General features: G+C 42.1%; 1 protein-coding gene across 2 annotated transcripts; it reads left to right on the top strand.

Moving 5' to 3' along the window:
- Positions 1-20,766: 20,766 nt before the first annotated feature.
- Positions 20,767-104,519, top strand: QSER1 (glutamine and serine rich 1). Of its 2 annotated transcripts, none has more exons than XM_062196346.1 (13): positions 20,767-20,960; positions 55,365-55,477; positions 55,836-55,994; positions 58,143-61,841; positions 76,153-76,475; positions 77,736-77,852; positions 78,360-78,493; positions 79,936-80,153; positions 89,350-89,487; positions 91,229-91,326; positions 97,141-97,293; positions 98,863-98,958; positions 99,939-104,519. In XM_062196346.1, exons 1-13 carry the CDS (start codon positions 20,782-20,784, stop codon positions 100,077-100,079), a joined length of 5,568 nt encoding a protein of 1,855 aa, XP_062052330.1. In that variant the 5' UTR covers positions 20,767-20,781; the 3' UTR covers positions 100,080-104,519. The 2 variants fall into 2 exon arrangements, with proteins under 2 accessions (XP_062052330.1, XP_062052331.1); XM_062196347.1 differs by lacking the exon at positions 20,767-20,960 and adding an exon at positions 22,697-22,797 and having other exon boundaries at positions 99,939-104,518.
- The last annotated feature ends 512 nt before the right edge of the window (positions 104,520-105,031 follow it).

Raw genomic sequence — 105,031 nt, 5'->3', positions numbered from 1 at the left:
ATAGCCGTCTTGAACCATACTTTGTCTATTTTTTTAATCATTTATATGACCAATTTTTCCTTATCAAGATAGCATAATATAAGCCATAAACCTCTAGAGTAAGTACATGTTCACAAATTTATATGGATGAGTATGTATGTACATATGTATAACTTTGTTTTGTTTTTACAGGAGCTCAAAAAATAATACACTCCTAAAAACTAGAGTAGAAAATTCTGTTGTGCTTTTGCCAGGCATTGCATTTTCTTTTATTAGAGATCACTTATCAAATGTTATTTTGTTTTATAATTTTTACAGAGATGAGACTGCAAACCTAAATGCGTTTGATAATTCCTTCCTAATTAAATGTATAGAAAAGGTGTACTGGGTGGGCAGTTAGCCTGGTGGTTAAGGCACCAGTTAAGACATTTGCATCCCACACTGGAGTACCTGGGTTTGAAGCCTGGCTATGTATCCTTACTCAACCTCCCCTATAATGCAGACCCTGGAAAGCAGCAGTAAAGGCTCAAATAATTGGGTTCTTGCCACCCATGTGAGAGACCTGAACTCAACCCCAGCTTCAGCCCAGCTCAGTCCCAGCCCTTGCAGACATTTGGGGAGTGAACCAGCAGATGAGAGCTTCTTGCTGTTTTGTTGTTGTTTAATCTTCTCTCTAATAAATTAAAAAAGAAGAAAGTATACATCTTTTTACAGGACATGTGTGAGTGCATGTCTCTCTTTTAGGACAGCATGATCTTGAGACAGATAAAAGTAAGACCTTTATTCATTAAAAACTGCTTCAGAATACCTGTTTAGATTCCCAGAGTCTTTGGTTGTCAAAAAGACGTCATCTGGCAACATTGAGATTTAATTAGGAAAAGCTGGATTTCTTTAGAGCCACCCACAGTACCTATAAAAATCTATTCATCATATCTTGGCTTTACATCAAGCACTTTCATCTTTGCACTTTGCACTTATTTTAATACTAGTTAAAAGGTTACAGGCAAAGTCTACTTTGCCTACACTGTAATAATCAGGATAAGACAAAGAAGGACAACTTGCCCAAAATCTAACAGGTTGGTGAGAGTCCGGTTTAGAATAAATGAGCGCATTTTTCTAGTCCCATCCTGTGCCTGTGAAAGTTACATTGCCTCAAATTAATCTTGTTACTTAATTCCAAGTCTGATAGAAATGTGCAAGTATTTCTCATGTGTACATACATGTGTATATGTACATATATCACATATCTGGATATGTATTTTCTCTCATATGTGAGACATTCTTAAGATAAATAGAAATATATAATACATGTGTGCCTAAACTGAACTAGAATTTTAAACACTAGATGAATTCATTTACTTCTATTGACTTCCAGAAGTCTAACTGCAAAGCTAGCTTCAGAACCTGTGTAACCCCACTCTGCCCCAGCAGATTTGTCATCTGCCATAATTTAGTGTAAACTTGAATGAATCTAGAACTTGTCAATATTATTAAATCATTGGCATTTATAGAGCATCAAATGCTGAGATCCTAATACATATAGAAAATGTGATAAACCCATTAATGACCAATGCTCACACTAATTGAAAGTAAAGTATCTTAATACAAAATCACTGATATATATTTCTATCTCACCTTTTTCTATTCCTTTTTTGGAGTTTTGTTTGAGTGCTGTGTTTTGTTTGTGTTTCTTGCTCAGGCTGGTGATTAGATTTAACCGTTTACCACTGACCTGAGATTTTATATTTATATATAAGTAAATCAGTTAGGAAATGAATGGAAGATGAGTATAACAGGCAAGTTGGACTTGGTACTATATGGTAATTACATGTGGTAACACCTTCACTAATTAGATAATTCTACCTAGAAAATGTTCTTATGGCCAATGGGAAAAAAAAATTAGAGAGCACAAACTCTGTGTGAAAGTTTTGCATCTGAGAAGGAGAAAACTTAGAACAATTAGAAGCCAGAGAGCAGGAGTGGGGAACGTATAGCCCATGATTGACATAAGGCCCGTGAAATCATTCAGTCTGGCAATGCTAAGGAAACTGCAGGTGGGACTCAAAAGGCATTAAATCGGGACCGGCATCATGGTGCAATGGTTTAAGCCATGGCCTGCAGTGTCAGCATCCCATATGGATGCTGGTTTGGGTGCTGGTTTGAATCCTGGCTGCTCCACTTCTAATCTAGCTCTCTGCTAATGTACCTGGGAAGGCAGTGGAAGATGCCCAAGTGCTTGGGTCCCTGCCCCCATGTGGGAGATCTCTCTCAGTCTCTTCTTCTGCAACTCTGCCTTTCAAATATATAAATAAATCATAAAAAATTGTTTCAATAAATCTATAGCAGGCCAATTCTTTTTAAAGATTTATTTATTTATTTGAGAGGTAGAGTTAACAGAGAGAGGTCAGGACACAGAGAGAGGTCTTCCATCTGTTGGTTCACTCCCCAGATGGCCACAATGGCCAGATCTAAGCCAACCCAAAGCCAAGAGCCAGGATCTTCTTCAGGTCTCCCATGCGGGTGCAGGGGCCTAAGCACTTGGGCCATCTTCTACTGCTTTCCCAGACCATAGCAGAGAGCTGGATGGGAAAAGGAGCAGCAAGGACATGAACCGGCACCCAGATGGGATCCAGGTGCCACAGGCAGAGGCTTAGCCTACTATGTCACAGCGTTGGCCCCTACAGCCCAATTTTTAAGTGAATAATTTTGTACAGCCCATGAATGATGATAGAAATATCCAAATGATTTTTAGCAGTAAAAAGGTTCCCTCCTAGAGCAACAGAGTGTTGTTCTTCCATGTTTTTGGTTTTCTATTTACCTCTAAAATTCTTTTTTTCTTTTTAAATAACAGCATTTTATTTAAATATTTTTATTTTTGTCTGAAAGATAGAGTTACTGAGAGAAAGAGGGAGAAAGAAAGCTTCCATCCGCTGGCTCACTCCCCAAATGGCTGCAATGCCCAGGGATGGGCCAGTCTGGAGCCAAGAGCCAGGAGCTTCTTCCAGGTCTCCCATGTTGGTGCAGGGTCCCAAGCATTTGGGCCATCCTCCACTGCTTTCCCAGGTGCATTAGCAGGGAGCTGGATTGGAAGTGGAGCAGACGGGACTCAAACTGGCACCCATATGGGATGCTGGCTTTGCAGGTGGCAGCTTTACCCACTACACCACAGTGCCAGCCCCTGCCTCTAAAATTCTAATCAACTTTTTCCTGTTTTTCAGGTAATTTGTGTGAATACTTTTCCTAAATGCTAAAAGATCTGCTAGTATAATGAAAGCTCGCTTTTCATGTTTTAACTGAATGTGAATTAAATTTTTGTTAGTTAATGGCTTGATTTGAAATGTTATATATGGCATTTATACTACTAGAGAAATGTCTAACATTTCTGTAGTTTTTAAAGATTAGGTTCTTTTGTAGATGCTACCTATGTTAGCATTTTGGAACACGGACAACATATGTTGATGCCTTCAATCTTCTGTATTATGTGTTTCCTCGAATTTTGTATTAAAAATTTTTTCCTAATGGTTTAGAAGTTTAAGGTAATCTAGCTCAAATATATCAGTATTTTCATTATTTAGGAAAAACAACCAGTTTTCAAATGGATATTTTCCTAAAATCTAATTGTGGTTTGATTTTAATGAGTTTCTTATGATATATACTTTTTATACATGTAAATAAACTTTATACTAAGTAAATATTTATTGCTTGCCTCAATTAAACATTCTTTTTCCTCATAATGACAATTGCAACAAAATGAATTAAATCTGAACAATACATTCCATGTTTTCCCAGCAACACTTATAGTATGGTGTCGCTATGTATCTTTCACCCACTGGGGCTAGCATTCTATTTAAACAATTTAGTTGCATTTGTGAAAGTGTTACTTTCTTTAATACAGCTTTTATTTGAGGCAAACGTAATATATTACTTCTTAGAATTAAGTTTACTTTTGTCATCCATAGCTATCCATAATTTAAAAAACAGAAGAAAATATAGTACTATTATACTAAGTTATAGGAATAAGGTAATACTTCCACATAAATAAAAACACAGTGGGGCTGGTACTATGACACAGCAGGTTAAGCTGCTGCCTGTGAAGCTGACATCCCATATGGGTGCCGGTTCTAGTCCTGGCTGCTCCACTTCCAATCCAGCTCCCTGCTAATGTGCCTGGGAAAGCAGCAGGGCACGGCCCAAGTGCTTGGGCCCCTACACCCACATGGGACACCCAGAAGAAGCTTCTAGATCCTGGCTTTGTCCTGACCAAGTCTTAGCCCTTGTGGCCATTTTGGGAGTGAACCAGGAGATAGAAGATCTCTCTGTTTCGGATTCTCTCTGTAATTCTTTCAAATAAATGAATAAAAGGTAGAGTTACAGACAGAGAAAGGTCTTCTGTCCGATGGTTCACTCCCCAAATGGCCACAATGGCTGGAGCTACGCTGATCCGAAGCCAGGAGCCAGGAGCCAGGTGCCTCTTCCCAGTCTCCACGTGGGTGCAGGGGCCCAAGGACTTGGGCCATCTTCTACTGCTTTCACAGGCCATAGCAGAGAGCTGGATTGGAAGAGAAGCAGCCGGGACTAGAACCGGCGCTCATATGGGATGCTGGCACTGCAGCAGATTAACCTACAGCGCCACGGCGCTGGCCCCTATTAGGTACTACTTACTGCATCTTAAATGTATAGACCATGTTAAATTGGGGGAAGAAATCCAAGTATGTTTGCAGACTCGTCCTGCAAGGTCCACACTGTAGACATGGTAGGTCAATGGCATTCTTCGACAAGAAGCAGGGGAGACAAATTTTGGTGAACATGTCTGTTTATTAACGAGCAAGCACACCTTTTAAAGGGCAGGCAAAGGGGGTGTAGCTAATTCAGGGCAACACTAATTTTATAGGATAGAGCAGATATTGGCAGCTATGCTTCTCCAATCAGCTTGAAGGTCATGTAGCTAGGATAGCTTTCCAGGTGGTCCTAATGGGCCTGAGCCACACCCAGGAGCTATTTACCTGATTGGCAATTACAGGGCCCTTTAACAGGGAGTGAAGGTGGGGGAAATGTGCCTAGGGCTCTCGCCAACTGCCAGCACTCAGGTTGTGGGGTCCTTCCAGGGAGGCATGGTGTGCCGTGCCCTCTCAACCTCCTGCATGGGCAGGGCAGGCAGACTCCCTGCCAGGTACAGGATCACCCACATACATTATGCATAAATATTACAATTCATGCTTTTTTTTTTTTTACAGGCAGAGTAGACAGTGAGAGAGAGACAGAGAGAAAGGTCTTCCTTTACCGTTGGTTCACCCTCCAATGGCCGCCGCAGCCAGCACGCTGCGGCCAGCACACCCCGCTGATCCAATGGCAGGAGCCAGGTGCTTCTCCTGGTCTCCCATGTGGGTGCAGGGACCCAAGAACTTGGGCCATCCTCCACTGCCTTCCTGGGCCACAGCAGAGAGCTGGCCTGGAAGAGGAGCAACCGGGACAGAATCCGGCGCCCCGACTGGGACTAGAACCCAGTGTGCCAGCGCCGCAAGGCGGAGGATTAGCCTATTGCTGGCCACAATTTATGCTTCTTAAAATAATTTGTTATCAAGATAGTGTAAAGACAAGTCACAGACTAGCAGAAAATATTTTCGAGTTACATTTGATAAAGGACTGTTGTCCAAAATATACAAAGAACTGTTAAAACTCTACAATAAGAAAGTAAGTCAATTTAAAAAGGGGCAGAAGCCATGCACAGACACTTCACCAAAGAAGATATACAGATGGCAAATAAGTATAGTAAAAGATGCTCAACATCATACATTGTTAGGGCCAGGGAGCTGGATCGGAAACAGTGCAGCTGGCACCCAGGCGGTGGCTTTACCCACTCTCTCCCAGCTCTTTCTCCCCCAGCAACTTCTATGTATGTAATGTATTACTATTCACTACAGCTGCCACGCTGTATGTCAGATCCCTTGAACTTAATCCCCATCTAACTGAAATTAAAAAAAAGAAGAAATTAAACAACCCAATCAACTCTACTTGTCACTTCCATGGCTTCAAATTTTTAGCATCCATATCTACGTGAGATCTGGCAATATTTATCTTTCCATACAATTTGCTATATTCGTTTCCTATTGCTGCATAACAAATTCCCACACATTCAGAAGCTTCCCACCACACACCTCTCTCTCACCCTTTCTGTGAGTCAGGAGTCTCTTCTACAATTGAGGTGATGGCCAGGCTATGTGTTCTCCTCTGAAGACTTTGCTGTAGATTCATCCCTACTCCAGGCTCACTCAGGCTGTTGGCAGAATATTACATGGTCAGGGCTGAAGGCCTGTAGGGACTGGAGGGAACAGGCCAACCACTGATCCAGGGGCTACCTGTAATCCCTTCCCACATTGGCTTCCTCAGCTTGACCGCTTACTTCAGACCAGCAGAGAAATCGCAGAAGTGTGCCTGCTAGAAAAATGGCGGGTTCCATACAGTCAGATAATCACAAGCATTCTATCCAATCACCTGTGCTGTGTTCTATTGGCTAGAAATAAGTCACAGGTTCTGCCTACAGTCAGTGGGAGAAGATTCCACAATAGCATGACTACCAGGAGTGAGTGATCACTGAGGGTCACCGTAGGGTCTGAAAACCACAAGCACCTATTGTGTGCCAGTTCCTAGGCCAAATGCCTTCCATATGATCTTTCCTTCCAAATGAGTATATTAAAAAGGTTCTCAATTGTAAAATGTTATAGAAATGTGAGCTAATGGAGCAGGCATGTGGTACGGCAGTTAAGTCACCACTTGGGACATCTGTATCCCATGTCATGGCACCTGGTTCAAATCTAAGCTACCCTGTTTCTGACCCACAATGGCCAGAGCTGCACCAATCTGAAGCCAGGAGCCAGGAGCTTCTTCCAGGTCTCCCACATGGGTACAGGGGCCCAAGGACTTGGGCCATCTTCTGCTACTTTCCCAGGCCTTAGCAGAGAGCTGGATCAGGAGTAGAGCAACGGGACTAGAACCAGTGCCCAAATGGGATGCCTGCACTTCAGGCCAGGGCTTTAACCCACTGTGTCACAGTGCCAACCCCTGAAGTTCTTTTACTTCCATTCAGCTATGCAGCTGCCTTAGCAACATGTGTCTAAAAGGCTGCTCTTCCCCTCACTGAATTATTTTGGCATTTTTGTTGAAAATCAATTGATCATACATGGGGATTCTCTATTCTATTCCACCGATCTCTATCCTTACGCCAATATCATACTATTTTGCTGACTGTTAATTCTCCAACTTTATGCTTTTCCAAGGTTATTTTTGCTATTCAAGGTACTTTGCATTTCCATATATATTTTGGCATTAGTTTGTTAATTTTTGGATTAAAAGACTGCTGGAAATTTGACTGTGATTGCCCCTTAATTTACAGGAAAATTTAGATATGTTAAACAATCCATAATACATTTTTCCATAAACTGAGGTCTTTCAAATCTCTCTCAGCAGTGTTCATAGGTTTTAGTGTTCAGGTATTGCATACATTTTGTCAAATTAAATTTAACTAGTTTATGTCTTTTTATAATATCCCAAATAGCACCTTTAAAATTTTATTTTCCAACTTCTAGGTATAGAGCCACAAAATTGAAAACATATGTTCGGGGCCAGAGCTGTGGCATAGCAGGTAAAGCCGCCACCTGCAGTGCTGATATCCCATATGGGCACCGGTTCAAGTCCCGGCTGCTCCACTTCCGATCTGGCTCTCTGCTATGGCCTGGGAAAGCCATGCAAGATGGCCCAAATGCCTGGGAGACCTGGAAGAAGCTCTTGGCTCCTGACTTTGGATTGGAGCAGCTCTGGCCATTGCAGCCATCTGGGGATCAACCAGCAGCTGAAAGACCTCTCTCTATCTCTACCTTTCTCTGTAACTCGTCTTTCAAATAAATAAAATAAGTCTTTTTAAAAAAACCATTTGTACAAAAATGTTCACAGCAGCATTATTTGGTAAAATCATATTTGAATGGTAGAGAGGCAGTGAAAGAAAGATAGATATAGACACAGAGACAGTCAGAGACACAGACCCATAGAAACACTTCCCAAATGCCTACAACAGCCAGGGCTGGACCAGGGTGAAGCCAGGATTTCAGAACTCAATCCCACTAGGGTGGCAGGGATTCAAGTACTTGAGCCATTGTTTGCTGCTGCCACACACACACACCCACACACCCACAGGATGCACATTAGCAGGAAGCTGGATCCAGAAGCAGAGCCAGTGCTTGAACCCAGGCACTCCAATATGGGATACAGGTACCCCAAGTAGTGTCTTAACTTGTGTGCCAAATTTCTGCCCACAACTACTCATCATAGTCTTAAAGTGGAAAAATCCAAATGTCCAGGGGCCAGTGTTTTGTAGTATGTAGAGTTATTGCCTGATCCTATATGGGTGCTGGTTCGAGTCCCGGCTACTCCACTTCCAATCCATCTCCCTGCTAATGCATCTGGGAAAGCAGGAAAAGACGGCTCAAGACGGCTTTAAAAAAAAAAAAAAGATAAATAAATAAACCCTTGAAAAAACATTCACAGGTACTTTCATAATCTCAAAAACTCTAACTTAATATTTTTCCATATAACTTGTTTCTCAACTAGAATGTCTCTCTTTTTTTTAGGATTTATTTATTTAAAGAGTTACACAGAGAGAGGAAGAGACAGAAAGAGAGGTCTTCCATCCATTGCTTCACTCCCCAAATGACCACAATGACCTGGGCTGGGCCAGGCAGGCCAGGAGCCAGGAGCTTTGTCCGGGTCTCCCACATCGGTGCAGGGGCTCAAGTACTTGGGCCATATTCTGCTGCATTAGCATTTGCCAGGTGCATTAGCAGGAAGCTGGACCGGAAGTGGGGCAGCCAAGTCTTGAACCCACACCCATAGGAGATGCCAGAGCGGCAGTTGGTGCCTTTACCCACTACATCACAACACCAGCCCCAAGTAGAATGTCTTCTATCCTTAAGTTTTGTTATTTTGTCTGTTTATTATTTGTCCCAGGAGTTAAGACTAAAAGTTGGAGAGGGATCACTGAACTTTATTGACTTTGTCAGGTAAGTGTTTGAAAAGAGGGAAGAGGGCTGTCGTTCTAAGCAAGATGGCAAGGTGGGAAAGGATGCTCAGGTCTAGTCGGCATTGGGCTTGGGGCACTGGGACTTGATGGCTAACATTGGCTCTGTCTAGAACTAACTTTAAAGGGAAAAGGAACCCACAATGATTCAATACTGTAATGCAAATGACACAAAAGTAGCCACTGCTCCCTTATTTTCAACAAAGCAAGTCCAAAAAGCAGATGTGCCATCATCCCCTCCAGAGAGTAGGCTCACGTATTGAGCTTGGTAGAGAAGTGGATACAATTTTTCCAAAGAATAATTTGGCAATATGCATGATAGATATGAAGGAGCACTTACCAGAGGCCTAAGAAGCATTCGTGTTCTATGACAAAGAAAGTCTGTGTCTAGGAGTATGCCCTGAGAAGTCAAAGGAGCCAGGGCCATGCACAAAGTTGCTCCCTACAGTATTGCTAACAAAGCAATAAAGTAACTAGAAACTACATAAATGTCCAATAATAAAGGGTTAGTTAAGTTATGGCCTGTCAATACAACAGGTTATGATGTAGCTATCAGAATTTTACTGACATGAGAAAATGTCAGACAGAATATTAGCACAAGTTAACCACTCACCTTTCCATTTCCTGCATATCAGCAACTGCTCTCTCTGGATGACAGCTGGTTGTCTAGTCCAGTAGTTTTCTTTTTATTTATTTATTTATTTATTTATATTTGACAGGTAGAGTTATAGACAGTGACGGAGAGAGACAGAGAAAAAGGTCTTCCTTCCGTTGGTTCACCACCCAAATGGCCACTACAGCCAGTGTTGCACCGATCCAAAACCAGGAGCCGGGTACTTCTTCCTGGTCTCCCACATGGGTGCAGGGACCCAAGCACTTGGGCCATCCTCCACTGCCCTCCCGGGCCACAGCAGAGAGCTGGACTGGAAGAGGATCAACCAAGACTAGAACCCGGCGCCCATATGGGATGCCGGCGCTGCAGGCAGAGGATTAACCAAGTGAGCCACAGCGCTGCCGCCCCCCCCCCCCCCCCCAGTCCAGTAGTTTTCAACCTGTCTTAACAGGAGCTTCTGAGTTTTTTTTTGTCTGCTTGTTTTTTGTTTTTTAAGTTTTTAATTTATTTGAAGGGCATAGTGACACAGAGAAAGAGAAGATATGTCTGCTGGTTCACTTCCCAAATGGTTCCAATGGCCAGGGCTGGGCCAGACAGAAGTCAGGAGCCTAGATGTCCATCTTGGTCTCCCATGTGGCTGGCAGGGGCTCACGTACTTGGACCATCTGCTGCTGCCTTCCCAGGCGCATTAACAGAGAGGGAGCCTCAGAGTTGTAAGAGGTCCCTTAGGGCCGGCTCCGTGGCTCAACAGGCTAATCCTCCACCTAGCGGCGCCGGCACACGGGGTTCTAGTCCCGGTCAGGGCGTCGGATTCTGTCCTGGTTGCCCCTCTTCCAGGCCAGCTCTCTGCTATGGCCCGGGAGTGCAGTGGAGGATGGCCCAAGTGCCACCCCATGGGAGACCAGGAGAAGCACCTGGCTCCTGCCTTCGGATCAGCGTGGTGCACCGGCCGCGGCAGCCATTGGAGGGTTGAACCAACAGCAAAGGAAGACCTTTCTCTCTCTCTCTCTCTCTCTCTCTCTCTCACTGTCCACTCTGCCTGTCCAAAAAAAAGAGGCCCCTTAGGCAAGAGAAAAGGCCCCCAAACTCAAGGATCACATTCACTTTGATCACTTTCGTATACTGATGGAACATGTAAACTTTTGTTTGGGAGGATTGCAATGTTTAAAAAGAAAAATTCAAGCCCACTCATTTCACCTCACACACTAATAACTTCTTTGGGATTATTTGTTCCAGCTCTGACCTCGTAAACATTCCTTCCAGATGCAGCTTCAAGCACTTCTAGGAACATTCCTTTCCTCTGCCTTGTCCCTTTAGCCAACACACAGCTGTCAGGAGAGGATTCAGTAACTACTTAGATCTGTGGTTAGCCAGTAGAGCAGCTGCCTGTGACGCCGGCATCCCCTATGGGCGCTGGTTTGAGTCCACCTGCTCCTCTTCCAATCCAGCTCCCTCTAAAGGCCTGGGGAAACCAATGGACGATGGCCCAGTGTCTCCCTGCACCTGCATGGGAGATCTGAAGGAGTTCCTGACTCCTGGCTTCGGCCTGACCCAGCCCTGGTTGTTGCAGCCAATGGAGAGTCATCCAGCAGATGAAAGATCTCTCTCTCACTGTCTTTCTCTCTTTGTAACCCTTTCAAGTAAACATCTCGATCTTTAAAAAAATAAAATCAGGTTTGATATTCTCTTACAAAATACATGCAGATAGATGATTGGCACAGCAGTTAAGATGCCCCATCCCATACTCAGCGCCTGGGTTGGAATCCCAGCTCCTCTCGTGAATCCAGCTTCCCGCTAGTGCACAACCTGGGAGGAAGCTCATGATGACTCAAGCATCTGGGTCCTGCAACCCAGATGGGAGACCCATATAGAGTTTCTGATTCCTGGCTTTGGCCTGACTCATCGTCTGCTGCTGTGGGCATTTGGAAAATGAACCAGCAGATAGAAGCTCTCTCTGTTTGTGTGCGTGCATGCGTGTGTGTGTGTGTGTGTGTGTGAGACTCCGCCTTTCAAAATAAATAAAAATGAATAAACATTAAGAAGAAAAAAAGAAGTTATAGCCTTGTAGGCACCCTGGAGCCAGGCAGGGGCTAAACCTTTCTTTGCAATGTACAGGTTTTAAAAAGCCCAGACCTGTTGAGTTAATCCTTTACTATACAAATTCATTGACTAAAATAAGAATCATGATCATATATTGGTATAAATAAATAAATGGGGATAAGCATTTGGGGAGTGAATCAGCAGAAGGAAGATCTCCCCTCTCCCATTCTACCTTTTAATCAATAAAGTATTAAAAAAGTAATAGATGGGGATAAGGAAAAGTTCTTTCTTGCAAAAGGATGATAAATATTAATTGTAGAAGGAATGACGGAATTTTAAAAATCATTATTTGGTAACCATGATAAATAATTGGTTCAGGAAAATATCAATGGGTGCTCCAGTGAAATGATCAATGGCCCTCCAAGAGATGTGTTGATATTCTAATCCTTAGAATCTGTGAATGTTACCTTACTTGAAAAAGGGGTCTTTACAGATGTAAATAGGGGTCTCCAGATGAAAGCATCCTGAATTATCTGTGTGGATCTTAAATCCAAAGGCAAATGTCCTTGTAAAAGAAGAGAAGACAGATACACAGAGCAGAAGGCAATGTAAAGACAGAGGAAGAAACTGCAGTGATGTGGCCACCAGCCAAGGAATACCATCAACAGAAGGAAAAGGAAGATTCTCCCTATAGCCTCAAGAGGGAGTGTGGCCCTGCTAACTCACTTCTGTATTTCAGATTTCCAGGATCTAGAATGGTGAGAGCCAATTCTTTTCTGTTGTTTTGAGCCACCTAGTTTGTGGTCATTTGTTGCAGCAGCCACAAGAAACTAATACTGATGCTAAAACCAGAGATGCAAGAATGATGCCTGAGGAATTAGCACAGCCTTAAAGTACCCACAAAATACTTAATAATGGGAAAGGAAAATATAACTCTTCAGTGGAGAAAGCTATAGCTCCTTAAGCTTTGGGTTGTAGAGTCAAACAGAGATGGTTTGAAGCTCCACTCTCATTATTGTCTTATAGTAGCTTACCTGATGTTGGGAAAGTTACTTAAATTCATTAATCTTCAGTTTCCTGTAAAACAAGATTATTAATAATCATTACCCACATCTTACGGATATTATGAGGATTAGATGTGACAATCTGTGTAAAGCTCTTAGCACAGAACCTAGCAATCCAAGTATGAGCACATGCTCAATGCATATTATTTTGATGAGAATTGCTATCATGTACAGAATAAGGTTTATATTTCTTGTAATCTCATCAGGGAGATAAAAGACACACTCAACTAAAGACATCATGATCAGGCCATACCCCAAATTTTTCCAGGTCCTACTTAAATGGCACTTCTTTTCTCAAACCTCCTGGTATTCATTCACTTGCTTCTTCCAGTCTCCTGATCAGGTAAGTCATCTACCAATGCCCAAGAGTCGCCCTGTATCCATAGCTCAGACCACTACCACTGCATCCAAAATTGATGATCAAGTTTGCTTCTGGGAGCTCTCTTCATGGCATGGATTTTGACTTATCACTGTCTTTTAGAAGAGATGGCAAAGTAAGGCTGTGGCTTCCAAGTGAGGCTGTGGCAGTCTTCAATGCTGTTCTCCTATTCAAATGCTGTCTCCCTAGAATGTATAGCAGGTAACAGAAAGAGGAATCAGAGATGATTTATATGGTCAAGCCTATCAATTAGGGCTTTTTTTTTTTTTAAGATTTTGTTTATTTATTTGAAAGGCAGAGTTACAGAGAGAGGGAGAGACAGAGAAAGCTATTCCATCCCATGGTTCACTTCCCAAATGGCTGCAACAGCCAGAGCTGGGCCAATCCAAAGCCAGGAGCCAGGAGCTTCCTCTGGATCTCCCACATGGGTACAGGGGCCCAAGCACTTGGGCCATCCTCTACTGTTTTCCCAGGCCTTAGCAGAGAGCTAGATTGGAAGTGGAGCAGCTGGGACTAGAACTGACATCCCACATGGGCACTGTAGGCAGAGCTTACTTAGCCCACTATGCCATAGCCCCAGCCCCTACTTCATTTCTGATGTTTTAATTTAATCTCTGATGTTGATCTAAGAGATTGAAACCAGGGCTGCCCTAGCAAAGACAGGATTTATAGTGCTACTCGGTGCCAGAAAAGAAACAAAAAACTGAAAACCAAGCCCTCCTCTGCTATTCAACCCACTTCTCACAGATACACTCCTGAGATTCTCCGTAATATCACAGACTTGATCTTCTCGGATCTTTCTGTTTCAAGACCGGCCTATTTGTCACATAGGAACGCATGGACTTACTGATATTTCTAGTTAGGTTACCCCAAATTTTGCATTTCCCAGAAAGCTAATGAACAGAGCCACCTCAGTGAAGATTAAATTCCACTGCTCTCTGCCCCAGATGATTTCCTCTATTCCTTCCAAGCAAGTTATTGAACTGTGGGCCTCAGTTTTCTCAACTATGAGGTTAATGAACTAGTGGGTCTAAATCCAATATTTGTAAGTTATTTTATTTTTATTTGAGAGACAGAGAGACAGAGGTAGACACAGAGAGAACGTGTACTGATTCACTTCCCAAATATCCACAACAGTCAGAGCTGGGTCTGGCCAAAGTCAACAGCTAGGAAATCAATCTGGGTCTCTTGTGTGAGCAGCGTGGACCCAAGTACTTAGCCACCACCTGGTGCACATTAGCAGGAAGTTGGAAACTGATGAGCTGGGACCTGAACCCAGGCACTCAGATAAGAGATGTCAGTATCTTAATCATTAGGCTAAACAATACTTGTTTTTTAGTGGAATGAGAAAAGGATGAAAAATGTGGGAGATCATTCATGGGCATAATCTAAGGCATATATATTGACAATAAATCCAGAAAGAAGTGGGAGATGAGGGGGTAGAAAGCAGAAAGAATCCTTTTATTTTCATTTATTTTAAATTTTATTTACATAATTTTCATTAATTTTTATTTTATTTAAATATTTTTTATTATTTTTAAAATAAATGTTATTTACTTATTTGAAAGGCAGAGTTACAGAGAAAGGGAAAAGACGGGGGAGGAGGGAGAGATTGATTTTTAATATGCTGGTTCACTCCCCAAATACCTGTAATGGCCACTGCTAGGCAAGGCCAAAGCCAGGAGCCTGGAACTCTATCTGGGTCTCCCACATGGGTGGCAGGGGCCCAAGTACTTGGGCCATCTTCTGATGTTCTCCCAGGGGCATTAGTAGGAAGCTGGGTTGAAAGTAGAGCAGCCAGGACTCAAACCATTGCTCGATGCTGGCGTCCCAAGTGGCAGTTTAATCCATTGTTCCACAATGCCAGTCTTGATTTTATTATGATGATTTTTAATTTTCCTTTTGTTTGAAAATTTATTTATTTGAAAGGCAGAGATACAGAGAAGATTGGGACAGGGGGTGACAACTTCCATCTGCTGATTGACTCCCTAAATGGTGACAGCAGCCAGGGCTGGGCCAGGCCAAAGCCAGGATCCTGGAACTCAATCAAGATCTCCCATGAGGGTAGCTGGCAGTGACACAAGTACTTGAGCTATGACCACTGCCTCTCAGTATGTGCATTAGCAGGATGCTGGGTGCTACACAGAGCTGGGACTGGAACCCAGGCCCTCTGATATGGGATGCTGGTGTCCCAAGTAACATCTTAATTGCTGTGTCAAACTCCTGTCCTGAGAAAGGTCTCCAAAGTCATTTTGCAACCAAACTACCTTTGATTTTAATCTCCTCTCATTTTATTTTAAAGTAATTTAGTTATTCATTTGTAAGGCAGTGTTGGAGAGACAAAGAGTGATATCTTCCATCTACAGGAACATTCTCCAACTTGCTACAATGGATGGATTTGGACCAGGCAGACGCTAGGAGCCTGAACCTCCATCTAAGTCTCCCATGTGGTTGGAAGGGTGCCAAGTACTTGAGCCATCTTTCATTGCTTTCCCAGGCACATTAGCAGGGAGCTGGGTCAGAAGCAGAGCAGCCAGGACTCAGACCATGGCTGAGACTCAAACTGGTGTTCATTTGGGATTCCATCTTCACAGGCAGCAGCATGGCCTGCTGTGCCACAACACAGGACCCTTTCTCCTCTCATTTTATTTATTTATTTATTTTTGACAGGCAGAGTGGACAGTGAGAGAAAGAGACAGAGAGAAAAGTCTTCCTTTTCCGTTGGTTCACCCCCCAATGGCCGCTGCAGCTGGCACACTGCAGCCGTCGCACTGTGCTGATCCGAAGCCAGGAGCCAAGTGCCTCTCCTGGTCTCCCATGCAGGTGCAGGGCCCAAGGACTTGGGCCATCCTCCACTGCACTCCCGGGCCATAGCAGAGAGCTGGACTGGAAGAGGAGCAACCGGGACAGAATCCGGCACCCCGACCAGGACTAGAACCCGGGGTGCCAGCGCCGCAGGCGGAGGATTAGCCTAGTGAGCCACGGCGCTGGCCTCATTTTATTTATTTTTAAAAAGGACACAGACTTCAAAAGCATGTAATTCTTTTATTTATTTATTTTTTTAGGATTTATTTATTTGAAAGGCAGAGAGAGACAGAAAGATCCTCCATCCACTGGTTCACTCCCCAAATGGCTGCAACCACCAAAGCTGGGCCAGTCTGAAGCCAGGAGCCAGATGCTTCTTCTGGGTTTCCTGTATGGGTGCAGGGTCCCGAGGACCTGGTCCACCTTCCTCTGCTTTCAGGTGCATCAGCAGAGAGTTGGATCAGTAGTGGAGCAGCTGAGAATGAAAATGGCACCCATGTGGGATGCCAGTACTGCAGGCTGCGGCTTAACCTTCTACCCTACAGCACCGGTCCCTATTTATTTATTTTTAAAATTTATTTATTGGGGCTGACCCTGTGGCACAGTAGGTTAATTCTCTGCCTTTGGTACCAGCATCCCATATAGGTGCTGGTTCTAGTCCTGGCTGCTCCACTTCCAATCCAGCTCTCTACTGTGGCCTGGGAAAGCAGCAGAGGATGGTCCAGGTGCTTGGGCCCCTGCTCCCATGTGGGAAACCCAGAAGAAGATCCTGGCTCCTGGCTTTGGATCAGGTCAGCTCCGGCCATTGTGTCTATCTGGGGAGTGAACCAGTGGATGGAAGACCTTTCTGTCTCTCCCTCTCATTGTCTATAACTCTACCTCTCAAATAAATAAATAAATCTTTAAAAAAATTTATTTATTTAAAAGATTCCAGAGTTCCAGAGTTAGTTCCAGAGTTCCAGAGAGAGAGAGAGAGAGAGAGATCTTCCATCCTCTGGTTCACTCCCCAAATGGCCTCAAACAGCCTGGGCTGGGCCAGGCCAAACCAGGCTACTGGAACTCCATCCAGGACTCCCATGTGGATGCAAGGGCTTCTGCTGCTTTCCCAGGCTCATTAGCAGGGAGCTGGATCAAAGAGGAGCACTGGGGACTTAAACTAATGCCAATATGGGATGCCAGCGTTGCAGGTGGTAGCTTTACACCACAACGTGGGCCCCAACAAACATGTATTTAGATCCTACTATAATATCAGGCATAGCACGAAGTCCTGGAGATACAAAAATGCTTCAAATACATTCTCCTACTTTATGGAATTCATGATCTATGAAGGAGAGTGGCAGATACACAGTTGATTGTGAAGTCATGTGATACGGTAAAATGTAGAAATCAGAATAAAACACCATAGGACAATTGAAAAGAAGCAATTGACTTTACCTGGGGGAGTGAGGAAATGTCATGGAAGATACAATGTTGCATTTAAAACAAGAACAACAATCTTATTCTAGGCTTTTGATTCAGACTTGAAGTAGTTTTGAAAGACAGCACCGAAACTTCTTAAGACATGGAAACATATTTTCAGTAGGGAAGAAGACATTTTTCAGATAGTATTGATTGTATACATTTTTAGAAAGATATATTTACTGGCCGGCGCCGTGGCTCAACAGGCTAATCCTCAGCCTTGAGGCGCCGGCACACCGGGTTCTAATCCTGGTTGGGGCGCCGGATTCTGTCCCGGTTGCCCCTCTTCCAGGCCAGCTCTCTGCTGTGGCCCGGGAGTGCAGTGGAGGATGGCCCAAGTGCTTGGGCCCTGCACCCCATGGGAGACCAGGAGAAGCACCTGGCTCCTGCCTTCGGATCAGCATGGTGCACTGGCCGCCACGGCGGCCATTGGAGGGTGAACCAACAGCAAAGGAAGACCTTTCTCTCTTTCTCTCTCTCACTGTCCACTCTGCCTGTAAAAAAAAAAAAAAAAAAAAAAAGATATATATTTATTTATTTATTTGAGAGGCAGAGTTACAGAGAGAGAGAGAGACAGAAAGGTCTTCCATTTGATGTTCACTCCCCAAGTGGTCACAATGGCTGGCATCAGGCTGATCTGAAGCCAGGAGCCAGGAAATTTTTCTGGGTCTCCCATGTGGGTGCAGGGGCCCAAGGACTTGGGCCACCTTCCACTGCTTTCCCAGGCCATTAGCAGGGAGCTGGATGGGAAGTGGAGCAGCTGAGACCTGAACTGGCACCCATATGGGATGCCGGCATTGTAGGTTGCGGCTTAGTCTATTTAGCCACAATGCCAGCCCGTAATTGTATAAAATTGTTAAAAAATTTATTCAAGAGGCAGAGAGAGAGAGAGAGAGAAAGAAAGAGAGAGAGAGAGAGAAGCTACCACTCACTGGCTTGTTTCCCAAATACCTGCAACAAAGCCAGCAGCCAGCAACTCAATCCACATTGCTAACATGGGTGGCAGGAACCAACTACCTGAGCCATCACCAGTCCCTCCCAGGGTGCACATTACCTGGAAGCTTGAATTGGGAGTGGAGGCAGGATTCAGAACCCAGGCACTCTGATATGGAATGTAGATGGGTGCCAAACCCTGTACACGTTTTTTAGATTTATTTACATACATCAAAACAAGAATATGACTTGGCGATTAAAAATATTAAATAGATTTAATGATATTGTATGTACACATGATGTAACACTTGGAACTACGTGTGTATTGATTTTGTGTAAACCAAGGTAATTTTATGTAACGGGCAAAATAACATAATATTATTTGGAAATACTAAACTTTTCCCTTCATAGCTTTTCTGATTTATGTGGCATAAACAAACTACATAATGGTATGAGGGACTATAAAGGTTTTATTGCCACTCGTTTGGTATTGCCAGCACCAGTGGTGGGTATCTCAAACTAAGTGCCATAAAACATTTACAGCATGCCACTCCGTTTCCTGCACTTCCAAAACTCCAGTGCGCACAAAAGTATAAGTACTTATACATAAAGTATCTGGCTGTGAAAACTTTTCTATTTGGAGTCCAGATTTCCACTCTGCAGGAAGAAAAATACATGTTGTAAATGAAGATTTTCATTACCTCTCGAAGGCTCTCAGATTATCTGGCAGATTCCTTCCCCCAAGGAAAACGAGTTTTCAAAGATATCCTCTGTAAATGCATACTCTAATTAACATAAAATTGGCAAGGTCATTTGTGCCCACACCTTTGAATTCATTTGTAAATAACTACTACTTTCGGCCTCGCTTCCTCACCCGGGGAAACCCGGCTCCAAACGTTACAGGTGCAGAAGGGCTTACAGAAAGGGATGAATAAGAACAAAAGGATGTCGGCGCCACGAGGAAAACACAGTCTCCCAGGGCAAAATTAATCCCACACTAGGGCTTACCCAAGTTTAAACTGCTTTTCAAATGGTCATCAGCGACAGTGCGTCCTGTTTATTATAAACCTTTATGTTGGGCTTATCTTGAGGGGTAGATTTCTGGGTTGAAAACATAGTGATTTTTCCAAAGGGAGGTAGGTGGTCATTATACTTTACTGTTATTTTGACTTTTAATTTCTGTCTCAAGGGCCGGACGGTTTCCACGACCTTCACTGCTCCTGAGAAGGAACACAGCGTTGATATGCAACAGAAGATCCTCAATAGTCACTCATTACCCAAACCAAACACTCGCAGGTCAGCTAAGAAACGTTGGGGTGCAGCCCTGCTGACGCACCAAGCCTCAAACACACAACAACAACAACAAACCCCAACGTAGAGTGCGTGGGGCGTTTAAATCTTCTGAAAGTCATCCAGAAGGTAGGTGGACTAATCAGTGCACAGGCAGTATTTGTCTCGGGACAGGAGACTCTGGAAGGCACCGCGAGCAAATCCCCGAAGTGGGGGTGGGGACAGTTAATAAGAACCCCTGGGAAAGGCCCTTTCAGCAAGGACTGGAAAATAATACATTTGAATTTGAATCTCTTTTGAATATAAATCTCCCTGAACAGCAGGAAAAGAGTCCCGTAGCCCTGCAAGCTTTGGGCAGGAAGGAGGTAAACCCGCTGTACAACAGCTCGTTCAGCTGTTTTTGCTTCGGGGCGCAGGGAGAGAAACAGCGACCTGGGAGCCGAGTATTTGAGTCCCTCAAAATAACCCGAAGGGTCAACAACGACCCCCGGGCCGAAGCGCTGACAGCCTCCCGCTTTGCCGCACCTTACACCCCGCGCCAGGTTTCCGCTCGCTGTCCCCTCCCCCGCGCCGGGCCCCCGGCAGGCGCGGCCCCTTCCCACGCGGGGCGCGGCGAGCGCGGACAGCGCTGCTCCGAGGTGCGGCGGGCGGGAAGTACTCCACTGGCCCCGGCTAGCGGGCGCTCCGCCGCCGCCGCTGCCCCTCGTGAGGCGGCCGGTGGCGGCGGAGGCCTCGCTGGCCGCCCGCCTGGCCCGCGAGCTGAGCGCGCGGGGCGCCGAGGGGAGGCGGGGCGAGGCCGCGGGGCGGAGGGGGGCGGGAGGTGCATCCTGGGAAATCCACCAACATGGGGCGAAGCGGCCGCCGCCGCCGCCGTCGCCGCCGCCGCGAGTGCCGGCCGCGGGTGCCGCCGCTTCCCTGACGGCCCTCTGGGGCCTCGCCGGCCGCTGCGGCCCGGGTTCTCGCGGCACAGACTCGCCAGCGCGCCCTCCTCCCGTCTGCCCGCCGGGGCCATGTGAGGGGGCAGCTCCCTCGACCGCCGCCTCCTCCTCCTCCTCCTCTTCCTCCCCCCGCCCCTCCCTCCCTTCCCGCCCCCCTCTCACAGGGCCCTAGAGGAGCCCCCACAGCTGCCCGCCCTCCCTACGCAACCCCCACGATGGACAGGAACTACGCGACCTCGGGCTTCGCGGACCCGCCGCCGCCGCCTCCCGCGCCCCCCGCCAGCGCCGCCGCACAGCCCCCCACCCCGACCTGGGCCTACGAACCCCGATCCGCGGCCGCCGCCGCCAGCAGCAGCTGCAGCAGCAGCGGCAGCAGCCCCAGCCTCAAGGCCAGGTAGGGAGGGTGGGCGGCGGGGTCGCGGTGGGCCAGGAAAGGCCGGGGATGTGTTTGGGGCCTTCGCGCGGGTGCAGCGCCGCCCAGGGGTCCGGGCCCGGCGGGGAGCCCTCCGTTCGCCCTCGCTCCCGCTCAGGGGAGGGGGCTGGCGACTCCTCTGGGGTGGTCCCGGGGGAGTGGGGGACGCCCGGTGCAGGATTCGCGCCTGGGGCTGGTGGGGGGGGGGGTGGACCGTGGCTGGGCGGGAGTCTTGGGGCTCGGTCACCTCCCGGTCCTGGGCTCTCACATGGTGAAGTTTGGGCTCGTGGCTGAACTCGGGATCCGGGAGAGACCCAGGGCTGGCTCCTGCGGGCGGAGGGAGGCGCCGGGGACTTGGGGGCAGTGACATTCCATTGTATGGGAACCTCGGTGGCCCACAGTGTGGTCCTGGGGGCCTCGGCGGCCAGGGTGGGGGAAGCGGGAGAGGAAGAGGCGCAGGGCTGCGTCCCCTCACTCTGGGGGACCCAGGAGGACTGGGCTAGCCAGAACCCCCGGGGCTCGGGGCCGAGGAGGGGGCCCGGCGGGGCGCGAGTGCTGCGCCGGGGCTGGGTGACATATGTTTGCGCTGGTGGCCAAGATCGAGCGATTTCTCTTCCACGCGTTCGAAGTTGCTCTTGGGTTTCCTCCCGTTTTAACAACAGCAGGAAGTAAGGGATCTCTCGGCGCTTTCTGGACCTTGGGGGTGACTGAGAGTTGGGGAGGAATGGGGTGGGGGGAGTCACTGACGGCCATAAAGGTTCCAGAACCGAAGCATGCTTCTCCATCTCGGCTTCGTTACGTAGCGTGGGGTTCAAGAGTTCATCTGTCCTCCAGCCGGACCAAGGGAATCTAAAATGTTGGCTCCTGCTTGATACTTAAGCTCGCGGGAAATGTGTAGTAGTGGCACACGGTGTAGCAGTCCAATTTGAATGATAACTGGAAGGCGTGGTCTGGCTTGGAGGATTCGGGAGCCGGGTGTTTTAAAGCCACCTCTCCGGAACAATACTGAATCTGGTAGGTGCAGCTTCTGATTACAGGGACCAGGGAATCCTGGGTTGCTAATGACTTCATCCCCAGCTACCAACAGGAAGCTTCGTGGCTTTGTGATCTCATCAGGTTTCTTCATTATTTGCACGACAGAAGTGAACTTTTTTTTTTTTTTTTTTTACTTAATATATTACAGTGTTCTAGGTTGTCGTCTTTGTTTGTATGCAAGTTCCACGGTCATGATTTGGAAAATATGTGTGACGAGTAGCTGTTCTTTGTCTTAGATTGTACCTTGGGATGATTGTGAAAGAATGAGAAAAATTTTCTTTAAGAAAGAGGGGGAAAAACCTTGTTAGAAAATTTTAGGTCCTTTGTTTGAAAGAGCTGGGAGAAAAGATAAACGTGGTATACCAGTTTGGAGCTAAATAATTCAGCGCTGAAACCTTTCACAAATAGCCGCATTTTGTATTATATATAAGTAAGCTGTTACAAGAAGTTTCATGAAAAACGTTTGACACTTTTCCTATTCTTTTTTTTTTTTGTGATAATTTAACCATCGTTTTCCAAGTAGCTTTTGCATTGAATATGATGATTTTCACAAATTAAGATTACTTTCTGTTTCGTGAGCAGCAGTGATAGCTATTTGTGCAGAATATTTTGTTTCAAATGGAAATTGTATTAGGTAAATGAAAATGAAATGCTATCTAGTTTTTTTCTGTTATTTCTTTTAGCAGAATACTTCTGAGGCAAGAACCTAAAAATCCAATTGTCATATTTTCCAAATGTTACTTATCAAAGTAACAGAGTGACTCCCCAAACATATTTGAAAACAGTAAGTAGATTCACTTGGACCATGGAATCCAAAAGAGACTTATTTTCTGTTTTTTTTTTTTTTTGGAAATTACTGATTCTTAAATGTTAGCCCTCCTGCTTTAAAAAAGGGTTTCGGGGGTGGGGTCAGCTGAATTACAGCATTGAAAATGCAGGCTTTCCCCTCCCCCATTAACCTGCTTTGTTAACATCTTGTGTCAGGATCAGGCCATCTGTACAGGGCTGTACACACTTCTTAATTGTACCTCATTTTATTTCTCAAACTGTGCAAAAGTCCTCTTTGATTCAGTTACATCAAAAATCCTGAATCTTAAATAGCCCTGTAAGTCTTAAAATATTCTACATTTCAGAAGCTTATTCATATTTTTATGACATTTAAAAAAGCTTTTTCATAATTCATGCACCAGTTGAATGTTTTTGTTCCCCTTTGTGGCAGTTTCTTCTGAAGGTGCAAATGAGTACAGTGGGATGATGTAATGTGGATATTTATCCATAAAGAATTAGCCTGTCTGTCACCTTGTTTCCTGTAACCTATTCAAAAGCTGACAGATGGTAATGACATTTAGTTGTTACTGACACAGGATCCAACATCCTATGTCTTTGCTCGTTCTTGAAATGCAGCGTTTTCATCAGCTGATGGGAACGTGCATGGTAAACAATTACTTATGAGTTTGAAACAATACTTTTTTAAAAAAAGATTTATTTGAAAGGCAGTATTACAGAGGCAGAGGCAGAGAGAGAGGTCTTCAATCTGCTGGTTCACTCCCCTTAATGGCTGCAACGGCCGGAGCTGCACCGATCAGGAGCCAGGAGCTTCTTCTGGGCCTCCCGTGCAGGAGCCCAAGTACTTGGGGGCCATCTTCTACTGCTTTCCCACACCATAGCAGAGAGCTGGATCAGAAGAGGAGCAGCTGGGACTCGAACTGGCACCCACGTGGGATGCCAGCACCATAGATGGCGGCTTTACCTGCTATGCCACAGTGCCGACACCTGAAACAATACTTTTAAGATACAGTCGTTTCATTAGAGAAAAAGAGAGACTGGAACCCTAAGCATTTTACCTTAAATAGGGCTTCTAGAGTATTGCTAAAAAGTAGTTCTTGCTAGGCACTTGGAAAGTTCAGGAGTAAGAACTGGTCATACAAATCCATTTATTTCTGCTCTTTTCAGTGTTAGTACCTTTTGCGGAGCTATTTTGGATGCCGTAAATAGCTTTGCATGTTTGTGGAAGTAAGACAGTCATGAGGAAGCTGCCTACCTGCTGTGTAGTTCTCTACGTGATTGCTGTGTCCTGTGCAGAACCAGAAGAGGCAGGCTGTTTCATCACAGTGACAGTACATGTGTGACTGAGTAGAAAAATTTCTTTTTAAACAGATTTATATTATTTTTGCCTTTCTGAGTTAAAAGTCTTTTTTTTGTTTTGACCACCAGGTTTTAGAATTCCTAATCTATAACTTCTTCTGATTACAGCATGAATATATAACGAGTGATGGGTACCTCTCCAAAAAGCCAGATAATGATTAGCTTCTCTAAAAATGGTCTACTTCTGTATGAAGGACATTTGTTTAACTGTGTTTTGCATAAGTTTATTAAATATAGAGTTTTCTTCAAGATTTTTAGAAAAAGACCTGGTAAGCTCGTAATTTATAAGGAACAAGGGAATCCCAGTTAGTGAAAGTATTTCAAACACATTTCTGTTGTTACAGTGTACAAAACATTTCCCTGTAGCAACAATGTTATAAATATTAGCAGCTTTCATTTACCTCATGAGCAACTAGTCTTTGCTAGCAGGTTTTCCATGACACACACACATGTATACACAAACATAGATTTTTCTTTAATCCTCAAAACAGCCCACTGGGGATAGGTATTACTTTTGTCTTCCTAGAGATATTAAGTGATATGCCTGTAACCACATAGTAAGTAGTAGAGTTGGGGGTGGCCAGCCCTGTGGCGTAGATTGTTAAGCCTCCGTCTGCAGTGCCAGCATCCCATATGGGTGCTGGTTTAAGTCCTGGCTGCTCCACTTCAGATCCAGCTCCAGGGGCTGGTGGTTGACATATTCAGTTAAGATGCTTATATTCCATATTTGAGTGTACCTGGGAAAAGCAGTGGAAGAAGACCCAAGCACTTGGGCTCCTGCACCTATGAGGGAGACCTGGAAGAAGCTCCTAACTCCTGGCTTCAGCCTGGCCCAGCCCTGGCTGTTGCAACCATTTGGGGAATAAACCAGCAGATGGAAGATTTCTCTCCCTCCTTCTTTCTCTGCATTTCTGCCTTCAAATAAATACATCTTAAAAAAAGTAATAGTGGAGATGGGATTTACACCTGGGGCCTGCATGTTTAACCACTGCTTCTTGGTAACAGTTTAATGCTGTAATCCGCCTATATTATTGTTAAATGAGCTTTGTTGTGCTAGCCTAGAAACCTGAGAATCATTAACATTCTTATTTCAGTGGTCTGTGTCACCACTGACCATTTCCCACTTGAAATACATATCCTTTCACTTCTGTAGTACTTGTTTCCTGGTTTTCTTCCTACCTCTCTGGCCCACTGCTTTTCCCTCTTCTTCACTAATTCTTGTTCTGTCTAATCTCTATGTGTTGTTTCCTCAGGGCTTGGGAGTGATAAGATTTCTTGTCTGTTCTCTGCTTTTTCCCGAGGACTTCACATCCATGGCTGTATCTTTAAGTGCCATCTCTGTAGATGTCCCTGTTTGTATCTTTAGCTCAGATATCTGCTGAGCACCTCACATGTCCACTTACCTCTTTCGTGATCCTTTACTTGGGTATATCATGAGCATTTAATGATGAGCTCAAGCCTTCACCACCCTTCTTACATGTACATGAGGCCCATCCCTGTAAGCCATACCTTGGTCCACCTAGTTATTCAGTCCAGAAACCTGGGAGTTACATGGGGCCAGTCACTAAGACATACTGCTTTTTTTTTTTTAATTAATCTCTTAAATAAATCTCAAAAATTTTTATTCTGGTTTAATATTGATCAAAGCCACCATTATTTTTTACTTGGATAACTGCAGTAGCTTCTAACTAGTAGTCTTGAACCTTTTCTTTCCTCCCTACAGTTCAATCTACTTAAAGCATCCAGAGTGATTTTATTTTATTTTATTTTGTTTCAAATATTTATTTATCTGAAAAGCAGAGTTACATAGAGAGAGTGATTATCTTCTATCCCAAATGGCTGTAACGGCCAGGGCTGGGCCAAGCAGGCCAGGAGCCAGGAGCTTCATCCCGGTCTCCCATGTGGGTGCAGGGCCCCAAGTACCTGGGCCATCTTCTACTGCTTTTTCCAGGTGCATTATCGGGAAGCTGCATCAGAAGCTAAGCAGTGGTGGTTCCAGAACTCATGTGGAATGGTAGTGTCACAGGCAGTGGCTCAAGCCACTGCACCACAATGCTGGCCCCCAGTGTGATTTTAAAAACACAAATATAATAGGGGCTGGTGGTTGGCATAGCCAGTTAAAATGCACATGTTTAATTGTCTGGGTTCTGTGTCTGGCTCTGGCTTCTGACTCCAGCTGTCTGCTGGTACAGATCCTGGAACACAGCAATGATGGGTTAATTGGTTGGGTTCCTGCCATCCATGTGGGAGACCAGGATTGAGTCTCTGGCTCCTGGCTTTGGTTGGACCCAGTTCTGGCTGTTAAGGCTTTTGGGGGAGTGAACCAATGTGTGGGGGCACTCAATGTCTCTCAAAAAAAATTTAAAAATTAAAACCTCGCAAATCTGCCAATTTGATCCTGGTGTTTCCTTGTTTAAAACCTTTCTATGTCCACTCCTGCAGTGTAGGATTTAGGTTTTTTTGTCTTTTTTTTTTTTTTTTTTTTTGGTTTGTTTTTTAGAGATCTACTGGTTTCAAAGGCAGAGGGACAGAGAGAGGAAGCAAGAGAGATCTTCTATCCACTGGTTCACTCCCTAAGTGGCCAGAGCAGCCAGATCCATCCTGGTCTCCTACTTGGGTGGCAGCACTGCCATCTTCTGTGGCTTTTGCAGGCACATTACTAGGGAGCTGAATTAGAAACATAGCGGCCAGAACTCAATCCAGCATTTCTGTCTGTGTCATAGCAGCAGCTTACCTCTATGCCACAATGCTACCTCCATCCCTGCCCCTGTATTATTTTTTTTATTTTAAGATTTATTTATTTATTTGAAAGGCAGAGTGACAAAGAAGAAGGGTCAAGTTTTCAAAAATCTTTAATGTTCCCTGTATGGCTCTATATTTACTGGCTCTTTTTTTTTTTTTTAAGATTTATTTATTTGAAAGGCAAAATTACAGAGAGAAAGAGAGATCATCCATCTGCTGGTTCACTCCACAACAGCTGGGATTGGGCCAGGTTGAAGCCAAGAGCTAGGAGCCTCATCTGGGTCTACCACATGAGAAATACAATGGCACTTGGGCCATACTCCCTTGCTTTCCCAGGCACACTAGCAGAGAGCTGGATCAGACATGGAACATCCGGAACTTGAACCAGCATCCGTATGGGATGCTGGTGCTGTAGGCAGTGGCTTTAATCTGCTGAGCCACAGCGCCAGCCCCTACTGGCCCATCTTAAAGTTTAGGATTTGGGTCATCCTAATTTTCTTCCTACCTTAAGGGCTTCATCCATGTCCTTACCAGCGCCTAGATAACTTTCACCCTACCCCTACCTCCCAAGTTGACTTAATTAAGGTATTTCATGTTAGAAACCTGCTGCCTTCCTTCCGGTTCCTGCCCCAATGACTACAGTGGTGTCTGTTGTCACAGACAACATATCATTTTAAGATAGATATCTACATGTTTATGTAATAGTTGTCTTCCTCTTTAGGATGGAAGGTATTTGTTGTATCCTATCTGTTTTGCTTTTATACTTCTAGTACTTAATACTAATTCTAGTACCTGGCAAATAGTTGGTATGTAATGCATATTTATGACATGAAAGACGGAACTCTAGACCGGCGCCACGGCTTACTTGGCCAATCCTCCGCCTGCGGCGTCAGCATCCCTGGTTCTAGTCCCAGTTGGGGCTGCGGATTCTGTCCCGGTTGCTCCTCTTCCAGTCCAGCTCTCTGCTGTGGCCTGGCAGGGCACTGGAGGATGGCCCAAGTGCTTGGGCCCCTGTACCTGCATGGGAGACCAGGAAGAAGCACCTGGATCCTGGCTTCGGATCAGCACAGCGTGCCAGCTGTTGCGGCCATTTGGGGGGTGAACCAACGGAAAAGGAAAACCTTTCTCTCTGTCTCTCTCTCACTGTCTTAACTCTGCCTGTCAAAAAAAAAAAAAAAAAAAAAGACAGAAAGAAAGAAAGACAGAACTCTGCTTCAGTATGGACATTAATGTCCCTTTTCTTCCAGTTGCAGCCCCGAGTGACATTCTGCCTCTGACCTGTAGTAGAGAGCAAGATAAGGAGTTTAGGGTGTTTGTGATTATTCTTAGAAGTGTGGGGTGGGGCCAGCGCTGTGGCATAGCGGGTAAAGCTGCCGCCTGCAGTGCCGGCATCCCATATGGGCGCCGGTTCAAGTCCCGGCTGCTCCACTTCTGATCCAGCTCTCTGCTTTGGCGTGGGAAAGCAGTAGAAGATGGCCCAAATCCTTGGGACCCTGTACCCATGTGGGAGACTTGGAAGAAGCTCCTGGTTCCTGGCTTCGGATGGGCATAGCTCTAGCCATTGCAGCAATCTGGGGAGTGAACCAGCTGATGGAAGACCTTCTCTCTCTACTTCTGCCTCTCTGTAACTCTACGTTTCAAATAAATAAATAATTTTTTTTAAAAAGTTAAACTGTAACAACTTTTTTAAAGAAAGTGTGAGGTACAGGTTACTGCTTTCCATCTTTCCTTGCTGTGTTCTCTGGAACAGTCAGTACTAAAATATGTCTACCAAAACACAGTCCCAGGTTTTTTCTTTCCTTCATTAAACAAATAATTGAGTACCTACCATTTGTGAGCCTCTGTTGCCTTTATCCTCAGGTATTATCCTTTTGTAGTGAAAGTTTGAGAAATGCAATAGCAAGCTTTCATTCACTCATTAAAATGTGCTGGGCACCTCAGAGTTTTACAGTGTGCCACAAAAATACAAAGGACCCTGCCTCCCGGAGAACTTGTGCTCCAGAAGGGTGATGTGGCAATATACTTGCTGCTTCTCTGCTCCGCTTCCACGTGTTGGAATATTCTGGAACTTGGAGTTCCTTTTTCTTTCCATTCCAGCTAGGTGAAGTTGCCACATATATGGGATGACTTGGAAATTTATATCTGTAGTCTTACTTAGAATCTGACATTTCCAATTGCATGTTGAATAGGTATTTCTCTGAAACATGACTGTCACCCTAATGCCTACTCTGGTCCTCCTCTAATCTTTCCAGGCTCAGTAAACTATGCTGCTATTTGCTTTGTAGCCTCAGTCTACCAGGCTGGAGCTGTGTGTGATTCATTTCGTTCCTTCCCATACCTAATTCCTCAGCAAATCCTGTTAGTTTGATCTCTATGTCTGTAATTTTCAACAGGGTCTACTACAGTTGCCTCCTTTTGTTTTCCTTGCTTCCACTTTAGGCCTTCTAAAATTTATTAAGCAAGCAACAGCTAGAGTTAACTTTTCAAAATATAGATAGGTAACTGAATTACTTTATAGAAACCTTCCAATGTTAGTAAAATCCAAAGTCTTTATCATGGCCTACACAGCCCTGCTTTATCCAAGCTTCTTCTGATTGTCTACCTTCACCTCATTCCACCCCCACCCAGCACGCTGCCGTCTTTCTGTTCCTGAAACATGCCAAGATCATTTGTGTCTTAGGACCTCTGCACTGGGTGCTCTGTTTACCTGGAGTTTTCATTCCAGCTCTTTGTTGTTCTGGACATTCAAGTATTTTCCCTGATTTCAGCTCTCCAGAAGGATGTTTCTGACTGCGTGTCCAAAGTAACTTCTCATCACTGTCTCTCACAAAGCTGTTTTTTTTTTTTCTTTTTTTTTTCTTTTCCTTTGTAGCATTGTTACTCTCTGAAGTAATTTGGCTGATTTATATGTATTATTTGTTACCATACTTTTTTTCATACTATTAACTACCACTAATAGAATACATGTTCTGTGAGAACAGTGCTCTTGTCTTTTTTTTTTAAGGTTTATTTATTTTTTTGACTGTCACAAAAGTTTATTTAACAGAAAACTTAATATGAAAATGTACATGACCCAACTTTTACATCATGGTAAAACAGGTCCTTTGGAGAGGGGATATGGATATGAACAGTCATTATACTTATTCCAGGGCTTCTAACTTGATACTATTTCCTCATATTACAGCATTCCAGTTCCCCTGTTTGCTGTCTCCACACATTTATTTATCACAAGATTCATAAGGGGATCAAATCCCTGCAGTATTCCTTGGAAATGTCTGCTACCATTTAATTTCAGTGATAATTTCTTGTCCATAATTTTTTTCAACTCATGAGGGTGAGCTTTGTTCATGGTGTCTGCTCCAAGTGCTCAGGGATCCCTGGAAACAGCTATTTCTTTATTTGAAAGGCAGAGTTACAGATAGAGGGAGAGAGAGAAATTGATCTTCCATCCATTGGTTTACTCTCCTAATGGTCGCAACAGCTGGGCTGGGCTGCTTTCCCAGGCCATTAGTAGGGAGCTGGATGGGAAGTGGAGCTGCCAGGATGGAGCATATGGGATGCTGGCATCACAGGCGGCCGCTTAGCCTGTTACGCCATAACCTTGGCCCCACCCCCACCCCACCCCCCACCCCCCGCCCCAGTCTGTCTTATTCACAGTTGTAGAAGGCAGCTTTGTATATTGGTTGGTACCATAAGCTCTGGAGTGAGAATATTTGGATTTCTATTTATTTTATTTTCAAGGTTTGTCAAGTATTTTTTGTTTTTAAAAAATTTCTTTGAGGGGCTGTCGTTGTGGCATAACTGGTAAAGCCTCCTGCCTGCCAGCATCCCATATGGGTGCTGGTTCAACTCCTGGCTACAACATTTCCGATCCAGCTCCCTGCTAACTTTCCTGGGAAAGTAGCAGAAGATGGCCCAAATTCTTGGGCCCCTGCACCTACATGGGAGACATGGAAAAAGGTCCTGGCTCCTGGCTGCAGTCTGGCCCAGCCCTGGCTGTTGAGGCTATTTAGGGAATGAACCAGTAGATGGATGATATTTCTCTCTCCTCCTCTCTCTCTCTCTATCTCTCCCTCTATGTGTAACTCTGCCTTTCAAATAAATAAATAAATCTTTTAAAAAAAAATCCACTTGGGAGATGATGAAGCTTCTGGCTCCTGGTTTTGGCCTGGCCCAACCCCAGGCCAGGGCCATTTGGGCAGTGATCCAGCAGATGGAAGATCTGTCTGTCTTTCTCTCTCCCCACCTCCCCCTTTGCTTGTCAAGTAAATAAAACAAATCATTTAAAAAGATTATTTGAAAGGCAGAGTAACAGAGGGACAGTTACTCAAGGATCTCCCACCCACTGGTGCACTCCCCAAATGCACATAAAAGCCAAGGTGGGACCAGGCTGAAGCCATGAGGCAGAATCTCAATGCAGGCCTCCCAGGGTGTGCATTAGGAGGAAGTTGGACTAGAAGTGGAGTGAGGATCCTGATATGGGATGTGAGTATTTTAATAGCTAAGCCAAATACCCACTCCTGGGTTTGTATTTGACTGCATCAGTTGCAGCCATTTGTTTTTTAAAGATTTATTTTATTTATTTGAAAGTCAGAATTACAGATAGAGGGAGAGGCAGAAAGAAAGAGAGATGTCTTCCATCCATTGGTTCACTCCCCACGTGGCCACAGTAGTCGGGGCTGGGCCAGGCTGAAGCCAAGAGCTTCTTCTGTATCTGGCACCCACAGGGTTTGCCAGCATTTAGACAGAGGCTTAACTTGTTAATGCCACAATGTCAGTCTCCTAGATAAGTTTCTTAAGCTCTCTGTATGTTCATTTCTTTGTTTAAAATGAGGGCACTTTTTTAGAATGCTTGAGGATTGGTTGAAATAACTTAGTATTTAAGTGATGTACAACATATGGAATAGTATATAAAGCAGCATATAGGATAGCATATAGAATATTAACTTCATTGTCAGCACACGTTGTAAGTGCCATTAGACAGTCAATGCTACTAAATATACTACTTGTTTCTTTTTGACAGGTACAAGTATGCTTTGGGAACTTGGAAAATTATATCTAGTTCAAGGGATCATGGAAACATTAGTAGATTGCATGTAAACTGATCTGAATTGTTAATATCGCACAGGAGGGAGCTTCTTTTTATTTTTTTTTTTTCTTTTTGACAGGCAGAGTGGACAGTGAGAGAGAGAGACAGAGAGAAAGGTCTTCCTTTTGCCGTTGGTTCACCCCTCAACGGCCTGAAGCCAGGAGCCAGGTGCTTCTCCTGGTCTCCCATGTGGGTGCAGGGACCCAAGCACTTGGGCCATCCTCCACTGCCTTCCCGGGCCACAGCAGAGAGCTGGACTGGAAGAGGAGCAACTGGGACTAGTACCCGGGGTGCCGGTGCCACAGGCGGAGGATTAGCCTATTGAGCCGCGGTGCCAGTCAACAGGAGGGAGCGTCTATGAACAAGTGTTCCAAAAGGGATGAAGTGGAATCTGCTGTGCCATTTAAGGGCAGGGCCTTGAGGAGGCACAGCATCACTTCTGCCACAATCTGCTGCTGGTGAGAGTCCCTGGTCCAGTGCAGAGTGATTGTGAGACAGAGACTGGACAAAGAGGTGTGATTCACTGGGGAGCTCAGCTGTTAACACTGTACCACTGCATATTAGCAGTAGATTTTAGAGGGCTTTTCCTGACAGGCCATGGACTTTACTCTATACTCTATAAAAGATAGGGAGCTTTGAAAGGTTTAAGGATGATGATATGAACAAAAGATTAATTTGGCAGTGAAATGCATAATGGATTAGCATTGGCATAGATGGAAAACAGGACACCAAAAATGTATGCACGGCCAAAAGAGAAATGTTATTCATTTTGGTCAACACACAGGCCATACAACTCTTCTAGGCCTTAGGGATTTGGTAACAATTAAATCAGAATGTCTCTGTTCTTGGAAGTTTATATTCTTGAGTAGGGGAGTAAGATAAGCAATAAAATTTCCTTCTTTAAGAAGTTGCATTTCCCTGAAGTCTGACAAAACAGCAGATGTGAGTGCTCTAAGGCAAGAACAAATCTGACAGTTCCTTCCCCTAAGAAGATCTTACTATAGATCATTGGTCCTTCAGAGTCACCCAGAGTGCTTGTTGACTTTTTAATTTTTTTAATTTTTTTTTTTTTTTGACAGGCAGAGTGGATAGTGAGAGAGAGAGATAGAGAGAAAGATCTTCCTTTTTGCCGTTGGTTCACCCTCCATTGGCCGCCGTGGTAGGCGCGCTGCGGCCGGCGCACCGCGCTGATCCGATGGCAGGAGCCAGGTGCTTCTCCTGGTCTCCCATGGGGTGCAGGGCCCAAGCACTTGGGCCATCCTCCACTGCACTCCCTGGCCACAGCAGAGAGCTGGCCTGGAAGAGGGGCAACCGGGACAGGATCGGTGCCCCAACCGGGACTAGAACCCGGTGTGCCGGCGCCGCAAGGCGGAGGATTAGCCTAGTGAGCCGCAGCGCCGGCCCTTGTTGACTTTTTAAAAATAATTGTTATTCATGAGGGAGAGAGAGAAAAATGGAGACAGTCAGATCTTGGGTTTTCTGGTTCACTCCCCAAAATTGCCTGCAACAGCCAGGGCTAGGCCAGGCTGAAGCCAGAAACAAAGTACAGATCTCCAGTACGGGCCAGGGACCCAAGTCCTTGAGTCATGGCTGCTGCCTCCGAGGATGTGCGTTCAGCAGGAAAGTGGAATCAGGAGTGGAGTCAGCAGCACTCTGATGTGGGATGGATTCAGGCATCCCATGTGGTATGTTAACCAAATGCCTGGCTTGTTGAAACACAGGGTGCTGGACAGCTGAGAACTTGCATTTCCAACAATTTCCTAGGTGATGCTAATGCTAGTCCATGGACTGCATTTTGAGAACCAATGACCTGGATCTTATCATCGATGGCCAATTGACAGTCTTAACTCTACTTGACATTATCATTTCACAAAAGCCTTTCTGAACTACCAAATCTAAAGTAGACCTGCCAAGTTTTCTATATTCCAATGCTTTTAAAATTGTTTTGAAATATTTGTGCTTCACTTACAACCAGAGAGGTAAATTTAGCAGTTTCATTAGATGTTTTTATAGAGACAATGATAGAGTAACGTTTTTGAGGATGAGGAATAAAAGGCTGAGTACTGAGCCTTAGCTGTTATTGGTTAAAGTCTTTATTAAATATGCATCATATGCCAGTCACATGCATTATCTCGTTTAACTTCTCGCAGTAACTCTGACATATTTACAGTGTTAACCCATTTTACTAACAAGGAAACTGAGGTGCAGAGAGATTAACTTATCTAAGATCCCATTGCTGGTAAGTGGTACAGGCAGGATTTGAACTCAGGAAGTGTGACTCCAGAGACTTTGCAGTTAACAGAAAGCTGTTCTAGCTCTTGGGGAAAGCTTCTTTTGAGGGATTGGTTGTCTATAGGAAGTAGTAGTTTCAACAGATAAAGTCAGAAAGAGGAGTTAGGGTTGGAAGACTGAAGAATTATGTTGGGTCTTTGGGGGCCTAACATTTATACTGGAAGGTTATACTTTCAATTATTTTAAAAATTAGAATTATTTTTTCAGCATACTTTTGCTAAAAGTTTTTGGAGAAAATTCAGGAACATGGGCTTATCCTTAGATTAAATAGTTTCTGTAATGCATGAGAAATCAAGGACGTTTATTGAGCATCTGTCTTTTTTTTAAAGATTTATTTATTTATTAAAAAGTCAGAGTTACACAGAGAATTGGAGGCAGAGAGAGAGATAAAGAGGGAGGTCTTCCATCCACTGGTTCACTCCCCAGTTGTCTGCAATGGCCAAAACTGTGCTGATCCAAAGCCAGGAGCCAGGAACTTCCTCCAGGTCTCCCACATGGGTGCAGGGGCCCAAGGACTTGAGCCATATTCTGCTTTCCCAGGCCATAACAGAGAGCTGGATTGGAAGTGGAGCCGCTGGGTCTTGAACCGGTGCCCATATGGGATGCTGGCACTGCAGGCCAGGGCGTTAACCCGCTACGCCACAGTGCCAGCCTCTGAGCATCTGTCTTCTAGACTCATCTGGAAGCTTGGGATACTCAGTAAACAAAACCAAGATCCCTGCCTTGGTGGAAGATATATTGGACTGTATGAGATGGAGAAGTAATAGACATAACCATACAATACCCAGTATGTGAGAGGTGATAACAAGAAAAAGAAAAGCAGTGTAAAGAAGAATGAAGGAGCCTGCACTGTGGCTCATTCAGTTAAAAGCATGGACTACAGTGTCAACAAACCATGTGGGCACCAGTTCAAGTCCTGGATGCTCCACTTCCAATCCAGCTCCCTGCTAATACAGCAGAAGATGGACCAAGTGCTTGGGCCCCTGCACCCACATTGGAGACTGGAAAAAAGCTCCTGGCTTCTGCCTGGCTCAGTCCTGGCTGTTGTGGCCATTTGGAGAAAGAACCAGCAGATGGAAGATTCTCTCCCTCTGTGTGTGTGTGTGTGTGTGTAACTTTGCCTTTCAAATAGATAACTCTTTAAAAAAAAAAAGAAGAATGTAAAGTAGATGGGTGAGGTGTAGATTTAAACAAAGTGGATTTGGTGGGCTCGTTAAAAGATATAGAACAGTGACTTGAAGGTGGTAATCTTTTGAGAAATATTTTACATTTTGGGGGCTGGCATTGTGGTACATTGGATAAAGTTGCTGCTTGTAACACTGGCATTTTATAAGAGCACCAGTTGAAGTCCTCATTGCTCCACTTCAAATCCAGCTCACTGATAATGTGCCTGGGAAGTCAGCAGATGATGCTGTAAGTGCTTGGGCCCCTGCACCCATGTGGGAGACCTAGATGGAGTTCCAGGTTCCTGGCTTTGGCCTAGCCTAGTCCCACATTTTGTGGCCATTTGGGGTGTGAACCACTGGATGAAAGACTCTCTCTCTCTCTCTCTCAGCCTCTGCTTCTCCCTAACTCTGACTTTCAAATAAAATAAATCTTAAAAAAAGATTTTGGGGCTGTGCATTGTGGCATAGTATGGATTAAGCTGCTGCCTGTGATGAGGCATCCCTTAAGAGCACTTGTTCAAGTCCCTGCCACCTATGTGGGAGACCAGGGTGGAGTTCCAGGCTCCTGGCTTTTTCCTGGGCCAGCCCCAGCAAGTGGAATATTTCTCTGTCTCTACCTTTCTCCCTCTATAACTCTGCCTTTCAAATAAATGAGTAAATTTTCAAAAAAGAAGAGCGTGTTTGTTTATAAGGTGGGGAGAGAATGAGAGAGGACCAGGAGAGATCTCTGTCATCTGCTCATTCACTCCCCAAATGGCCATAACAGCGAGGTCTGTGTCAGGCTGAAGCCAGGAACTAGGAATTCCATCCTGGTCTCACATGCAGACAGTGGATGCCCAAGTATTTGGGCCCTCTTGTGCCGCTTTCCCTGGTGCTGTTAGCAGGACTGCCAGTATCACCCACTGTGTGACAGTGTCACAGTGCTGGCCTCTTTTTTTTTTTTTAAGATTTATTTTATTTATTTGAAAGATAGAGTAACAGAGCCCTGTTTTCAATTATAGCATCATCCTAGGTGACTGTTCCTGGGCTGGTATATTATTAATAGTTTCTTAATTTTCACCCAAGGCAATTTAGCTAGGTCTTTACAAGTCTTTCCCTTTTTGGTCAGTAGTCAGCATTTGGTAATCAGTGTACTGTTAGGGAATCTGAATGTGGTGGTGGGGTGTTGTATAATATAAAGTGGTGAATGGAGGCATAAGCCTGGTTTCAGCATATTCACTCATTTTCCTTTCACCATTTTGTAGAACTATGACCATAAATTTCACCTTCTCTCATCTTTCAGTGAAACATTGTTTCACTATTCCTTGAGTGGTGGAAGGAATGCTGTTATCTTAGGGTCTTTGTCCTGTTCCTCTGCCAAGAGAACCACACTTTCCTCATAGTCTACATGGCTTTCCTCCCTGTGCCATTCAGTGACTTCAGCTTAGTATGCTCAATAGAATTATTTCCTCCCTCATTTTGGTCAAGCCCTGTACTCTATTTTTTATTTTTAGTTTTTGAGATTTAAAAGCAAGATTTATTAAAGTCAAAGACCTCCAGCCAGAATGGCATGTAGGGGGCTTCCAAGAGAGGAAAAAACCCAAAATGGTTTGGGGGAAAAAAAAAAAAACAAAAAACCTTGACAATCAGTTACAAGGTAAGGACAAGACTGTTTTTGCAATCCTTTATCCTGTCTGGCTTGCTCATGTTAAAACAAAACAGCCATCCCAGTGGTGGGATATCTAATTTGTTTTACAGTAAACTGGGAGCTCAGAAGGGTAGAGTCACCACTCCCTTGCTATTCTCATGATTATCATAAGATTGGAAGCTCTTAAGGAGTGGGCAGGCAGGCACTTCGGACCCTGCTAAAGATAACTTTTGGGGGAACATTTTCCACCCTCAATTTCTTATTAAACCATCTGACTCCTCACATTCTCCCCACTGAAGAATGGACCCTAACTTCTGTTGGGGGGCTGGGCGATGATCATTCTGGCTGCTTCATGCTGAAAAGGGGCATCGTTGGGAATGGAAGTCAAGACAGTTCCAGCAGGAGGGGCTCACTGAGGGCGATGCAGTGCCAGCTTGTAGAAACCTTCCATCTGAGGCTTCATGTGCATGACCACCTAGAATTTCACTGTTTCAAGTCTGGAGAAAACTCACAGGATCTAAAACCAAGGACAGAGTCATTATTAGAGGACCTAAAAGAGTACTGTCTAAAGCATAAGCACATTTTCTCATTGAGAGGCAAATAGAAACTGACAGAAGGGGCCTGATAATAATCAGGTGGGCTTTAAGGCCTTGACAGGAGACCCAGACCTATCCATCTCTTTACATGGGGCTGTACCCTGTTTAAAATTTCTTAATGATACTTAAATTTTTCTGTTCCACATTTATTGTTAGCCTCTGTGTATTAGTTTGGGTGTACTCCATACCCCACACCCCTATCTGGCATATACTAATAAATGTTCAATAAATATTAATAAAAATGTATTTAATGCAAAATATTCTACTATATTCATCTAATATTTCAGAGTTTAAATTTCACCTTTGTAAGTTGAAAGTTCTTTAAGAATGCTGACCATGTAACTTTGTCCTTTGTTGCTATCCCTATAGGCATTTATGGAGTCATGACTGTATAACATAAAGAGATTTTCATAAGATATGGTGCCATCCTCCTGACTGTGATCACCAACCCTGTTTAAATGAGTTAAAACCAGATTTGTCTCATCAAGTGAAACAAACACAAAGATGTGGATAAGCTAAAATAATTTTGTGTGGATCTGCTTTAATTAGATAGCTTAACATTTTAAATTATTCCTTCATTGAGCAAAACTACAAGATGAACATTACCCTGGTAAAGCAGCTGGTATTATCCTCCCTTAAATAGACATTAGATCATTTTAACTCGCAGCTTGACCAGAGCCAGAATGAGACTGATGGAATCATGCCAAAATGAAAGTGTGAACCAGCACAGGCACTGTAGTACCATGGATTACCTCAGTCTATAACCCATATCAGAGGCCTGGGGTTGAGTCCCACCTCCACCTCAGCTTCCAGTCCAGCTTCTTCTAATGTGCTGGGGGGTGCAGCAAATCATGGCTGATGTGTTTGAGTTCCTACCATCCACGTGGGAGACCTGGATAGAGTTCCTGACTCCTGGCCCTTGGGGAGTGAACCAGCATGTGGGAGATCTCTCTCTTCCCTCTCTGTCTGTTGCTCTGCCTTTCAAATAAATAAAATGAATAAACTTGTAATTTTTAAGTGTGAATCACTCAGAAGGATGGGAATTATTGGGCAGGTGTTGTGGCAAGGGGTTAAGCCTCTGCTTGCAAGGCTTGTGCGTCTATATTGGAGTAATGGTTGAGTTCTGGCTACTCTGTTTCCAATCCAGCTCCCTGCCAATGCACATGGGAAGGCAACATAAGATAGCTCAAGGGTTTGGGCCCCTGCCACCCTGATGTAGGAAACTTGGGTGGAGTTCCAGGCTCTTGGCTTCTGCCTGGCCTGGTCTTGACTGTTGGGGCCATTTTGGGGAGTGAACCAGGGGATGGAAGATGTCCGCCCCTGTCATTTTCCTTTCAAATAAATCTTTAAAAACAAGGATATATAAATGTTTATAAATTTAGTTTGCAAATGCAAATTATTGTGATAAATGTGTATCTCTAGGGAGACATTCCTTAATGCAAGAAATCCTAGGCTATGCTAATAATAATACAATTAAAATGTAGTTAAAAATAATTGTTCCTGGGACTGACATTGTGACATAGCAGGTAAGGCTACCGCCTGCCATACTGGCATCCCATACAGTCACTGGTTCGAGCAGTTCCAGTCCAGCTCCCTGCTAATTTACCTGGGAAGGCAGTGGAGAATGGCCCAAGTATTTGGGCCTGGCACAGCCCCTGCTGTTGTGGCCATCTGGGGAATGAACCAGTGAATGGAAGATCTTTCTGTCTTCCTCTGTGTAACTTTGACTTTCAAATAAATAAATCAGTCTTTAAAAATGAACCCTACTGGCCGGCGCCGTGGCTTAACAGGCTAATCCTCCGCCTTGCGGCACCGGCACACCGGGTTCTAGTCCCGGTTGGGGCGCCGGAGTCTATCCCGGTTGCCCCTCTTCCAGGCCAGCTCTCTGGTATGGCCCGGGAAGGCAGTGGAGGGTGGCCCAGGTTCTTGGGCCCTGCACCCGCGTGGGAGACCAGGAGAAGCACCTGGCTCCTGCCTTCGGATCAGCAAGATGCGCCAGCCGCAGCGGCCATTGGAGGGTGAAACAACGGCAAAAAGGAAGACCTTTCTCTCTGTCTCTCTCACTATCCATTCTGCCTCTCAAAAAAAAAAAAAAAAAAAAAAATTAACCCTACTAGTTTTTCAGACAAGGAAGAAATTTAATTTGGTGTGGGAAAACTGGACTGCAAATAAAAAGATATGAGGGTACTTCAAAAAGCTCATGGAAAATGGAATTAAGAAATTTATTTTGGTGCAAAACAATTGGAATTTGTTCATCTTCAAAAAGCTCATGGAAAATTTGTGCCATGAGAAAACTGAATGGGTCACATAGTTTGTGTACTATGAAAATGCATGGATTTCAAAAAATTTTGATATCAAAATTATCTTTTAATTCCATTTTCCAGACTTTTGAAATACTCTCAAACATGGAAGAAGCAAAAATAAAACATTGCACTGCATATATTGTGTTATAAGGAATAACCAGCTATGTATTTATAATGTTTGCTTGTTTTTTATTTGAAAGGCAGAGCAACACAGAGAAAGAGGGAGATATTTTCCATTCACCGGTTTACTCCCCAAAAGCCCACAAAAGCAAGGGTTAGGCCAGGAGCTGGGAACTCCAGTTGGGTTTCCCCGAGTGGGTGGGAGGGACTCAACATCACTGCCTTCCCTGATGCATTAGGAGGGAGCTAGATTGAAAGTGGAGCAGCCAGGACTCAAACTGGCACTCCAAGATTGGATGCTAGTGTTGTAAGTGAAGGCTTAACCTGCTTCGCCACAATACTGGCTCCTGTATTAGTTCATTTTCATCTACTTAAGAGAGAGCGAGAAGGAGAGAGAGATCTTCATCTGCTGGTTCATTCCCCAAGTGCCTTTAAGGTGGGGCTGAGTTAGCTGAAACTAGGGGCCCAGAACTCTTATCTGTTTCTCCCATGTGGGTGGCAGGTACCCAAGCACTTGACCCATTATCCACTGCCTCCCATATCAGGAAGCAGGATCAGAAGGGGAGCAGCTTGGACTGGAATCTGCACTCTAATCTGGCATGTGGACATCCCAAGCTGCAGCTTAACCAGCTGTGCCACAATGGCCACCCTTGTATGTGTTCATTTTTAATAATTCCTTCACATACCAAAGCAAGAGAATTCAGGACATATGTGATCAGATTGTCTCCTAAATAAACATGTTTGGACATTGCAGGTAGTTAATATACGCAGTAGTTTGAACCACAAAATAATTGCTTTGACAGATGTATTGTTTTTAAAAGAAAAGCATTACAGAAAATTAATTTGAGATGGGGAAAGTAGGACCTGTTAATTTTCTGTCTTTGTTTAGAGGAAAGATTACTAATTCAAGTGATGAGAGAGAGGAAGACAATGAAATGGAATTTTGGAATTGTGTGCAGTCCAGGCTTTGGTGGCTCTTGTTACCAAAGATAGAGCCAAGCATATGCCACATCACTGTCACATTTCATTATTTGCCTGAGAAACAATAGACAAACCCTAGTTGCCTTAATTGGCAGTGTTTCTTGGACATCTGTTACAAATGCCAAAATCTGTCTCTTTTTGTTGTGAATACTGTTGTTTTTGAATGTGCTCTACCACTCCACTAGCAGAAATTATTTCATTTCTGTGTAACCAACTTAAGTATATCATTTATACAGTACAAAGTAGGTTTTTAGCAAAGATAAGTAGTGATTTTTATGATATAATAGCAGTTAAGTTATCAAGAAATCATACTTAATTTGACAGTTGTTATGAAATACCTTTTATTCCAATTATCAATTAGGGGGCTTTGTAGGAAACAGTTTCCCTCAGATGATTCATCTGAGGCCACTTAAATGAAGTGTGTGTTTATTTTTGTATTGACAGCAGGGTTAAGGGGACCATGAAGGTGGCAGGGATCCAAGCACTTGGGCTACCATACTGAGACACTGAGAATGGCAGCAAGTAGGAAGCCGCTTCTAGACCCATAAAGAGACAACATTGGAGCTCAGCTACTATAGTTGTGTAGACATGGAGCATGACCAGCACATTAGTTGTGATGCAAGAGGGAAAGAACAAATAGTTCCCAGACCACTCACTTGAGTGTCTGTAGAATCCATCTCTGATAAACCCTGGAGTGATTTACCGATAGTCTGTGGGAGTTATCCAGGCTCTGAGGCAGTCTTAAAAACAAGCATATTGGGGGTTCAGGCATTGTGGCACAGAGGGCTGCTTGGGAGAGCCTGGGATCAGGTCCTGTCTCCACATTCTGTTTAGCTTCTTGCCAGTGGGCCTGGGAGGCAACAAATGGTGGCCCAAATGCTTGCACCCATGTGGGAGTCAGATATGGAGTTGGCTCCTAACTTTGCCCTAGTCCGGCCACGGTTATTACAGGCATTTGAGGAATGAACCAAATCTGGATATTTTATTTTTCTAAAAAGATTTATTTATTTATTTATTATTTGACAGGTAGAGTTATAGATAGTAAGAGAGAGAGACAGAGAGAAAGGTCTTCCTTCCATTGGTTCACTCCCTAAATGGCTGCTATGGCCGGCATTGCGCCGATCCGAAGCCAGGAGCCAGGTGCTTCTTCCTGGTCTCCCATGCGGGAGCAGGCGCCCAAGCACCTGGGCCATCCTCCACTGCACTCCCGGGACACAGCAGAGAGCTGGACTGGAAGAGGAGCAACCGGGACTAGAACCCGGTGCCCAAATGGGATGCTGGTGCCGCAGGCGGAGGATTAACCAAGTGAGCCACAGTGCCAGCCCCTGTTTATTTATTTGAAAGTCAGTTACACAGAGAGAGAAGGAAAGGCAGAGAGAGAGAGAGAGAGAGAGAGAGAGAAGTCTTCCATCTGCCAATTCACTCCCCAATTGGCTGCAATGGCTAGAGCTCTGCCGATCCGTAACCAGGAGCCAGGAGCTTCTTCTGGGTCTTTCATGCGGGTGCAGGGGCCCAAGGAGTTGGGCCATCTTCCACTGCTTTCCCAGGCCATTGCAGAGAGCTGGATCAGAAGTGGAGCAGCTGGGACTTGAACTGGCACCCATATGGGATGCCGGCACTGCAATGGCTAGAGCTGGGCCAGGCTTAAGCCAGAGCCAGGAGCTTCATTTGGGTTTCCAACGTGGGTGGCAGCCTTTGGACCAGGTGCATTAGCAAGGAGCTGGATGAGAATTGGAGCCAGCACCCTTAAGGGATGCCAGCATTGCAGGCGACAGCTTTACACACTGCACCACAAGCAGATCCTGTTTCCTCCTCTTGATATTCTTCTGGTTTGCAATAGGCTGACTTAAAATCCCTTTTTGGGGCTGATGCTGGCACTGTGGCATAGTAGGTAAAACCTCTACCTGCAGTACCCAGCTGCTCTACTTCCAATCCAGCTCCCTGCTAATGTGAATGGAAAAGCAGAGAAAGATGGCCCAAGTCCTAGGGCCCCTGCACCCATGTGGAAGACCCGGAAGAAGCCCCTGGCTTCAGATCCTCCCTGTTCCGGCTATTGCAGCCATCTGGGGAGTGAATCAGCAGATAGAAGATCTCTGTCTCTCTTTCACTCTCTAACTCTGCCTTTGAAATAAACAAATCTTACTAAAAAATGCAGGTCCAGTGGATGGAAGATCTCTCTGTGTAACTCTCTTTCAAATAAATAAATAAATCTTTTAAACAAATGCCCTGTTCAGGGAGGATTTTGCTGTTCGATGTGTCCTCTTCCCCCATATTATTCTCTCTCACCCACCTATTTCCTTTTCAGTCATTTGATAGAGTTTGTAATTATTAGTTTATTTCCTTGTATTTGTTACCTGCTGAACAACTAATCTGTACGCTCTTCGAAGACATTCACCCTTTTTCATTGTTGTAACCCCAGTGTCTCGGTCATTGCCTAATACTTGCTGAATAAACAAATGAATGTACCCTGCTCTGCCATGTATTTGTTTTATTCTGTATCATAGGCTAGACACCTACATATTGTTTAATCCCTTGGTATTACATGGGTCATGATGGCAGAGAATTTATCATGTGCATAGTTTACACTATACCTTTTTTTTTTTTTAAAGATGTATTTATTTATTTGAAAGACAGTTACAGAGAGAGAGAGAGGCAGAGGCAGAGAAAGAGAGGTTTTCTATCCGCTGGTTCACTCCCCAGATGGCCGCAATGGCTGGAGCTGCACTGATCCGAACCTAGGAGCCAGGAGATTCTTCCAGGCCTTCATGCGGGTGCAGGGGCCCACTGGCTTGGGCCATCCTCTACTGCTTTTGCAGACCATAGCGGAGAGCTGGATCAGAAGTGGAGCAGCCAGGACTCGAACCGGCACCCATATGGGATGCCAACACTGCAGGCGGCAGCTTTACCCGCTATGCCACAGTGCTGGCCCCTATATCTTCTAAATATATATACTCAATATACATATGTACTTGAGTTAAAGTTTTCCCTTAAAAATATTGAGCATACTGAAGTGGGTATTAAGAGTTTTTAAGTTAAATTTTTTTTTTTTTTTTAAATTTTGAGACGTGAGAATATCCACTCCTGGGAGAAAGAGCAAGAGAACACATGTACTCCCATCTGTGATGGTTCACTGTCCAAATGCCTACAACTGCTGGGGCTTGGCCAGGGTTGGAGCCAGGGGCCAGAAATATAATCCCTGTCTCTCAGGTAGGTGGCAGGAACCTAATTATTTGAGCCATCACTGCTGCCTCTCAGGTCTACATTAGCAGGGTGCCAGGAAATGAACCCAAGCACTCCAGTGTGGGACATGGGCATCTTAACCACCAGGCTAAACACATGCCTCCTAATAGCAGGGTTTTTTTGTTTTGTTTTTTTGACAGGCAGAGTTGACAGTGAGAAAGAAAGAGACAGAGAGAAAGGTCTTCCTTTTTTTTTTGCCGTTGGTTCACCCTCCAATGGCTGCCGCGGCCGGCGCACCACGCTGATCCGATGGCAGGAGCCAGGTGCTTCTCCTGGTCTCCCACGCGGGTGCAGGGCCCAAGGACTTGGGCCATCCTCTACTGCCTTCCCTGGCCACAGCAGAGAGCTGGCCTGGAAGAGGGGCAACCGGGACAGAATCCGGCGCCCCGACCAGGACTAGATCCCCGTGTGCTGGCGCCGCAAGGCGGAGGATTAGCCTGTTGAGCCACGGCGCCGGCCACTAATAGCAGTTTTAAACAGGGAAAGGGCTTCAGTGCAGTCGTTAAGTTGCTGCTTGGGATGCCTGCATCCCATGTTGGAATGGCTGAGTTTAAGGTGAGTGCAGCTTCCTGCTCATGCATATCCTGGGGGGCATTAGATGATTGGTCAAGTAGTTGAATCCCTGCCACCCTATCTTCTGGCTTCAGTCTGGCCCAGTCCTGGGTGTTGTGGGCATTTCAGAAGTGAACTAGTGGATGGGAGACTCTTCTCTGTCTCTCTCCCTTTCAAATAAACAAAATTTATTTTAAAGAAGTTTTTAAACAAAAATGCTAAGATCAAAGCTAGTAGTTGGCACTGTGGCATAGCGGGTAAAGCTGCCACCTGCAGTGGTAGCATCCCATATGGGGGCCGGTTTGATTCACGACGACTGCTCCACTTGCGATCCAGCTCTCTGCCATGGTCTGGGAAAGCAGTAGAAGATAGCCCGAGTCCTTGGGCCCCTGCACCCGTTTGGGAGACCTGGAGGAAGCTCCTGGCTCCTGGTTTTGGATCAGTGCAGCTCCAGCCCTTGTGGCCATCTGGAGAGTGAACCGGCAGATGGAAGTCCTCTCTCTCTCTCTGCCTCTCCTTCTTTCTCTGTGTAACTCTGACTTTCAAGTAAATAAATCTTTAAAAAAAAAAAAAAAAAAAAAAAAAGCAAAAAGAAAGGCAAAGTGACAGAATGAGAGAAGAGAGGGAAAGAAATCTTCAATCCACTGATTCACTTCCCAAATGGCTATAATGGCCAGGGCTGGACCAAAGTCAGGATCCAGAGCCCAGAGTTCCATCTTAGTCTCTCACATGGGTAGCAGGAACTCAGGTACTTGGGCTATCTTCTGCTGTTTTCCCAAGTGCATTAGCCAAGAGCTGGATCAGAAATAGAGCATCTGAGACTTAAACTGGTGCCTGGATATAGGTTGCTGGCATTTCAGGCAGTAGTTATTATTATTATTATTTTATAAATGATAGTTTTCTTTTTGATTTTTTAAAGATTTATTTTAAATTTATTTATTTATTTATTTATTTATTTATTTATTTTATTTTTGACAGGCAGAGTGGACAGTGAGAGAGAGAGACAGAGAGAAAGGTCTTCCTTTGCCGTTGGTTCACCCTCCAATGGCCGCCGCGGCTGGCGCACCGTGCTGATCGGATGGCAGGAGCCAGGTGCTTCTCCTGGTCTCCCATGCTGGTGCAGGACCCAAGCACTTGGGCCATCCTCCACTGCACTCCCTGGCCACAGCAGAGAGCTGGCCTGGAAGAGGGGCAACCGGGACAGAATCCGGTGCCCCGACCGGGACTAGAACCCGGTGTGCCGGCGCCGCTAGGCGGAGGATTAGCCTAGTGAGCCGCGGCGCCGGCTCTAAAGATTTATTTTATTTATTTGAAAGTGTTAGAGAGAAAGGAAGAGACAGAAATTTTCCATCTACTGACTCATGCCTCAAATGGCTGCAATGGCCAGGGCTGGGCTGGACTGAAGGCAAGAGCCAGGAGCTTCTTCCAGATTTCCCGTGTGGGTGGCTGGGGCCTAAGCACTTGGGCCATCTTTTGCTGCTTTCCCAAGGGCAATGGTAGGGAGCTGGATCGGAAGTGGAGCAGCCAGATCGGGTGTTTGAGCAGGGACTCAAACTGGGCCTATATGGGATGCCTTTGTCTCAGGCGGCACCTTTACCCACTATACCACAATGCTGGCCCCTGGAGGCAGCATTTTAACCCACTGTACCATAACACTAGCCCCCATCATTGGCATCTTACGTGAAAAAACAGAAGGGTGAGACTTCAGTTGAGTTGCAAGGAATTTTGTACTCCAGCTAAGTTCCTTGAGGTAGGGAATTATATCATTGCTGATAAGTATAAAGTGGTATCCCTACAAATTGAGTCCCACTTCTCTTGTAACATGCTGTTAGGCATTTTCACCCACTTCCGTGACTTTTTTTTTTTATTTTATTTTTTAATTTTTTTGACAGGCAGAGTGGACAGTGAGAGAGAGACAGAGAGAAAGGTCTTCCTTTGCCGTTGGTTCACCCTCCAATGGCCGCTGCGGTAGGCACGCTGCGGCCAGCGCACCGCGCTGATCCGATGGCAGGAGCCAGGTGCTTCTCCTGGTCTCCCATGGGGTGCAGGGCCCAAGCACTTGGGCCATCCTCCACTGCACTCCCTGGCCGCAGCAGAGAGCTGGCCTGGAAGAGGGGCAACCGGGACAGAATCCGGAGCCCCGACCGGGACTAGAACCCGGTGTGCCGGCGCCGCTAGGCGGAGGATTAGCCTAGTGAGCCGCGGCGCCGGCCGCCGTGACTTCTTAAAACACTCTGTTGATAATTGTTCCCAATTTATTTCCAGTTCAGATTTCTCTCTTGAGTACCAAGTAGAAATGTTCATTAGCCCGCTTTTGAATATTTTTCATAACACCTCTCATGAACATATTTTCTGTACATCCAAAACATCAGCCTTGTAGGGTGATTTACAGTCATTCACGATTCTTCCATCTTTCTCACACATCACTATTGCCAAGTGGTCTCAGTTGTATTTGTTTCAGTTGTGTTTGCTAATAGTTCTCGAATCTAGCTATTATTGCTACTGTTGCCTTCTAATTTCTTTCAATTTTTAAAATTTGTTTTCATTTTATTTGAAAATTGGAGACAGAGATTGTTCATCTGGTGTATTTCCCAAATGCCTGCTCCAAGTTTTTGGTTTTTTTATTCTCTGTGATTAGCCAAAATAAAGATTTATAAAACATGTGGCATTTATAAGTAGGAGAGACATATGCTAGAGTTAGTGGGCTTTAGTGTTTATTTATATAAACGTTTTATACTAAAGAATACTGTGTAATAGATGAAGTAGAGATATTTATCTTAATTCAGAATATTAGAACTATAAAAAACATTAGACTTTACAAATAGGAAAACTAGTGGTCTGCAAGAGTACTTGCTTTGCTCAAAGTCTTATAGCATCTATTTGCAGAATCAAGACTGGAATTTGAGGCTCCTAATTTACAACTCAGGATTCTTATATTCACCTCTGAAAAGTTGACATCTTTCTGTATATTATATTATAGTATGATGTCATATGTATATGTGACTAAAACTATTTTAAAACCTTAAAGAGAATTCTGTTTTTATTCTGCTTTAACACAAAGAGGAATGACTAAAGGTAAAAAGAATTCATTCAGTGCTTAACCAATTTAATACTTAGGTGCAAGTGCTGGCTTGTTGAAATAGGATTTAAAATATTTAACATATTTCATGGACTTTTGCTAATTGATTTTTAAACTTGGAATGTTTTATTTCTTCAGCATTATAGATATAAAAGTAGGCTATCCAAGGAGTAGACTTATCGATTATTAATAATATCTGGATGTAAGCCATAAGATACCATATTCTCAGGAATATGTTCAGAAGCATTTTCTGTTAGGATCCTATGCCATCTTCACGGTCATTTTAGATGAGTTTTTTTTTGTCTCATTTGCCTTATAACTTAATTTTCTTTGTTAAAGCAAATTAGATTTAGGTTTAGTGTTAGGAAAAGAATGTGGAGAGTAGTACCTGAATAATTAACTTTTTGGTTTGTTTTTATTTTGAGAAAATAACTGTTTTTCTTTTTGTGTGGAATTTAAGTGGCAGAAACTAAAGGAAGATGATCCTTTCCCCTGTGGAATTCTGACTCTCCTTATTTTCAAGATTGAATTCATAGTTGTATGCTAGGTTGGGGATATTAAGATTGAGGTAAATTCCTTTACTCATCCCTCCTCTCTAGGCCATAACTTATAGGTAATGTTTAGAGTATACACATGATGAAAGTCCTCTCTCTACCTACCATCTTACGAGTTTGGAAAGATTGTGCTGACTTATAGTAGGTCCTGTCTTACATAAATGTACATGTAATCAAAGGAGATTCGAAGGCCATCTTTTTCCTTTTTGGGATTAAAATGAAATCTGGATTTTATTTAAAAAGTAAAACAACCGTGGGGCCGGCATTGAGATATAGTGGGTAATGCTAGCACCTGCAGTGCAGGCATTCCATATGGGCTTTTTTTTGTGTTACTGCTGCTACACTTCCAATCCAGCTCCCTACTAATGACCTGGGAAAAACAGGGAAGATGGCTCAAGTGTTTGGACACATGCCATGCACATGGGAGACTCATATGAAGCTGCTGGTTCCTGGCATCATCCTGGTCCAGCACTGGCTTTTCAAGCCATCTGGGTAGTGAACCAGGGGATGGAAGATGTCTCTCCCTCTCTCTCTGTAATTCTGACTTTCCAAATAAATAAATAAATCTTTTTTAAAATTTTAAAATAAAAAATAAACAACCTTATAAACCAGTATGATTATAAGAATTAATACCTTTTGAAATTTATTTTAAAACCATAAAGATGTTATATACAGATTTTGGGAAACATCATTATGTTAATATATATGGAAATGGGCCAACCATATGGAATTGAATACATATGTGATGGCGAGTGTAATCTGTAACACAGCTCATGGAAAATTACCAATGATCACTAGGGTTGGATGACTAATTTTTAAAAGAAAGAATGATTTGTGGGCTGGCGCTGTGGCGCAGCGGGTAAAGCTGCCGCCTGCAGTGCCGGCATCCCATATGGGTGCTGGTTTGAGTCCCGGTTGCTCTACTTCCAATTCAGCTCTCTGCTGTGGCTTGGGAAAGCAGTAGAAGATGGCCCAAGTCCTTGGGCCCCTGCACCCGTGTGGGAGACCTGGAAGAAGCTCCTGGCTTCAGATTGGTGCAGCTCTGGCTGTTGTGGCCATCTGGAGAGTGAACTAGCAGATGAAAGACCTCTCTCTGTGTCTCTACCTCTCTGTGTAATTCTGTCTTTCAAATAAGTAAAATAAATCTTTTTTTTTTAAAAAAAGAGTTTCTCTTATTCTCCCCTTTGTATAGTCTTTGACAATCACAATAATCTAATTCTGTCTCCTTGAATTTGCTTGTTCACATCATTTCATATAAATGGAATTATATTATACAAGATCTTTTGTGTTTGACTTTCTTCACTTAGTATAATAGTACAGGATCATCAGTATTGGAAGACATACATTACTTAATTCAAAAGTTATAGAGCTATAATTATTAAGTGAGTTATATGAACCAACATGGTGATCAGAATAATAGTCAAGGAAAAGAACCCCAAGTATATTTTGTTGGTCTTTGACAGAAATGCCAAGAATAATCTTTACAATATATAATGCTGAAACCATTGCACGTCCAGATTTTTCAAAAATATATTTAAACTCTTATACCATGTACAAAAAGTTAACTCCTACTCTATCATAGATCTAAAACTATGTTAATATAGGTTGAGCATATTTAATCCAAAATCAGAAATGCTAAAAAATCTGAAACTTTTTGAACACCCAGACAATTTCAAGGGTGGGCGTTTAGCAAAGTGGGTAAGCCACCAGTAAGGATCCCATATACCCTATCAGAATGCCTGGGTTTCAATCCTACCTTTACCCCTGGTTCTAGCTTCCTGCTGATGCACACCCTGGGAGGAGGCAATAGGTGGTACCTCAAGTACTTGGGAAATCGGATTGAATTCTGATTCCTGGCTTTGGCCTGGCTGGTTGTTGCAGACATTTGGGGAGTGAACCAGCTGATATAAGAGCTCTCTCTGTCTCTGTCTCTCTGCCCTTCAAATAAATACAATTAAATAGTTTTTAAAATGTTTCAGATTTTGGAGCATTTCAGAGCCATCTGCTGAATCAGATGGCTGCGATGGCCGGAGTGGAGCTAGGTTGAAGACAGGAGCCAGGAGCTTCTTCCAGGTCTCCCACATGGGCACAGGGGCCCAAGCACTTGAGCCATCCTCAGCCACTTTCCCAGGCTCATTAGCAAGGGAGCTGGATTGTGTAAAATACTTGTGTAAAGATTGTGTAAGTACTTGGGCCCCTGCCCACCCATGTGGGAGACCTGGATGCTTTGGCCAGGGCCCTGCCGTTGTAGCCATTTAGGAATGAACCAGGAATGTAACATCTCTCTCTGCCTTTCAAATGCATAAATAACTAAATCAATCTTTAAAATAAAATGCATCCTGAAATGGAATCCTTCAAAGAAAAACAAAATCCATCTTCTGTAACTAATTAATAATGTAGCATTCAAAGGATACTTACTTTTGAATCCATGTGGGTTTTTCTTTTCCCACAAAGGCAAAGAGAGAGATCTCCCATCTGCTGGTTCACTCCTCAAATACAACAGTCAAAGCTCGGCCAAGCCAAAGCTAGGAGCTGAGAATTCATTCCAGGTCTCCCATGTGGTTGGCAGGGACCCTATATGTGAGACATATCTGCAGGGTCCCAGGATGCTCATTAACTGGAAGTTAGCATGTGAAGTAGAGCAGGAACATGAACTCAGGCATTCTGAGATGGGATTATGGGCATCCTAAACAGCAATTGAACCAATATATCAAATGCTTGCCCCGAATCAATATTCCAACTAACTTTGATGAGGTTTGATTGTAGAGCATCAAGCAGCAAGAAAAAATACTGTAGGATGTTACAGAAATTTTGGATAGAGATAATGAATGTGTATTGATGTACTTATGGATTAGGTTCTGACTTTTGGCCAGTTGAGGTATATATGAGAAATGAGCTTCAAAGATGAGAAAGTGTATATTAGATTTGTATTGGAGTCGTCAGCATGAACTCTTTTTTTAAAAAAAGATGATTGATTTATTTCAGAGGCAGAGTCATGGGGGTGGGCTGGGGAGAGACAGAGATTTCCACCCACTGGTTCACTCCCCAAATGGCCACAGTGGTTGGAGCTGAGTCAGTCCAAAATCAGGAGCTTCTTCTGTGTCTTTCATTTGGGCTCAGGGGCCCAAGCACATAAGTAAGGAACTGGAGCAGAAGTAGAGCAGCTGGGACTTGATCTGGTGCTCATATGGGATGGTGGTGCCACAAATGGTGACTCTACCCATACGCCACAGCACCAGCCCCAGGAACTCAATTTTTAAAAAGACAGGAGTATCTTAGCCTTGTCTACCAAAAGGGTCTAGAAGCAATGACACTGCAGGCATTGAACGTACCTATCAACCAAACTTGGTTCTAAATTCCATTGTCCACCAGAAGGGCTCCTTATGCTAATGGCTGATTTCATGTCTGGGACAGGTTAAATAGCAAGTGAGCCTGAATACCTTGTGCTAGAAGGTAAGGATATACGTACCAACCAGGACATGTCATAAAAGATACAAGACCCAAGGTATAAACTGAACATCAGGAGTGTATAATGAGGGACTGGCACCATGGCATAGCAGCTTAAGCTGCTGCCTGCAACTCCAGCATCCCATATGGGTGCCAGTACTAGTCCCAACTGCTCCACTTCCAATCCAGCTCCCTGCCAGTGTGCCCGGGAAAGCAATAGAGGACGGCCCAAGTGCTTGGGCCCCTGCACCCATGTGGGAAAGCCAGATTAAGCTGTTGGGCTCCTGGTTTCAGCCTGACCCAGTGCTGGCCAATATGGCCATTTGGGGAGTAAACCAGCAGTTGGAAGATCTTCTCTCTCTGTAACTTTGCTTTTCAAATAAATAAAATGAATCCTTAAAAAAAGCATATATAATGATAAATTCTTAAAATATACATATACCTTTTGGAAAATATACTAAGACACATAAATATATTATAGACATGAGACTGGAAAGATGGAAAAATAAGCTCATTTTTATTTTACTGAAGAATGCTAACTAATAAATACTGAAATGATGAGCTAATCAGAAAGCTGTCATTTCTAATCTCCATTGTAATACTTGAATTAACTAGAGATCATGGTGAGTGATACCTAAAACCACTAACTATTAGGAACAAGAGGGGCCAGTGCCGTGGTGTAGTGAGTAAAGCCGCTTCCTGCAATACCGGCATCCCATATGGGCACCAGTTAGAGTCCTGGCTGCTGCTCTTCTGATTGGGCTCTCTGCTATAGCCTGGGAAAGCAGAGAAGATGGCCCAAGTCCTTGGGCCCCTGCACCTGCATGGGAGACCTGGAGGAAGCTCCTGGCTGCTGGCTTCAGATTGGCACAGCTCCGGCAGTTGCAGCCAATTGGGGAATAAACCAGCAAATGGAAGATCGATCTCTCTCTCTCTCTCTCTCTCTCTCTCTCTCTCTTTTTCCCTCTCCTCTCTCTGTGTAACTCTGACTTTCAAATAAATAATTTTTTAAAAAAGGAACAAGATATTCAAACTGTGTAAACACAACTACATGCTTAATATCAAAATAGGGAAAATAACTATACAGTTCTGGAACACTACCATAACTATTTCAAGCTTGGCATCACTGATAATGAGGCAGACTAACATTATGTCCCCCTTTGGTGTAATAAGTACACAACATCACTTAGGCATTTCTCATTAGGTTTGGGACATCCTACAATTTAGCTAACCTCGACTCTTTAAAAAAAGAAATTAAGAGCAGTGATTTAGCCTAGCTGTTAAGATGCCCATATCCTACATAGTAGTACCGAGGTTTTATTCCTTGCTCTGGCTCCTGAAATTGGGAGGCACTGGTGATGGCTGAAATAATTGTGTTAAAGCCACTCACATGAGAGACCTAGATTGTATTCCTGGATTCTGGTTGCAGATCTGGTCCTAACTCTGGCCCCTGCCCCTGCCCCTGACCCTGACCCAGACCCACCTGTTTTGGGCATTTCAGGAGTGAACCAGCAAATGGGAATTCTCTCTGTGTGCCTGTGTCTCTTCCTGTCAAAAAAGAATTTTTTAAAAAAATTCAGTGTCATAAAATCAAGACAAAAGTAAAATGGGATTAAAATAAATATTTATTTTAATTTTATTTGGAAGGCAGAGAGACCAACACAGAGGGATCTTCTGTCTGCTGGTTCACTCCCCTGAATGGCTGCAGCAGCTGGAGCTGAGCAGGTTGAAGTCAGGAGGAACCCAATCCAGATGTCCAGTGTGGCTGGGTGAGAGGGACTTAAGCACTTGAGGCATTATCTGCTTGACTCTCAGGGTACACATTAGCAGGAAACTGGATTGGAAGCAGAGTAGCAGAACTCAAACCAGGCACCATAGTATCAGATGCAGAGATCTAAGCAGGGACTGAACTGTTGGGCCAGACGCCTACCCCAAGCACAGTTCTTAAGTTAATGAGAACAGCCAAATGAAATTCTTGAATTTTGATTCTATTCTAGTTAGAGCTTAAAACTCCCAGACATTTTGGCAACGGTTGGAATGTTTTCTCTGTAATTACACTGTTATTTAATTAACGCTAAATTTCACCAAGCCTAATGATATATTGTTAAATAAGAGAATGTATGGTTATTTGGGGAAATCTCCTTATTCCTGGGAAATATAGCTTAAGTTTTTAGAGATACAGTGTCATGATGTCTACAAGTTATGTTTAGATGGGTTAGCAAAAACAAAAACGATAAATGTTTCAGTGTGTAGAGAAAAATTGTAACAATGTTAGAGTTGAATCTATGAGTTGTTCTTAATTACTCTCAGTTTAAGGCTTAATTTTCTAAGCATGTTATTGTGAAATAATATTGACTATTAATTTATTTGCATTACTTGTTATTCCACAGAATGTTAGAATTTAAAGAGGCTTTCGAGGTTATTTTGTCTTTTTTTTTTTTTTTTTCACGCAGATGCGGAAGTTGGTTTGACAGTGATTGGGTCATTTTAAAATAAATCTTTGTTCAGTTTATTTGAGAGGCAGAGAAACAGTTCCCATCTGCTGGTTCTGTGTAATAGGTAGGGCTGGGCCAGAGGCAGGGGCAATAGCCAGGAATGCAATTCAGGTCTCCCATGCAGGTGGCAGAAACCCAATTACTTTAGCCATCATCACTACATCCCAAGGTCTGCACTGGCAGGAAGCTAGAGTCAAGAACTGGAGCCAGGAATTGACATAGGTACTCCAGAGTGGGACACTGATATCTTCACTAGTAGGCTAACACTGACCCGAGTTACTTAATTAAATCACATTGTTGGTGTGGGTGTTTGGCTCAGTGGTAAACATGCTACTTGGAACACCTACCCCCTGTACTGGAGTGCCTGGGTTCAAACCTCGGTTCTGCTTCCAATTTCAGCTTCCTGCTAATGTTCATGCTGAGTTGCAGCAGGTGGTGGTTCAAGTAGTTGGGTCTCTGCTTTCCACATGGGAGACTTGGATTGAGTTTCCAGCCCCCTTCTTTAGGTTAGCCCGGCCCTAGCTCTTACAGAAATTTGGCAGGTGAACCAGTGGATAGATGATATTTCTCTGCTTTTCAAATAAATGTAAGTTAATAAGTCATATATAAACTAGAATAGAGCTTGGACAGTGAATCCAGCTCTCATATTTTCTAGGATATTGCTCTTTCCATTGCTGCATGGTATCTCAGTAAGATAATTCTATTTGAGGTCAATATGAATTAAGGAAAATACATCATTTTTCTTCTTAGCATAGCATCAATGTATTTTCCCTCTTGTGACATTATTTCAGACTGTGTTTGATCTACTCATCTGTAGGTATTCAGTTAAAAACTTCTACTTTTGTTAGTCGCTCTCCTAGAAATTTCTTGATCTTGTGGTTTTGACTACGTATTTTTGATCACTGACTTTTAATGTCCTCCAGTTTAAGCTATGAAGAAGGACATCCCTCACACTCTGAAACAGATCTCCTTCAAAGACAGACATTTGCAGCCTCTCATCAGCTTCCTGGATATGTTCCCACACCTCAACCAACTGGTAACATTTCTCTTGAGAAATATACAATGAATCTGGGTATATTCAGTCAAAATTTCATGTTAGTTATAAATGCTATGTGTAGGATGTAATCGTGCCATGGGAATTGTTAAAAAAGGGGTTTTTACTGATAGAAAACATAATCAATAAATTGAGAAATCTTTGTTTCATGCATCTTTAGCAATTTTAAATTATAAATATGGTTGGCCAAATTAGTATTTGTGTGCTATTTCAAAATAAAACAGTATAGGGTTATAGAATTTTTTGGCCTATGTTTTCAGACATTAAAAAAGTAGTATCAGGTATATAATTTTATATAAGTATATGCTTTTACTTTAGGATATTTTATCATCCAATGTAGGTCTTTCTGGAATATTTGATACTAGTGTGAACAGTGCCAGCACTAACACTAAAGAGTCTTCAGTGATGAATTTTCTCTCTACTGTTGAATCCCGAACTGCTCAGGCTGCTTCTTCAGGAACTATTTTACCACAGTTCAGGGCTCCATCCTGGCAGACAGGTGAGTTTCTGTTTTCAGAATTTTTAATTGTTATAAAAATGCTGTTCAAAAACGTACTTTTTATGGCCTTGCATTATGGTAGTGTGCCTGAGAATGATGTTAATTATTGATTTTCCACTAAACTTTTTTTTTTTTTTTTTTTTTTTTTAAGATTTATTCTCTTCTCTTTTCCCTTCGCCGCCCCTTCACTCTGGTCTGTAGGGTGTTCCCCAATAAACCCTTTCCCTTACTCCGGTGTCCGGTGTGCTTTGCGATGGCTAACATTAAGATATAACAATCTTCATAAATAGAATGAAATAATTCTAAGAAAATAAAGAGAAAAAGGCAAAAAATTATTTTTTCCAACTTAACCCTTTCTGTTGTCTCATTATGCACTTTAGCCACTCTCACAGCTAAAACAATAAAATGCTTTCCTTTTCAGTTTGTATTTTTCCAAGTTGTTCCTCAAGTGTTATTGTTTGTGTTGTTTTAAAAGCAACAATAAAATGCATTAAAATATGTTTGTAATAAAAAAAAAGATTTATTCTATTTATTTGAAAGAGTTAGAGAGAGAGGTAGAGACAGAGAGAGAGAGAGAGAGAGGTCTTCCATTCCACTGGCTCACTCCCCAGATGGCCACAATGGCCAGAGCTGTGCCGAATTGAAGCCAGGAGCCAAGAGCTTCTTCCGGGTCTCCCACATGGGTGCAGGAGCCCAAGGACTTGGGCCATCTTCTTCTGCTTTCCCAGGCCACAGCAGAGAGCTGGATTGGAAGAGCAGCAGCTGGGACTAGAACTGGCGCCCATATGGGATGCTGGCGCTTCAGGCCAGGGCTTTAACCTGCTGTGCTACAGCGCTGGCCCCGCCACTAAACTTTAAAACCTGGAGTTTTCCACAATTTTAAGGTAGACAAAATTCAAGAATTTGTTACTGGTAGACATTCAGTTTTAGTACCCTGATATAAAGAAGTTCACATTGAAGGGTAGATAATTATTAAAGGTAAACCCTCTTTTAAAGTTTATATTGGCAGTTTAAATATATATATATATATATATATATTGTTTTTTTTTGACAGGCAGAGTTAGACAGTGAGAGAGAGACAGAGAAAAAGGTCTTCCTTTTTCCATTGGTTCACTCCCCAAAGTGGCAGCCGGCGCACTGCGCCAATCCGAAGCCAGGAGCCAGGTGCTTCCTCCTGGTCTCCCATGCAGGTGCAGGGCCCAGGGACCTGGGCTATCCTCCACTGCCTTCCCGGGCCACAGCAGAGAGCTGGACTGGAAGAGGAGCAACTGGGACAGAATCCGGCGCCCCAACCAGGACTAGAACCTGGGGTGCTGGCGCTGCAGGTGGATTAGCCTAGTGAGCTGCAGCGCCGGCCCTACAGTTCCACTTTTTAAGAGAGGAGTTAACAATCTGGCATTTATTTTTCTTGGATTTTTTTTTTTTAATGTTAACCATATATCCATCTAATTTGTTTATGGCAACTGTATTTCTAGAATATATCATACTTAGTTGATTACTTTTGATAGACATTTTGGTTGTTTCTACTTATAAACAATAACTGTAATGACCATCTATACAAGTATCTGTATTTATTTATTTCCGTAGAATAAATTTTTGGAGATGGAGCTTTTGGATCACAAGGGTGTACACATTTTCACTTTCATGATATATGGCTGGAACACTGCCCGGACACATTAACAATCTCTTCTTAACAGTACCTTGTTAACTTCTGATCAATATTTCATGTTTATACATGCTCTATTATTATTGGGAAGTTGTTCATAGGAAGTCAGAACTTGAAATGCTAGAGATTTTTATATTTTGATATATATATACAAATATATTTTGATAAACTTCGAGTCTTCATTGTTAATTTTAGATTTATCTTGTTAGGTATAGGCAATTTAGTGTTGTTGTTTCAGTGTTATTTTATATCACAATTATATATATGAATTGCTGATATTTTTGCCAGTTTGTTTTTGCCTTAAGGCTAGCAGTTTTGGAGCATTAATTTGGAAAAGTTACATGCAGAACTAATTTGCCTAGCCTTTCAGTCTTACAGACATTTTGATGCAAGTAGCGCCAATGTAAGTCATTCCTATGAAAACATATATTTAAGTACTTGTGCTGTGATTGCATAAAGATCTTTGTGCCTTCTCTTCACAGGCATGCATTCCTCAGCTGCAACTGAGCTGTTTGTTACTGGACCCTTGCCAAGCACTGGAGCACTTCCACCATCTGCCCTGTCTGCTTATCAGCATCCTGCCACCTTCAGCAATAGAAACTTCGCTACCACCTCACCTTTGGTGCTTCAGGATTCAACTTTTAACACTACATCAAATGGGATTTTAAATCCTCATGACCCTTTGCTACAAATCAAGACTTCCCAGGGGACTGTTCCAACTGCATTGGCATTTGAGCGCCTGGGTAGTTCTGCATTAAGTAATAGCATACCACCTCAGTCTTCAACATACCGCTCAGCTCAAGAGTCTGCACCCCATCTTTTACAACCTCAGTTTAGTTTGTTGCCTTCAGCACTTGGAGGAGCCCAGCAAACTCCTCAAGCCTACAGTTCAGCGCTCTTTACTAGTTCTACTGCTTCCATTGAAAGAGCTCTTCTTCGAGAATGTAGTGTTATTAAACACCATCAGCGGCCTTCAGGAACCCAGTCTCTTCAGGCACAACTGACTGGTTCACAACATTCCTTACATAACTATCTATCAAATGCAAGTGTAGTTAATTTTCAGGAAACAACCAGGCAGTCATCTTTATCCTGCAGCCCGGGTGGAAATTCTCCTCAGGGGAGCAATGGAGGACCACAGCAGAAGGCCTCCCAGGTCTCAACAGAACTGGCTCAGTCTTACTCATCTGCAGTTCCATCATCAGGGTATCCTTCTACTACAAAAGTTAACAGCTGTCCCACAAAACAACCACTGACGTCAGCCAAGACCCCAAAACCTCAAAATGTAATTCCTCCGTTACAGACACTAAGCTATTCCAAACCTTTACATAACCAGAGTTCTGTCATATCGGGCCAAGCACAAATTTATTCCACAGCGCAGCTACCGAGCCTCTTATCAGTTAGTCAGTCCCAAAATTATGGCTTAGTACAGCCACATAACGTGCCATCTATTGTTCATTCACAGGTTTATAGGTCCAGCAAGGTTGAGAAATTGCCATCCTTATATAAAACATTGACTTTTTCTGGGTCATCTCAGACTGTAACTGCTGAAAATCAGACACTCAATTATTCATCTAATCAGCAAGAGGTATTATCTTCAGTTACAAATGAGAATTACCCTGCTCAAACAAGAGATCTGTCTTTAGTCAGCCAGTCTCCAAGTTATTCATCTGGTCCTTCTCAGGGTTTATCTCCAGTAAGCCAGGCACAGGTTAGTTATTCATCTCAATCACAGGTTTTGTCAGTTGTTAGCCCTTCAGAAAGCTATGCCTCAGGGCAGTCTCTGACATTAACAGCCCCTTCTCTTTCTTACTCCTCTGCTTCTCAGCCTCAAAATTTGCCAGATACCAGCCCAACCCAGAATTACATTTCTATGCATTCCCAGAATGCTCAGACTCAAGAATCATCATCTCCCCAGTCCCAAAAATTTTTGCCTGCTGTCCAGTCACCATCCTTTGCATCCTCTACTCATTGTCAGGCATTACAGAATAATAATATACCTTCCCCTGACCCAAAGGCTTATGCTGAAAGAAAACTTGACTCAAATGTGTACACATCCTCAAAGCAAGAAGATGATTTTCCAATGCAAGAGTTACAGGTGTTGCAGTCGCAGGCACCTCTTGAGTCATCAACCCAAAGAGTATCTGAGGGGAAAGTTAATGCTCAAGAAACAACTTACAAGGTGTCAAAGGCAGATGACAGATATTCTCAGAGTGTAATCAGAAGTAATTCCTGTCTTGAAGATCAGGTTGTTGGAATTGCTCTGCAAGGGTCAGAAAAAGAAGAAAGCATGGTTGGTTCAGTGACTCAACTTAACCAGCAAGTTAGCCAAATCAATAATGCTGCAACCCTTGATCTTAAGAAGGCAACTAATTTAATACAAACTCCACCAATAAGGTTAAATACTAAAGATGTAAACCAGCAGCACTCGCTTATACGGAAGGTACATGAAGCCAAGGTCCAGGAGCAGCATGATCAAATAGTTAATGCCTCATCTCAGATTCAAATTCCAAATCATGCTTTAGGGCACGGCCATCAGGCACCGCTTCCTAACACACAGGTCCTTTTAGATTCTGCCTGTGATTTACAGATTCTTCAGCAGTCAATCCTTCAAGCAGGTTTAGGACAAGTAAAGGCATCTTTACAAGTCCAGCGTGTTCAGAGCCCCCAACAAATAGTGCATCCTTTTCTTCAGATGGATGGTCATATTATTCCAAGCAATGGCGATCATTCTCAGCAGCAACTCCATCCTCAAAATTCTGAAATTATGAAAATAGACATGTCTGAATCTTCAAAACCATTACAACAACATCTAACAACAAAGGGCCATTTTAGTGAAACAAATCAACATGAGTCAAAGAATCAGTTTGTTTCTCTTGGATCAATGTGTTTCCCTGAGGCAATGCTTCTCAGTGATGAAAGAAATATCTTATCAAATGTAGATGATATCCTAGCAGCTACCGCAGCAGCTTGTGGGGTTACACCTTCCGATTTTTCTAAATCAGCTTCAAATGAAACTATGCAGGCTGTTGAAGGTGGTGAGTCTAAATCTCATTTTCAGCAGTCATTAGATGTCAGGCATGTGACTTCAGACTTTAACTCCATCACAACTACAGTAGGAAAGCCACAGAATATAAATGATATTTCCTTAAATGGAAATCAGGTTACTGTAAACCTTTCACCAGTACCTACCCTTCAGTCAAAAGTAACTCTTGAACAACAGCGCATTGAAACACCTGGTCAAAATATGCCAACCAAACCAAATTCAGCAGTAGCTGGAGCAAGTCACGAAGTCCAGGAGCAGAGTTCTGGCCCATTCAAGAAACAGTCTGCTACCAATCATGAATCTGAAGAAGACAGTGAAGTTCCTGTTGATAGCACGTTAAACAGTAACAGAAACCAAGAGTTTGCTTCTAGCAGTAGAAGTTTAAGTGGAGAGAGTGCTGCATCGGAGAGTGAGTTCACCTTAGGCGGTGATGATAGTGGTGTGTCAGTGAACCCACCTCGGAGTGCACTTGCACTGTTGTCCATGGCCCAGCCTGGGGATGTAATCAGTGTCAAGACTGAGGAAGAAAACCAAGACTTAACACATTTTAATCTTCAAAAGAAAAAGGCTAAAGGAAAAGGACAAAATAAAGAGGAAGAGAGCAGTAATCAGAAACAGCTGAAAAGACCTTCCCATAGCAAACGCCAGAATCCGAGAGGAACAGATATATATTTACCATACACATCTCCCTCCTCAGAAAGCTGCCATGATGGTTATCAGCATCAAGAGAAAATGAGACAGAAGATCAAAGAGGTAGAAGAAAAACAGCCAGAAGTCAAAACAGGATTTATTGCTTCTTTCTTAGATTTTCTGAAATCTGGACCTAAACAGCAGTTTTCCACTCTGGCTGTCCGCATGCCTAACAGGACCAAACGACCAGGGACCCAGATTGGTCGTACATTTTGCCCACCACCACTTCCAAAGAGCTCATCATCTACAACACCCTTGCCTTTAGTGTCTGAAACTGGAGCTAACAGTCCATCAGAAAAAGCTGACAACGAACTTAAAAACATGGAACACTTATCTTCATTTTCGTCTGATGAAGAGGATCCTGGAGTATGCAATAATGATATTTATAAAAGTATCTCTACTCCCTTAACTGCTTTGGATGCTACTTCTGATAAAAAGAAGAAAACAGGTAAAGTGTTAACATTTAGATTCACAACTATGAGTTTTCTATTTTTAAGTTTTATAGCCTAAAACAGATCTGCAAATGCATTTTCAGTATAAAATGTGTAGTTATGTCTTGTCTATAGGAAAGTTCTGGATTTCAGGCTCAATGATTCTGGCTTTTCTTGACTTTTTGCTGTGGACAGCGCAATTTACACAGTATGTTATCCAGATACCTCTGGTCTGAGATTTTGAAGTAGCTAGGGATATGAGGCATTATATTCTGGGCCCAATTGTAAACCTGTCATATTTCTTGGGATGCCAATTTTACTCGCCTATTAACATTTTACTATTAAATATGGTTATATTATGTGCAACATTTACATTAATATAATCAAGATAAAATTTTTAGATTTTATGCCGGCTCTAACTACCTAAATATTTGGGTATGTGTTGGTTGGTTAACAGAGGAAATGTTTTAATAAGCATTGCCTTGTATAAATAATTAACATGTAACTATAAAAGTTACTATTTTAAGGAACACGCCAAGGAAAATTTATAGCAATTATATAGCTACCACCTACCAGAGGAACTGGTAGCAATATTATGAGATATGCATCATTAATTCCAATTATACAATTAATGGAGCTGAGACGAAATGAATTGTGTTGTTACTCCTTACACCTAGCAAATGGCAGAACTGGAATCTGAACCCAGCCATTTCTGATCTAGGGCTTCTCTGCTGTACTTGTTGCTATAAGTCGGTGAAGTTTTTTGAGTTAAACTTTGTTTTGCAATGTACTTCTCAACTTCTTTCTGGACTTGAGACTACGTTTAAGTACTAAAGTGATACAAAACAACTGGTATCCCGAATAATCTAGCATAAGTGTCCGAAAATACATTTCTAAAGAATTTTCATTCTTTAGGGAAATTGCCCTAATGGAAAGTCAGTCTTAGATCCAAGACCTATGGATGTCCAAATTCAGAATGCTTGCCAATTATTATTATATTGCCTCTTGTGTGCCCAGAACAAGCCTTTTAAAAAGTCTCTCTTCTAAAACATGAATCTTAATCTAGTTTCTTCCAGACAATTATTAACTCCTTTTAGTTACGATCATCATTACCACAGTTCTTACTATTAGGTCTTTGAAGATCTGTCTGTCTTCGTGTTCCTTGTTTCCTCATCTGCAAGAAGCTACTGCTTGGTCTGTTACAACAGACTTCTCATTAGAATCTTTGTCTCCAGCCTGCGGAGTCCATCTTCCATATCGTCACCAGTTTTATCTTTATAGAAAAAGAAAGCTGAGTGTTACGTGTGCTTCAAAGCACTTTTGTGCTTCATGGGGGAAAAGATCATAGGAAAAAATTTTCCCTTTTCATTGTTTTACTTTCTCGTACTATTTCCACTTTCCTTCTGTGGCAACTGAGTTTCTCATTGTTTCTTCAACATATGACCTACTTTCACAGTTGTCTTTGAACAGACTTTTTTCTACCTAAATTGCTCTGTTCTCCATAGTTTATTTAAAGTTTTATTTTTTTATTTGTAGCGTAGAGTTAGAGAGAGAGAAAGAGAGAGACCTTCCTTCTGCTGGTTCACTCCCTAAAATGGTCGCAGTGGGGCTGCATCAGGCAAAATTCAGCAGCTTCTTCCTGGTCTCCCACATAGGTGCAGGGAACATAGTACTTGGGCCATCTTCCACTACTTTCTCAGGCGTATTAGCAGAGAACTGGTTTGGAAGTGGAGCATCCAGACTTGAACAAGAGCCCATACAGTATAATGGCATAGCAGGTAGCGGCTTAGCCCAATATGCCACAGCACCAGCCCCTTCATTTTTTAATCCAGCTGATTAAAGTCTACTATCAATGTCATTTTGGGTATGTTGCTCCAGGGAGAATTGGTGTTCAGTTGCCACAACCTTTAAATGTTATGAAGACATTCACTTTTGTGTATAATTTCACTTATATTTGTATATATTTCATTAGATAATGAGTTTCTTTAGGTCAGTAGTGAAGAGTTATGGTAAAAAAATTTAGGCTTTGAGGCTGGTGCTATGGCACAGTGGGTTAAGCTACTGTTTGCATTGCTGGCATCCTATGGGGTTGCTGGTTGGAGTCCTGGCTGCTCCACTTCCATTGCAGCCTCCTGCTAATGTGTCTGGGAAAACAGACGAAGATGACCCAAGTGTTTAGGCCTCTGCACTTACATGGGAGACCCAGATGAAGCTCCTGGCTGTGGCTGTTTTGATATTAGCCAATAGATGAACGCTCTCTCTTTCTTTGCCTCTTCCTCTCTGTAACTCTGCCTTTCAAATAAATAAATACTTTTAAAAATTTGGGGGCTTTGTAGAGGCAGGTGTTGGCACAGTGTTTAAGATGCTACATGGGGGTGTGGACATTCTGATGCTGTGGGTTAAGCTAGCACTTGTGTCATCCATATCCCATATGAGCGCTGGTTCAAATCTTGGTTGCTCCACTTCTTTTTTTTTTTTTTTTTATTCTTTTATTTTTTGACATGCAGAGTGGATAGTGAGAGAGAGACAGAGAGAAAGGTCTTCCTTTTGCCGTTGGTTCACCCTCCAATGGCCACCGCAGCCGATGCACTGCAGCCAGCAAACCGCGCTGATCCGAAGGCAGGAGCCAGGTGCTTCTCCTGGTCTGCCATAGGGTGCAGGGCCCAAGCACTTGGGCCATCCTCCACTGCACTCCCGGGCCACAGCAGAGAGCTGGCCTGGAAGAGGGGCAACCGGGACAGAATCCGGCGCCCCGACTGGGACTAGAACCCGGCCGGTGTGCCGGCGCCGCTAGGTGGAGGATTAGCCTGTTGAGCCACAGCACCGGCCCCAGTTGTTCCACTTCTAATCCAGCTCCCTGCTAATGTGCCTGGGAAGGCAGAGGGTCCCACCCAAGTGGAAACTCAGATGAAGCTCCTGGTTCCTGGCTTCAGTCTGTCCCAGCCCAAGCCATGGCAGTCATTTAGTGAGTGAACCAGTGGATGGAATATCAATCTCTTTCTCTCTCTCTGTCTCTGTCTCTCTCTCTCTCTCTGTCTCATTCTACCTTTCAGATAAATAAATCTTAAAAATGAATCGGTTTGGTTTCATTCACAGTGAGTGGTGAATTTCTTCAAAATGGATGTGAAACTAAAGGGGAACACTCAGCTTCCATGTAAGAGACCCATAGGTGTGCAAGGCAAACTCTTGATGACACAGATGACCGAAATTCAGATCTCAAAAATGGAAGAAAACCAGAAAATCTTCTTTCTTTTCCATTTGTTTGAGCTCTATGGATAAAATACACTTGGAAAATGTTGAAAGCTTAAAAAATGTGGACCACAAATATAAGAGTCCTACAGTCTATTTTCTCTGTTTTTTTTTTTAAAGATCTTTTATTTTGAAATTTAAAGCTTAGGTTTTGATTTTATTGAGCTTGTAGCTCCTTGGGGTGGGTGTAGTGCTATAGCCTGGCCCAACCTTGGCTGTTGCAGGCATTTGGGGAATAGACCAGAAGATGGAGGATCTCTGTCTGTCACTCTGCTTTCAAGTAGGTGAAAACAAACAAACAAACAAACATTTTAAAATGTTGTAGCTCTTTGCCTCTGAAATATATTTGGAGTTATAGGATGCTATAAGAATTTAGCATCTTTATCCAAAATGGATATTTGGTTATTTAATCACTGTTTATTATTCAATCCATTTCCCCACAGTGTGTCTGAAATGGTATCTTTGGTAATTGAATTCTCACACTTATTGGAATGTGTATGGATTCTGTTCTTTTCCATTTGTCTAGTTTTCTGTTCTGTATTTGGCAGTGTAATCTGTAGTATATTAAGTCTTCTATAATTTTTTTAAAGATTTATTTTACTTATTTGAAAGGCAGAGAGAGAGAGAGAACTTCCATTTGCTGAATCACTATCCAAATGGCCATAATGGCCAGGGCTGGGCCAGACTGAAACCAGAAGCCTGGAGCTTCTTCTGGGTCTCCTACATGGGTGCAGGGGCCCAAGGACTTAAGCCATCTTTCGTGGCTTCTCCAGGAGCCTTAGCAGGAAGCTGGATGGGAGGTGGAGCAGCCAGGACTCGAACTGGCACCCATATGGGATGCCAGCATTGTAGGCAACAGCTTAACCTGCTAAGCCCCTGTAATTGTGTGTGTGTGTGTTTGTTTTAAGATTTATTTATTTATTTGAAAGAGAAAGAGGGAAAGATACAGAAAGAACCTTCCACCTGCTGGTTCACGCAGCAAATAGACACAATGGCCATGGCTGGGCTAGGCTGAAGCCAGGAGCCCAAAGCTTCCAGGCCTCCAGTGTGGGTGCAGGGTCCCAAGCACTTGGACCATCTTCTGCTTTTCCAGGTGCAATAGCAAGGAGCTGGATTGAAAGTGGAGCAGCCAGATTTCAAACTGGTACCCATATGGGATGCCACAATGCTGGCATACCCTCTCTGTAACTCTGCCTTTTAGTGGTTCTTTTTTGTTATTGTTCTTGGATTTCTTTCCAGATAAATTTAGAATCAGCATGTTTGACTCTGTTAACCATCTCTGGAGGGTTATTATAAAATTTAGAATTTAATAGATGGACTATTAATGGTATATGAATAAGGTTAGGGAAACTGAAAGCCTTGCCTTAAACCTAGTAGCAGCTGGGGCGGGGTGGTGGTGGTGGTGGTGGTGGAGAGGTATGTTCCATCTGCTGGTTCCCTTCCCAGATGTCCCACGGCAGCCAGGGCTGGGTTATAGCCAGGATCCAAGGAGTCAGTCTGCTACATGAGTAGCAAGGACCCAAGTACCAGAGCCGTCCCCAGCTTCCTTCCAGCAATAATATGCTGGAATGGAAAACAATTAGCACTTGAACTCAAGCACATTGATAGGGCATGCAACCTCATAAGCTACAGGACCAGATGTCTGCCCCTAATTTCTACTTTAGTCTTAATTCTTTCCCCTATCTTCTTTGGGCTTAATTTAATACTTTCTTTCTGGCTTCTTGAGTTTAGTGCTTAGTTTATTTTTGTGTTTTCTGACTAACATAGCCTTTAATCTCTTAAGTTTCCCTTTTTTGTACCACACTGCTGCCATATCCCACTGGTTTCAGTGCTCTTAATTGTTCTAAATGGCTTTTCATTGATTTTATTTTCTTTTTAGCCTGAGAGTTATGAAGAATGGCCAGGGTTTTTTTCTTTTTTTTTTTTTTTCTGGCCCTGTTGTGTTGTGTCCAGTTAATATGTCCACTTTTTGAAATTTAGGGAAATTTTGTTAGTGATTTGGTAAATGGTCACATTTTTCATTTTTAAGATTTATTTATTTGAAAGGCAGCGCGGGGACTGGTGCTGTTGTGTAGTAGGTTAGGCCTCTACCTGCTGTGCCAGTATCCTATATTAACACAGCTCCAGTCCTGGCAGCTCCACACTAATGGCCTGGGAAAGCATCAGAGGATGGCCCACGTGCTTGGGCTCCTGCACCCATATGGAACACCCAGAAGAAGCTCCTGGTTTGCTATCAGCCCAACTCTGGCCATTGCGGCCATTTGGGGAGTGAACCAGCGGATGGAAGATCTCTCAGTCTCTGTCTCTCCCCTTCTCTCTCTATAACTCTGCCTTTGGAATAAATCTGGAAAGAAATAAAAAGAAAGGAAGGAAGGGTGGGAGGGCGAGAGTGAGGTGGGGAGGAAGAGAGAGAAGGAAGGAAGGAAGGGAGGGAGGGAAAGTGAGAGGGAGGGTGGGAGGGAAGGAGGGTGACAGAGACAGGGAGAGACAGATAAAGAGATCTTCTGTCCACTGGTTTACTTTCCAAATGGCTGCAATAGCCAGTGGTGGCCCAGGTCAAAACCAGGAGCCAGGAGCTCCATCCTGGTCTCTCTTATGGGTGGCAGGGGCCCTCACACCTGGGCCATCTTCCACTGCCTTAGCATTAGCAAGGACCTGGGTCTGAAGTGGAGCATCTGGGACTCACACTGGCACTTGGATATGGGATAATCAAATTGCAGGCATGTTTTAACCTGCTGTGTCACAGTGCAGGCCCCAGTGGTCAATTTTTATAAATATTCCATGAGTATCTACTTGCTAATAGATTTTATTTGGTAATTTTTAGACCCTTTATATCTTTTCCTTTGTTAGTGTAATATGTGACATTTGGTTACATAAGAAAATGTTATGTGCATTTTGGAGGTATATAACATACCTGAAATTTACTTTACAGTACCCTAGCAAATATAAAAGGCAAGATATATGAAATAAGAGTATCACAATGTGTGTGGTTGTTAGTTCTGATAGTGGAATGTGAGGGTTTGTTATTCTCTACTTTTTGTATATTTAAAATTTTATAATTATAAAAAGGTTTTAAAAATTCTCTTTATTCCTTATTTATTTTTAGATTGCTTGATCTGTTGATTCCTGAGAAAGGTGTGTTAAAGTTTCCCACTATATTTTGTTTTTTTTTTTTCTAATACTGTTTACTTGACACTTTTTGAACTCATGAAAATAAATACATAATATTTTCATAAAGTTAAATTTCCTTGTAGAGTAATAAAGTTTCTCTTTTTCCCATTTAATGGTTTCTGGTTCTAATATTGCCTTACTAATTTTGTTGTTAGCATTATTTTAGTATATTTTCCTTATCTGCTATTTCAGAACATACTTTCTTGTGAAATATAACATGAAAAAAAACTCATGAAGAAAAATATGGAAAATTTCCATGAATTTGAAAATACACAATTATTTAAGCCATATTCCCTGACCATAATATAGTAATTCCATAAGAGAAGGAAGAAAAAAAAACAAAGAAAGAAAACACATTCTAAATAAAAGGAAACAAAAAATGAAATAATAAACCACTTTATTATTGGAATTGATAATGCAGCCTTATATTGAAATCATTGGGATATGGCCAGAGTGTAGTACAAAGAAGAAAATTTGGGGCAATAAATGCTATTCATTGGATAGCAAAAAAGTACAGAATTAAATTGAGTATTAAATTAATGCCAACTTAAAACCTTTAGAGCTAACTACTAACTAACTTGGTAGTAATCACTTCCTTTTCTTTTATAATTTTATCACCTGTATATGCATTTCTAAACACTAAACTTTAGTTTGGTGGGTTTTAAAACTTCTTCTCAAGAGTATCATGTAGTAGGTTTTTTTCTTTTTTTCTTTGTTTTTAAAGATTTTATTTATTTATTTGAAAGTTAGAGTTACAATGAGAGATAGAGACAGAGAGAAAGGTCTTCCTTCCGTTGGTTGGTTCACTCCCCAAATGGCTGCAACGGCCGGAGCATGCCGATCCGGAGCCAGGAGCCAGGAGCCAGGAGCCAGGAGCTTCTTCCGAGTTTCCCACACGGGTGCAGGGGCCCAAGGACGTGTGCCATCCTCCATTGCTTTCCCAGGCCATAGCAGAGAGCTGGATTGGAAGAGGAGCAGCTGGGACCAGAACCGGCGCCCACATGGGATGCCGGCACTGCAGGCAGAAGATTAACCTACTGGGCCATGGCGCTGGCCTCAATATCATGTAGTATTGATACATTTTCCCTCTGCTAATTTGGAAGCTATGCATTCTTTTAAATAAAAATTTGCTTAGTAACTTTTTATCTGGAAAGTTTTCATACACAAAGGTAGAGATTGTTGTAATGAAACCAACTCAAGCATTATACAGATTTAATAACCCTCAGTGCATGGTCAGTTTTCTTTCATTCATGTGTCTTTCTGCTCCCATAACCCCTGATTATTTTAGTGAAATATTTTCGGTTCTTTCTCTGGTCATGATAGAAATTACAATATTCATTTTCAGTTTCTAAAAGTCTGTCTTCCTCTTCCTAGGTAGTATGGATTTTTGAATGCTGGAACTTCACTAACATTTGTTTAGATCTACTTATATATTTACCACTCTATCCATTTAAAAGGCAGAGTTACAAAGAGTGGGGGAGAGACAAGAGAGATTTTCCATCTGCTGGTTCAATCTCAAGTGGCCCCAATGGCCAGGGCTGGACCAGGCTGGAGCCAGGAGCCGTGAAGCTTCATCTGGGTCTCCCATTTGGGTGCAGGGGCCCCAACACTTGGGCCATCTGCTGCTTTCTCAGGTGCATTAGCAGGGAGCTCGGTGTGAAGTAAAACAGCGGGGACCTGAACTGGGTTGCCCAGCATCGCAGGAAGTGGCTTAACCTGCTATCTGCTACAGTGCTGGCCCCATCTGCCCTTTATTCATCCTTCTACCTCATATCTTCTCTTTGGGCTTATTTTGTGTCCGACTGAAGTCTGCCCTTTAGTTTCCTTATCTGAGGGTCTCCTGATGGTGCTATTTCTTGTAAATAGCCAGATACCCTGTAATTAACTGTATATACGTTCATAATACTCACATCTTCCTGTTATATTGATCCCTTAATCATTACATAGTGCCCTTCTTTGTCTCTTCTAACGGTTTTTATGTTAAAGTCTGTTTTGTCTGATAATAGGATGGCTATACCAGCTCTTTTTTGGTTTCATGGAATGTCTTTCCATCCTCTTACTTTCAGTCTGCTTGTATCTTTGGTGAGATGTGTTTCTTGTGGGAAGCAGATAGGTGGCTCTTGTTTTTTCAATCCATTTGGCCAGTCTGTATCTTGTAACTGGAGAGTTGAGGCCATTTACATTCAAGTTGACTATTGATAAGTAACAGCTTGGCCTTGCCATTTTCCCATGAATATTCTTATTTACTTTGGATTTCTTTTATACCTTTACTGTGGGATTTTCTGCCTTCATGTTCTTTCATGATGATGGCTTGCTTTTTGTCTGTGTGTAGCATGTCCTTTAGCATCTTTTGTAAGGCTGGATGAGTGGTGACGAATTATTTCAATTTCTGTTTGCTATTGAAGGTCTTTATTTCACCTTCATTCATAAATGAGAGCTTTGCAGAATACAGTATTCTGGGCTGACAGTTTTATTTTTTTATGACTTGGACTATATGTTGCCATTCTCTTCTCGCCTGTATGGTTTCTGATGAGAAGTCAGCTGTGAGTCTAATTGGAGATTCCTCTGAAAGTAATCTGGCGTTTCTGTTGTGCACATTTTATAAGCTTTATGATTTACTGTGGAAAGTTTGACTACAAGGTGACATGGTGAAGATCTTTTATGGCCATGTCTATTTGGAGTTCTATTGCTTCCTCTGCTTGAACATTCCTTTCTCCAAATTGGGGAAGTTTTCTGTAATTATTTCACTAAATAGGCCTTGTTGGGTCGTTTGATAGTATCCCATAGATATCTAAGACTGTTTTCTACTTTATTCAAGGTTTATTTATTTATTTATTTTTGGTCTGATGGAATGATTTCCAGAGGTTTGTCATCTTAATCAGATATTCTTTCGTCTACCTCGCCAAGTCTGTTTTTAAGGCTTTCCACTGAATTTTTTATTGGATCTATTGAATTCTTCATTTCTAATATCATTTTGATTTCTCTTTAAAATCTCTATGTCCTGGGGAAAATTTTCAATCATATCATGTATGGTTTTTTGTAGTTCATGGATTTGCTGTGATTATTTTTTTGAATTCCATTTCCAGTATTTGCTCAATATCTTCATCCTCACATTCTAATATTGAAATATTATTGTGTTCCTTTATGGGGGGTCAAGGTATCTTCCTTATTCTTGTTTCTTGGATTTCCGCATCTATTTTAGGCATCTGTAGAATTAATTGTGTTTTTTTATTCCTCTGATGGCTTTTATCTTTGATCTATGCCTCTGTGCCTTAGTGGAATGTCTGCACTTTTAGTGTGGTGGGTGTGGCAGGCAGCTCTGGTCAGTGCTCCTGCGTGGGGTGAGTATTCAGGGTAACACCCAAGTTGGGTGTGGTAGTCCTCCTCTGGTTGACAGGATGGAGAGGAACGGTCACCTCTGTTGGTGTAACCACCCCCTTACTTCCAAGCTGAGGAATGCCCAGGTGTTAGCCCCCAGTGTGTTCAACACGCATCCACACCACCATATGAACCGTACAAATGATCTGCACAGTCCTTCCTGTGAGCACAATTCCCTCTGCTCTGAGCTGCTGTATGCAGCCAAGGATCTCAGAGTGTTCAGCAGCACTCAATGGTTGTCCAAAAACCCAAAAACCTCATGCATAATATTTTCTCCATCTCAGCACGGGCCTCTCATGATCAAGGAGTGCGAGAGGGACCACTCCACCCTGCTAGCCTGTGTCCCCAGGGAGATTGAGGTATTCCCAGAGCCACTGCCATAGTGTGTTTTGTCCCACTGTATCGAGCCCAATCCTCCCAGCTAGACTCAAAGTCAGTGGGGAATGCAGGTTTTTCTCCCTGGTGAAATCCCTGGATCACAGGCACACAATACCTGCTGGCCGCAGCCCTGCTCACTTCACAGTTGTGCTGGGTGTGTATAAGAGTCCCTGAAAGTGGCACTTGCCTTCTGCAGGGATGACTCCCTCTCCCCACCGGTTTGTTGCCAGGTAGGTGTAGCTGGCACAGTGGTTACCCCTGATGGCTGCGTGAAGAGTGTCCCCAATAGTTGGTGGGTACACACACGCACAAGAGCTGGAGCAGCTGCTACCTACTTATGTCAAAAAATTGTTCCAGCCTCCCACCACTGGCCGTAGGTCACTGTTAATGAGGGGAGAAGGGGAGAGATAGACTGCACTGCTTTTTTATTTTTTTCCCCTCAGAGTTAGCAATGACCCACTGCCCTGAGGGATCTGGGCCAGGCTCAAAAATGGTGCAGTCTGCTAGGCTTTCCCTCCAGCTCTGTCAACAGGGGCGCTGGCCAGTGCAGTTTGACCTTAGTTTGTTTGCCAAAGGTGCTTTTTCCAGATCCAAACTGCTGAGGCCTTTGTTGTTTCCTTTCTCATTGCTGCGAGTCTGCACTGCCACACAGGTCTAGGCCGTTTCCACTGCTTTTGCAGGACCTCCCACCGCAGTTTCCCCTGCAGCTTTGCCTTGAGAGTGGACTTTCTCTACTTTTTGTTCTATTAATTTTGCTGATCCTAGATCAGACTGCCCTGTCACTGTTCTGCCATCTTGGAACCCCCTGTATTTCATTTTAATTTTAATTTATCTAATGATATGTTGAGTGGTCTTCATGTTCTTATTGATCATGTCTTCTATCTTCTTTGGAAAAATGTCCTGATCCTTTACTCAGTTTCAAAATAATGAGATAATATAATACTGACTTTAAGATACTGACTTATAATAATACTTTATAATACTGACTCTAAGAAATCTTTGTATATTCTGGATACAGGTCTCTGGAAGATAACAAGATTTTTAAATAAACATGTCCCATTCTACAGATTATCTTGGCACTTTCTTGATTGCATCAGTTGCAACAAAAAGTTTTCGTCTTTGATGGAGTCCAGTTTACTTTTCTTCTGTCACTTATGCCTTTGGTGGCATATCTAAAACTGTGACTTATCCCAAGGTCACAAGATTTAAAACTATTTTTGGGCCAGCACCATGGCATGTTAAGCACCATGGTTAAGCCTCTGCCTGCAGCACCAGTATCCTATACTGGTGCCAGTTTGAGCCCCAGCTGCTTCATTTCCACCCAGCTCCCTGCTAATAGCCTGGAAAAGCAGCAGAAGATGGTCCAAGTGTTTCAGCCCCTGCACACACTTGTGAGACTCAGAAGAAGCTCTGGCTTTGGACCAGCCCAGCCCTGGCCATTTCAGCCATTTCGAGAGTGGACCAGTGGATGGAAGACCTCTCTGTCTGTCTCTTTTTCTCTCTCTCTGTAATTCTGCCTCTCAGATAAATAAATAAATCTTTAATGCTATGTTTTCTTATAGTTTTAGCCTTTACATTTTATATCTATAATCCCGTTTCAGTTAATTTTTGTGTAGAATCTAAGTTTGGGTTCTAACTTCATTGTTTTATAGGCAGCTGTCCATTATCTCAGCACATTAAACTGTTCTATTCCCATTGAATGGTTTTGGCACCTTTTATGAAACAGTAATTTGGTTACAAATATAGAAATTTATAGACTTTCAATCTCTGTTAATCTATGTATATCTGTGTCAGTATCACAGTATCATCTTGATCACTATGGTATTATATACAGTAAATTTTGAAATTGAGAAGTGTGAGTCTTCCAACTTTGTTCTTTTTTCAAGATTGTTGTGCCTACTGTGGGTCTCTCATTTCCATGTGAATCTTAGGAACAATTTGTCCTTTAATGAGAATATGTGCCTAGAACTTTTGTAGTGACTGGGTTGGAACTGTAGAGCAATTTGGGAAGTATTACCATTTAACAATATTGAGTCTTCTGTCCATGAACATAGGATATTTTTCCAGTTATATTAACATTCTTTATTTCTTTGAGTGATGTCTTCAGGTTTTTACAGTATAAGTTTTGTGCTTCTATTGTTAAATTTATTCCTAAGTATTTTTTTAATTTCTAATGCTAGTGTAAATAGCATTATGTTCCTAATTTCATTTTTGGATTTTTCACTGCAAGCATTTTTTTTATATTTATATTGTACCCTGCAGTCTTGCTAAACTCTTGTATTCCAATAGCTCTTTAGTAGATTTCATAGCACTTTTTTATATATAAGATCACATCATGTGCAAATAATTTTACTTTCTTCAGACGTCCTTTCTAGGAGGAAAACATCCAGTTTTTCACTGTTAAATATGATGTAAGCTTTGAGTATTTTCTAGATATCCTTGGTGAGGTTTGAATAAGTTCCCATTTATATTTATGTTGTTGAATTATTTTATCATGAAAGGGTACTAATTTTGCCAAATGCTTTTTCTGTACCTGTTGTGATGATCCTGTGGTTTTATACTTTGTTGTGTTAATATAATATAGTACATTAATTTTTCAGATATTAAAATTACCTTGCATTGTTAAGATAAATCCCACTTGGTCATTTTTATGATTCTTTTTATATGTTGGCAGGTTCACTTATATTTTCTTGAGGATTTTTGTCTTCCTATTAAAAATTTTTGATGTGTGATTTTCTCATGACATGTTTATCTGGTTTTGGTATGGAAATAATACTAGCCTCATAGACTACTGGAAAGTGTTTCCTCCTATTTTTTGGAGTTTATAAAGTATTATCATTCTTATTTAACCATTCATAGAATTTACTTGTGAAGCCATTGGACCTGTACTTCTCTTTATGGGATACTTTTTAATTACTTAATTCTGTTTACTTGATACAAGTCTATTCACATTTTCCATTTTTCCCTAAGTCCTTTTTTGTAGTTTGTATCTTAGAATTTGTCCATTTTTTTCAAGTTACTGTTGTCATGTAGTTTTTCACAGTATTGTTTTATAATCCTCTCTATTTTGGAAGCTTCTAGTACTGTTTCAGAATATTTGGGGAGTGCTTTCCTTTCCTATATCTACTCAACTTGTCGCTCTCTCTCTCTCTCTTTTTTTTTTTCCCCTTAGATTTATTTGAAAGGTAGAGATACAGAAAGAGATGGAGAGAGATCTTCCATCCACTGGCTTACTCCCCAAATGGCCAGATGGCCGGGGCTGGGCCAGGCCTGAGCCAGACCTCCTTCAGGTCTCCCACATGGGTGTAGCAGCCCAAGCACTTGGGCCATTTTCCACTGCCTTCCCAGGTGCATTAGCAGTGAGCTGGATCCCAAGTGGAGCAGCTGGGACTCAAATCTATACCCACATGGGATGCCAACACTGCAGATAGAGGCTTAACCTGCACCACAGCTCTGGCCCCTCAACTTTTCATGTTTTAATGATTACTCACCATTAGTGTGCTGGTCCTTATAATCTTTTTTATATCTCCATTTTTTGAAAAAATATGCTTGTTCTATTTAATTAGAGCTATGGGGAAAGGTACGTAGACAGATGTTTGCAGTCTACTTGTCACCCAGGTTCAATTCTCACATCTTTTGAGTCTTGGAAATTAACAGCCATTTTAATTTCTTCCTGTGGTTTTGACTGTTTCAGTCAATTTGATTGTAAAAATTAAAAATATTTTAAGATTTTATTTATTTGAAAGGCAGAGTTACAGAGAGGCAGAGGGGGACAGAGAGAGAGAGAGAAAAAAAAAAAAGAGAGAGGTGTCTTCCATCCTCTGGTTCACTCCCTAGGTGGCCTCAACAGCTGGAGCTGTCCTGATCCAAAGCCAGGAGCCAGGTACTTCCAGGTTTCCCATGTGGTTGCAGGGGCCTAAGGACTTGGGCCATCTTCCACTGCTTTCCCGGGCCATAGCAGAGTTGGAAGTGAAGCAGCTGGGACTCGAACCAGTGCCCAGATGGGATGCCAGCACTGCAGGTGGCAGCTTTACCCAGTGTTCCACAGCGCGGGACCCAATAATCAAATCTTTTTAAGCTGTTGAGATTTTACTCAAAATAAGTAAATGTGTGTTTGTATTTCTGATTTGTATTTGCTTACTTTATTTTCAGAAACCCTACAAGTGGGAACTGCTAGTCCAACTGCCAATACTACTGGTACTGCTACTAATTCATCCACCACTGTGGGTACAGGTAAACAAGAATCTCTCCACTCTACTTCTTCTGCAATAAATATCCTGGAGAATACAAGCACTACAGATCCCTCCAAGTCCATTGAAGTTGATGGGCTTCCTTCAGACCAGTTTGCAAAAGGACAAGACACTGTTGCCATAGAAGGTTTCACTGATGAAGAAAACGTCGAAAGTGGAGGAGAAGGCCAATACAGAGAGCGTGATGAATTTGTGGTAAAGATAGAAGACATAGAGACTTTTAAGGTGATGTGAATATTCTCAGGTGTGAAGTTCCTATGATAGCCTTCATGTTGACTTCAGCAGCATGTATCTAGCTTGTATTACAAAAAGTTCTATTTTATAATTATCCTACAATATCATAAGTATTTGGTAACATCAATCCAGTAGATGTTTTGAAACAAGAAGTAATTGAAAATAATTTTAACTTTGTCTTAATTTTGTGTATTTCCAACTGGTCAGTTGCATTTGGGTATTAGTAATTACAGAAGTTTTGAAATGTGAATTCTTTGGGGTCCGGCGCTGTGGCTCACTAGGTTAATCTGCCTGCGGTGCCGGCATCCCATATGGGTGCCGGTTTCTAGTCCTGGTTGCTCCTCTTCCACTCCAGCTCTCTGCTGTGGCCCGGGAGGGAAGTGGAGGATGGCCCAGGTGCTTGGGTGCCTGCACCGCATGGGAGACCAGGAAGAAGCACCTGGGTCCTGGCTTCGGATCGGCGTAGCTCCAGCTGTAGCGGCCATTTGGGGAGTGAACCAATGGAAGGAAGACCTTTCTCTCTGTCTCTCTCTCTCACTGTCCAACTCTATCTGTGAAATTAAAAAAAAAAAAAAAAGGAAATGTGAATGAAAGGCTCATAATTCATGTCATTATTAGGAGGTAGGAAAAATGATCTTTATAAAATTTAAAAGTGTAAAGAATTAAAGTCAGATTGTTATGTAAGGTAGAATTAGATTTACTTTCATAATTTCAGATTATAGAACCAGGAGTAGAATGTTATAATTTCATACAAAGTTTCAGCTGTATTTAACTTAATCTATTTTCAAGTTCTTGTTTGCTTGCTTTTGCCCTTTTTTCCAATTAGGGTAGAGAGGAGGCATTTAAAATTACAGTGAAGAACATAACATTCAAATTATCTGTATTCCTACCATTCACAAGTAATTACTGCTAATACCTTAACATTTTTTTCTTATCTTCTAAAATATATGCATACTCATAAAATTGCTTTAATCACAAATGAAAAAAGCATTAGCAAAACATTTTCCAGTAGTTTATCTATACAAAAGGGTAATTGGCTACTTTGTGTGTTAATGAGCTCCCTGTTTCTGGAAGGATTTGAACAGACTATGGCAACCTAACTAGCTTTTAGGGATCATTAGAAAAGTTCACCTAGAGGTAAGAGATAAGTTGGGCTGTGTAGATCTTTAAGATTTCGTTCAGCTCTAAGAGCCTATTAATCTAAAATGTAATGCTAGTTTTTATAAGTATAATTAATTCCCCTTATTACAGGAGGCTTTAAAAACAGGAAAAGAACCCCCAGCTATTTGGAAAGTACAAAAAGCTTTATTACAGAAATTTGTTCCTGAAATTCGAGATGGACAAAGAGAATTTGCTGCCACAAATAGTGTAAGTAAAATAATTGTTTACATTAGTCTCTGTATTTTGACAGTGATCCTGGGGAAATACAGAATGATTTAAATGAATTACAGAGTACATAATACTCAGACAGTCTGATTTTAAAATAATAGGTAATACCAGCTATTTAAGATTTAATTACTTTATCTGTTACTTTTTTTATATAAAGGAAAAGTGTTCCAGTGAACTGACTCAAAGGTTCAGTTATTCTACTAGTCAGATATTCTGATTTTCCAGGAGAATCACAAAAATTACTCTTTGATACTTAGATAGGTAGCTGTTCAGTAGCTTTGAATAAGTATCTGCCGAATGAGATTGCTTCTATATATTGTGTGGGCTTATAGTCAGAAATAAGTCGGGGATCATTTTAATTCAGGGTGAAATTAACCTGACTAGAACTATATTTTAGGAAAGGATGGTTATGTAAAAGTGGAGCAATAAAGTAACATTTATGTACAGATTATATAATTATGTAATTCAAAGTATTTCTTTCCATAGTATCTTGGTTATTTTGGTGATGCAAAGACTAAATACAAAAGGATATATGTGAAGTTCATTGAAAATGCAAACAAAAAGGAATATGTCAGAGTGTGTTCCAAAAAGCCAAGAAATAAACCTTCACAAACTATCAGGTATTCGATTTTGTATGTAATATTTTTGTATATATAAAGACTTATTATTGTCAGTGTCATTGTTCAAAGGATTATATCAGTTGAAGAGCCCGGGGTTGTTTTGTTTGCTTGTTTAGTAAATACAAATCTGAAAATTCAGTGCCTGATACAATGATTCCTCTTAAAGGAACATGATGTGCACTATGAAGATTGTGACTGTCCATGGTAGGATAAGATCCCCTTTTCTTTCCCTTAGTCCGTTTGATGTCGTCCTAACAAATTAGTGAAAAAAACCCTGAATTTTAGAGTTTTGAGTCCAGCTCTTCATGACATAGAGAAGATAATTTTTCTAAAGCTCCGTTTTTCATCCATTAGAGAGAAATAGAAATGCAGTGTAATGTTTAAAATGAGATAATTTTTAAACAAAAATGATGAGACTTGTACATCACTAGAAAAGTGTACAAAAGAACAATCATTTATTAGTGTGACTGGGTTGTCTACAGCATGAATCTAGACAAGTGACCTGACCCTGGGATCTGCATGGGAGAGCGAGTGTGACCCTAGATATTTTCTTTTTTCTTTTTTTTTTTTCTTTTTTTTATTTTTGACAGTTAGAGTGGACAGTGAGAGAGAGACAGAGAGAAAGGTCTTCCTTTTGCCATTGGTTCACCCTCCAATGACCGCTGCGGCTGGCGTGCTGCGGCGGGCGCACCGCGCTGATCCGATGTCAGGAGCCAGGTGCTTCTCCTGGTCTCCCATGGGGTGCAGGGACCAAGCACTTGGGCCATCCTCCACTGCACTCCCTGGCCACAGCAGAGAGCTGGCCTGGAAGAGGAGCAACCGGGACAGGATCGGTGCCCCGACCGGGACTAGAACCCGGTGTGCCGGCGCCGCAAGGCGGAGGATTAGCCTACTGAGCCGTGGCGCCGGCAGACCCTAGATATTTTCAATCTAATACCGGACAAGCCTAGTTTAATTAAGACTCCACCTGTTGGAAGCAGCTCACGTTATTTTTGTGATGGAATTTTACCCACTCAGATCTTTAGACACTTTAGAACAAATCTTAAGTGGCTTAAGATGAGGTATCTCTGGATTTCTACATCAAAACCTGGAACCATCAGAGCTTATGAGCACTTCTGAGGGCCATTCTGATGTGACTGAAAAGGGTTTATCACCTCTTACTTCCCTAAACCAACAGATCATGTGTTGTACAGCCTCTATACTCTCTGGAAAATGAGTCCATAAAGGAAGAAGAGGAATGTAAGAGATAGCTGAATATTGAATGCCAGTGGTTAAAGAATATATTTCCAGAAAATGTTAGAAAAATCACTATTAAGATATATAGTACTTCATTTTGGAAGTCCCTTATGATAGTAATTAACCTTTTCTTTCCCAGTGATTCTATTTTATTTTAGTTTGACAGGATTTCAGTATGTTAATGAAGTTTGTTTATAACATTGCAGAACTGTTCAGGCTAAGCCAAGTAGTAGCAATAAAGCTTCTGATCCTCCAACAACAAAAACTACAACTACAAAAGCCCCTTCCATGAAACCCAAAGTTAAACAGCCAAAAGTAAAGGCTGAGCCGCCACCAAAGAAAAGGAAGAAATGGAAAGAAGAGTTTTCATCATCCCAGTCTGACTCATCTCCTGAGGTCCATTCTAATAGTAGTGATGATGAGGGTGAGTTCTCTATGAAATGCCAACCTTGATCACTTTAGATCATCTACATGAATGGAGAGGAGCAGTGGTGCTGACAATTCAGTTTAGTTTTCAGGGGATTTATCTACCTAATGAGTTCTGATTAGGCTTTATGAGAATACATTCACATGCCTAAACATCAGCTGTAACAGAGTTGGCCCACACATACAGCCTTTTAAAATGAAAAGGCAAAATTCACCTCTGTGACTTCACCTCTTTAGATCAGAAAGTGTTAGAGGAGATTTGTATTTTGAAATTTTGGAGTCTGTGTTTATGTAAGAAGAAAAGAATAAACAAGCCTAAGAAGCAGCAACTCAAACTGTAATTAATACAGCATAGAAACAAAATAATGGATTCTAATGTATATATTTAATACATAATACTGTACTTGCACTCTGCCACTAGCCAGCTTTGTGCCCTAGAGTAAGGGAGATAGCATCGCTGTTCCTTGTTTTTCTTTTTTACGAAATGAGAAGTTTGTAATAGATCATGAGTTGTCATGTCTTTTGATCTTCGAATCCTTTACAATTTTAAAAATTGTTGAACAGCATAGAAAGCAGTTATGTACCTGTTAAATAGAAATTAAAAGTGAGATAGTTGTAAAATACAAGAATATGCCAGTACATATTCCATTAGCCTTCAAAGTATGGTATGTGATACGTGCAAGAAATTCCAAGCAGTTCAGTAATCAAGTGCTTCAGAGTTTGACAAAGTGTGACTGACCTGTGGCTCTCACCTAGTTTTGTAAATAATGTTCTTTTGGCACATAGTCTCATAATTTCACTTATATATTTCTGTCTAGTTGTTTTCCCACTACAGAGGCACATTTGAATAGTTGCTACAAAAATCATGTGACAAGCTAAGTCTGAAATAGACACCATCTTGTTCTTTCCAGAAAAAGCTTGTTAAATGTACCCTGTTATTCTGGAGCATAAAATTGAAGATGGGAAAAAAACTAAAGGATTGGGGGTGATCGGCACTGGCGCAGTAGGTTAATCCTCCACCTGCGGCACCAGTTCTGGTTCCAGCTGCTCCTCTTCTTCTTCTTCTTCTTCTTCTTCTTTTTTTTTTTTTTTTTTGACAGGCAGAGTGGACAGTGAGAGAGAGAAAGGTCTTCCTTTTCCGTTGGTTCACCCCCCAGTGGCTGCTGATCTGAAACCCGGAGCCAGGTGCTTCTCCTGGTCTCCCATGCGGGTGCAGGACCCAAGCACTTGGGCCATCCTCCACTGCACTCCCGGGCCACAGCAAAGAGCTGGACTGGAAGAGGAGCAACCAGGACGGAATCTGGCACCCCGACCGGAACTAGAACCCAAGGTGCTGGTGCGGCAGGCAGAGGATTAGCCTGTTGAGCTGCGGCGCTGGCCAGCTGCTCTTCTTCTAATCCAGCTCTCTGCTATGGTCTGGGAAAGCAGTAGAAAATGGTCCTTGGGCCCCTGCACTCACGTTGGAGACTCAGAAGAAGCTCCTGGCTCCTGGCTTTGATCGGCGCAGCCCCGGCTGTTTCAGCCAACTGGGGAGTGAACTATCGGATGGAAGACCTCTCTCTCTCTCTCTCTGCCTCTCCTCTCTCTGTGTAACTCTGGCTTTCAAATAAATAAATAAATCTTAAAAAATAAAAAGTGTATACACTCAGGGCAGGTGTTTGGCACAGCAGTTATGATATTATTGAAGTGCCTGGGTTTGAGTCCCTCCTCGACTTCCAATTCAGCCTCCTGCTGGTGCACAGCCCAGGAAGCAGCAAGTGATGGCTCAAGCACTTGGGACCCTGACACACATGTGGGTGATCCAGATTGAGTTCCTGGCTTCCTGGCTTTGACCCCACTCAGACCTGGTTGTTGCTGGCATTTGGAAAGAGAATCAGCAGATGGAAGATCTCTGTGTCTGTCTCTCTTGTCTCTGTCTATCTCCCTCCCTCTTTCTTTCTTTCCTTTTCTCTCTTTTTGCCTTTCAAATAAATAAAAACTATACTCACTGGGGTGTGGACATTTGTTTAATGGTTAAGATACCAGTTGGGATGCCCACATCTCATTATTGGAGTGCCTGGATTCAAGTCTTGGCTCTGCTCCCAATTCCAGCTTCTTCTCACCGTGTATCCTCGCAGGTAAGAGGTAATGCTGCAGACAGCTAGGTCCCTGGCATGCATGTGGGAAACCCGCATTGCATTCTCAGCTCCCAACTTTGGCCTGGTCCAGCCCCAGTCTTTGTGGGCATTTGGGAAATAAACCTGCAGATGGGGGAGCTTGTCTCTCCCTCTCTTTCTCTCTGCCCCTCCATCTATATGTGTTTCTCTCTGTCTCTCAACTAAATAATTTTTAAAAGTATGCACACCAGAATTTGTATGGAAATTTGGTGCTATTTAAACAGGTATTAAAGGCCTTATTTAATTTTTGCAGTTAGCAGTCCTGCCTACTGCTTTAGAGTAGAGCTATGTGAGTCCTGGATTTCCACTCAGTTTGCCTCAAAAGAAATTTTTCCTTTCTTTCTTAAGATTTATTTTTGTACTTGAAGGTCAGAGTTACACAAAGAGATAAGGAGAGGCAGAGAGAGAATGGGAGAAGGAGAGAGAGAGAGAGAGAGAGGTCTTCATCTGCTGGTTCACTCCCAAGTCGGCCTCAACAGCTAGAGCTGTGCTGATCCAAAGCTAGGAGCCAGGAGCTTCTTCCAGGTCTCCCACATGGGTGCAGGGGGCCTAAGGACTTGGGCCATCTTCCATTGCTTTCCCAGGCCATAGCAGAGAGCTGGATTGGAAGTAGAGCAGCTGGGACACAAGCTGATACCCACATGGATGCCGGAACTTCAGGTGGCGGCACTACCTGCCATACCACAGCACCGGCCCCATTTTTTTAAAGATTAATTAATTTATTTGAAAGGTGGAATTACAGAGTGGGAGAGGCAGAGGGAGAGAGAGAGAGGTCTTCATCCTCTGGTTCATTCCCCAAATAGCCACAACGGCTGGAGTTGAGCTGATCCAAAGCCAGGAGCTTCTTTCAGGTCTCCCACATGGGTGTAGAGCCTAAGCACTTGGGCTATCTTCTGCTGCTTTCGCAGATGCATAAGCCAAGAGCTGGATCAGAAGTGGAGCACCTGGGACTCAAACACCAGTGCCCATATGGGGTGCCAGCCCTGTAGATGGCAGCTTAACCCGGTATGCCACAGTGCCAACCCCAATAAATTTTTCTTTATTGGTAGCCTGAGTCACCGGTAGGTGTCACCAGTAGTTAAAGTATGTTTAATGCTCTTTAAAAGGCAAATAAATATCAATAATAAACAAAGATTTCTAGGCTGGCAGTTTTCAAACTTTCTGTTTGAAGTCCTTATAGTCTTCAGATGTATTGAGAGTTCCAAATACTTTTCTTTATGTGGGCTAAATCTTTAACTATTTACCAAATAACAATCAAAACAGATTATAAAATTATCTATTTAAGATGAATCCATTATTTAGTTTTTCAGGAAACTAGTACCATCTTAAGTATTAAAGTGATCATGTGGATAGGATTAAGTGTCAAAGGGATCGAATAAATAATAAGACCAAGTGTCTGGTAATAACAATAGATAGAATTAAAAAGAAGTGAATGTTCCAACACGGGAAGCAGTCCACACTGCAGACTCCTAGAATGGCAGTTGCTTTAAGTAGCACTCTGACCTCAGAATCAGCCCTTAAGGCATTCTGGTCTAGCTGAAAAGCCTATGAGCCCATGAGAGCATTTCAGGCATGGAAAGCCAAGACACTGTGGCAAAAAATGTCCTACATAAAGAAACTCTGAGGGTGAGACCCCAGTAGAAAGAACTGGTCATCAAAGAAGGAGGTACTTTTCTCTGAAGGGAGGAGAGAACTTCTACTTAGCTTATGACCTTGTCTAAATATTCTCAGAGTTTGTGGCTTCAAAAGGCTCCCATAGCCTAGACAGCTATGTCAAGAGCCTCAGGTGTTCACTGACATCATACATAAGAGTATTATTTGTTAACAACAGGAGTCACTGTGTACTAATTTCTCATGCAGAATCTGTCCTCAGTGAGTTGTATTATGAGAGTTAACAGTAAAAGTTGTTCTCAAAGATTTATTACATTTGAATGTATTTAGTGGAACATATTCTTATATCTCACAAGTTTTATTTTTTTAAAGATTTATTCATTCTGAATAATACTAATGTTCATACTAATAGTATGCTTATACTACTTATTCTTTCATCTGTTGATAGACACTTGGATTTCTTCTACCTTTAGGCTATGTGAATTATCTGTTGTAGTGAACATTGACAGGCAAGCATCTGAATGCCCATTTTCAGCTCTTTTGGATATATATCTAGTTGAATTGTTTAGCTCTTTGAGGAACCACTATGCTGTTTTTCATAGTGGTTGAACAATTTTATATTTCTACCAGCAATGCATGAGGATTCTAATTTCTCCATATCCTTGCTAACATTAATTATTTTAGTTTTTAAAAAATGCTTCATTATAACCACTCTGTTCTGCATGATGTGGTATCTCATTGTGGTTTTGATTTGCATTTCCTGAATGACTTAATAATGATATTTTAACATTTTCCATGTGCTTTCTGGCTTTTTGTTATCTTTGGAAAAAACTATTCAAATCCATTTCCAGTTTTTGATTGCATTGTTTGTTCTTTTGTTGTTAGTTGTAGAAATTCATTATGTGTTCTGGATATTAAATCTTTATCATATACATGATTTTTTTTTTTTGACAGGCAGAGTGGGCAGTGAGAGAGAGAGAGACAGAGAGAAAGGTCTTCCTTTGCCGTTGGTTCACCCTCCAATGGCCACCGCAGCCAGCGCGCTGCTGCCGGCACACCACGCTGATCCGAAAGCAGGAGCCAGGTGCTTCTCCTGGTCTCCCATGGAGTGCAGGGCCCAAGCACTTGGGCCATCCTCCACTGCACTCCCGGGCCATAGCAGAGAGCTGGCCTGGAAGAGGGGCAACTAGGACAGAATCCGGTGCCCTGACCGGGTCTAGAACCCAGTGTGCCGGCGCCGCAAGACGGAGGATTAGCCTATTGAGCTGCGGCGCCGGCCGATACATGATTCTTTTAAAGATTTATTTATTTATTTGAAAGGCAGTTACAGAGAGGCAGACAGAGGGAGAGAGAGAGAGGAAGGGAGAGAGGGAGGTCCTTCATCTGCTGGCTTATTCCCCAAATGGCCAAAATGGCCAGAACTGAGCCAATTCAAAGCCACGAGCTGGGAGCTTCTTCTGGGTCTCCCATGTGTTTGCAGAGGCCCAAGGACTTGGACCATCTTCTGCTGCTTTCCTAGGCTACAGCAGAGAGCTGGATCAGAAGAGGAGCAGCCAGGACTTGAACTGGCTCCCATATGGGATGCCGGTATTGAAGGTGGTGGCTTTACCTGCTGCACCACAGCACTGGTCCCCCAGATACATGATTTTAAAATTACTTTTTTTTAATTCTTTAGGTTACCTTTTACTTACTTTAAAAAAAAAAAAAAGATTTATTTATTTGAAACACAGAGTTAACAGGCAGAGAGAGAGAGAGAGAAAGAGGTTTTCCATCTGCTGGTTTACTCCCCAGATGACTGCAATAGCTGGAGTTGGACTGATCCAAAGCCAGGAGCCAGGAGCCAGGAGCTTCTTCCAGGTCTCCCACAAGAGTGCAGGGACTCAAGGACTTGGGTCATCATCTACTGCTTTCCCAAGCCATAGCAGATTGCTGGATCGGAAGTGGAGCAGCCAGTACTCAAACCAGTGCCCATATGGGATGCCAGCATTGCAGGTGGCAGCTTTACCTACTACCCCATTGTGCTGGCCCCTTCACTTTCTTAATAATGTCCTTAGATACACAGAAGTTTTAAATTCTGATGAAGTGCAGTATTTTTTGCTTATGCTTTTGTGGTCATAGAATATAATGCCAGATCCAAGATCATGAAGATTTATCCCTATATTTTCTTTTCTTTTTTTTTTTTTTTTTTTAAAGATGTATCTATTTACTTGAGAGGCATAGTTACAGAGAGAGAGACAGACAGAGAAGACATGAACTGGTGTCCATATGGGATGCCAGTGCTGCAGGCGGATGTTTAACCTACTCTGCCACTGTGCTGATCCCATCCCTCTATTTTCTTTGAAGGGTTTTATGGTTTTTAGCTCTTATTTTCAGGTCATATATTTCATTGTACAGTATCAAAAAACATCATTATTGCCACCGCTGATCTCATCAGTAAAGTTGGGAAACTATCAAGCTCATGAGGGAAGGGGGAATAACAGTTTTCCAGAGTTCTAATTTTTAACTTAAAACATTAGATTTTACTATTGGCAATAAGTATTGTAAGATGTTTTCCTTGAGGTGACAGGTTCACTTCACTGATTTTAAAAAATGTCTGGAATATACCCAAGTCTGAATAGACATAGTATATCTTGAAGTCATTCCTTAAAATAAAAAAGATAGTTAGTTCAACTAGGATAAGTACATGGATGTCTTCCTGGTGGTAATCGTAACTCTACTGGTTTCATCACATGTGAAAAAGACATCCCAAGAATAGAGATTTGGATTTGGTATTTATAAAGAGTAGAGACTTAATGGAGATAATTTTACTACCTCATCAAGGTCTGTCTTTATATTTTTAAATTTATGTACATTTATTTGCAGGTTAAAGAAACACAAAGTTTGCATTTCCAGCTGCTGGTACACTCCCCAAATGCCCATAACAGCTGGGGCTGAGCCAGGCCACAGCCAGGAGCCTGGAACTCAATCCCGATCTCCCATGCCAGAGACCTGAGTACTTAAGCTGCCTCTCCAGTACATGCCTCCTTTCAGGGTGTGCATTAGCGGGAACCTAGATTGGAATTGAAGCCAGGATTTGAACTTAGGCACTATGCTATTAGATGCTGGGGTCCTAAGCAACATCTTAGCCACTTTGTCACATGCCTGTCCAAAGCACTATTCAGTGCAAATGACCGTTTTTCTTTCTGCAAATCATAACAAAGTGTATGAATCATCTTCATGCAGTTTTGTGTCACTGCCTTGCTTCATACTAAGGCAGCAGTAATTTTACCCAGTAATACTTTTGTAAATATCAATAGTGGAAAAGACAATATTGCATGTTAATATCATAAAAGTAGTTTTGACATCAAAAATCATTCAAAGGAGTCTAGACCAAACTGTAACAACTGTTACCAAACAGTGTGATGATAGTTTTCTATGTGAATGGCAAAAATGTCAAAATTAAAGGATCCTTAAAAATACATTTTTAAATTTAGTTATTTATTTGAGCCAGCACTGTGGCATAATACGTTAGGCCTCCTCCTGCAGTGCAAGTCCCAGATGCTCCACTTCGGATCCAGCTCTCTGCTTATGGCCTGGGAATGCAGTAGAAGATAGTCCAAGTCCTTGAGCTCCTGCACCCCTAGAAGAAGCTCCTGGCTCCGGGCTGATTGGCCCAGCTCCAGCCTTGGTCATTTGGAGAGTTAACCAGCAGATGGAAGACTGACCTCTCTCTCTTTCTCTCTCTCTGCCTCTGTCTTTCTGTAACTCTGCCTTTCAAGTAAACAAAAAATAGATATTAAAAAATACCTGTTTTAGAGATAGATAAGCCTAGAGAGCAGGAGCTCCCATCCACTGTTTCACTCCTCAAATGCAAACACCACAATGACCAGAGCAAAAGCTGGGAGCCAGGAAAGCCATCCGCGTATCCCACATGTGTAGTAAGAACCAGATCTCTTGAGCCATGCATCACTGCTGCCTCCCAGGGTCTTGTATTGGCAGGGAGCTGGACCCAGAAGTCATAAGCGTTCTGGTGAGATGTAGTCTTACCCACTAGGCTACGTGACTGCTTTGAGATAGACTTTTACTCTTACAGGTTTTTTTGCCTTGAGAAATTCTTGTTTATTTTATTTGAAAGGCGGAGGAACAGAACGAGAAAGATCTTCCATCTGCTGGTTGACTGCGCCAAATGTCCCCTCCTCCAATTCTTGTCATTTTTGCCATTAAGTTTGAGTGAAATTCCATCTGTGTGAGCTACATTTACATTTTAAAATCTTTTAACATGTATCATGAGAGTTTTAAGTGTAGAAATAAAAAAAAAAAAAATGGGGCTGATTCTGTGGTGTAGTAGTCTAAGCCCACGCCTGTGGCACCAGCATCCCATATGGGCACCGGTTCTAGTCCTGGCTGCTCCTCTTCCCATCCAGCTCTCTGCTGTGGCCTGGGAAAGCAGTAGAAGATGGTGCAAGTGCTTGGGCCCCTGCACCCACATGGGAAACCTGGAAGAAGCTCCTGGCTCCTGTCTTTGGATCAGCCTAGCCCCAGCTGTTGCGCCCATTTGGGGAGTTAACCAGCAGATGGAAGACCTCTCTTTCCCTCTCTGTCTATAAGTCTGCCTCTCAAATAAATAAATAAAAATCTTTAAAAAGAAAAAATAGAGATACCTGTGTATTAGGTCATACATTGAATGTCCTGTGGGTTCTTTATTACTTAAACAGAGAGAAACCATCAAAACTAGTGTAGCATGACCTAGCCATGACGTGGGCTAGGGAAATAAAAACGGGTACCTACCCAGCCTACATCCCAGATGCTGGGCTGGCTGGGCCGGCTGGGCTTCCTAATCACCCAAGAAACTTTTGTAATGTTTAATTCTAAATATTTATTTATTTACTTGAGAGGCAGAGTTACAGACAGAGAGGGGAGAGAGAGAGAGAGAGATCATCTTCCATCTGCTGGTTCACACCCCAAATGGCTGCAGTGGTTGGAACTGGACCAGGCTGAAGTCAGGAGCCTTGAACTCCATCCAAGTCTCCCATGTGGGTGCAGGGACCCAAGAACTTAGACCATCCTCTGCTGTCTTCCCAGGAGCAGCCAGCACTTAGACCAGCACTCATGTGGGATGCTGGCATCTTACACTAAACTACTTTGTCACGATGCCAGTCGCTGAAGTCTAATCTTAAGCTTCTTTACCACTATGGCCCAACTATCACTACCACCACCAGAAATTCTGTTTCATTGAATATAGCAATCTGGTTCTTTATTGTGTAAAGCTCTCCAGTGCCTGTGACCTGCAAACCAGCTTTGAGAATGTCTGTCCTATGGTGCTTTTAAAGGTAGAATGAGAAAGCCATGAATTTTAAGAAATTGTATTTATAACCTTTCATCTGTTTATTGGCTCTTGTTAAAGTTGTCAATAGGAAAATTTAATATTTTACCTCTTCTTCCTCCCAGAATTTGATCCACCAGCCCCCTTTGTCACTCGTTTTTTGAACACAAGAGCAATGAAGGAAACCTTTAAGAGTTACATGGAGTTGCTTGTTAGCATTGCTTTGGATCCTGACACCATGCAAGCCTTAGAGAAGAGCAATGGTACAGTCTGCTAAATAGTGCTTACTTGGTAGCACTTTCTTGATTTCTTTTTTTAACTCTCATCTGTTATGAGATGTTTTTTATTATCTGTTTTTTGTACAACATATACTTCTAAATTGTCAGTTAAATTTCCAGTGGTGTAATTCTAGAAAATGGTCATGTTTTCATGCAGTTTCTGAATATACAAGCAGCTGTATATTGAATTATCTTTTTATGGCTTTCTATTCATGAGAAAATTATATTACTATTTTCTTTCAGTTCTACAAATTATATCTTCCTCATAGTATTTTACTGAATGTATGAATTACATGAGAGTCCATATGTCAGCATATTTTCTGATCACTGGAAAAATGGATGAGATAATAATGGTATTAAGAGTAAAATTATATATGTATCTTTAGTAAAAGGTAACATTACAAAGAAATTATAATCTAATGATATTAAAATAATATATGTACTGGGTTATACCAATTAATATTATTCCTTTTTCTCTTCCTTTTTAATTTTTCCTTATAGCAAAATAGGGTTAAATTGATATATGGAATAAACTGTCAATTCATAGATCTAATCTCCAAGGTCTTCTAATTTCTAGTCCAGGGCTTCTCTCACTGTATAGTCCAAGACGCTGAGCTACGTATCAGTCACTTTATGGAGTCCTGTGGAGCTTTCCAGCGTCTTCCAGCACATGGGAGATTACCTAGTCTAAAACATTTATTTCCTAGACTGAGGTTCAAAGAGATTTGATGTGTTTCTTAAAGTTAGGAATAAGTAGAAATAGATGATTAAACCCAGTTCATGTCCCTGGTCAGCATTTTTGCTAATAATTGTTTTCTCTCACAATCAAAACTCAGTATCTTTATCTATATTAGTCATCTTGGGATAGTTGTGTTTTGAAGCATTTTTCTTGTTTTTTTATCAGTGTTTTCTTGATTTTTTCCATTTAATATAAAGGGGGCAGATTTAGATTACATTTCAAAGTAATTCATCAATGTTTAAAATTTATTTCATGAATTGAAAATATAGTATTTGAATAAACTACCAGGTGTGCTTCAGCAGTCTTAGTGTTGCTCACTTTGTACTTTTTCTTCAATTAGAAGAGGTAGCATTCCCGGTTTACTGTGCTTGTGTGTGTGTATTTCAAATATTGTAAACATTTACTTTATTCAGCTCTGAAATTTGAATTCTAGATTCTGAGGATGTTATATATATTTTCAGAAAGGTCATTGAAGGCAATTAGTATTATAAAGTATAATACTGTACTGATAATAAATAGATTAATAGCCAAAAAATTTTGAGTAGGCATATTTGTCATGCTGCTCAGGATTCTATAAAATTTTATAATGTTAGACTAATTTGGAGTCTGAGACACTGTTGTTATTCGGATTGTTCAGCTGAGTAGATAAGGTCTGGAGAACTCAGGCAGCTGGTCCAGTGCTCATATAGCTGCCATCTGATGGTTCCAAACATGTAGATAAAATCCACTCCTAATTTAGAACCCAGAATTTTTTATTTTAGTATAGAGCAGGTCCTGTCATCCTATTAAGCTACCTCCTTCTCACTTTTTAAACCTACTTTTTCAGGTTAGTTTAGAAAGTTTCTTGTCCAGTTTTTTGCAAACAGTACTTTATGTAAGCCAGTGAATTTACTATTATGTAGCATATACATGCTGTGAGGAAAAGTTGTGTTTTTAACAAGTATGTATATTGAGAGTTTATCCTGTTAAATTATAATGTGGTTTCAGATGAATTACTTTTACCTCATATGAAAAAAATAGATGGCATGCTAAACGATAACCGAAAGAGACTTCTTTTGAATCTTCATTTGGATCAGCCATTCAAGGTATTTCCTTTAAGTGATGTATTTATGAAACTCATGGTGATAATCATAGTCTTAAGTAAAATAGGAAGTACAATAGTCATTCTTACTAATAAAGATTTGTTCACTAACAAAAAATTGGTTTTACTCATAGTGAGTCTGTTTACATTGTCTTTTAGTGTTAACCATGTGCTTTTCTCTGCTTAAATTCATTTTTTAGGCATTTATATTTATCTAGTACTTTTTTTTAAAGATTTATTTATTTATTTGAAAGGCAGAGTTACACAGAGGTAGAGAGAGAAAAAGAGGTCTACCATCTATTGGTTCACTCCCTAGATGGCCACAGTGGCTGGACCTGTGCCAATCCGAAGACAGGAACTACTTCCGAATCTCTTGCATGGGTGCAGGGGCCCAAGGACTTGGGCTATCTTCTACTGCTTCCCCAGGCCATAGCAGAGAGCTGGATCAGAAGTGGAGCATCTGGGACTCTAACCAGTGCCCATATGTCATGCCGGCACTGCAGGCAGCGGCTTTACCCACTATGCCATAGCACTGGCCCCTATCTAGTACTTTTCCATAAAATAATTTCAAGGGGTAGGCATTTAGGATAACAGTTAAGACTCCTGTTAAGATTCCCACATTCTGGGGCCAGCGTTGTGGCATGACAGCTTAAACTGCCTCCAGCACCACCATCCCATATGAATGTCACTAGTTTGAGTCCTGGCTACTCACTTTCCAATCCAGCTCCTTGCTAATGTGCCTGGGAAGGCAGTGGAAGATGGCCCAAGTACTTAGCCACTGCCACCCACATGGTAGACCCAGATGGAGTTCGACAATCCTGGCTTTGGCCTGGCTTGGCCCAGCCCTGACTTTTGCAGCCATTTGCAGAGTGAACCAGTGGATGGAAGATCTCTCTCTCCCTCTCTGTCTCACCCAGTTTGGCCACTCAAATAAGTAGATTTTAAAAAAGATTTATCTATTTATTTGAAAATCAAAGTTATGGAGAGAGAGATCTTTCATACACAGGTTCACTCCCCAGATGGCCACACTTGCAAGGGCTAAGCCAGATCAAAGCCAGGAGCCAGCAACTTCATCTAGGTCTCCCACATGGGTGGCAGGGGCCCAAACACTTGGGCCAACTTCTGCTGCTTTTCCCCGGCCATTAGCAAGGAGCTGGATTAGAAGTGAAGCAGCCAGTACATGAACCAGCACCTGTGTAGGATGCCAGCAACACAAGTGGTGACTTTACCCACTATGCTACAATGCTAGAAATAAATGAATCTTAAAAACAATGCCTGGGTTCAATATCTGCTTCCTGCTAATTATACCCTGAGAGGCAGCAGGTGATGGATTGGTCTCTGCCACTCATGGGGGATCTGGATTGAGTTCTAGTCTCCCAGCTTTAGCCTGGCCCACCCTCTGCTGTTTTGAGTATGGGAGTTCACTCTTTCACTCTCTTGCTCTCGCTCTCTATGCCTTCTGAAATTAATAATTTAAATAAATTCCAAATGTATTCTACAAGTACTTTCTTTAAATTACTGTATTCTGATATTGTTTTTGTCTTAAGCTTTTTTTAAAAATGTTAATTTAAATAAAATTAGTCTTTTCTTAGCATAGTTGTAAAAATTCCCTTTCTTTACCTTATTTATCCAATACCTAAGAGGAAAACTCATTTTCCCTCGGATGGTTGGAGATCTGTATGTTATGCTATCTTGGTAATATAAATAGGTTTTTATATTTCCAGAAATGTAAAATAAAAAGCTAGTCAAATAAGTGGTTTAAAAAGAATCTGGCTTTTCTTATTCAGAGTTTACCATCACCATATCTAGAATCGTTTGATGATTATATCTACCTTGGAAACATTTCTACCTATGGTGACAATATCCGTATACTTTTTGCATATCCTATTTTGTAAACTCCATTGCAAAAATTAATGTTGACTCCATTTTAAGTAAGTGAAAATGTAGGCTTTGAAGTTGAATCCTGGGCCGGCGCTGTGGCGCAGCGGTTTAAAGTCCTGGCCTGAAGCACCGGCATCCCATATGGGCGCCAGTTCTAGTTTCGGCTGCTCCTCTTCCTATCCAGCTTTCCACTATGGCCTGGGAAAGCAGTAGAAGACAGCCCAAATCCTTAGACCCCTGCACCTATGTGGGAGACCCGGAAGAAGCTCCTGGCTCCTGGCTCCTGGCTTCGGATCGGCACAGCTCCAGCTGTTGAAGCCATTTGGGGAGTGAACCAGCGGATGGAAGACCTCTCTCTCTGCTTCACCTCTCTCTGTAACTCTGTCAAATAAATAAAAAGTAAATCTTTTTAAAAAAAAAGAAATTGAATCAAAAGTTAATTGGCACTAAAATACTGTAGTAGTCAAGTATGAGAAGTCTTCATCAAATTCATTAAAAATGCACGTTATCTTTTTTTAAAGTTTATTTATTTGTAAATCAGCATTATATATATAGAGATTTTCCTTCTAGTTTATTCCTCAGATGGCCGCAACAGCCAGGGTTGGGCCACAGAGCCAAGGAGCAAGAAGCTTCATCTGGGTCTTCCTTGTGGGTGCAGGACCCAAGCATTTGGGTCATCTTCTGTTGCTTTTCCTAGGCAATTAGCAGGGAGCTGGATCAGAAGTAGAATAGCTGGGACTCAAACCCATGCCCATATGGGATGCCAATATCACAGGTGGCAGCTTTACCTGCTTTTGCCACAACGCTAGCCCCAAAAATGCACTTTATCTTTTAATTCCATTTTTTTCATGAACTTTCTCAAATACCCTTGAATTCTTCACTGCCATGCACTTGCAGGGAAGAAAAGTCAGAAGCTGGTGAGAAGCCTCATGCTGAGAATACTCCTAGGCCAATGTGTTCCTGTTCAACTCCTGCCTTCCACTACAATATTCTTTTGAGAAATACCGTATTTTTTTGAAACAAGTGACTTTAGATACATTTTCTAAAAGACTGAATGTTAGAAATTACCTTTTCAGGGTAATTATTTTATTTTATTATTTTTTAAAGATTTATTTATTTATTTGCAAATCACAGTTACACAGAGAGAGGAGGGGCACAGAGAGAGAGAGAGAGGTCTTCCATCTGATGGTTTACTCCCCAACTGGCTGCAACAGCTGGAGCAGGGCCGAATTGAAGCCAGGAGTCAGGAGCCTCTTCCAGGTCTCTCACGCAGGTGCAGGGGCCTGAGGACTTGGGCTATCTTCCACTGCTTTCCCAGGCAATAGCAGAGAGCTGGATTGGAAATGGAGCACCAGGTCTTGAACTGGCACCATATGGGATCCTGGCACTTCAGGTTAGGGTGTTAACCCGCTGGGTCACAGTGCCAGCCCCCGGGGTAATTATTTTAGAAATGTCAAAACTATTTTCTTTTTTTTTTTCTTTTTTGACAGGCAGAGTGGATAGTGAGAGAGAGAGACAGAAAGAAAGGTCTTCCTTTTTGCTGTTGGTTCACCCTCCAATGGCCACTGCGGCTGACGCACCACGCTGATCAGAAGCCAGGAGCCCGGTGCTTCTCCTGGTCTCCCATGCAGGTGCAGGGCCCAAGGACTTGGGCCATCCTCCACTGCCTTCCCGGGCCACAGCAGAGAGCTGGCCTGGAAGAGGGGCAACCGGGACAGGATCGGTGCCCCAACCGGGACTAGAACCTGGTGTGCCGGCGCCGCAAGGCGGAGGATTAACTTATTGAGCAGCGGCACTGGCCTTTTTTTTTTTTTTTTTTTTTGGACAGGCAGAATTGGACAGTAAGAGAGAGAGAGTTTTTTTTCCGTTGGTTCACCCCGCAAATGGCCACTACAGCCAGCGCGTTGCGGCCGATGTGCTGCGCCAATCCGAAGCCAGGAGCCAGGCGCTTCCTCCTGGTCTCCCATGGGGTGCAGGGCCCAAGCACTTGTAATATGATTTCCATTTCAAAATTAGTTCACACAAGTATTAGAAGTTAGGATGATTTGAAGTAAAATATTACTAATGGTAGCTTTAAGATATTCTATTCCTTAGATATAATTAACACTACTTCCCATGATGATCTTGGTAATTTAGGGAGTGAGTCCTGAATATGCTTTTTGTTTTTAAGGTTTTTTTATTTATGGGACTAGCGCTGTGGCATACTGGGTTAAGCCATAGCTTAACCTTAACCTCTAGTTGTGGTGCTGGCCTCACATGTGGGTGCTGTTTCAAGTCCCAGCTGCTCTATTTCCCATCCAGCTCCCTGCTAATGATTCAGGAAAGCAGTGGAGGATGACCCAAGTGCCCAACCCTGTGCCCACATGAAATACCCAGAGGAGGCTACTGACTCCTGGCTTCAGATCGGCCCAGCTCCTGCTGTTGCAGCCATCTGGGGAGTGAACCAGCAGATGGAACACCTCTCAATCTGTAACTCTGCCTTTCAAATAAATAAATAAATCTTTCAAAAAAAAAAAAAGATTTATTTATTTGAAAGGCAGAGTGACAGGGAGAGACAGAAAGATCTTCCATCTGCTAGTTTCCTCTCTAAATGCCTGCATGGCTGGAACCGAGCCAGTCCAAAGCCAGGAGCCAGGAACTTCATGTGGGACTCCCATGTGGATGTCAGGAACCCAAGTGCTTGGACCATCACCTGCTGCCTTTCCAGGCATATTAGCAGGAATCTCGATCAGAAGCAGAGTGGACTTAAACCAGCGCTCCAATATGGGATGCAGGTGTCCCAGCAGATGCTTATCCTGCTGGCCCACAGCACCCACCCCTCCTGAAGCCTTTTGAGGATAATGATGCTCTGTCTTCCTCCAAAATTCATGTCCTTCAGATTATCTTTAGCATCTTGCTCTCATTTTAAAGAGTCACATTTTCTCCTTTATTCCCACTGAAATTGGTCTTGCCACACGGCCACTGTATAACCAGCGGTAACTACCCTGTGATTGTGGTCTGAAGACTCATCAGGCTCTCAAGATTTTATGTCACAAGTGCTTTCCCTGTAGTCAAAATGCAAGAAAAATAGTGAAGCCAGAGAAGCACTACAGTTCTTGTTTTCATCTCTCCTCATCTTCATGCAGGATAAAATGAGCTCGTTAGAGCAGAGCTTGTCCATGTGGCCATGTATATTGACAGTAGTTCAGTTGGCAGCACTTAGAAGATACTTATATTTGGCTCTCTTTCCCCTGCCTTGAAGTCATAGAGGCATTTCTAGAAGGAACTCTTCCTTGTTCAGGAATCTGAATAGAGTGGTATATTGTTGCTTAAACAAGCAGGACACGAGGTTGGCCTAGATTCAAGGGATGGGGAAATAGACTTCATATCTGATGGGAAATTTTTTTTTTTTTTTTTTTTTTTTTGACAGGCAGAGTGGACAGTGAGAGAGAGACAGAGAGAAAGGTCTTCCTTTTTGCCGTTGGTTCACCCTCCAATGGCCGCTGCGGTTGGCGCGCTGCGGCCGGCGCACCGCGCTGATCCGATGGCAGGAGCCAGGTGCTTCTCCTGGTCTCCCATGGGGTGCAGGGCCCAAAAACTTGGGCCATCCTCCACTGCACTCCCTGGCCACAGCAGAGAGCTGGCCTGGAAGAGGGGCAGCCGGGACAGAATCCGGCACCCCGACCGGGACTAGAACCCGGTGTGCCGGCGCCGCAAGACGGAGGATTAGCCTAGTGAGCCGCGGCGCCGGCTAAGATGGGAAAATTTGAAAAGAATTTGAGCCAACCCACTTCCCCCGCATTGGCCACACACACAGGTACATGGGCATAAGTATATATTTACCACAGTCTGTCAGTACTGCTGCATGCGGGTATATGTGTTTATATAAATTCTAAATGACTGGACAGAGTTTAGGTTAGTGTTCTGATATCAATTACTTTGTCTCACTGTTTTAAAGAATGCTTTGGAAAGTTTTCCTGAACTAACAATAATAACTCGAGACTCTAAAGCAAAAAGTGGAGGATCTGTTATTTCTAAAATCAAAATGAATGGCAAAGCTTACAATAAAAAAACTTTAAGGACTTCTAAAACGACCACTAAATCTGCCCAAGTAAGTATATATTGATTAATGTAAGTATACCTTTGCCAGTTGTCACTATACTTCTCACTGAAAGCATTGAAACAAACGCTTTACTGTGTTGCTAGCAGGTGTGAGTCTTCCCAGGCAGGAATGAGCTGCTCTGCACAGAGCAGGGACTCCCTGTGACTGTTTGCTCCAGCGACTTGTGCAGCATCTGGTTTATCGTAAACACACACAGGTTTCTTAAATGGACTAATAAGGAAGGAAATCCTCTCACATTCCTATTTATATGTTTATATAATCAGTTTTTAATTGGCAAATACAAATGTGCATGTTTATCTTGTTCAACATGTTGTTTTGAAATAAGTATATATTATGGAACGGCTAAATAACTGTATGTAGTCTTGTCATTGGATACACACGCATACATACGGGTGCACACATATCCCATAAGAAGATTCCATATTGATGTCATATCTGCAAGATCAGTAAAATTGGTATTTGTTCACTTCAAACATAGTATAAACACTTTTCTAAAATGTTTGGCAGTATAGCTACTCCATATCAAAAATACATTCTGGGCCGGCACCGCAGCTCAATAGGCTAATCCTCCGCCTTGAGGCGCCGGCACACCGGGTTCTAGTCCCGGTCGGGGCGCCGGATTCTGTCCCGGTTGCTCCTCTTCCAGGCCAGCTCTCTGCTGTGGCCAGGGAGTGCAGTGGAGGATGGCCCAAGTGCTTGGGCCCTGCACCCCATGAGAGACCAGGAGAAGCACCTGGGTTCTGCCTTCGGATCAGCGCGGTGTGCTATCCGCAGTGTGCTAGCCGCATCGGCCATTGGGGGGTGAACCAACAGAAAAGGAAGACCTTTCTCCTCTGTCTCTCTCTCTCTCACTGTCCACTCTGCCTGTCCAAAAAAAATATATATATATATATTCTGTGGAAACACATTCACAGATGCATAGGAATGTATCCCTTTATTTATTACACAGTTTTTAAGTGCTAGGGATACAACAATCAGAACCAATCAAAACTGCTGCCTTCATATAATTTATATCCAAGGGGATAGAAAGAGACCATATGTAATAATATGGAAAAATAGGCCGGCGCCGTGGCTCAACAGGCTAATCCTCCGCCTTGCGGCGCCGGCACACGGGGTTCTAGTCCCAGTCGGGGCGCCGGATTCTGTCCCGGTTGCTCCTCTTCCAGGCCAGCTCTCTGCTGTGGCCAGGGAGTACAGTGGAGGGTGGCCCAAGTGCTTGGTCCCTGCACCCCATGGGAGACCAGGAGAAGCACCTGGCTCCTGGCTTCGGATGAGCGCGGTGCGCCAGCCGCAGCAAAGGAAGACCTTTCTCTCTGTCTCTCTCTCTCTCACTGTCCACTCTGCCTATCAATAATAATAATAATAGTAATATGGAAAAATAACCAAGCTGCAGTTAGGTTAAAAAAAAAGCTGAAAAAGAAAAGTTGCAGGATAATATGTGTAATATGAATATCAGTCATTTTCGTGATTGAGGTTGACACTTTTTATCTAGTATTTTCCTAGAAGTATTCTTATCTTACATGCTCCAAGAAATACATCTACATCTTTTTTTTATAGGAGTTTGCTGTTGATCCAGAGAAAATACAGTTGTATTCTTTGTATCATTCACTCCATCATTATAAGTATCATGTTTATCTGATATGTAAAGATGAGGTAATTGCTTTTCATTTATTTTTAAAAGAAATGTTTTTCTGAACTTTAAGGAGACTAGTATTTGTGAATGATTTAAAGAGAATTGATGTAAACTGTGTGTGTGTGTATTTTGCCATTTTCTCCTATAAATAATGACTGGAAGACTGATTGTTTATTCTCAGTCTTTCTGCTATGATTGTGCTCAGATCAGTCGAAGCCTTACCACCTATTGAGCTGTGATTGGTAATGTGTTTAAGCCGACAGTACTTGCTTCACGTTACCATAGTACATGATGCTTTTAATCCTCCTTTAATTTGCTGCTCTCACTGCTTTGAAAACTCAAGGTCTTATCACTGGAATGGCCTTTTCTCACTTAATTGCAGAGAAATGGAGATCTCTACTTTGGCATGAGGAAATGAAAGTTAAATTTTAATTGTAAATTTTAAGTTCAGAAATTATATAGGACAAAGTACTACCTTGTGGATGGGATATAAGGATTCGCTTCCTCAGACAGGTTAAATGACCAAAGCTAGTACTCTCCTATTTGAGTAGCACTATTACCTTTTTATTAAAAAGGATTCTATTGGTCCCAAGATATATCTGTGAGACAATTGTCTGGTATGAAAATATGTTCATAAACATAACCTCTGTATAGCAAAGGAGAAAGTAAAGACAGTGATTCAAAATATATTGACTACTTTTACCATGCTCTGAAATGCAGAATTGACCCCAAAATTTGTCAGTTGGCGCTTAACACAATTGGAAGAAACTGAGAAAGTTTGAAGCACTTTTGTAGCCTTTCTCTCTGCCCCAGTGGAGCCAAAGGTAACAGGGTTAGGTTCAACATTTATCTGATTTAATCTCTCTCTATGGATGGAATTCAGACAAAAAGATCAATATTTGTAGGTGAATTAATTCTCATTTCATTCAAGACATACAAAAAAATAAGCCCCTGTGAAGAGCTTAAGTTATTGCTAATATGGCAATTTTCTTTATTTTAGATTTCTTCTGTGCAGAAAAAAAATGAAGATTTAGGACAGGAGGAAATTGTTCAACTTTGTATGAAAAATGTAAAATGGGTGGAGGACCTATTTGAAAAATTTGGAGAACTTCTAAATCATGTACAGCAGAAATGTTCCTAACATTTCTACAAAAATCCCATCTTTTTTATAGCACTAATGACATGGCGGAGGGGGGTGGTCAGAGATAATCAAGTGTCAAGCAGTGGTCTCCTGCAGGCATGGAGCTGTCATCGGGACCCCTGCTAAGGGACAGTGGTGCTGCTAAGGAAATCAGTCCTTTGGAAATGGACCTGAATCCCACCACATTTTTATCCTAATGATTTTTCTATTTTGTAAACAGTTGGGTAACTGAGTTTTATTTTCAGAAATGTTTTTTGACAAATGATGAAGCATGCACTAAATATAATTTTTTTTAATTGCTAGAGAAATAACACTTAAGTAACTTGATTTTTTTTTATGGCTCTGGCTAAACACCAGAATGGAAGAGAGGTGGCAGAAAGCAAATGTTTGTATTCTTGTCTGGCCACAAACCGAAACTAGTATACATTATGTAGACAGATCTGGTGTGATGTAACATCCTGTAGGAGAATATCATCAACTTAAAATATAAAATTCAGAAACTGTCTTCTGCTTTATGGACTCCTTTACTCTTAACATGTTCAGGAAACTGGATGTGGAATTGGTGCAATTCTGTGACTGCTTTTTGTGTCAAATTATATTGTGATGAAAAATCAATGACATACTATTTTCCCTATCTCGAAGAAAAGTATTTTTGTTTATACTGTGTTTTTTCCTTTGGAAAAATTTCAATTGTACATTTTATTTTACTAATAGTTGTATTTTTCACAAGGAAAACATTGTGGTTATAAGTATGTTCTCTGTATCTGTACTACGCTTCATTATTTTCAGTAAATTTTATTTAGTTACATGTTGAATTTCTATTGTGGATTTTATCTACATCTGTTCATACAGATTTTCTCCAGTGTTATCCAGAATATGCATTCAGTACTAGAATTAGTTCAGCTTTATAAATGGGGTTGTGTTAAACACTGCAGTTTTCTAATTCATAAAATAAATTTCTTGCTAAACTAGCACTTGATTAACTGATTCGTCAAAAGTCTAACTTTGTGATAAATTTTGAAAACTAAAATTGATAATTAGACTATGCAGTGTTAAACACAGTTCTTCCCTAACTCTTAGAACTGGAAGTGATAGAATTCTCTTTTTGGTGCCTTTTCAACCTTTATACACACTATTGTAGTTTTCTTAAGTTTAATGGCTAGTAGCATTTCAAGTAGTTTAGCTGAGACAGTGAATGTATTAGGTTCAACATGACCTTGTGTTTTATTTGTGTTTGCCAACAGGATGCCTTATTTGTTTGTGAAAAAGATCTACTAGTTTCATTCTAAACTATCTCCTTTTTTAGGATTCTAAAGAACTTGTTAAACATCATACTTTTGTTTATTTTACCACCATTTAGTGCCTTAAGTCCTATTAGGAAAGCAGTGTTACTGCTTACTGCCCAAATATGACATGCTTATATGGATATTGGTATTGCTTTTTTGAGTTAAGAAGCCTGTTTCTCATACTTAAAAGTATTGGTAAAATAGCAGAAGAACTGAAGGTAACATGGGACTTAATTTAAGAATAAAATATTTGCATTATACCATTGGGTGAAAAATGAGTATTTGAGTTAGATTTACATATTTATTTCTAATGGTTTTCTTTTTAAAAGCAATAATCCTTAATACTTGTACTTGCCATTAAACAAGGTACTCACTAATGGAAGTTTCTCTCAAGGGTAAAATTTTCCATTTCTGAAAGTTTTTTAAAACTTATTTGGGCAGCTGATTTTGAAAACAAAAGTAACCTATTAGATTTATTTTGCCTAACTCTATGAGAGGTGCAGAGAATATCAACAATGGGATCATCATGAAATTAATTTTGTAAGTGGAGAAGAGTAGGAAGCAGCCATAATTCTTTGATGGTATTGACTCTGGACAGGATTGGTTTCTTTCATTTCCAAAGTGAAGAGTAGGGAATTATATTTCCTAATGTCATGTTGTAAGTATACATCTTTGCATCGCTCCCCAGCTTACTTTCCTGAATCATAGATGATTTAAATATCTTTGAAAGTTGCCTTGTGTATAGATAACTTTAAAGTAGATTTTGAAATCATAGCCACATTTTCTACATGACAGGTCCCATGGAAAGCAAAGACATTTCTTTAAAGTTAGTCTTGTTTCCCATAGCAAATAATGATTTCCTTTTGAAGTGCAGTTACCCTCAAAACTGTTTACAGTTGTGTTCATTTTAGTTGGCAAAACAAGTGTTTTCATAATATGGGAGGCCAAGTCCTATTGTACTGCCTTGTAGAGACCCTGTTGGTTAAATGCATAATCATCTCTTGTTTGATCCATACAGCATAGGTAAAAATATCGACCTCAGGCCTTAGAGAAAAGCGGGACTATTTTGACAACCATGCTTGAGTCCTCTCCTTGTATGAAATTAAGTGAATACCTAGCTGGTTAGTATTTACATTCCTTACCACGGAGCTTGAAATTTATAATATAGAAATAACTTTAGGTTGTAGATAGGAATAAAGAGGTAAATAAAGCACATGTTACCACAACCCAGGAAAATATTTTTGAGAAAGATTGGATTTTCCTACCTATAGAGATTGGAAATCATGTAATGTAAAAAATCAGTTTGTGATGATGTTTATCACTAGTTCAGATGAGCGGTTGGAGAAGGGGCCTGGCCTCCTTGTTGTTTTCACTATAACCTAATTCCCACTTATTTGATCCTTTAATGGAGTCATAAATTTATAATAATTTATGAATTATCACAGTAAGTCAACACTAGAAACTACCCATTACAGTCTCAAATAGCAAACATTGTTAAAGTGGAAAAAAATCTTATTTTAAAATGGCTTAGAAATTTGTCAGTTTACTTTTTAAAATTCTAAAGTTATTTAACTTTCTTAAATGTAAAAATAAAAATATATAGATGACTCATTCATTGGACTGTTTTCAAATATTTCTTCACATTTCTTAAAGTGTAATTTTCTTCCTACAATACATATTTATTTTCTTTAAAGCAGCTATATTCCTACCCATGACTGAAGATAGACCCACAGAAACCAATATAGCAGCAGGCATATGAAGCAACTTTTCCAAAAGTTGCTTGAGATGTGTATGTAAGTTGTGAGTTTTATTGTATTTGTAGAATACAAATTTTGTTTTAAACTGTATTTCGAACTGTTTCATGAAAATGCTTTTCAAATAGAGTGAAATATCCCAGGATAACTGCTTCTGTGTCAGTTGTACTTGACACAGTAACTGCACAAATGAACAATGTACACTATGGGTTGTACGTTAACTTCTGTGTACAATTTTTGGCATCTGTGTTCACAAATGCATGTTTTTACAAATCACTTTTATTTATAAGTGACAATAATTGAAGTTAAGGATATAAAGAAACCTGCATTTGTAGTCCAGAGTTTTTAATTGGTCCATAATACAATGTATGGAAATGTGAAAGACAATTTTGTATATTTGTTTGCTACTAACTCAGATTATTAAAATGAAAACAGTTTTTTAAACAACAAAATGAGAATGGGGTTTTTTTGGCTTTGTTTTTTTAAGAATTGAAAAATGAATTTCTACATAGCTAAAAGCATCATCATGTTACAGATAATTCACACAACACACATCATGTTATGGATTACTAGAGTTGTTAGGTACAAATGATATGGGGCCAACTCTTTATTTGTTCTTTTGTAATTTGTTTTCGTTACATGGTTAGAAAATCTTCAGTGCAATCAATGATCTCCATCAAGAAATATTTAACATCTCTGTTTTCTCTGGTTACTGAGACTACTGTTCGTTTTAGTATTTTCCACATATTTTAGAAAATCATTATTCATATTACCCATATTGCAAATCTGAATGATAGCACTTAACACTGCACTGTTTTGTAACATCTTGCTGCTCTGGTTCTTTTAGTACCTTTTTAAATGTACTTTGTATCTCAGGCTCTCTGAGCTCAGTTACTTAACTTGCCCCATCTCCAAGAAAATGTGCAAAAGAATATGTCTACTCTTGTTTTCAAAATAGAAATATTTTGTTATGAGAAAAACAATAAGGCTACTCTTGTTTGTTGTTGGGGAAAAAAAAAAAAAACTGTGGGAAAGTTTAAAGAAAAAGATATAAAATACTCTGTACTAGGTCTTGATGTAGGCCTAAAACATGCTGTTTCATTTCCCAGTATGGTATAAGTCACAGATTTAGTATTAGATGGCCCCTTAAGTCCACTGCGGCTTCTTAAAAAATTCCTAGATTTCAGAGATACTCACATTTCAATGAAAATAAAAAGCACATTCCAAAGTGAAATCAAAATGATCTGGGTTATTGATCATTTTAAGTTATGTGTGTATCTGTTCTTCAGCTAGGATGAATAATTTAGAGCTGCCTGGTTTCAGATTAAAGGAAGATACAATTACCTGTCAGTCTGTTCTTAAACCTGATCTATTGTGTGACATTAATCGGAGGTCTGGAAATTGCTTTGCAAAAATCACTCGTGTTTTAATGTGTATTTTACCCATGATACTTGATGTTTATTGATTTCACTCAAATTAAATCTAGGTTTTCTTTGAGTTTTATTCCTTAAAAGTATTTAGAATAAGGAAAGCAACAACAATCATCTAAGACATAGAATAATAAAGGACATGGTAGAAATGTTTCTCTAAAACTGTAACCAGAATTATCATTACCTTCTCATTTTCACAGCCTTTCTGTGGTTCTCCACTATTTTTAACCCAGTTATCACAGTTTACAAAGAAATGGTCGCCTTTAACTTTCTTGTCCTTTTCGCCTGCTGTGGCCCAGTCGTGGGAACTGTCTTTAGGTTTTAATCCTTTAGACCAAATTAGCTGCCCTTGATTCTTACAGCGTAGCATTCACCACACTTTGGTGTAGTTGAGTAATTAGGGGTCTCTCCTGCTGCATCCTGTTATCTGATGACAGGACCCATGTCTGTTTTGCTCACCATTGCATTTCTGGCATCTCTAC

The sequence above is a fragment of the Lepus europaeus genome, chromosome 7, assembly GCF_033115175.1.
Source record: "Lepus europaeus isolate LE1 chromosome 7, mLepTim1.pri, whole genome shotgun sequence".
In the NCBI taxonomy this organism is placed as follows: domain Eukaryota; kingdom Metazoa; phylum Chordata; class Mammalia; order Lagomorpha; family Leporidae; genus Lepus; species Lepus europaeus.
Note: the sequence above shows the minus strand (reverse complement) of the source record. Positions and strands in the feature narration are given on the sequence as shown.

Excerpts from the sequence above, each read along its gene's own strand:
- QSER1 (XM_062196346.1), top strand. The coding sequence starts at position 20,782 with ATGGACAGGAACTACGCGACCTCGGGCTTCGCGGACCCGCCGCCGCCG. Across the intron at positions 89,488-91,228 it reads AGCCTTAGAGAAGAGCAATG|ATGAATTACTTTTACCTCAT; the intron begins GTACAGTCTGCT and ends ATGTGGTTTCAG. Across the intron at positions 91,327-97,140 it reads ATTTGGATCAGCCATTCAAG|AATGCTTTGGAAAGTTTTCC; the intron begins GTATTTCCTTTA and ends ACTGTTTTAAAG.